Genomic DNA, 144,179 nt, shown 5'->3' with positions numbered 1-144,179 from the left:
GCTTGATTCAGTTGTTATTTCTTTGCTGGCTTTTTGTCTAGTTAATCTGTCTCTTTGTGATAATGAGGTATTAGGGTTCCCAGTTACAACTGTGTTATTGTGTATTTCGTTTTTCATGTCTGTTAGTATTTGACTTATATAGTTGGGTGCTCCTGTATTTGGTGGATACATATTCATGGTTTTTCTCTCTTCCTCTTGAATTTTTCACTAGGAAATATGTAGTGAACTTTTTTATATCTTTTGATCTTTTTTGGATTGAAGTTCACATTTTTGCAAACTGAATTGTCCCCCCTGCTTTTTTGGGATTCCTGTCACTTAGAAGATTGTTTTCTGTCCTTTGACTTCCAGTTGATAGGTTTCCTTTCAAGTCAGATGTGTTTCTTGTATACAGCATGTCGTTACATCCTGTTTCTTGATCCATTCTGCCAATCTATTTCTTTTAATTGGTGAATTGAGGCCATATGCATTAATGGATATAACTGATATATAGTGACTTATCTTTGTCTTGTTATTTTCCTGTCATTAGTTCCTAGCTTTTACTCTCCCCCCTTGTTTAACTGCTTGTGCCTGACAGTTTCTTCTCACTGTTGTTCTGGGAATTGTGGCCATTTTTAAATCTCTCTCTGGCATGTCTCTTAGTACTTTTTCTAGGGTTGGTGTGGTGGGCATGAATTTCTTTAATTGTTCTTTGCTGTGGAAGTATCTTACTTTCTGATCAATTTTCAAAGATATTTTTTCAGGATACATCAGTCTGGGTTGGAAGTTGTTTTCTTTCAGGGCTTTAAATAGTTCACAGAAATTTTGATTTCAGTTTGTGTCAAGAAGTTGGCCATGATTCTAATGGGTTTTACTTAATAGGTGTGTTGTGTCTTTTCTCTAATGAACTTTAGTATTGTGTTTTTATGCTGAATTTCTAGAATCTTGATTATTATATGCCTGGGTGCAGATTTATTTTGGTTATGACTGCTTGGAGTTCTATATGCCTCATTTTTCTGTATCAGATTCTTTTCCCTGTTTGGGGAATTTTCTATTATTTTTGTGAATAGTTTTTATGTCATTTGCATTGACTCTTGTGATTTCATTGACACCTATGAGTCTTATATTGATTTTTGCATCATTTTGAAGCTGTTGAATCATTGTTTCATGATCCTTGGCTATTTTCAAAGTTCTTTCCTTTTGTGACCACTAGCTGAGATCCTATCTTCAAGGTTTCAAAGTTTATTTTCAGTTTCATTCAAGTGATTTTACCAGGCTTTGATGAAATTTTTAATTTCCTGTATATCTCTTTGAATTTATTTCAGACATTCTATTTATTTCTATATCATTCATTCAAGGTTTCCATCATTTTTCCTTGCACCTATACTTTTAAATATAAATTTTCTCTAGCTATGCTGAGCTACTTCTATATAAAAGTTGTCATTTCTTTCTTTACCTGATAGATTATTTCTAATCTGATTTCCTCTATGGCCTCATAGATTTTACTTTATTTCATTTGTTATCTTTTCAGAAATTTCAGATGTATGACTTCCAATGTCCTTTATTTCATTATCTCCTGTACTTGTTCCTGCTCAACTGTGCATTTAAGATTGCATTTTGTCTTTGTTTTGTCATTTTCACTTCTTGTATTAATATTTTCTTTTCAATCCTTCTAGTCTCAGCTGTCAAGCAGGTGTGTCTTAGGGTCTTTCAGTGTGGCTGAATTATGCCCAATTTCTGGGTCATACAATGTAGAAAAGGGGCCAGTCACTGAATTCCTCCTGTGGAACCTGTTGGATGAGTCCTATGTTCTTCATAGTCTGAGTAGCTGAGGATTATTGGAGTAAGCCAACCTTTACCTCCTGTTGCTACTGTGTATTTAAGCTGTTCCAGGCTGCCAGATCCACTTGTCTATAATGTGTGCCACAGCCAGGACCCTACTGTGTCACTGGGGGTCTTGAAGGCCCTTTTGTGTCCCTCTGGTTGGGTCCATTGGTTCTTTTATCAACCCACATGGAATTCTCTGCATAGAAGAAGGATTCACACACATTCTTGCTGTTTTGTCAGGGTCCTCTCAGTGTGGTGAGGGTTCACTGTGGTTCCTGTTGACACACTGAGATCCTCTATTTGAGGGAGAAAGTCAACTGACCACACTGTCACCAGCCACCTAAGGTCCTCTGGTGAGGGGAGGGGTTGTCGAGGCTCCCCCAAACCTGCCAAGATCCTGCAGATAGTGGAAGGGGTCATGATGGTTCATAGGATATTGAGGTCTTGTGGGTGTGAGGAAAGGGCAGCTAAGGCTCCCCTTGGTTGCTGAGGTTGTCTCAGTGTAGGAAAGGGGGCCAACACTACCATTGGCTGCTGAGGTCTTCTGGGTGTCAGACACAATTTATCTTAAAAAATCACTTTCATAAATTCTGATGCCAATATTTCTTAAAAGAAATTTAGAGTAATTTTCAGAGAGTACTTCAATTTCTGGTAACAAACTCATGACACTTCTCAAACTTTATTTTTATCTATAATTTTCCCTATGATTTTCTAGTCAGCTCTCTAGTTTTTCTTAAAAATATAACACAATGGCCAATCCTAGTTGTTAATTAGATTGACTTCAGATACCTGCTTAAGAGGTCACTAAAGCACATTGATGGGCGTGTCTGGTCAGTGATGGGCATAACCCTTTCTCCCTGGTCCTCTTCCCTTACAGTGGGGTTGCTTTTTATCCTCCATGAGATAATCAGATTTTCTCTGCCACTCCTTCCATCATCATGTTTCTGTACTACAGGAAACTGACACCAGACTGATGCTCTGAAACTGTGAACTGAAGTAACATCTTTTCTGTTAAATGTAAGGGCCAAGTGTTTTGTTTCAGCAACAGAAAAGCTGACCAATACATCCAAGAAAATATACAAACTTTACCCAAATTTCTTCTTACAATAACATTTAAACGTTTAATAGTAAGAGTCATATTAAAGCATATAAAAATAGTTACCATTTGATTTACATTGGCAATTGGTCTGATCATAAAATCTTGAAACATCAATAATAATTCTATGATAGGTTACTGAGTTCAGTAATAATCAAACTATCTTTTACAAAACTGTTAACAGAATTATGCAGTAAAATTTACAGTGTAAAGTTATTATTGACAGGTTAATTTGTGAGCAAAACTATGTTTAACTGTGGCTAACAGAATTATGATATAATAAATTATTATCTACCCAGTATACTTTACAAATTAGTAAGCACAATGAGACTCTTGTAAGATAAAATGAAAAAATATATACATGGCCTCATGCTTGTTAAAAGTTTAATAATGACAAATTAAAACCATTAATCTCAGCAATGTAAATTAAAAGTAGTATTATCCAAAATAAAAGATCACCTTTGAACTTGTCTTGTAGACTACCCAATAGAAAACTGGATTTCTTTCTTAAAATGAAAATCATGAGTAACAACTGCTTCCCTACCAAATTCATTGTATAAGCACTTTCAAAATGATACACCTGCACACTTACATAAAGGAAATGGAAGTCAAAACTGTGACTTCCACTACTGTCTAGTAATGTATAAATTTAGCAGAATAATAAAATTGCTTGCATTTTAGTCACTTGCTGTACTACAGTCTGTGGTATACAAGTGAAACATATTACCTCTTTAAATTATGATAGATCCAAGTGGGCTGAGGCACCATTAAAAAATTATTTCAAATGGATGAATTTTTCATAATGGTGAAAATAAGACCTCAAGATGTAAAAAAACCTGATAACTAAATATTAGAAATTTAAGACCTAGCCATTCTGAAAGCTCATTGTCTGTTTGTTGTTGAATTTTTATTTTTCATTAGTACTGGTTTACAGCACACAGTGATTACAATCCTCATGGGAGCTGGTACATGTTTGTGACACATTTTGGTTCTTTCTCTCTTTCCCTCCTCCCTCATTTCTGTGCCCTATCCCACTTGCAACGCATCTATCACCCTACCTCCTATTATGTGTGCTTTGTTTTGATCTTTTACATTTGGGTTTCTTACGTAAGAGAAACCATGCTCTACTTAATTTGTGTGTCTAATTTATTTCACTTAACCTATTGTTTTATGGAAAAAATAGAATTCCATAGTGTTGTAATATCATATTTTTGTTATCTGTACATTTGTTGATGGGCGCATGGGCTGCTTCCAATATTTGACAATAATGACAATGCTACTACAAACATGGGTATGCATGAATCACTCTAATTTGATATGGTTGATTTTTTCATGAATATATCTAGAAAGAGAATAGCTGGGGTGAATGGAATTTCTAGATTTAGGATCTCGAAAAATCCCCATACTTACTTACATAATGGTTATATTAGTTTACATTCCCACCAATGATGTGGAAAAGTGACTTTTTCCCAACAGTCTCAGCAGCATTTGTTATTATCTGATTTCTTTTTTTAAAATTAGGAACAACAGAGGGTGAGAATAGAATATGTTTATTGAGAGAAAGAAAGCTTCTCTATTCAAGAGGGAGACAAAGGGGGCCCAAGTGGGTTGCCATTGGTTGGTTGACTGTAATCATTCTTTCTGGGATGAGATGGATTCTGAGTGTTGTTTTCATTTGCATTTCTGTAATTGCTAGAGATGTTGAACACTTTTTAAATATGTTTATCAGCCATTTATATTTCTTTTGCGAAATGTTTATTCTCTTCAGCTGCTCACGTTTTAAATTCAGTCTTTATTTCTGTGGAGTCTAATTTTGAATTGGTTTTATATTTTTAGATATTAGTATTTTGTCCATGGTGTAGCTGGCGAAAATCTTTTCCAATTATATGGGCTTTCTTTTCACTCCATTGTTTTTTTTTTTTTTTTTTTTTTTCAGAAGGTTTTAATTTGATATAATGGCATTTATTGATTCTTGATATTATTTCTTGTGCAGTTGGGGTTCTGTTCAGAATATCCATATATATGCCTGTGCCCCCAAGAATTTTATCCATTTAATCTTCTGGCAGATTGTTTCTGTTTTAACATTGAGCTTTTTGATCTACTTTGATTTTAGTTTAGTACACAATGAGATATATTGCTATAAATTCAGTTTTTATATATGGGCCTCCAGTCTTGCCAACATGATTTATAAAGAGGCTCTCTCACCTCCAGTGTATACTTTTGTCTCCTTTTTGAGATAACTGATTGAGCCTGGGATCTTTTTTGGCATCCTTTGTGTTGTTTCATTCACCCATAAGGATGCTGCATGCCAGTGCCATCAGTGTGGCCTGCAGATCGTATTCTTTATGGCTATGATTGTGTACCTTAAAATAATGAAAATTTTAATAGTTAAGCAATTTTTTATATTCACATCTTCTTTGGAGATATACTTTGGAGAACTTCTGTTTTGTTTTGTTATTTAGTTAATAACTAACATACCTTTCCAAACTTATGACAAGGATATTATAAACTTTAAATAGAAACAGAATAAGTCTACTGCAGAATGATTTGCTAAATCAACAGCTGATCAGCTGTTACACAGATTGAGTGTGATATTAACAATGGCTGTTAATATCCGCAAATAATAATTCCGATGTCTGAATAACAATGATACCTAATAAATGAGATTTATATTTCTCACAGTTTGAAACACTTTATTGCATGTTTTAAGGGCTGTTAGAAGTGTAAGACAAGTATAATCAGTTCATACTTTTGTAGAGAAACACAGAATTCACAGATATGCTTTACAGAGGGTAACCTAAAGAAAAAGAAATATTTTTCAGAAATGCAACCAGAATTTATATGAAGAGTAATGGGGTTGAATGTAAATTTTAGATTTTTAGAAGAGTAATATATCAAATTTTAAATATCCTTCTTCATTAGGAAACTTTCCTGTGCTGTGAATCCCACATATTATTAACTCTAAAAGAAGCCTGAATGCCACTTTGAAACAGGGTACTGACTAAACTTCTGTATGGTTCTCATAAGAATCAGAATACATAGAATGCTTTGTTACTTAGCTTCCAACCAATGATACTGGCACTTGAAATTTAAAGCAGAGGAGATTTATTTTGGCTTTTATCACTTCACAGGATTCAGTCCATGGTTGCTTGGTCTCAAGGCAGAAACAGTATAGGGAAAAGGCCTGGCAGAGGATAAGTACTTACCCTATGGAAGCCAAGAAGCAGACAGAAAAGGCTGGTGACAGAAATAAGAACACGTGGTTTCGTGTCAGGCCCTTCAGTGATTTGTCTCTTTCAGAAACGTTCCCTCCCCTGATAGCACATTAACCTGTGAACTCATCAGAGTATAATGCCTTCCACCAGCTAACCACTTCCAAAAGCTTCACCTCAGAACATGTAAGAACTTGGGGGGGATGTTTTAGCTCTAACCCTCATGTCCATCTCATTATGCAAAGTGAATTCAGTCCATCTTGAGTGGCCCAAGTTTTAACAGCTCCATATTGCTGAAAAGCCCAGACTCAAAACATTCTTTGAAATTCAAAGCAAACTTTTAACCATGAGACCCTGTAAGAATGAAAACAATACATCCAACACACAATGGCTGGAGTGAACTTTCTCATTTCACAAAGAAGAAATACAAGGATAAAAAGGAATTGTAATCACAGAACAAACATCCATAGGACAAACATTAAATCCTGGAGCTCTAGGAGCACCCAGGACAGATTTTTAATGAGAAGTGAACTCTAGTTTTTGTTTTTTCCTTATTATTTATTTTCCAGTCACTGTGGCAAGTAGGAGAAAATGAGCAAACAACCCCAAAACATCATTTGACTGAGAACGATGAAGTTGTGTTGCTTTTCAAAGTCGGTGCCCTTGGCAGATCAGTTGGGATCACACCTCCTGCAGCCTGTGCTTTAAGTCTCAGCATGACAGAGATGATTCCATTTGGAGTTTTACTAGTTTTACTAGTTTTACTAGTTTTACTAGTCGTACTAGTTCTTAAAGCTTATATGTGGAAAAAAATGCATCACATCTGCATATAGCTCAGAAACCTAAAGTAAGTTGCATTTCCAAAGCTAACTTCTGAGGGTCTTTGTGCCTGGGAAGTAGAGAATTTGGAACAAACTAATGCCCTTGCTATAACCTCATCTGTATATACAAATATTTTCAAGTTTCTTCCACATTCAAATAAATATGCATGTAAATAAACTTTTAAGTTTTTGTTCAGGGACTCCTATATCTACATGACTAATCTTCTTAAGTCTCATTGTTCTGCAAATCTGAACTGCATAACTTTACGTTACTTTAACTATTTCAATTATTGTCTTCATTGACTAGTGTGGCCATTTCAAAATGCCACCCGCCCCCCCCCCCAAGCCTGAAGCAACAGAAGAGAATTTTATCACAGTTCTGGGCAGTGAGTTTCAAAATCAGGATGTCAGCAGCCCTCTCCTTGGGTTGCAGGTAGCTGTCTTCTTCCATGAGAGAAGTGAATGCTAAGGGAGTGGGCAGCTTTGTTTTTTCATCTTGCTGGCTACAGCCAATCCATCCTGTCGTTTAGACAGGTTCTATTCACTGCCTGTGGTTTTCCACATTTCTGTCATTGCCAAATTCCTTGGGTCTTCACTGAACCTTTAGTTTTACTCTCCTAGCTTTATGCATCGCTTTTGAGAGGCACAATGCCTGACCACTCAGGCTTTCCTTTGAAATCTTGGTGAAAATCTCCATCATGTCACAATTGTTCCATTCTGCATGCTGAAAAACCATCACCATGTAGATGGTATAAAGACCTGGTTCCACCTTGAGAACTATCTTTACCCTCCTAGATCATGGCTGTAGTGGGCTCTGAGGATGTAGATGGTTGAAATTAGGAATATTCTTCCCTATGTGGTCCTGGATGTGGAGGGTACCTTGGAGCCTTCTAAAAGAAAGGTCTTTCACAAGAGTTCACGCCTTTATACTTTGAGCTTGTAGTAAGTGGAATCTGGGAATGTTCTGAAATGCTTTTAAGATGTCTTTCTTATTATTCTCATGTGCTTAGATGTTTTAATGGTAATCTTTCATCAACCATGCTCTCCCTTTGCCCTAGTCTTGTAGCTGATTTTAATGAAACTATAAACTTTTGACACCTTTCAGTTCTACTCTCCACTGTTTATTTCTCACTATAATTTCAGTGAAAGCATGAAGAATATTCCATACAACAGCTTGAACATTGGGCTCTCTTGAAATTTTCTCTGACAGATCAATTACTCTTCCAACTTTAAAATTAGTCTCATAGTTTTAGGACACTGGCAAAACATAGAGAAGTTCTTTACTGAAGTGTATTATGTGATGCTTCTAGTCCAGTTTCCAATAAAGTCCTCTCTCTCATTTGAAACCTCTTGAGCCAGAAATTTATTTTAAAAATTTGTGTTCCATTCTGGCCTGCTGGCCTCCAATCAGAATTTCTCATTAAACTCTACTATAGAAGTTTTAGGTCATTCTACCCACTAGGTCATCTTTTCCAAACTCCTTCCTCAAACCAGTTCCCCAGGTCTAAAATGCATGGTCAGGCACAGTCACAGAATTAACCTGATTTCTCTAATCACTTTCTTATCACTGAGACAAAATACTCAATAATGTCATTTTAAACATGAAGGGATTTATTTCAGATCACAGTTTCAAAAGATTTTCATGGTTGGCTGGCTTCAAGACAAAAATCATATGGTGGAAGGGCCTGGTGGCAGAAATTTGCTCACCGTATGGCTACTGAAACACACAGAAAACAAAGAATCCTCCAGTGATTGCCACTACTCTCAAATACCTACCTCTTAAGAGCACATTAAGCTATCAACTCATCAGTGTATTCATCCATTGATTCTGTATAGCATCCTTTTTATCTAATCATCTTCAAATCTTCAACATTAAACACATGAAATATATATATATATAAATTAAAAAATATATATATGAATAATTAGAAAGATAAAGATAAAAATTTTCATATTGAAATAGACTGAGGTAAGAGCATAGATTAATATAAGTTGCAGCTTGATTTTGAATATTATGAATTTTTATTTCTTTTCTAGGTAATTTGTTAAATCTAGGTTTTATTGCTTTCAAACTTCCATGTGATGTTAAACCAATAAAAGCTTTGATGGAATATTTTCCTGCCGAATTGTGACAGTTATTTTTGAAGTAATGGCGCATGGCTTAGCAGTTTCCCTAACCCTAATTTTTTACTCTTTCTGAATAGAAAATATTCCAAGAGAAATATTGTTCATTTTAAAAAATTAGTTACAAACAACCAATGGAAACCTTGCAAAATATCATAAAATTTATATTTTGAGGAACATTAAATTATTTTAATTTGCGTTATTACTTTATGGCCTCCAAAGATAATAAGATAACGTTGATAAAGTTATCTTTACTATTTAGCCAGATATTTCTACTTTGCAAACTTTATTCAAGTAATTTGGTTGGTTATCTTCTAGACAGAATCTCAAACTTTTAGAACAATAATAGGACTATTAAACTATATGGCACTTTACATTAAGCATACATTCATACAAAACATTAGCAACTTGTAGCTTATTGAAATTAGACCATTTTACATATATTATTCTGAGTAGTTTAGAAATTCATTTTATATATAATGAAATCGGGTTTAGAGAAAATGAAAAAGCACTAACAATTTAATCTTTATTAGCTCCCAGGGTGTCACATATATGGAATCACAAGTACTAACTTGTAATCTCCAAAAAGTAGCTCTTAAAAGGATGATAGAATGTTTGGTATAACAATAGAAGACATAGTTTTAGGTTTCTTTCTGAGTTCATCAACTATATAAAAATGGCAATTTCTCCAAACTAAATATCTAGGTATTTTGCATTGCTGTTGTGGATGTAGTTGATTGTGAATGGTATTGATCTGTTTTGATTCAAAAATCCAGTCTGAATGAAAAGTATATGCATGTAATTGATAAAAATGGTTGTGTATTTTTAAAAAAGACAGTTGGTACACTCCCCTACTCCACAGGGAGTTGAAAGAGAGTGACCTCATTGTTCTTATATACAGGCAATTGTGACCATGTAATAAAATGTAATGAAATGGCAGGGAGTTCAGCACTATGATTCCATTTGCTCCAGCTCAGTGCCATGTGTCATTTATGTCACTCACTCCCATAGCAACACACACTGCCTGCTAGTTGACACGCTAGGAAGAGAAGAGAACCAAACAAGTCAAACACACTAAGTGCAAGATATTAGTAACCTTATTATGAACAAATAATTGGCTTTAACCTTACTAATCAGATTTAAGTGAATATTAATTCCAAGTACACAAAGGAGTTTATATTGGAGATCTGGAATTAGAAGATGAAGATGTTAGATATTTATTCATCATTTATGTTCTGTTTGACAATGAAACATTGATCAGATACCCTAATCTTTTTAAAACATTTGTTTATAGGGGTTAACAGTAACTTCTACTCAATTTTATTGTAAGATGTGAAAAACATAGACTACAAAAAATAAATTGTGCATAAGCATTTTTTCTGATTAAATTATAAATCTTCGGTAATGAAGTCAAGTGACATATATGCTCCAGATATGACATTATGGCAAATCATAATTGAAAAAAATAAAGTATTGATTTCCTTTGCCACTTTTTGTTTTATTTTAGGTATGCACTAAAACAAGATCCATTTTAAGGCATACTTCTTGTTTTTTTAAGTTTGGAAGATAATGCAAATAGTTCTGTTTTCTTCAAATAATTTATTGATGCTAGTATTTTTTTATTGAAGTTCTATATTGATAGCCATCTAGCCTCTCCATTGAAAAAATTATTATCAAGAATTTTCGGAGACTAAGGCAACTTGCTTACTTTTCTTCCAAAATATAGTTTGAAGTGCTCATATTTTTGCTTATAATTTGTACCAAATTGCAAATGCTTTCTCTATGCGTTCTCTTCTAGCATCAGATTTTCTTTTGTTCTACACAGACATATTATGGGTGCCAGTGGCCAAAGAATAACTGACATTTTTCTAATCTTTTCTTCTTAGTGTATGAAATTGCAGAAGAGAAAACTTGTTAATTAAAATCAGAGTTGTAGAACCAGGAATTGACAGAATTTCCCCTTTCATTTTTTTCTGAGTCAGGAATGAGAAAGCTAACCGTGGTGACTCAAATAGTGGCCTGTGATGTCACATGTCAGGGTACGTATGGAATCAGACCTGGACCAGTGCTCTTCACATGGTTCCACATAGTTTTCATCTGCATTCTTTGGTGCCTTCACTTGCTAATTTCTGTGAGAATAAAAGTTACATTTCCTAGCTGTGAACCATGGCTTTCTGTGATACTGTCGGCACCTTAAAAATACTCTCAAATTCTTGTGACTTTCCTACATTACATGAATTTTCTCCCTGAAGATGAATGGAAGCTTACGGTGCTTTCATTAAGGTATAGCCTCAAGTCTTGGCTAAATTACACATAAACATGCAAGAAACAAGCACCAAAAAAGACCTCAAAATATTCATACGCTATTGAGAAATAGCCTACATCAGATATAATACTGGAAAACAAAAGCAATTTTAAGAAAATGCTGTGATCTGAGTGTTGTCTTCTCAATATCTGTGTGTTGAAATCTTGACTTCTGATGTAGTAGCTTTAGGAAGGGAAGCCCAGAGTTGTTTCTCGCTCTCAATCTACACTGTTTCAGCCACAGATATGTGGGACAGATGGGGAATCAGGAAGTAGGTCCTTATCAGACATTGAATCTGCCAGCACTTTATCTCAGACTGCTCAGACTCCAGAATTGTGAGAAATGCATTTCTGTTACTTAAATTACTTAATCTATGACATTTTAAAAATATAAGCTGAACTGATTAAGACAGAGAAAAGCAGTAAGAAAAAAACAAATAAATCTCTGAGTATTCCATAAACTCATAATAAATCCCATATTGTCATCTGCTAAAACCAAGTTCTATAATTAAGTACAATGTGATTCTAATTAAACTTCTGCTGTCAGGAAAGATATTGAAAATCAAACAAAAAAGATGGGATCCTAGGCTAATTAGTGCATTGACAACTTCAGCTTCCTCCATTTGTTTCTAGTCCTATAAGCTGAAGAAATTGATATTAAATTACTTATAAACTACCTTCCCTCAACACTTTTATGATCCAAGGCATTAACTTCCTCTCTCCATAATTTGTGCTTTCACTGTTGACTAATTAGCACCAATAAACATATAAAATTTAATAACCCAGAAATTTCATATTTAAAATTTCATTATGTTGCTCATATTTTGTAAATACTAATTGCTGAAAGTAGGGTAATATTATTTGAATCAGACCACCTTTGAACTGATCATAAATGTAATCTTGGATGAATGTGTTGCATTTCTAATTTAATCAGCACTCAGTCTGAGAAACAAGGAAATATTGTCAGTACAATTTATTTCCCAGATTATTCCAGCATTTCAGTACCACAAAATAAACTATTATTTTTTAACGAATGGTAGGGTATTGCAGTAGTGATTTATTGTTAGCTTATTTCTTGAACTAAAGTTTGGTGTCAAGGTTTTTCTTTATTTTTAGGAAATCATTTGCAAAATGGATAGATGACATTCTAGTCTGTCAAATGTTATGTAATATTTTTCCCCACAGGGAAAGAGGTGATGGGAGGAAGCTAACTTCCTCTTTGTATAAAATTGCATCTCTGTGAAAGTTATCCATTACACTATAGCACTGCAAATGTTTTGGATAATCAGAATCAACCACCATGTTTTAGACAGTACATTTTATGTTTTTTGTCAAGGCTATTGTGAAATGCAAAATTGGTCTGTTAGGAATATTGAGTCAATTCTCAGGTTTGGGTAAAGCTATTAGTAAGCTCAACACTACCGTAAGAGAAGCTATATAGAAGCCTGAATACGTTGTTGAAACTCCTTACATGGGAGTACCTTGACTTGAATAATGTTGAAATAAACAACTGAAAAATTTTCAAACACGATTTTCTTTAAAGAGATCAGGAGCCTACTTCAGACTGAGCTTAGATAATGTGTTAGTTACTTTTCTCTCATTACTGAGAAAAAATATCTGACCCACAAAATGATGGAAAAAGAGGTTTATTTAGCTTACAGTTTGTGGAAGTTTCAGTCCATACTCAGCTGGCTGCAGGGCAGGGTGGTGTGGATGAGGGGAAACCGTTCCTGGTTGCTGTGACAGATACTAAAAGTGGCAAGAGCAAATAGGCCAAAGGGAAGAGCAAATTGCTTTGCCTCCCTTATATTGTATGTAAGCTTCCTGCCCCAGGGTGGGTGCAGCATTCACATGCCAATCCCAGCATTGAACAATGAAGCAATCACAAACTCTAGATTTAGCCATCTTTGAAAAGCCCACCCCTTATAACCAAATGAAACTTTGGGGGAGCATCCAGGTACAGACCACAACATTCTTTCCCTGATCTCCCAAGACTTATGTACAAAGATATGTACAAAGACTATGTAAAAGATATTGAGTCCATCTACAAGAGTTGCCAAAGTCCTAAAAGTTTCAGCATTGTTGAAAAGTCCAAGTCTAAAGTCTCCTCTGAGATTTAGGACAAACTTTTAGCTCTAAACACCTGCAAAAATGAAAACAAAGTTAAATTTTTCCAGCATTTAACGGTGCAAGATAAACAGTTTTTATTCCAGAAGTTACAAACAGGAGTATACAAAGGATTGGAACAAAAGCAAGTCCAAAATCCAGCAGGGCAAACATTAAGCCCTTTAGTTCCATGCCTAGCATCTGAAGCAATGTGAGGCAAATTGTGAGCTCCTAAAGGCTTGTGTGAATCCATCCAGGCCCTTTCAGTGACTGTGGTTCTCATGGCTTTTCTCTTAGGCCCACTCTGTTTGATACTTGCAGCTTTCCTTTAATTATCCATGTTCCTGGTTTTTGAAAACCTTTGGGATCTCCACTGAATCTTTGACTTTACTGTCATAGCTTTGCATACTTCCCTCTCAGGGGCACACTACCTTGGTTCTCAGGACTTTAGAAATCATGGTAGAAGCCATTTTAACCTTGGAACTCTTGCATTCTGTATGCACCTAAAACTAGTACCATGTGACTGATGCTGAGGTCTGCTGCCAGTAGAAGCAATAACCTAGTGTCCTTTTTTTTCACTCTTGGCTATAGGGTTGAACCTCTGAATCACTTGGAACTCTGAATCCAATTTTGGGGAACAAATTGTTTATGCTTCCACCATTTCAGGGCCTGGTATGGCTACCACCATTCCAGAATATAGTGTAGCTGTCACTATTCTGAAACATATTATGGTGTGGCTTTATCCTTAGCTCTATCTTTGTAGCCCACAGCTTTTCTAGAGCTCCCTTTCTGTTCAGACTCACAGCATTTTAATTCATATTTCTGGGCTCTTTTTTCTGGATTCACAACATAAAGTTGGTTAAAAAATTGCAAACAGTAGCTACGTCATGGTCTTGAAATTTTTTTGACAGATTAATTAGTGCACCATCCTTGATCTCAGGCAAAATCTCTGGACATGAGCAAAAGGCACAAAAGCTTTTGTCAAGCTGTAACACACCTCATCTGGAGTCTAACAACAAATTCATTGCTTCTTCCTTACAGAAACATCTTGAATTCAGGCATTGTTAGCAAGATGTTTATCAGCCTTCTCATTTTCTGAGCTCTAACCAGAATCTCTTATAGAGAAAAGTCTAAGACATTCCAGCACTAATTTTTTTAGATAACATCTCTGAACATCTTCAAACTGTTTCCACAAGCCTTTCCCAAAGGGTCTTGAACCACATGTCAGAAACAGTCACAGCAATGACCCTACTCCTGGTACCAAATTTTGCTTAGCTATTTTTCTTTCATTGCTAAGGCAAAATACCTGATGTCCAAGATAAAGGAAATAAAGATTTATTTAGCTTATAGTTTGTGAAAGTTTCAGTTCATACTCAGCTGTCTCCAAGACAGGGTAGCATGACGGGGGGAGAGGGGGAACTGATTATGGTGCCTGTGGCAGATACCAAAAGCAGCAAGAGCCATAGGACAAAAAGAAAAACAAACTGCTTTCCCTTACCATATTGTATGTAAGCTACCCTCCCCGGGGCATGTGTAGCCCTCACCCTGCCAAAATGTATATTTTGTGATAAAGAATGCTACCCTCCAAAATGGTCTCTGTTTCTCTCATTTTCTCAAACTTGCCATGAAATGGAATCCTTTCAGCTTCTACTTCTTGAGTCTGGGATTGTTGTGCATAAGCCCATGCCTGGTTTCAGCAGTTTTATTTAAAAAGTCTCCTGAAATCTGCTGTCTTAACCAACAATAACTGAACTTAATCTACAGTATTGCCTGAAAGCATTGGTATAATCAAAATTTTCTGGTTTTCTCAGTGATACTTGAGATACTAACCATAAATATTTTCTTTTTTTCCTTCTCTCAAAAGATAATGTTTTGGCAATAGTGAGGGCAAAAATTTTAGGCTTTCAAATCAGAAAAAAAACTTGGTGTCACTGCAGGATTTACCACTTTCTAACTGTGTGAGCCTGTGAAAGTTGTTTAACTGAACATTGTGCACCTATAAGTGTGTGAATTGGATTTGTTCTTTAAAACATGTGAGAATCAAATTACATAATGTATGTAAACATATAGTACAATGAATGTTCGGCAAGCAATAGTATTCCATAAATGGTGTTGCTACATTTAATCTGGTTCTGTTATTCATCATGTGATGTGAGCCATTATTTCAAAATTTATTTTATCATACTATCACTCCTTTTCACATTTATTTATACATCTATAAAGGAATAGAATAATAAAATTAAAAATACATACATATACTTCAAAAGTATGGTACTTTAAAATGTTATTTTTATTATTTTGTCATTTATTTTCTCCATAAATTTATATTTATTGTATTTCTCGAAAACATTGGCCCATAATGGACAGGTGAGGATGATGTGGAGTACATGAATTAGTCACTCATCCAAGTAGTTATAGATGCCTTCCTAAAATAGCACATTTTAAATTATAATGCCCCACAATTCACCTGCATAACGTATAGATGAATGTCTGAGTTTCTAACAAAATTTAAGTGAGATTCATGCAGCTCCTATATAGAGACATAGAAAAAGTGTAATAGGCAAATAATACCTTCTTGCACAAAACATAGAAACTGGTGAAGAAAAATTTATGCATTGAAGTAAAGTGAAATAATACTATTCTTGCATATACATTGGACAACATGTAAAGCATGTATAATTAAGTTTTTTTTACTTTAACTTTCAATAACTTTAAGATAAGAAATGGCTTCATTAAGATATCTAACTTTAAGATAAGAAATGGTTTTGTTAGTCAACTTTAACCCAGATATATGAATTGATGACTTCAAGCAATTGTATAGCACATTCTTGGATCCATTATCTTGTACAATGTTCCACACTGGGAATGAGAATTTCCATCCAAATTTTAATTAATTTTAAAATGCTTTTCTCACTTGTGATTGTCACATACTTGTGACAATCTGAGTTTGGTTGGTTTGTGTATTTGCCATGTTTTCAGTGGATATATCTGTGAGTACTCCAAAATAATAAAAGACTTTAAAACTATACTACAAATAAAGCTTAGAAACATAACTTATATACTACAATTTCTAATTATCTTTAATGAAAATTATCTTGAAACCTCCTATTTGCCTAACTTTCTTGGAATCTGCAGTGAAATGCTGTAGATGCTTTTCTCTGAGCTACAATACAGATTTGAGAATATGACCAAATAAAGCAAGTCCCCTGGCTGGCAATGTCAGCTCAGCAGTATTTTATAGAATGCTTTATAAAATACCCTGTACAACGGCATAAAGCAAACTCTGAGCTGTGGAGCAATTAGCTAAAAGCCTGATTAAGCAAGTAAGGTTGAAGCAAACATTTCAAACACTCCATATTGATCCCTGAAGTTTCTAGACACAGAAGCTGCATTCTTTCTACCACATGCCTTGGAGACAGAGTCAAATCTCAGATGCAAAAACAAGGCTATCAATGTGAGTGCAAGGCAAGACTGAGGCAGAATTCCATCAGCTGCAACAAAGCAGAACATGATTTAGAAGCAGTGCCTCTGGCAGAGAAGTAACCAGTGCCCATGATGCACCCCAGGGCTGTCTGAGCAAGTAAGATACGAATGGGCGCCCAGACGCACCAGGCAGTAGAACAGGCTTTCAGCTATTATTGGAGCAACTGCTTTCAGAGACAATGCACCAATTAAATAATTGGGTGCTTGAGGTTTGAGGGAATGTATTCTGAATAAAATATGAATATAAATAATTTCTAACCTTATTAACTGCCAAAATCAATCCTTTTTAACTTCTTATCTACCACAAACATCCAAAGCCGTATTCTTGCTGTCTCTTTCTTTGTTTCTCATTCTTTGTTTTTATCTCAATCAAAGACAAATTCTAAGACTGAAAAAGATAAGAAACAGAGAGACAGATTTTAAAAATACCAGTTTTTAACCTCAGAATGAAAAAATTCTGTAATAATGCTTCCTTGATTAGTTTAAAGGGGAAAAGAAAAAAAACTCCTGGATTTGTTTATGGAGAACTCCAAGAACATTTATACCTAAATAAGTTACTTACGAAATGATAAGTGAAAACTTTGGAATCAACTGAGAAGGAACAGTGCCAATAAAAATGCATTTTCCGAATGAACACTATATTTAATGTTCTTACATCTGTTATGATCTTGTGAGCTATTATAAAAATAATTGTTTTCTGGATTTCCTAGATGGGTAGCTCCATGTTTATTTACTATATATCCTAAGTAAAAAAATGCAGAAAAAATTATGTTTCTTTTTTTGTCCATCTATTTTGGGTCTTAGATGTTCAACTGTAAACACATAAGGCTAAATTTCATGAAATAATTGTCATTCAAATTGTGATCCTGTAACAGAGGCAAGATAGCACTGCTCCAGGAGGGGATAGTGAGAAATTCAAAGGCAATATAAAAACAAATAACTTGAAAGAATCTTCCTCACACCCCATCAATATAGGCATCCTAACTCCAGCAATAATAATTAACTTAGTTTCCCAAATACCAGGACTTTCCTAATGGTTTGGAAGTCAAAGAAAACACATAATTCAAACAGGAACCCTTTGAACCGGCTGTTCTGCTCTCCTCATTTTACCAGCCTGGACCATGTTGGTAAACTATCAGTCAGTCAGAAGAACTATCTCAGTGCAAGTTTTGGTTCTGTCTAGAGACTGTCCAACCACTTTTCTCAGCATGTGCAATTTTACTAATTTTAATCATAGGATTTACTTAGAGTGGTTCTATTTTTTTAACTTTTGTGTTCTTCTAGAAAAGAAGAAAACTACTTTTATTATTGCAAGTTATTGTTTCACATGTAAAATGAAACTTTTAGCTAATGCATTTTACAGGAATTGTTTAAAAACAGAATTTTCACTAGTGTTACAATATATGGTTTCTGTTCTCCCTAAAAGAATGTTTTCGATGAAGAGACAGAAGTCTTTTAAAAGTACTCATGCTATGCTTTTCCCTTCTTGAAATAGAATGTGTGGTAAAGATAATTCCTCAATGTTGAAACACTTTTGTATTTTAAATGGCCGATTATTTCTAAGTAATGAGGGTCAAAATTCTGGAACAGATGATGTTTCTGGATGATGTGCAAAATAGGAAGACACAGATAGGCTGGCTCTAGAACATGTCCTTGCAGTAGCTGCGGAAAACAGAATTGCAGGAAAAGGGTAGCATCACCACTAGTAATTAGCAAAAAATGTCTGAACCCACGGGTCTAATAAACTAAACAGAAAGGCTCTAGGATAATAGTTTGCAGCCATCTGATGAGAATATTGCCAAAGCTCTTAGCTAATAATTTGAAAATACTCAAAATACATGAAAAATTTGAGAGGTCCTAAATTAAAATACATTCAGTAACATAAATCATCAGTGTAACATGTTCCAATGACATTCATAGTCATGTTTCACCAACAGTCCTTTTCTTTTTAAAAATACAGATAACCTTGGGTATAAAAGTGTTCCCCATTATGTGCTCTACATTCAAGTATAGCATGATAGAAATATATAATAAAATTTTTAAGTACAATCAAAGATACAATGATTAGAGTCAGCTTTATGATTTATCTCCATCAGGAATTATAAGATAAATCATAACAGAGAGAGACAGACAGACAGATAGACCATGTTGCTATCTTCTGTTGCAGGGGAAAATCATTCTTATATCAATAAACCACTAGTTCTGGAACATACAACAAAATCTTGAAGACACACAAATTGAGATAAGTAAGAATCCTTTTTGATGTACATTTTATGTTAAAATAATTTTAGACTTAGATAAAAGTAACAAAGATGGTACAGAGAGCCATATAAACATCTTAGAGTGCCATATAAACATCTTACATAATAATCACAGAAGTATAAACAAAAAGAACATAATATTAGCACCCTCTTATTAACTGCTATAGCCTTAACCAGATTTTGCTTTTCTATGAATGCTTGTGTTCTCTTTCAAGCAGAATGTGATTGCAATTAGCTATATTTATTGTCATTGTTCAGTGACAGTTTTTATTTATTTTTCTTGCAGTTTATACTGTTGAAGAATAGCTCTCAGGTATTTTGCAGACTGGATCTTAGTTTGAGCTTGTCTGAGGCTTTCTTAAGTTTAGATTGAAGTTGCAGATATTTGGAAAATATGTCAGAATTTATGTACCCTCACTATATGCTATCAGTGTGCATGATGTTTGTATGTCTTACTGTTGAGATGTCAATCTTAATAGTTATGTTAAGCTATCTGCTTGTTTTTTCCTGTAAGTTAGTTTTTTCCTTTGTATTTAACAAATACCTGAATAAGAGATAGTTTTAGACTACACAGGTACTGTTTCTTCTTAAAATCTTGTATCCATTCATCTTACCATATATGTATATACTGATTATTACTATGAAGCTATGATGTTCTGTTTGTGCATGTGTGTGTGTAATATTGGGGGCTGAACCTAGAACTTTTACTCTGAGTTGCATCTTGACCTCTTCTTTTTTTAAATTTTAATACAGAGTCTTGCTAAGTCACTAAGTTTCTTGGGCTAGGCTTGAACATGAAGTCTTCCTGCCTAAGCCTCCCAGAGCATCACTCCTTAATCTCTTTGGTGCCCGGGACCAGCTTTGAGGAAAACAACTTTTTCTTGAAATACAGGAGTGGAATGTTTTCAAGAACAGTACATTTATTGTCTGATTTACTTCTATTATTATTACACTGTAATTTGTAATAAGCATATAACCTTTCACATTGTGGAATCAGTGGTGGCCCCGAGCTTGGCTTTTGAAAGTAGACAGTCCCATCTGAGGGTGATGGGAGAAACTGATACATAATGTTCCTTATGTCTAGCCTGCTCTCTAATCTTGGTTTGGCCTGCCACCAAATGCAACTCACTTGTCACTTGCCTTCTTTGATAGGGCTTTGATCTGGATTTGTAAGCAATTGATTTATTACACTTTTTGTGTTGTCAGATCTTTTTGCTAATGTTAATTTGCATCTTCAGCTTGTTGCCAGTGCTAGCATCACTGCCTCAGCTCCCACTCAGATTATCAGGCATTTATTATTATTATTATTATTATTATTATTATTGTTGTTTTTGTTGTTGTTGTTAGCACCAAGAGTCAAACTCAGGACTTTGTGCTTGCCAAGCAGGCACTTATGCTTCTGGGCTACATGTCTGGCCCAGATATTAGATTCTTATAATGAGCCTGAAACCTAAATCCCTTGTATGCGTAGTTCACAGCAGGGTTTGCACTCCTATGAGACTCTAATGCAATTGCTGATCTCAAGGGCCAAGGTTCATACAGGAAAGTGAGCAATGATAACAGCTGAAAATACAGGTAAAGATTTGATCAGATGCCCATCACCCATTCCCTGCTATTGGGCACTGTTCCTAACAGGTGATCGACTACAGCTGGAACCAGAGCTTGGGAAGCTCTGTCCCAAAGTGCTGGGAATACAGGCCTGGCATACCACAGCCAACTGGATAGTACATTTCCAATTACTATTCTCTCTGAGTCTGATTCTGCTGAAAGAAGTTATACTTTCTCTTCATCCTTTTATTTACTTAGTATTCATTTATATTAGTAAGGATTCACTGAGATGCATTTGATCTAAGTAGCAGTTTGTCCTGTGTTATTTATTTAATTGTCTAAGCTGTCATGGGTTTGGTCAATGGAAGTTGTTTCAGATTCCTCCTGTGTCCCACTGACATAATTCCATGATTTTGTTTATTGAACACTTCCTTACTAATATTAGAAGATTTAACAAGGTTATCTAGTAATGTGCAGTTTAGCCCTGGAGAAAACATTTCTTTAGAGTCCCTTTATTTAACTAAAAGATAATTATTAGAAACTCACATTTGAACACTAAGTGAATTATTGATTGTTACTGGAGTATCTCTGGCTTTAGACTTACTCTGATCTGCCTCAATGTCCTGATTCAATCAAAACATTTACATCAGTCTCTTTCAAATAAAAATTCTAGTGTGCCTTTATCTGCTTTATTCACTAGATATGGCTATGGGACTTGAGGCCCTTCTGTGACATCGAAACATACAAGAGAGGTAAACTTTTTGATACTGTCACAGCATCAAGTGAGCAAGGAAGCCAACACATAACAATTAAAGGCACTCAGACAAGACTCTCAGAACTGCTCCAGAAAGTAACGAGAACAAAGGGATTAGTGTGTGAAGCAAGGGTGATTATTTTCAGGACAGATGCCAATGTGGCTTTTATTGTAATAATTTTTTAAGCTTAAAATATTCATTATAATTTCTGATCACAGCATTTGTGTGTATAAATATAAAGTCATACATAGCCACTATATTATGTAAATATATACATATGTGTGTATTTCTGTATTTAGCTGTCTTTGTGTATACATGTGTGTACAAAACATGTAAATGAAGATAGATTAACTCACTTAGAACTTTTTGCAATTGCTTTTTGACATTTTTTCAATTCTTCCTAAAACCAGTACAGTAGATTATACTTTGAAAAACTGTCATACTACTTTAAATGTGAGAAACACAGGTTCAGTGAGTTATGCCAAGTCAATATGGATTTTCCATGTTGTGAGTTTATTGTATAAATGACAAATTTACCCATTTAAACAATTTTCAACAAGATGGCTTGTAAAACAATGTAGTGAAAGCTTGTAGAAAATGAATGATATGCAACGAAACTAACACACAAGTCTATTATTGCTACATCTAGAAAAATAAATAAAAACATTCTTTAACATCTCAAAGCAGATATATTTTCAAAAAGCCATGGAACAAATGTATGTAAAGTCTTGCTTCTGCAAAAATTGTTCCTGAAAATATCTAGACAAAGTGATTTCTGTGTTAAGAGAAAAATAAACATCTCTTTAAGAAGCATGTATTCTGTAAGGACCCAAAAGAGTAAAAAGATCAGTGTATTTGGGAGTGAGATGACATTAACAGAAGATAAAATGAGCGGAAGATTGTGTAAATTCTAGTAAAGGTTTCAAGATTTGCTCTGAACAGGAAGAATCAATCTCACACCTGAATTTGTTCAGGGAAAAGAGTGGAAGCAAGGAAGTCAGTAAAGGCTTTTGCAGTAAGCCAGACAGAAGAAGATGCTGAGTATCTGTATAACAGCTGTAGGAGAAATGGCAGATGTATACAACTCAGAAATATTTTGAAAGTCGAGTCACATTTATTGAGAATCTATTTATCTATGTAGCTACGTATGTATCAATGTATGTATGTATGTATGTATGTATGTATGTATGTATGTATCTATTTGCCTGTTGCTGCCAAATCACAGTTCCAGTTCCAAGTATTGGTCTCAGTCAGTCATGAATTTTCCCTTAAAACCTAACTAATAATTGTTTATCGAAACTCCAGCAATTCTAAGTAAATTGCAAAAATTTTTGTTTGATGAGAAGTTTGCAAGGAGCCAATCTAAGAGAGTTATTCTGTTCTTCATGCTTTTGATTGGCTACTGACCTGGAACCCATTTAGGGGAATGCACCAGCATCCCACATCATAACAGGTTGCTGTACCATGTGTAACTATCTTGAGTGTTTTCATTTCTGTTCCCAAAGGCCTAAAATGCATAAGATGCCACCACAATACCCCACTTCTTTGAAGGCTTTATTAATACTTCATTACATTAAACTACAGAACTGTGGAAGGCACTGCACATTTAAGGTTTAAACTATAAAAACAGACATTACAGGCATTTTAATGGCCATATCTGAAATTCCAGGATTTTTACAACTTGCAGGTGATCTAGGAACATGTTCCCCGTGAATTTTGGGTGTCCACTGTTCATGCTTCTTTTGAAGTATGTGGAGCTTGAGAAATCAACAGGAATTTTGAGTGACAGAAGTGAATGGATAATATGCCTACATGACATGAAACAAAGAATATGTACATTTCTTGTGAAAAATACATTATTTTGTCAATTTATTGGGAACACTTTTAACTTGGTACATTTATTATCTATCACTTCCCTAGAATTGAGATGACATTAAGAAAGAAAATGTTGAACACTGTCTCCACGAATATCAGATTAGCCTGGGAAGAGGTTGGAAATTTAAAATTTATATAAATGTGTAAAATACACAATAAGGTATAGCTGATACATGCATTAGAAAAGAGATAATGGGCAGTGTCAGCAGGTGGGAACTGAGTTTTAGCACACAAATGCTGGAACACAGTATAGAAGAGGTTAAATAGCACTTAGAGAATTTCTAATAAGTTGCAATACTTGTGAGATGTCTACTTTGTCTGTTAAACCACGAGATACAGGACTGTGAACATCACCCATAAACTTGAATTCAAACTAGGGATTCATTTCAAGTAGAAGGATTCTATAGACATTATCTGACAACACCCAATTCCATCGCTGAGATGTTTAAACTGTCCAACTCCCAATAGTGGCTAATGAGGTAAAGGAGTGGAGCATTTCTTCTAGTATAAATGAGTTTCATCTGGTTCCAACTGGTGGAAGAGACAGAAAGAGCATCGAGGGAGAAATAAGAACTTCTGCCAAGGAAGAGGGAAAATGATAGAAAATGTACTACAGAGATTTACTTTCTGAAACATCATTGAAAACCTAGATTTAAAACCATGAGAATTATAAAAATTAACACGAACTGAACGCATGGTGTTTGGTAGGGGGTTTTCAAAATGTGGTATATTACTGATTAATCTATATAACAACTCTAAGAAATAAATACTAATCAATTACCACTTTACCAGTGCCAAAAGCGGGACACTGTTGAGATAAGTTATCAACTTTGCACAGCTCATAAGGATGAAACTGGCTTTCAATGCCTTGTCACATTCCTCCTTGCTCTGCGACGTGGTTCATCTGACTAAAGTCGGAATAACCTGTCCTAAATCCACAGAAGATTTTTGTGTATCTGCTGCATCTTTGTACACTTAGCAAAACGAAATAGAGCACAATGTCCAAGGCTACTACCAATCATAACTTTGAAAGATACTCTGCATTATTAAGTCTGAATGTTAAAATATTAACTGATCAAAATCTAAAGTCCAGAATCTTAGAAATCACAAATCCAAGAAACTAAAATCTCAATATTTGAAACTCTAAAAGCTGGCAGGCAGAAAACTTCAATCTACTCCTTATCCTTGATGAATGAAAAGGATTATATAGAGGGGCTAGAAAACTGCTATCTGGGGAAGAGTTTGGCCATCCCATATTGCCAAGATGAAAATAGCAGTTTAAAAAAGGATCAGTCATCTGCATGGCCATTCCTTATAGCTGACAGAATTCTCATAGTTCTTAGGGAATTAATGCTGCATTTATCTGAAGAAGGCAGCAAATTTACTCTGGAACTCAAAAATGATTCTGTGCAGAGTAGGATTAGACTTCTTAAAGTGTAATAATCTTATGTGGAAGCTGGTATTGTTCCAGCCAAAGTTGTGGTCTGTGTATGAATGCATGTGAATGTATTTCCATGTACCTAAATAACACAGAGGTACAGTGTAGATGATGGGAAATTTAGTAAGTAATGCTCAACTGTGTGTCAAACCACAGATGAATTTAAAAAAGAGCAGCACCACGTACAAAACAAAAGCAAATACATTCCCAAAGTAGAGCCACGTCCTAAAAGAAGTAACAGCACCTTTTACTCAGATACAATTCGTTCAAATATGGTATCCTGTGCAAGTTGGTCACTTCTTTATGGACATCCTGCTCAAATTCACGCACAGTCTATTTCAGTGAAATACCTTTTTATATGAAAATATAGGTTTTTCCCTTGCTTTCCTCTTTTTCAATTTTTCCTTGTATTTTAAACTGCCCATTTTGTTTTTCGATTTGTTATGGTATTTTCTTTATCTTCACAAAACTTTCAATCCTGGAGTACAAACTGTGTGAAAACTTTTACAGAGTTCTAGTTTGTGCAGTTATTGTAAATTTAACTTCATGAAAGTGAATTACCACAAAATTGACTTTGTGTATAAGTCTGAAGTATGTCAAGTAAGTAAAAGTTAAGAGAAATCTATTTTAAACCAATGAATTTGTAAAAAATAATTTTTTTTTAATCTTGGCTTCTTGGGTGCCTAAATGTGTAGTGGTGATCCAGTGATGTTTTTGTCTTGTTTGTAATATGATGTTTTTATTGATACTTGTTTGCAGTACATTTTGATCACATTAATCATGGAGCATATGTGTCTCTACACAACATATATACTATATTGTAATAAAACACTTCTAATTTTTTAAAAATATAGAACTTACCCATGAATGGGTGTCAAAGTATGCACCAAGAAGAACATGTCAGGAGACAGGAAACAAATGGGGTTTGAAGAAGAATGAAAAAGTTCAAAAGATCAATTTGGCTCATGAAAAACCTGAAAAAAATTAGCAAAGTATAAATCTTGTTTGTTTCCAGATTTGAATAAATGAATATTTTCACATTATTTTCCATAATTTTTACTGAAGAATCTATATTATCTCCTTTTTCATTAAAGTAGCACTCTAATAAATGTCATCATATAAAATAATTAAAGAACGAAGTCTTACAGGATGAATATAGTCTTCGTATCATTCAGTTTTCTGTGGCTAGAACAGGGATATCTGTTTTAATGAAAAGTTCTCCTTTAGAAATCTTTTGAAGAGAAACACATAAAATCAGTATATAGATATAAAGATATAATTGGAAGAGCAGTACCAATAATTGACCTTTTTACATTATTTTTAATAATTCATAACAGTTCAGTAAAATTGGTGATATAGTAGACCCACCTAAAAATCAACAAATTTCAAAAATTGAAATATTTTGAATTTATTTTCTTATGTTGATGGAGTTGATCTTGTTAAGTAAAATCTATTATAATTTCAGAAAATTGCTGGAAAATTTTATAATGTACTTTTATATAGAGAATGGGCAATGAAACCATAGAAACAGGAGTTGTAAAATATCTTCAGTTAATACTATAATACGCAGCACATCAAAATGCATGGGATTTCTTTAAAAGAGGACTCAAAAATAAATGGCTTTAAAGATATGCGTATTCATGGCTATGAAGATATGTGCATTACAGAAGTTAAAGATTAATATCTTATTTTGTCTTTGTAGAAATTGCAGCAAATTTATCAAAGAATGTAGGGATATTTAAAACACAGTGAAATACAATAAGAATAAAAAAAACAAAAATAAAGTCTCATGTATGAATAAAAAGAGGGAGAGAATAGATAGTTTATGTCAGATTTTAAAAAGATGACAACTTGACAGACATAGAAATATTAATTCAGCAATTTAGGTAAAATGAACAAATTCTTAAGAAATATAATACTTTAAAACTGGTGCAAGAAGAAACTATCACTACAGTACAATAGGTGTTATAAACTGAATGCACTAATAAAAAGTGTCTACAAAAAAATCTTTCTCACAAACAATTTAAGAAAAAAAGACCCTAATTCTATCCATCTTACAGAAATTCTTTCAAGGAACAGAAAATAAAGAGTTGTTTCAAAATGTATAAGTTCAGAATAATGTTTATATCCCCAATTGGAAAAATAGTATAAACAAACTGCAGTCCAAATTTCTCTTGTAAATATTATATATATATATATATATATATATATATATAATGCAGTACTATAAAATTTTAACTCGAGTGAGATACAAAAATTGGTACACATCATAAACAGTATTATTACAAGAATTCACTATCTGAAAATCAACGTATGTTTTGTGACATTAATTTCAAAAGATAACATTCTGATGATGGTCTTTGAAATATATGCATAAAAAGCATTTAATAAAATTCTGTGACCACATTTTTTTACAAATTTGGCCAACCAGAAGTAAAAGGAAATTCCTTTATCCTAACAAAATTGTTTAGCAGCCACATCAAAAAAGATAAATACAATGCTTGATTGTGAAATAGGAGTACTTCCCCACAAACTTGGAATTAGATAATATTTCTGATATTTGCTTAATTTCAGCATTATATTGGTAGTACATTAAAAAAAGACATAAGGTTAGGAAATAAAAATAAAAGTTATGTACAAAAGGCATGATTAAGTACAAACTGTGAAATCAATCTACTTCAAATACAAGTGATTGAAAAACATTTGCAAAGTTACTATGAATACAATGATAAATATATTCCTCTAAGTCTTCAGAAAAAAAGACAATAAAAATTTAAAAATTATTTATAACAGCCTCAAACCCCATAAATATCTAGGAATAAATGCAAGAATAATTTTAAAAGCTTTTCTATGCATCTCCCTTACCTGTTTTGTAGATTTAATTCAATCCAAATGAAAAATATCACTTTGCTTTTAGAAATGTCAATCTAGTGCTAAACTTACAAATAAACCAATCCTGAAGATAATAAAATTGGACTACTGAAACTACTGAACATGAAGATGAGCTCAACGGTACATCAGTAAGGGAAGATTAAAACAGGCACAAAAGTAGAAAGAGATCAGAAATTCACTAAAACCTCCACAGTCACAATTTAAGATCTTAAATAGGGAGAAGTGTGGTCAATAGAATAATCACATGAAATAAATTCTTTATTTGTATTTGTATCAGAAAATAATAAAACAAATCTCTTAGATTGATTGACATTCTAAATATGAAAGATGAGATGATTTTTAAATATAACTTGTTTTGCTTGGCTTTATTATTTTACTTCACTTTTTCAATTCTCTTTACAATTAAAAATTTAAAAAAAAACAGTAAATTAATGAGAAAAGATGAAAAGAACAGAAAACAATTCATGAAATCAGTGAGTCAGTGTTTTCTGACACCATACATATAGTTCCAATGTCACTTCACATCCTCAGAAATACTAATTTGTGGGTCACTTTTATTAATTTATAGGCTCCTGCTGGTGATGAGATGATGAGTACTACATAATCAGTTACTTATAAACTCAAAGGTAATATTAAGAACAATTTCTTATAAGTAAAAAGGAGATTGCAGAGCTGAGCAACAATTTATTAACGAACTGCACCCAAATGCTCTGGTGCCTGAGCAGGAGCCGAGTGGGAAGGAAGTAACTGGGCACATTACAGCTTCCTGTGCAAAGGATGTTTGGACTTGTCAGAGAACCTTAAGGTGAGTAGCTCCTTACATGACCGGCAAGATTGCCACTGCATATACTCTACCTTAGAAAAACGATAATTCATCTGCTACTTTGAGCATTTAAGTAACAAGAAGGCCCAAATTATTCTTGATATAAAATTAAGCTACTCAAGACTCTGACAGAATTATTATGAGGAAAAAACAAAAGAAAAAAATTACTGTCATAAAATTTATCAAACATCCAGGAAAATATAAAGAAACTAAAGAAATGTTTCATGTATTTCATCAGGTTGCCTCTGGAGGTGTTGATGTCCTCATCAAAAAAGGAAGTCACCACTGTGGAAATCAGTATGGAGATTCTCAAAAAAATAAAACTAGAGATTTCCTTCTATCCAACTATTGCCTTCTTGGTATTTTCCTGAAAGAATTAAAAGCAGCTTACAACAGCAATATATGCATATTCATGTTTATAGCAGCACAGTTTGTAGAAGCTCAATCTTGGAAATGGCCCAAGTGCTGACCAACCATAAATGGATATAGAAGATGAATCTTTTTAAAAGATATAATTGAATATATATTAAAATATATCTATCATTGAATATATTAAAATATCTTTATGGCTGAGTATGTGTTACTGCCATTACTGAGTATATATTATTCAGCCATAAAGAAGGATAAGCTTGAGACACTTTTAGCTGAATGGATGCATGTGGAGACCATAACATTCAATGAAATAAATCAGACACAAACGTTGAAATAGTGTATGGTCTCTGGGGGTGAGAAACACAGTGCAGATAAGGACCAACATCTGTAATAGATCTTGGGAAGTGTGAACAAAATATTCACATGAGAAGGGGAACAAGAGAGGAAGGAAGGAAGAAAAAAAGGGACAAAAATTGGAAAAATGGAAACAAACTTTTGTAAATAAGAGAGGAAAGAGGTATTGAAGGGGAGAAGGGGATGGAAAAAAAAGAAGTAGCACAGTATGTTATGTACAGGTACAAATTTCCTATGATGAATGTTATCATTCTGTATATCTAAAGCCTAACAATGAAGGGGAAAAAGTAATGTAAATAGAAATTTGAAAAATTTCATACACGCATCATTGTCAATGTACTTAGAAAATATGCCTAACAGCATGCTTTCATCATATTAATTCTGTTTGTGTTCAACAGATACTGCCTTATGCAAAACCCGCAGACATTTTTATCTGAAGGTATGTCATCCTAAGTATATTATTTCCTTCATATTTTAGTCATAGAGAAATAGTGCATTCTTAATGCCCAGTGTAAATGCCTTCACTGTGTATTTTCTGATAACCATGATGTAGCATTTGGGTTACCTTTGGTTTTTATTTCTCTGAAGACAAACAGTAAATAAGGCAGCAGAAAGAAGAGTCTCATCAACTCAGATTTCAAGGATTATATTATCTTCCGCTTAGGACCACATTTTGTAACTGTAGATTCTCTAACCACTCTGAATGGAGCTTGAGAACATTCCTTCCTAGTTCTTCCCACAACAGAAATGCTGGGCCACCTCCATTTGATCCAGTGCCACTTCAATTCACTTAAATTTGATTTAAATCTGCCTCACCTTAGCAATAAATGACTCTACACATTTGTTGTTTTGATATATAGTGGTCTTATTCCATCAATAGTGGAAATCGCAAGGGAGTGTGTTTCCTTACCATTCAGCTTGCTTCCATTTTTCACATAATTTTTGTAAACAATACTGTAACAATACTGTGTTTTATATTTATATTTATGTTATTTATATTTATGTTACAATACTGTAACAATACTGTGTTTTATATTGTAAAATTAAAGAAGAAAAAAAGAATAAAATAGTGATACAGAAATTCAAAACAGAATAGGAATTAACAATCATTAATATATCACATATTGTTCACCCAGGTGAATCTGCATTATTTCACCCATTAGAATGATCTCAAGTTGCCTCCATTTACCCACAAGAGCCTCAAGATTATCCGTCTTCACCACTGGTTCATTTCCGCTATACTGTCCTCCTGCCTTTGAAACCCAATTTTCCCCTTTGTTCAACTGCCTGGCTCACTTGGTGATCCCGCTCTGCTGCTGTTCCTGGAAATGTAGTCATCTTTATCTCTGTCTAGAGTACCTTTCTGCATGCTTTGTAGGGTTATTTTGATGACCATGAATTTCTTCAGTTGTTCCTTGTCATGGAAGTACCTTATTTCTCTGATAAGTTTGAAAGATAGTTTTGGATGTAACATCAATCTGGGTTGGAAGTTGTTTTCTTTCAGGATTTGGAATACTTTATCACAAGCTCCTTTTGACTTGACAGTTTGTGCTGAAGTCTGCTGTGATCCTGATGGGTTCTCCTTCATAGATGACCTGTTTCTTTTTTCTAACAACTTTTAATATTCTGTTTCTGTACTGAATTTCTGGGATCTTGATTATTACATGTCTTAGTGTAGATGTATTTTTGTTATGGCTAGTTGGGGTCTAAATGTTTATTTTATTGTCAGGATATTTTTGCATGCTTGGGAAGTTTTCTGCTAATATATCTGTAAATAGTCTTTTTATGCCATTTGTGTTGACCCCTGATTTTTTGCTGACACCCATAAAACTTAAATTATTTTTCTTTGCATTGTCTTGCAGTCATTGAATTGTTATTTCCTTATTTTAAAGAGATTTTTCCTTTCATGATCACTAGCTTTAATCCTGTCTTCAGGGTCTGAAAGTCTATCTTCAGTTTCATTTGAGCAGTTTTGTCGGCTTTCAACAGAGTTTTTAATTTCTTGTATATCACTTTGAATCTGTTTCATGCATTGTAATTTTTATATTGTTCATTCAAGGTTTTTGCCATTTTCCTATACTTCTCTTTTTAAAATCTATGTCTTCTTTAGATACAATCAGCAATTCTTTCTTTGCTGTTTTATTTGTGATATCATTTCTTTTTTTTCTTTCTTTCTTTTATTTTTTAATCAGTACCCGGGATCGAACTGATGACCACATGCTTGAAAGGCAGGTGCTTATGCTACTGAGCTAAATCCCCAGCCTTGTGATATCATTTCTGATCTGATTTCTTTTACAGTGTCTGGAAGTTGTTTTTAAGTTGCAGTTGTTTCAGAAATTTAAGGTGTTCAACTTCACTATGCCTACGTCTCCTGGACTAGTTCTGTGTTGACTGGAGTCCTGAGATAGCATTTTATTCCTTTGTCTTGACATTTTCCTGGGTTCCTCCAGACAAAATAGTTGTGAGATCGCAGGTGCATCCTGTGTTGGCTGCCCATCTCCAGTATAGGGCAATAATCTAGACATCTCTGTTTCTCCTGAAATAGGTTCCCAGGGAGGTGACAGGACACAGGAAAAGCGTCTTCAGAGACATATGGCTATACTAAGATTCCCCAATGGAGGTTAGTGGGCTCACAGGGTGTTACTTACTAAGCTATTCTTCTTGATAGATGCCAAATGGATTGAATAATTACTTTAGGTAGAATCCAGTCACTGTGTTTTTATGAAGCAGCTGTGTTTTAACAGATGAAAGGAATATAACCAACAATACTAATCAGTAAAGTAGTTTGAAAGACTGGAAAACCTTGTGTCCATAAATTCAAGAATATAACATACACCCTTGAGATGAGTGTGCATCTTTAAATTTTTCAAGTGATACACAATCTATTTTTTATTATTTTCACAATTTATAAATTTCTACCTATATAATAGTCTACACTTTGAGTATTCTGGGGACATGATGTTTTGGGTAACTTGGATGTGAATTTTAGAAACTGGATATTTTGAGAATAGGAATAAAAATATGTTGATAACTATTGCTTTTCAGTAAACTTGTGTATCTGCAGCACATACTGATGATCTCACAACATTTATAATATCACTTTTTAGAAAATAAGAGAATTTTAAAAATAGAAGACTTGTTAATTCAAACTGTCTTTTGCATGTGTAATAACAACTGGAAGGGGGTTTCTTTATCATTATTCACATATTTGGGCATGAGACTGCATATTTTTGCTGTGAGCAATGATAGGAGATTATTGCTAAAAATGTTCCTATAATCTCTGTAATAACCTACTTTTCTCGGTAAGATCAGCATTTTATTTTATTACTTTATGGTGTTAAGGATTAAACCTAAGGCCTGATACATGCGAAGTACAATCCCAACAAATGTGCTATAGCTCTAATTCCTAATCTTTCATTTTCCTTCTTTGAATCAATACATTTTTTTTTTTACCATATTTTGTCATTCTCTCCTATTCTCAAAGGATGCCTATAATTGCACTGGGCTCATCCAGAGAATCCATGGAAGTCTCTCTATCCAAAAGTAGAACAAAAATTTGACCCAGCTATCCATCCTTGGACATCTATCCAAAAGAAATGAGGTCAACATACTGAAGAGATACATTCATACCAATGTTTATTGTGGCATCATTAATGAGTTAAGTTTTGAACTCACATTAAGTGTCCATCAAGAGAAAAATGATTAGAGAAAGTATCCTATATATTCTAATGGAATATTGACAATAAAGAAGAATTAAATTCTGTTATTTGCAGCAAAATGCATGTAACTGGAAGATATAATCTTGTAATGAAATAAGCCCGATCCACAGAAAGACAAGTATCTTATGTTCTCTCTCATATGTGGAAAGTAGAGATGAGAGAGAAAGACACAGAGAGAGACAGAGATACAGAAAGACAGACAGAGATACCTGCATGAAAGTAGAATCATGATTACTTACTATACATGGTCAATGCATGATGTATGCATGAAATATCATTCTGGTTTTCTTTAGTATGTATAATTAATATATGTTCATTTTTAAAAGAAAAGAAAAATCAACTAATCAGCAATTTAGCTTTTATCTTCTGAGTCAGTTTTCAGCCATACCTAAGCTAATATCTACTTGCATAACCTAAAAACAGGAATCCTGGGGGAACACCTTCAGAATTCTGCCAAGCAGAAAATTCCAAAAGTATATTTATTGCTCTGAGTGAAAGGCACAAAAAGGAAAACAAGTTTCAGCAGATTTATTTAAAATTAACAGCAAAAAATAGAAAACTACATTTCTTAATTTTGGAATTTTGGGGATTTTACATTTTTTTCCTTTGATCATGACAGTTATTTTATAAAGCAAACTTAATCACTACAAAAATGTGAAGAAAATAGAAAATGTGAAACTGTTAGCCAAAGCCTCATTGTTCAAATATGGCATTAACAGTTAATATATTTCTTTTCACACATTTTAGAAACAACTGCAAATGTAAGCTCAGTAAGTTTTTATCCTTAAGTATACTTACACACTTTTTGATTTCTGGATAGTGGAACTTTGTCTATGGGACAGTTCATTTCCTAGACAATTTTTGAATGATTCAGAAATAGGGCATTCATTTCCATCAAAGTGACAATATTTATTTTATATCATTTAAAGTTGCATTCATCAACTGAGGCAGCAGTCTTCCTACAAGTTAAAGTAGATGTTATTGCAGTTAAAATAGATATTTTTTTAGTCTCATGACTGCAATTTAAGTAATCACATGATGTATGATGGTGATATCCTTTTTAATATGTGAAAAGTCTATTCAGTTATTTAATTCTTGCATTTCCAAAATCTTAAAGTGTTATCTGAAGTTTTCATACTTACATGGACTTAATTACAAATAATTTATTAGAGTTTATGAAGGTACTTGGAACTTTAGTATAAGTGGAAATAATTCATTAGTACCTTTACAGTTTGTGCTGTCATTGTTTGTTTGATGATTGTTTATGCCAAAATCTTGTAACCTGAACAACTACCTCTAAGATAACAATATGCAATATATTAATTAGTGTCAATTCTTTACTATTTTTTGAAATTTTATACTATTTCTATCCTTTTTTATGTTTTGATTTTAAAATAAATAAAAAACACATTTTAGATGGACAAAAAGCTTACTGAATTACATTTATGTCTAAACACTAAGTCTTGTCCTATCCAATTTTCATATTTAATATTTAAAGAAGAAGACTAAATTCAGGACAATTTGTGTTTTTCCATGAATAAGCAGAACTCTCTGCCTGAATACATACATGTGTTGACTTTCATTTATCAAGTATCTAGATATAGATATCACACCATTTTTTTTATCACACCAATGTAATTCCCATCTTTACCTTGAGTTCTATAATGGATCACGAAAAAATCGGCTGTATATTGCTTCTTCTGTGGTTAATTAGGCATTATATGAGTCGTACTGACAATCCATCAATGAACTCTTTGCTTTCTGACTCCATATGTGTCATATTATCTGTCATTGTTTAGTTTTTGTTGTTGTTTTTGTTTGTTTTTTGGGTTTTCTTTTTATTGATAGAGTGATTTTGGTATTTTTCTCTGCAACATTAATATAATTTGTCAGTGTCAATTCTGGCATTGCAATTTTAGTTTCCCTACAAAATTTTCTATTGCCAATCTTTTTAACAAAATTCTGTGTGCTTTATATGTTTACCTGTACTTTGTGTAGGATCTTTGCTCCTGTTTCATAGAAGTAACTTTTTCTTATTTCCTATTAGATATGGCAGGCAGAATTTTGTAACTTCCTCTTACTCTTTAGGAAAAATCACTGCTGGGATCTCTGAGGATTTGAGAAGACACTGTCTTTCCCCTGTTCTACAACATTAATCTAAAATCCGGTATTTATTTATTTAGGTACCAGGGATCGAACTCACGTCCGCACACCTGCAAGGCCGGCACTTATGCTGCTGATCTAAACTCTTGACCCCTAAAATCCCATATTTATTAGACCCTTCTACAAAGGTAGCTACTATATCCATATTGCCAATGGAGAGTACACACCACACCCTTGATCTTATTATCTGTATTACATTGCCAGTCAAGTCTGTAGACTATCTAATTGAGAAAGACAATTTAGGTGCTAGATTTAAAATACTTTTTCTTCACTAAAAAATATTTTTTATATAAGGTAACTCTTTGAGGCTTTATGCATTTTTCCTACCCTACTTTGAGATTTCTTTGATGAGGTCAGGCAATTATATTGCCAAAATTTTTATTATGCATTGGTACAAAGGTAAGCTTAACTGCCTTAAGTACAAGCCATTCAGAAAGGTTTAAAATTTCCACACGGTAACGTTGTAGTTGTATAGATTTTAACAAATGTCCTGACCTCATTGGAGTAGTTTTATCATCACCTCCTTCTCGAGTGATTGTTGGATTACTGAAAGGATACCGGGAATGCTCTACCACTAGGTGTAGGACAGAGAACGCCAAGTGGTACTTTTAATTATTCTTCTCCCGGGAAGTAATGAATTTCCATCAATTAACTTTTATTCCTCTGCATATTTCCTTCTTAGATGATGCAGATTTAGAGTGAACACAAAATGCACTTTTATACTGAAAATGGGACTCAGAAAAGGTTAAGACCAATGTTTTCCCTCAATATGTGGCACATTCCTGGCACTTCATAGTTGATTACTCTTTCTGTCAACATAGATTTGAATCTAGCAACTAGAATCCAGGCTAGTCTCCTTGCTAATTTCACATATACGCTATATAAACTATACATTTTATTTTATAATCCCTTTCCCCCACGCTTTTTATAGGAAATTCCTTATTTGATCACAATAGTTGACAGCGGTAATTGTTAGTATGTCTTTGTGGTTGCACACATGACTAATTTAGTACAAATTAATGAGTAGTTACTTTACAGAGAGCCACTAAATACTATTTTGGAGCAAAACTTTGTTTTAGGAGAAAATTGCTTTTTCATTAAATTCCTGAGGTCTAACTGGCAATACATTTCTCTCAGATTAAACCGATGGATCAATTCAATTTTGGAAACATAGAATTGGGAAAAATGAATAATTTCTTTATGAGTTAGGACCTATTATACCTTATTATGCAGTACTTGTAGAAAGTGGTATCACATATGGGTTTTATCATGTTAGTTTGAACATGAAAAGGGTTTCATGGCAGAGTCGTTCTGGTGAACATTCCTGGGATCTGACCTGAAAGTTCAACATCTTTCTTTCTGGCACTGACCTCCATCCCTCAGCTTCCGTTTGCCTTTTTACCAAACTTTCTACTAGGAAATGTCTTCTGAGGATCACTTCTTGGCCACTAATAGCATGTTGATTGGAAAAGCTACAAATGCTGGCTACTCATTCTCAATCTCTGACACACAGCCCTTGCCTGAATAGGGTCAAGAGTGACAAACTCCCAGCTCTTTCAAGGAGAAGCAATTCACATGAACTGCAGAATGTCCTACAAAGCCAGCAGAGCCCAGGACAGCACCTTTCTTTGCTTGAAGCTCTTCTCTGCTCTGCTCTCTCCCTCCTCTACCAAACAGACCTCTCTCCTGGCTGAGTATCTTTAATTATTCACCCGTTATGAAATTCGTGGCTCAGCCTTTCCTATTGATAGAACTCATACAGAAGCAGTAGGATATTTTGGACCTATCACTTGAAAAATCAATGATCACAAACATGATTTTATAGCCTGATCACTGCATTTAAAATACCTGTTATGTGTTTTAGTATCTCAACAAGCATCTCAACACATCTGGCATAATTTCATGTTTATGAATAAAGTAACAGCTACGCTAATTTATAGTAAACATATTCTGTTAATGAAAATCTCCCTCCATTGTCCTCTGGCTTTTGTTAGCACATTCTTCAGACATATTTTCCTTGGAAAATGTTCAACCCCTCCCCCTGCATTTAGAGAAATTGCTTCAGGAAAATTTCATTATTAAATATTTATATTACCTGTTTTGAATTTCAAGTAGTATATTAGAAGGAAGAAATATTTTATTGATCATTTACTTTAACCCTGTGTTTCAAAGATGAGGAAACTTAAATTTAATGAATAAAATTTAGGGCTCAATTACCACCAAGAGCCATTCTTTTTGCATCTTAGAGATTTGATCTTTACAAAAAGTTTCCTTTTTAATTTTGCAGCTCTTAACTGAGCTAATAAGTTTATGTAGAACTATATTCACAAAAATATGATTACTGATTAAATAGAGCTGCTGTTTAACATTTAAACTCCACAAATTATAAGATATTCATTTGTTTATTGATAGTAAAAATATTCAAAATTGATATATGAAGAAAAATTCTTGCAAACTATTAATAGTTTCCCATAATTTTATTTTAAAAAATTTAGCTATCATAAAAGTCTAAACAATCTCCCATGTAGAAAGTTATATGTTACTTGTTTTCAACACGGTTTAAACACAGAAAAGCAATACATTTTGAAATTTCTCTAGCTCTCAGGTTACTATAAAGTCTTTGATCCAAGCAAGAAGACTTTTGAAAAAGAAACAGCCATTAGTGGTTACTGTGGATCTGTCCTTCCACAGTGGCTATGATATAGTGGAAAATACAATTCACACCCTGCTAGATGTCAGACACACTGAGTGTGTGTCCCCTAAAATTGATGAATGAATTCAAAGGAACATGAAAGTTAAGAATAGGAATGATTTATTGAGAAATAGCCCCTCAGAGACAGGAGGAAACCTGAAAGTGGTTGCAACAGCTGCACTTTTCCAAGAAGCTTTTATAGAGCCAAATCATGAAGGGGGGACAAAACCACAAGGTTGGTACAAAGTTGTTTTACTATATTTGAATAACAGGGTTATGAGTATAGCTGCTTAGCTAATATTGATCCAGCACTGGAAGCAGATTACATAGCAAGGGTACATGGAAGGAAGATGTTTTTTTAGGAAGGGACAGACCTGGATGATCCAGTCACCCAGCCAGGAGACTGATTTCTGGCTGAAAGTTATTGGTCCACATGATACTAATTACAGTAGAATGTCAAGTTGTTGCCCATCCTCTGGTGAAGCACATATGCCTGGTCATTTTGTCCTTCTCTTAGGCCTGGCCTTTAGCAGATGGACCTCCCACCTCAGTAACAATGTGTTACCATTTTTTACACTACACCCTTGAGGGTCTAGTCCCATCTGACTAACTATAATATTTCTACCTCATTTAACTGTCTATACTAGCTAGAGTAATGCAGGACTCATCTTTGGTACCCAGTAAAACAAGCCTTAATTAGATTACGTATAAGTGTATCAAATATGAGCTATTATACTTTAACAGGACAATACAGAAATTTAACTAAAATACATTCCAGGTAATCCAAACTCAAAGTGCTATTTTTAATTTTTTTTTAATTTCCAAAGAGAGTGATAAGGCACAGAAAAAGGTAGCCAGTACTTCTTCACTATATATATTAAAGAGTTTTAAAAAATATTCTCTGAAAGGGTAAAAATACTGTGCATATATATATATATATATATATACACACATATATTCTTAATTGTTTCTTGCTTACATTTTAGATTTTATGCTTTAAAAAATTCAGAATTTCTTTTATCTCAATTCTTTGTTCTCATCCTCATCAATTTTGTTGTCAGTCTACTCTTAACATGAAAACATGAATAGGGTAGTTGAAAGTAAACAACCCTGAGATACAAATATTTCATGATTTGGGCCAAGTCACTTAACATAGCTGTCCATTCTCATCTCCAAATTAGGGTTAATATATCTGTTTCTCAGAATTCTCAAGAATAAGTGTCAAAATACTTTTACAAACCTTTATTTATTCAAGATACCCCTCATATAAAGCATTCATTGGGTTAATAATTACTGCATCCTGAACTACAAAATATTATTTCCAAGAAGCCCCATAGGAGTGTTTGCACATCAGAGTGTATTACATATTGCTGTGTTCTACATGACAAATCTCATATGTTTAAATGTCATCAACATGGAGTGAAAGTATCAGAAACCCAAAACAAAGTATTGGAACTAATTTTTCTATAAATAATTTGTGTACACTGACCGTGGGCTTAATATAGATAATAGCACTGAGGCTACCGAGGCCTTTCCCTGCATTCATTGCTGGACCACTGCCCTCCACACACCTGCACCTGAGCCTTCAGAAAGGCCAACACTGAAGGCCCAGGCCTAGAACTCACTACTCAGAGGCAGAGATAAGAAAAGCAAAGACCCCTGAGCCTGCCTTCGAAATTTCCAGAATTCCAAACCAGGATGCAACAGACCTGTTGAAAGTCTTGCAGTCAACTTTCCTCAATTGAAGCTCACTGAAGTTTAAGCCACATGGCCCGCAGCGCAGACATCCAGTGACAGCCAGGGTGACTTAGGAGAAAGCATGAGCAGTAGACACAGCTGACAGGATTCAACACTCTTGCCGGTCATTTTATCAATCAAACTCTGGAAGACCTCACGGGAAGCTCCCGGGAGCCAGGCTCAGGTTATAAACTGCTTACCATACAGCCTCAGAACTGGTACCATTTTCCTTTCTGCACTTTCTTGGTGTGCTGTCACCTTAATAAACTTTGCTGCTTTCTCCTACCTGTTGTGTGTCACCCACAGTTGGTGCATGGTGTACAAGACTCTAGGAACCTATCCCCAGTCCCGTCACCCAAGGGAACACTTATGTCATAAGGAAGTACCGCAGGGTGAGCAGCTCATTGAAAATCACGCACGTTGTGTAATGATGAGCAGTTTCTGTTGACTGTGAGCCCATGCACTAGTTATTACTCAATGGTCTTGTATAAAGTGGGTTATTAGTAATTGAAAAATAGCACTTTTGATTGCTGACATAAAACTAGGCCAAAAAACCCCATTTTATTCTTACTTCACTTCTTCTACTGTAGAATTAAGAATTTTCACATGCCAAAGCCAAAAATTAAGTAGTTTGAGTAGAAGACAAGACTCAGACACAGGTGATATTCATTTCCCATGCTGCACTGCAAACAGATTTTATCTTACATGACATCTTTAACAGTAGCATGAAAAGTTAATTGCCAGCCACAATAACAATATATGAAATATATTCTTGTTCTTCTGGAACAGCTGCAGGCTTATATCTTATCTGCTACTACTGATAAAACAATTTCTGTCTTCAGAATTGTATAGCACTTTCCCCACGAGTGTGGAAAGCCAATGGGAATCCCACTGTGGGCTGATCTGTGGTCCGACATCTCTTGTATTTGGCTCATCAGTACTTATGAACATATTTTTAAAGACATTTTGTAACCTTCATTATAATTTAAATATTTGTCTGGCTATTTTGCAATTTAACCTTATATCATTTAGTCACTAAATTGCTTTCTTCATGGAATCTGAATCCATTTTCAAAAATCTAAGAAAAAGTACATATGTCATTGTTTGTAGATGTTTTGTGACTTACACTCCTTAACCTTTTCCTCATTTTTATCTTCTGTCTCTATGAGTGTTTTGAAAGTGATCTGTCTGAATTACATCATGCAGCAGCCTTCTTGCTGTGCAATTTCCCACAGGGTTCATCTACTGGGAGACACCAGTGAGGTGCGGAGGGCAGAGACAGTGAAAAGTCAAGGTACTTGTTCCATCCTCCGCCTCGCCCATGGCACCTGCCCAGCAGAACACCAGCACGGTCTGTGCTCCTGGAGAGGTGAGGCCCTGGTGAAGAGTCTCATCTTCAGCTTCTGGTCTTTCACCTTCTGGCTGAAATAAATCGTAGTGGTTTTCCTATTGCCCCTTTTCCAAGCTCATTGCTTTGAAAACCGTCCTATTCATTTAACTTTCTGTTAAACTCTTTTGAATAGGCCAGCTATTTCTTGTTGGGAACTTGACTGATACAGCTTATTAACATAGACTTTAGATTCCAAGTTCATTTGAATGTTGCATTCAGTAATATTTATGTAACTAGTTTAATGATTTGTTTCAAAATAATTCTTCTATATCCTCTTTATTACTTAAAAATACTCAAACAGTAAATCAGCTACAATTAAATACAAAGACAAAATTGCACACTAAATGCAATTAAAACTACAACCAACTCAAAATTTAAATCATTATCCTTTCAATGTGATAAATTCTTTAATGGTTTTAAAGAGTTATTTTGGTAAAATCTGATGACTTGTACACTGATAAAACTAAGGTAAATTTTTAGTTTTTTTTGTTGTTGTTTTGTTTTGTTTTTGAGAATTTTATGTAAACTGACTTGAATATGCAGGAAATCCAATACAAAACCAAATATTTCCACAAATTTACCCTCTCCAGCATTCAAGTGATACACTGATCTCTAACTTTAATGACAAAATTAATAGCAAAGTTTCCAGTTCCCATTCTATATTACTGATTCAACAAAATATTTGTTTATCCTTGTCCTATTCCAGTAGTACTTCATTTATGATTCCTGTGTCATTGTTATAAAAAGAAAACCTTGTATAAAAAAACACTTCTTTTTTATCCATTCCTCAGTCGATGGGTATTTGGGTCGTTTCCAAGATTTAGCTATTATAAACTGTGCTGCTATAAATAAGAGTGCACATACATTACTGTGGTATGATGCTTTTAATTCATTTGGGAAAATACCAACAATGAAAATATCTGGACCTCTATTCCTAGTTTTTTGAGGAATTTCCACACTGCACCAGTCTACACTCCCACCACAGTGAAGGATTTCTTTTCCTCACAGCGCTGTTAGTATTTTTTAATTTACTGACTTGTTGATAATAGCCATTCTTTCTGGAGTGAGATGGAATCTCAGGCATAAAGAAGAATAAATTGCAGGCATTTATAGCTAAATGAACCTTGAGACCATACCTTAAGTGAAATAAATCATATATATATATGATATATATATATATATATATATATATATATATCACATTGTCTGTAAGGTGTGAAAAACTGAAAGTATAAATAAGAGCCAAAATGTATATATACATTGTGAAATAAGAAAAAAAATGTTCAAAGGAAAATGGGAACGGGGTGGGGGGGATCTGAGAATAAAAGGATAAAATGGAAACTAACCGTGATAAACAAGGAGGGGAAGAAGGGTGGAAGGGAATGGGGATAAAAGAGTTAACGTGCAAATTTCCTATGAGAATGTGATCACTGTGCACATCTAAATTGTGCCAATATACTTAATTGTAAAAATCACAATACATTATCAACCACATTTAAGAAAATACAATGAAAACCAGATCATAGCACTCCCTCTTGCTGCTTTGGTAAAGACAGCATTCTTTCCCAGTGTTTCGATCCTTTCTGAGCCGTACCCAAATAAGCCACGTCACAAGCCAGGCTCTTCTGATTCACGCTTCCCGTTACCCTCCTAAATCCTTCCTTGGCCTAGGTCTCCGCATTGCAAATTCTGTCCTCTGCACTTACATTCTCTTTCAAGTTTTTCTTGGCACACTCCTCAGATACACCATTTGTTTTTCCTCTAGGATTTGGTCTCCTATCCTTGGTTTTCCATGGTTCCAGTATCTTCATTGTTTCTTCCTTATAAATGAACACTACTATGAACAACAGAGTTAGGTAGAAAAACAGGTAGTCAGATAAGGCTGAACCCTCAAAGGAGTCACTGCAGAAGATAACACACTATGACTGTTTGTGGAGGTGCATTCCTTGAAGGCCAGACCTCAGGACACAGGTGGGATCACTGCACCTGTATACTTCCTCTAGGTGTAAACCATAATGGTTGCCATTCTAAACAGTCATCTAGGTGGGAAACCAAGAACTCGTTGACCCTTCTAAGAAAGGTTTTTATTCTTTCCATGTGCACTTGCTATGTGACTTGCTTCCCCATTGGGTCAATGTTACCTTAGCAACTATACTTGTAATCTTATTGGTCAATCATAGTTTTGCTCCTCCTACATGTACCTCGTGATCATACTTGTGATTTTGCTCCATACAGTCTCCCCTGTAAGTGAGTTTTGCAGCACCGCATTCAGGACTCCTGTCTCTCAGAAGCTGTATCTCTCCACCTCGATAAATATTTCAGAGGCTTAACTTCTGTTGTTACTTAGAGTTCATCCTTCAATTTGGGGAAACACAAATATGTCTGTATGTCTCGTTCAGATTCAGTCTGGTCAGTAAATGTGTCCATGTGTTCATGGATTTATTTCTAGCATTTGGTATGTGGCTGAGTACTGGCAATGATTGTTTAATAAATGAATGAATGTTCAATAAAGGAAACATTATATTTAAACTATTTGTCACAGTTTTGAAGATTAGTTTTGTCTTCCTATTTAAGTTTTCTCTATTTTATAACCACATATGAAAATGTTAAATGACAAAGACTCAAAAGTAATTTCAGACTTCTTAGTTTATTTAAATACTATGTGAATAAGAATATCTGCACATTTTCTTTTAAAATTCCAAACAGTGAAAAATCTTAATTAAACTTGAAAATCAGTAAAATCAAAAGGAAATTTAAACATATATTATCTTTACAATTACTGTAAAAACACATGTTCTCTTGTATCTGATTAGTAAGAATCACCTTACTGTCTTATACTCTGTGTAAAGCAATTGATAAGCTCAAATAAATTTAATTAAAATTGTTTGCAGAGTCTGTAATGATTAAAATAATCTTCAGTTTTCATAAAAACCAGCCACAACAGTAGAAACAACCACTTGTATTGTATTATCATGTTATTTATAAAATATTTTCTACGTATGTGTTTCAAAATATCCTAGCAGTATACTTTTATAAATGTCTTCAACGTATTGCTAATTCAAATTATAAAACAATATAGATTATACAGCTACACTTTGAAGTAAAACTGAAGTTTTAAAAAAGTAGAATAAATATACAAAAAAATCAAGCATAACTGTAGACAACAAAACATCAAGCATCCTTTGTATTGGATTATCTGTATTCTCTTCTAAGCAGCTAAATTAGATAGAAATTCATATATAGTAAGGGAAGGACTGTGTTGTCTTCATTGTCACAGAAAAATAAAAACATCAGTATTCTTATTGGAGGTGCATCTGAAAAAGACTAGACCTCAAGATAAAGGTGCAGCAACCAGGCCTACACACCTCCTTTAAGGGATATGCAGTACCCGGAATTATAATTGTATCACTCGGTAAAGTACAGTCTAGATAATCTTCAATCACCCAGTGAGGGACCCATCCCTTCCTAAAAATGCCTTCCTTCTCTCCATGCACCACTGCTACATAACCTGCTTCCCTAGAGGGCCAATATTAGCTAAGCAGCTACATTTGTAACCTTATAGGTTGATTATAGTTTAACCCAAATTCTAATCACATCGTTACTTTGCTGTAGAAATTACCCCTGACAAAATGCCTTGATGGCAACACACTTCCAGGACCTCTTCTGTCTCTCAGAAACTATTCCTAGTCCCTCAAAAACCTGTCCTACTCTTAACATCCTTCATCCTTTAGAATCTGTTCTGTGATTTCTGGGGATATAAACTCAGCAAGCCTGACATCCAGCAGGCCTGGAGTTCTGGTTTTCCTTATATCACATCCATGTCACTACAACTCCGTTATCTGTCTATGCATTGCAGCAAAAGTATTGAAATAGTGACTTGTTCTGTAGAAAAGATGAGTTTTAAAATCTATCTGATTCTTATAAGCCACAAAAGAGAGAAGACATTATCTGACATACGTTATGTGGAACACAACATCTTTATTCTTTTGCTTGATAAAGTGACACAAAAGATATGTGATCATCTAGGTTACTAGTTAAATTTATTTTAACTATCCTGGTGTTGTTAATGCATAAACATATCATTATGGATGAAGTATAGATATTTTAAATTCCCTAGTAAGTAAACATATTTCCTTTCTATAAGTAAAATGGTGATATTGGCTTTTATTCCTTTCAAAGAATATGTGAATACAGAGTATTGTCTTCTCGAAAGTAAACTGATTCATATTTTTTGCTCTGGCTTCCACATACCTTTGGGAATGGCTGCTGTGAAAGGAAATTTATTATTGTTGTTATCATTATTATTGATTATTAATTAAAGCCATATATTTGTCAAGCTTTTATGCTCTCATCATTGATCTTTCACAGTAAATTATGTCTACGAAGCAATATTTTATGTAACTGTGCCTAATAAGTATTTACAATGACATATGGGTTTTCCACTTTCTTTTATTTTATAATTATAGTCAGTGCATAAAAAATATAAAGTTGACTGCTTTATTAAATTGATTTGTGGATAATTTTTAAATTGGTATGGACTTGTAAAACTAAAATGTTCTACACTTAAAAAGAGTTTAAAATCATGACCCTTTTTTCTGTCTCAATATTTATGTGACATTGTACATTGAACACCTATTAAAATCAAGACCCAAAATTATCTCAATTAGTAATAGTTGAATAAAATTGAAATAAAAATGTTCTAGCTTTATAGGATGTATACAATTTATTGGATGATACTAATTTATCAAGTACAAAATAAATCCTCTTAAAAATATCAAGGTATAATTCTAATAAACTTAGCACATTAAAGTGCCTTAAACTGAAATATTCAGTTTCCATATCAGTTTGCGATTTCTCAAATCACAGGTGACTTCCAACTCAAAACTGGAAATGCAAGAGAAGATTATTAAAACTCACATACTTTGAATTGTTACAGATTCTTTAGAATCAGAATCAGAGCTGGTGGGGGAGCAAACCAGCAGGAAAATATAGAACTCAAGACACTGAGCTGGTGGTACTGATGACTAGATGTATACAGAAAGTCTGACCATACTTCTGGATTTAAACTTTAAAATGCAATTCATGTACTAGGCAGAAAATCTTTCACTGCTTTCTTAGAGGTCACAGTAATCTCATTCTTATACTACGCAAACTTAGAAAGCACAAGGCAGTCCAAAAATGTAGAGGTTGCTTTTTTTCTTTTCCATTTCTAGTCATTTTCAAATGTATTATAATACTTTGAGAATAAAATTCCAGGCAGCATTAAAAGGGGAAAGGGTTATATTGACAATTCAACAAGTACTTAGTATAATTTGATGATATCAAGTCCTAGGTATACAAATACTATCAATCTCTGACTGTGATTTTCATGTGGACATAGCATTGGCACAGAACAAATGACAGAGCTCTGATGAAGGGTTTGGGATGGAAAAGAAGTCAAATGGGTACCTAATCGCTTTGGGAGAGGCCTCTCTGCCTGCTCCATAGCTTTCCCAGTTAGCTTTTCAGAGTTTAATAGCTATTAGCAATGTCCAACTTGCAACAGGCACAACACTGCACCCTAGAGAGCATTTGTTAATATTCTGTTGTTAAAAACGTTAATTTTATATTTTGTTCATTCTAATTATAGAACGTCATTAAGAAAAATATCACACCTCAGGGAACTGACTGTTTGCCAGTTACCTTCTGGTAACCAAGAAATGACTGCTACTAAAAACTGCCTATAGAATAAGCTGTAGTTTACATTTTTCCCCCAGATCTTACACTCTTGTCTCCTCCATTCAAATTCAGGGCAGTAAATGTGTCCTCTTCTGCAAGATTTAAGAGCCCAAATGAAATTAATATATTCTTAAAATGCTGAGAAAGAGATTATTTGTGACCTTATCTAACATGATAACAGAAAACAGCCTAATAGGTAAATCCCTGATAAATTATGGTTTTGGATAGGTTCAATTAGCTGTGGAAAAGAGAAGTTATAAGGAAAGAGCATGATAATAAACAGAACATAAAATTCTTACAAAGTGGGAAATCCATGTTGATAGATGGAGCAGTAGAAAACAATTTTCAAAAGTTGGAACAAATATTTCATGGAGAAGCAGGTAATAATGAAATCAGGAAGACAGTAAGAGAAGCATTGGGCTTGTTTCACAGCAAGGCTTATGCTAATCAAATGAGTTTTAATGGTTTGAATTACTAAGTATACGCATTGGATGGATCAATCACAAAGGCCAAGCTTTTAACTCCTTAGGCTTCCTTCCTTCCTCCAACGGGTTTATCTAAAGATGTCCACTGAATTCCAAGTGGACACCAGTTCCTGTATTCGGCAATTGTGTATGCATTCCTTCCGTTATGTTTGTGAAAATCACAGCAGCAAAATAAATAGCCACATTATCGCCAACCAACTCAAGGTAACGTATCAATCACAGTAATATGGTAACTTTCTTTGCCAATGTGGTCACCTTTGACAGTGGACTTTTGGTATTATGGTACAATTCTGTTACAACCCTCAACATAACTATTACTGTTGCTCTCGTTTAAAGTTGATAAAATATTTATATTTACTTAATGTTCCCCTATTTGGCTAGCTTAAGGCTATTACCATTTTAAAATGCTCTGGAATGCAGTTAGAACACAAATATGATATAAACAAATGTAAGAGATGAAAATGTGTTCAATAAAGTAGTTTTCATTATTAAAATTTTCGAAATATTGTAGTTTGGTATCCATTCAAAAAATTCAAATCTGCTTTTATGATTTTAATATTCAACATCAGAAATGTGAATCTAATATTAAATTCTGAAATAGTCAAAGCTATTTGTGTTGAGTCAGTAGGAAAAATAGCTTTGAAGTGAAATATTATAATGGGCAAATTTAGAATAATTATTCAATAATTATTCTCATAATAAGCAAATATAAAGTTTGGAATTAGACCCAGTTAATCACTAGTCTTCAGAATCATTTTCTAAATTATTCAGGTTTTATATTGCAAGTTCAGGCATTAGTCCAAGGAGATTTTTAGAAAATCATGTTACATGTGCGTAATGATGTGACACATTTTATGCGTCTCAAAAAATACAAGTGAATGTCATATCTTAATAAAATATTTGAAAGAATTTGTACACTATTGCAGTTATGTATGAAGAGGTGTTTACAGAAACTAATGCCAGTTTTGGAGTTAGAAATAAAACTCTATAAGATTAAAATTGACATCTTTAAATGTAGATGCTTAGCAACAGAATTCCTCACAGATTTATGATAAAAATTAGTGATCCACATGTATTTAATGCTCTATAATATGGCAGTGGGCATGTTGAAAGGTCAAGAATATTATTAGAATATGTAAAATATATGCATAAATATATATTATTTAATCTTTATTGTGGGGAAATATGTGATATTAGTACCCAAAGTATGGATCAGCACACAACTGTTTAGTGTGGTTTAGATTGTTTTTCCTTGAGAGATGTAATTCCCATCCATGCATCAAGAAATTGAGATCATCCAGGCAAGGTTTAAAACTTAGATGCACAAGTTTACCAGGCAGATTATTTGGATCTTTAAAAATTTATGTGATAATCAAGCTGATAATCCTGTCATGGAGACTCTATGTATTATACATTAACACTGTACCTATAACAACACGGGATGGTACAGTATCAGTGGAGCCCTCATTTTTTGAAGGATTGTTAAAACAATTGGAAAAATATAACTCCTCGTAAACATTTCCCTTTAATCAAAATATTTTACATTGTGTGTGTTTTTATTACAGAAGCTCCTGCATAGCTTCATCAGTCTTCACTTTGAAGCCTCTCTTGCCCATCAGACTTGGAGCATTTTCAAGGTGAGAAAATCACAGCATCAATTGTGCTCCAAATTCCCACAAAGTACCTGACATAGAAGCTGTTTTGATACTATTATTTGATAATTGAACAAAGCATTCTTCTGCTAAAGCCACATCTGACAGTAAACTCTTTGCTTTATAGGAAAGACATCAAAATATGGAATATTACTTGTTTTTCTTCGCTTTGAAAATATCATTTTCAGGGCTGAGGATGTAGCTCAGGGGCACAGTACCTGCCTGGCAAGTGTGAGGCCCTGGGTTCGATTTCCTGTACAAAACAAAATAAAATGAAATAAAATATCATTTTAAATTTTAATTAATGTCTCCAATATTAATGTTATCTATCATTCTTATAAACCTTCTTTTATTAATCAGTATCCATTTATAAGCAACAATGAAATGACTTAATAGAAATGGAGCAATACATATTTATTAGGTACACTAACAATAATCATCTTGGGTTCCAAAGCCTCATCTCATGCTTTTCTTCTCTACCAAAATGAAAACTTATGGCATTAAAACTTTGTATTGATTTTAACTCTAGCAGTGAGTGACACTTTAGAACACATTAAAACTTTTCTTGAAACCAAAAATCAGGAATGACATACCTGTGTTCCATTAGTGTGAATACCTAACTATCTTTATGGCAACAAATACAAAAGATGGGTAAACATGATAATTACTAAATATTGGGTCTTTAAAGTTTGGAATTATTTTACTCTCCAGTTACTAAATTAATTAGTAGCATAAAATAAGGACTAGTAATGATAGTTTGTAGACTATAAATATGATTAGATGCATTAATTTTATATGCCGTACATTATAAATATGTGATATCAGGCAAAGTTTCATACATAGCACACACATACAAGCACATGTATGTAACTGGCCTAGCACTGAGTTCTGGGAAATAAACGGTAATCCCACTGATAGCACAAAGGCAATCCAGATACTGCTGTGCAGTAAAAACCAAGTAAAGTAACATCGATGCCACCCAGGCAATAGCAAGAAAGCTACCATCAATAACAGGGTTAGAAAAACTGGATATCCACATGCAAAAGAACCAGTAAAAGCTGCCATTTTTATTATTAATAATAAAAATGATCTTTGTAAGAATTATATAAATGCAAAAACTAACCAGATATTGACATAGGACATTGTCTACTAAATGCCATACCTATGTCATTCATAATAGGAAAATATTCAAATCTAATTGCATAGAGTCAACTAAATATCTAAAGATTAATAAAACTTAATTTTGCTACTGATAAAAATGGATAATGTGAAGAAGGGAGAAATAAAAGGAATAAAATTAGAAAAATTATGAAAAAGAAGACAAGAAGCATTGAAAATGATATGAGAATTTATTAAAAATTAAACAGTTGTATTACATAGAAGTAAAGAACAATCAAGAGAAAAAAAGAACAATCAAGAAAAATAGAAAACAAAAGAGAGAAAATGAAAGTAGAAAAGGAAGAAAGATAAAAATGTCGATAGAAAGAAAGAACATTGAGTCAAATCTGAGCCCACTAAGCTCCTTCATGTTTCTTTCCATTGTCTGTGGTACTGGAACCTTCCTGCGGGAATAATAAGTCTTACTAAGTCCTACCTGTGTTGGCAGATGGGAATGAAAACAAACCACTGTGTTAAGTGCTGAATGTAGGCGGTGGGGCGGGGAAGCCAGTTTGCTGGATTCAATGTCTGGTCTTTTAGACACAGCGCCATCTGAACACAGCATATGATTGGCCGGATTTCTCACCATGGAGGCCAGGAAGCCCATGTCCTTCTTGTTCTGAGCTTAAACTTCTTGCAACATTTATGACTAGCCCATATCCTACCCACAGCTGTGTGTTGTGGCTATCTCCCACAGCCACTGTGGTGGGCTGACCCCAGAAACTCTAGCTGTTCTGTTATTCCTCTGCAGCTTAATCTTAAACCACTCTTTTCTTCCCAATATGGTGCTTGATTATACACTCTCAAACATGGTGGGCACAGCTCTAGATTTCTTCTCCAACTCTAGCCTGCCATGTGCAATCAGTTACTTTCAGAGTTAAGCCCCATACTGTTTTTGCAGTTTAAAATAACTGTGCACTTTTCTGTGTGGCTAGCAGGAGATATTGTTTCTCTCTGAAGCTGCCAGCCCTCTCCAGATTTTCCTTCTACCGGGGAAAACAGGTTCCCCTTCTCCAAAGGTGTTTCAAATGCATTGTATTTACTTTGTTGGTACTTTCTGGTTTTCGTGTTGAATCTTTCTTTATTTCCAAGAGATCCACTTCTTTTTTTTTTTTTTTTTTTTTTTTTGTAGGTTGTTGTTTCCTAGGTGTCTAGATTTCAGCTAGCACAGAGTCTTCACTTATTGCTGGTCTTTGCCATATTAAATCTCCTTTTTTTGGGCATTCTTCCTTTGTCCACATTCAATATTTTTCTTTTCTATTTAATAATTCAGATATGATGTGATTTGTCTGGTGTTGTTTACCTTGCATACATCTTTGCAATGTAAAAATTAAACATAAGCTGCTTGGATGTGTTTAGTCTTCAAATTAATATATTTTTACCTTTGCATTTTAATGCTTTTTTATTTTGTAAACACATATTAATATTAACACATTTCTTACATATAGTTATTTGTATATAAAATTATTTGTATCTATTTAATAAAAAATGAGTTTTTACCAAATTTCCAAATACAGTACATTAACATACAGATTATTTAGCTTTTTCACCTAGCTTGTTGGTAAATTTTTATGTCCTAAGTGGGAAATTTGGCCTTCACCATCTGCTATCTGATATATATATATATATATATATATATATATATATATATATATATTTTAACCTTGGATTTCAGTGTATGTGTATAGCATTGTAAAATATTTTAATCCATTTCTCTCTGGAAAACAACTTTATCAATTTCTTTTTTTTTTTTTTTTTTTAAGAGGAAAAAGAGAAAAACACAAAACAAACCAAAGCGGCGTAAGGGTACACGCAATACAGAACTACAAAACAAAACAAAACAAAACAAAACAAAACAAAACAAAAAACCATAACAGTAAGAAATTACCTGCTAGTAGATTACACACTATTTTCTTGAAAATAGTTCCTCAAATCACAGTATCAAAGAACACAAGGTGGACATTCAAACAGGGAGACTGCAAACAGCTGTGTTCAATGTTCCAAAAACATTGATAAAGTCAGCTATTTAACACCCCCAAACACACTTGCTGTTATATCCGTTAGAGCTCCTTTTCTTTTTTTTTTTCCCTCTCTTTTTTACAACAAAATTTACACATCTTGGATTTTATTACTCCTTAGTGCTTATTACTTTTTTTTTGGGGGGGGGGAGAATACAGTCAAATATGGCAAAACAAAGCTGTCAGTCAATACCAAGGATAGACGTAGCACATGGTGTAGAACAGAGTACAAGTTTATCAACAATGGTTATCAACGTTGTCCCTTGTTTCCTTAAAAAGAATTGTCTATCTTATTAGATATTATAAAGTTGGACAAAACAGTAGAGAACAAGACCAATAAAACTTAGGCATTGTAAACATTACAGGACTTCCAAAGAAGACAATAGTCAAACCAGAATGGGTATCTTAGTGAATCTTATTGTCTTCAAAGTAGTTGCCTATGTCTTCAAACTTGATACTATCATATAGAATGGAACAGAGTCTAATCAGTCAAAACAAGATCGTGGGAGTACTACAGGACTTCAAAACAAGTTAATAGGAAATCGAAAAGAGTTACTATTTATATATCCTAATTTTTTTGAATTTTTTCTTTAATTAAGACAAACATAAGAAATGACTAAATAATTTTTTTGAAACAATAAGGGGGAGATTGAGATAAAACAGGACATAACAATATAACAATAGAGGTCACAGCATGACTGTTTCAATAACCTAGTACTACACCACCTTATAACCTGACTTAATAGTAGTTACCATAGTGTCTTTTTCCTTGAAATATTTGGGTAAAACTTCATATACTCTAGCTTCAAATATTTTCATATCAAGAAGCCCAGAATAAAGCCTTTCTAATTAATGAGTGAAAACTTTATAAGGCTTCAAGGCCACCTAATGGGGAATCATGATTACCACATATTTTTATATATTTGAATCATTACTTACATTAGGGAAACTATTCGGTATTCACACATGCGAGATTGATTTATTTCACTTATGAGTATGGTCTCAAGCTGTGCCCATTTATTGATAAATATCTCAATGTGATCCTTCTTTATAGCTGAATAATACTCCATTGTATAGAAATACCACAACTTTTTTATCCATTCCTCAGTTGATGGGCACTTGGGTTGTTTCCAAGATCTGGCGATTACAAATTGTGCTGCTATAAACATAGGTGCACATATATCACTGTGGTATGATGCTTTCAGTTCTTCTGGGAATATGCCTAGAAGTGGAATAGCTGGAATAAATGGGATTTCCAGTCCCAACTTTTTGAGAAATCTCCAGACAGATCTCCACAAAGGCTGTACCAGTCTACACTCCCACCAGCAGTGCAGGAGAGTTCCTTTTTCCCCACAGCCTCTCCAGCATTTGTTGTCGGTTTTCTTGATCCTGGCCATTCTTTCAGGAGTGAGATGGTATCTCAGTGTGGTTTTAATTTGCATTTCTCTAATGACCAATGATGATGAGCATTTTTTCATGTATTTATTTGCCATTTGCATTTCTTCATCTGAGAATTGCATATTTATCTCAGATGCCCATTTTTGGATTGGATCTTTGAATTTCGGAGGTCTGAGTTTCTTTAATTCTTTGTATGTTTTAGACAAGAGGCCCTTGTCTGAGAGAGAGTTCACTAAAATCTTTTCCCAGTTTGTGGGTTTTCTTTTCACTATGCTGGAGATTTCTTTTGACATGCAGAAACTTTTTAATAAGAAGTGGTCCCAGTTATTGATTCTGGGAAGTATTTCCCGTGCGGTTTGAGTCCTGTTCATGAATTCTTTACCTACTCCTATGTCTAAAAGGTTTCTACCTATTTTGTCTTCCAATAGATTTAGTGTTTCTGTTTTAATATTCAGATCTTTGACCCATTTAGATTTTAATTTAGTACATGGTGATAGACATGGGTCTAGCTTTAGTTTTCGGCAAATGGAGAGCCAGTTTTTCCAGCACCATTTATTAAAGAGACTGTCGTTCTTCCAGTGAACCTGCTTGGCTCCTTTATCAAAAATAAGGTGGTTGAGTGTGTTTGTAGTTGTGGTTGTATCTTCTAATCTATTCCACTGATCTTCAGCTCTGTTTTGATTCCAATACCATGTTGATTTTACTACTGTTGCTTTGTAGTATAACTTCAAGTCAGGGATTGTGATGCCTCCTGCTTTGTCTTTGCTGCTTAGAATTGCCTTTGTGATTCTAGGTCTCTTCTGGTTCCAGATGAAATTTAGGAGTGATTTCTCTAGATCTATAAGGTATGTTGATGGTATTTCTATTGGGATTGCATTGAATCTGTATAACAGTTTTGGGAGAATGGCCATTTTCACAATGTTTGTTCTTCCTATCCATGAGCAAGGGATGTCTTTCCATTTTCTGAGATCATCTTCAATTTCCTTTTTCAGTGTATTATAATTTTCACTGTATAAGTCTTTCACTTCTTTCGTAAGAGTAATTCCTAAATATTTCATTTTTTTGCTTGCTAATGTGAATAGTCCAGTTTCTCTTATTTCCCTCTCTGTAATTTTGTTGTTCGTGTATAGGAATGCTATTGATTTCTGAGTATTGATTTTGTATCCAGCCACATTACTGAATTTATTTATTGTATCTAAGAGTATTTCAATGGAGTTTAGGGGGTCTTCTATGTAGAGTATCATGTCATCTGCAAACAATGATAATTTAACTTCTTCTTTTCCTATCTTTACCCCTTTTATTTCTCTTTCTTGCCTAATTGCTCTGGCTAGTACTTCCAGTACTATATTAAATAGGAGTGGTGATAAAGGACATCCTTGTCTTGTACCCGATTTTAAAGTAAAGGCTTTCAATTTTTGGCCATTTAGTATGATGCTGGCTGTTGGTTTGTCATAAATGGCCTTTATTATATTGAGGTAAAGACCATTTATTCCAATTTTCTGTAAAGTTCTTATCATGAATAAGTGTTGGACCTTATCGAAGGCTTTTTCTGCATCTATAGAGATGATCATGTGATTCTTATTTTTGGCTTTATTGATATGGTGGATTACATTTATTGATTTGCGTATGTTGAACCATCCTTGCATTCCTGGGATGAATCCCACCTGGTCATGGTGTATAATCTTCTTGATGATTTGCTGGATCCTATTTGCCAATATTTTATTGAGGATTTTTGCATCTGTGTTCATTAGGGAGATCGGTCTATAGTTCTCTTTTATAGTTGGGTCTTTCTCAGGTTTTGGTACTAGAGTAATATTTGCTTCCAGGAATGACTTAGGAAGGATTGCTTTCCTTTCAATTTCATTGAATAGTTTGAGGAGTGTCGGCATTAGGTCTTCTTTATATTTCTTGTAGAATTCTGCAGTGAATCCATCTGGGCCTGGGCTCTTCTTGGTGGGCAAGGACCCAATTACATTTTCAATTTCATTAGCAGAGATTGGGTTATTCAACAGTTTTATATCCTCTTGATCTAGCTTTGGTACTTCATATGCTTCTAAGAATCTGTCTATTTCTTCTGTGTTATCAAACTTTTGAGAGTAGAGGTTTTCGAAATAGGTGTTGATGATCCTCTGTATTTCTATTGGGTCTGTAGTGATTTCTCCTTTTTCATTTCTTATTGCATGAATTTGAGCTTTTTCTTTCCTTTTTTTAATAAGGTTGGCTAGGGGCTTATCGATTTTATTTATTCTTTCAAAGAACCAACTCTTTGATTCGTTGATTCTTTGGATTGTTTTCTTAGTCTCTATTGCATTGATTTCTGCTCTGATTCTTATAATTTCCTCTCTTCTTTTGGCTTTGGGCTTGACTTGCTCTCCTTTTTCTAGCTGTTTGAGGTGTAGCATCAAGTTATTTACTTGTATTCGTTCTGTTTTCCTGATGTGGGAACTCAGTGCAATAAATTTTCCTCTCAGAACGGCTTTCATTGCATCCCACAGATTCCGGTAAGTCGTATCTGCATTTTCATTTTCTTTTAGGTATTGTTTAATTTCTTCTTTAATTTCTTCTGTGACCCACTGATTACTCAAGAGTGTGTTATTTAGTTTCCATGTGTTTGCGGAATTTTTGCAGTATCCTTTGTCATTAATTTCTAATTTCAGAGCGCTATGATCCGATAATATGCAAGGGATGATTTCAACTCTTTTGCATTTGCTTAAATATGTTCTGTGAGCTAATATATGGTCTATTTTAGAAAATGATCCATGTACTGCTGAGAAGAATGTGTATTCTGATGTTGTTGGGTGGAACATTCTGTATATGTCTATCAAACCCATTTGTTCACAGGTGTGATTCAGTTCTGTTATTTCTTTGCTCATTTTCTGTCTGTTGATCTGTCCCTTGGTGTCAGTGGTGTATTAAGGTCTCCTGTTACAATTGTGTTACTGATAATTTGAGTTTTCATTTCTGTTAATAATTATTTTATATAACTGGGTGCTCTGGAGTTTGATGCATATATATTTAAGATAGTTATCTCTTCCTCTTGGAGTTTTCCCCTTACGAGTATGTAGTGACCTTCTTTGTCCTTTATGGTCATTGTTGGTTTAAAGTTCACGTTGTCTGCAAACAGAATGGCTACTCCTGCCTTTTTTTGGATTCCTGCTGCATGAAGAATTGTTTTCCATCCTTTGACTTTCAGTCTGTGAGTATCTTTCTGGGTTAGATGGGTTTCCTGTAAACAGCATATGGTTGGATTTTGTTTCTTGATCCATTCTGCTAGTCTGTTTCTTTTGATTGGTGCATTGAGACCATTTACATTAATGGTTATTACTGTTAAATGCTGGTTAATTGTAGGAATGTTATCTCTCTGCTGTTGCATCTTTATCTTTCGGTTCTGTTTAATTATTTGCTTTGCTTAGTGGTTTTTTCCTTTGTGTATCTAAACTGTCTTTCAATATTTTTTGCAGGGTTGGTTTGGTGTTCATGAAGTTCTTCAGCTGTTCTTTGTCATGGAAGTATCGTATTGCACCATCTATTTTGAATGATAGTTTTGCAGGATATATCAGTCTTGGTTGGAAATCATTTTGCTTTAGGATCTGGAATACTTCACTCCATGCTCTTCTTGACTTTATCGTTTGTGCTGAGAAGTCTGCTGTGATTCTGATAGGTTTTCCTTTATAAGTGATTTGTCTTTTCTTTCTGACAGCTTTTAATAATCTATTCTTGTGTTGGATTTCTGGGATGGTGACTATTATATGTCTGGGTGTAGTTTTATTTTGGTTATGACTGTTTGGAGTTCTATATGCTTCACTGATCCTGATGTCAGTTTCTGATCTCATGCTTGGGAAATTTTCAGCTATTACTTCTCTAAATATCCTCCTGACATCCTTCATGTTGTCTCCCTCTCTTTCATTAATCCCTATCATTCTTATGTTATTCTTCTTTGCATCGTCTTGCAGTTGTTGAATTGTTGTTTCCTGGTTCCTTGTTATTTTCAAAAGATCTTTCCTTTCCTATTCACTAGCTGCAATCCTGTCTTCAAGGTCTGAAATTCTATCTTCACTTTCATTAAGGCGGTTTTTACAACTTTCAGTGGAGTTTTTTATTTCCTGTATATCTCTGTGCATCTGCATTATGTATTCTGTTTGTTTCTTATATTGCTCGTCTAGGGATTCTATCTTTTTGTTTAGTTCCTCCAATTTTTTATCTGTGTTTTCTTTAGATATATTTAGAATCTCTTTCATTTCTTTTATCATTTCTTCTTTTATCTGGGAGATTATTTCGAGTTTAAATTTCTTTAAAGCCTCCTGGAGTTGCTTGTCAATTTCAGTGGCTATTGTGTCCGATATATGAGGTGGATGAGATATATTTTCTTCTATATACATCGCTCCTAGGGTTTCTTGAGATGGGCTGGAGGTTTGAGGTTGTAATTTGGTCTTTCGTTTTGTCATTTTCCTATATTTCTGTGTTTCAAGTGTTACTTGAAAGCTTCCTCAGGATCTGTTGAAAATCCCCTTCTATGTTTGGAGCTACTGGGACTCTGGCGCCGCGCTACTCCAAGCCATTGGGCCTACAGAACCAGTGGCCCTCCTCTGCCTGCTCAGAACTCCGCAGTTCCAGACAAGCTGGGCCTCAGGGAGACTGTGCGCCCACCTGCCCCTTGGAAGCTCCACAGTTCTTCAATCGCAGCCGGGTTAGGGTACTCACCACAGGCCGCAGTGCTTCAGGAACCTGTGGACCCTCCCTGGTTGCAGAGATATCCACAGTCCTCCAGACACGCAGAGAGGCCAGTGGGGGCACCCCAGATCTGCCCAGCTCCTCCTCTGCAGACCTATGGCCAGGCGCGGCTGCTAAGCAGGCTGGGCTAGGCTGGTTGTGTGGGCCAGCCCACCTATCGGGAGCTCAGCAGGTCTCCAAATGAAGCCGGGAATGGGGAGGCTGATGTGGAAGCCTCAAACCCACCTCTCTCCTTCACTGCACCTGGAAGCCTGAGAGAACTCCAGCAGTCTGGGCGCAGAAATCCAGAGTCCTCCAGACACGCAGAGAGGCCAGTGAGGGCACCCCAGATCTGCCCCGCTCCTCCTCTGCAGACCTGTGGCCAGGCGCGGCTGCTAAACAGGCTGGGCTAGGCTGTTACTGTGGGCCAGCCCACCTATCGGGAGCTCAGCAGGTCTCCAAATGAAGCCGGGAATGGGGAGGCTGATGTGGAAGCCTCAAACCCACCTCTCTCCTTCACTGCACCTGGAAGCCTGAGAGAACTCCAGCAGTCTGGGCGCAGAAATCCAGAGTCCTCCAGACACGCAGAGAGGCCAGTGAGGGCACCCCAGATCTGCCCCGCTCCTCCTCTGCAGACCTATGGCCAGGCGCGGCTGCTAAACATGCTGGGCTAGGCTGGTAGTGTGGGCCAGCCCACCTATCGGGAGCTCAGCAGGTCTCCAAATGAAGCCGGGAATGGGGAGGCTGATGTGGAAGCCTCAAACCCACCTCTCGCCTTCACTGTACCTGGAAGCCTGAGGGAACTCCAGCAGTCTGGGTGCAGAAATCCAGAGTCCTCCAGACACGCAGAGAGGCCAGTGAGGGCACACCAGATCTGCCCAGCTCCTCCTCTGCAGACCTGTGGCCAGGCGCGGCTGCTAAACAGGCTGGGCTAGGCTGGTAGTGTGGGCCAGCCCACCTATTGGGAGCTCAGCAGGTCTCCAAATGAAGCCGGGAATGGGGAGGCTGATGTGGAAGCCTCAAACCCACCTCTCTCCTTCACTGCACCTGGAAGCCTGAGGGAACTCCAGCAGTCTGGGCGCAGAAATCCAGAGTCCTCCAGACACGCAGAGAGGCCAGTGAGGGCACCCCAGATCTGCCCAGCTCCTCCTCTGCAGACCTATGGCCATGCGCGGCAGCTCAACTTTATCAATTTCAAGATAGTGCTCACGTGTAACATTTTTGCTTTAGTTTTATAGACCCTACTATTTTGCAAAAACACTTAGGTCAGACCTTTTTTCTCCTCTTTCCCTTGAGTGAGAGTATGTATTCATTTGTAGTACAGCTAGATTCCCTTGCAGATTCCTGAAATCATTCCATCTCTTTGTGGATATTTAATCGGTATACATTTAGATTTATTCTTTGTGCCATACAATTCTAATTTTACCGATATTCCCAAGTTTAAATATTCTAAATCTGCCATTACAGCAGCATAATGTACAGCGTGACTCTTACGCCTATGCTCTGGGCTTCACTTATTCATGGCTCCGCCCTCCTCTCACCCCAGCCAATCACTGGTCTTCTACATTGTCTCTTTTTTTCGGATTTTCTGCAGTCTGCTTATGACAAGTGTTGGTGTAAACTTCTTTGTACTTATCCTGGTTGTTTTTTTCTCTGAAATTACTGGATTACAAGGATTACAGTGACCATTACTTTTGGAAAATTATCGATTGTCATTTCTTCAAATATTTTTCCTGCCTTTTGTTTCCTTTCCCTCCCTCCCTTGTTTCTGATTTCCTTTCTGCTTTCTTGCTTTCCTTCTGTTAGCCCAATTATACCTTGGTTGTGTGTTCTCAAATTGCCCCATGGGTCTCAGATACCATTTTTTCTATTAGCTTTTATGTTTCCTATCAGTTTTGAAGGTTCCTGTAAGCACATCATCAAGATCACTGATTATTTCCTTGATGAATTCAAACTTTTGGACAAAGGCATCCTTAATTTTTCTTCAAGCTCACTTAGTCTGACCTTTAATTTTTTTCTAATCCTGTGTTTTGACTTTATTCTACTCTGTACTGCATATCTGGTCTTTTCTATTACTCACTCAAAGCTTTTATGTATTAATATGTTTTTAATCCCAAATTCTCTGACAGAAAATTGCAAACTTTGTGTTACCTTGGAGTGTGATTTTGATCCCACACTCCAATGATATTTTTATATCCAAAGATATTTTCTTTAACATGGATTGTGCTTTTTGGATGGATGGATATAATATGTTAGATAATAAAAATGAAGTAAGTGGGTTCTTAATATAAAGATTTGTGTTAGTGTAGTATGCTAAAGGTTTCTTTGAAACAGGTGCCAGCGGTTACAAATTCCGCTACTACACTTTATGCTACTTTCCGCCTTCCTTGTGTCTTCACATTTGCCTGGGAGCTCTCTCCGCAATAAAGCAGTGCCTTGCAAGTCTTTTCCCTGCAGCCTACCACTATTATAATATTCTAGTCCTATCAGGATAGTGGTAAGAAATGGGCCAAGGATAATAAGAGGCAAGCTTGGTGCTTCTGCGGCTGCTCGCTGCATGGCTCCTTCCTTGCTGGGCATGAACTGTTTCTCCTCTGGGCCTCCCCTGCCCTGCCACCCTGGCTAGGAGTCAGCAAACTACAGACTGAAACTTTACAAACTGTGAGCCGGAATAAAACCGTCCTACTTTAAAAAAACAATTGCTGATTAAAACTCAGTCATTCAATCTGACTTTTTCTCTCAGTTATATTATTTATTAGGTTTGCATTCTTCCTTTTGGTAATACAGAAAAGTTGAGTGATACACCCTCAATCCAAAGGAACTCATCAGAGTTTATGATGTAAAAGTATATGAACTATGAACTGGCAGGATGATGTTTTTAACTAATTAAGAGACTTCATGCCTTAGTAAAGCAAACAAAGAGTTTAACTCAAATTGGTGCAGTTGTAACAATAAAATGATTTCTGTTTGTAATAATTGGGTTGTGAATATGACCATAGCCTAGGACTCCTGCATGACGATCACCATCTGCTAGGTCACTGGGGTGAAGATTGGTCCTAGTGTTTGCCCATGTTTGAGTCATTTATGCTACAGATGCCATAGTGGCATTTCATTAATTTTCAAGGCAGGAAATACTGTATTTGTTAAAATAATCTTATCACTTTTTAATCATCTTACTATGGGCCAAAAATGTGATCTACTTTTAGTCTTTTGTGGCCTTGACAACTTTTGCTTTACTATCTTTCTTTACTTGAGTTTAATGTTACATTTTTAAGAATTCCCTCATTTGAATCATAGGATGGGATTAAAATGTTCTGGTAAGCAGGTCTTCAAGTAAAAATGGAAGAGGGGGAAATACAAGTGAAAGTACATGCACAACTAACATGTACTTTTAAAATTTCAATGCTTTTTGCATGAAAGAAATTAACGTGATTTCATGAGCATGGAAGATAACTTCTGGCTTCACATCTCCTTGACAAGTGAAACCTTTGTGACAAATTTCAAAATATAAGAATTTTTAGAAGTTGACTAATTTTATGCTGGCCACCTTATAACTGGAAAGTGATCAACAGGAAAAGAATACCTTTGAGAATATAGTTGTGTACTTCTAGCATTAAAATGAATACAATATATAGATGAAAAATAGAGTAGATTGAAGAATTAATACCAGGCAGAGGATTTGGGCAGGGAATTAGTGGATGTACTGCAGGAGGCCAGAGTATGTATAAAAGTGGTGATTACTATCATTGGCTGTGGGTTTTATGCAGCTCAGGAGCATGCCAAGTCCTTCACACATGCAAATATTATTTAATTCTCACAACAGTATTGTAATCTAAGAATCTCTCATTCTACATAAAATTTTATTAAATGATTTGCTTGAGCAAATATGTATTACTGTGTTAGCATCAAGACTGAAATTCTGGATAATTAGACTCAGTACTGAGCACTCATTACTACACGTATTATGTGGTACAACACTGAATTACAGAATAGACCCGTTTTGCTTTCTTTTCTTATGTTCAGATAATTTCAACTTTATTTCAGATCATTTTTTAAAAAAATGTATTTGTTATAATTGCATTTCTTTCTCAAACATGTTTTCTTTCTTTTAATTTTGTCACAGGGAACCTGATATCACATATAATTTTGGTGTGAAAATTTTTTTTTCTATCATTCACCATGTCAAGTTACATAAATGGTTTTTCATTAAGTTCATTCTACATATCTGTGAAAGAGTATATATACTAACCTACAAATAGTATGTTCTATAATTAAAGAACTTGTGTTTGGAAAAGAGTGTTTGTAAGTACTTAAAACCTTTAAAGCTGATTTCCAAGCATATCAATAAGCCAAGTTATACATTAATCAATGTCCAAGTAACATGGGTATTAATGAGAAGCACACTGGCTTCTCTACAGGCTGTGAAAATAGTACAGCTTTGAAATAAATTACAGAAAGAAGGGACATGATTTTAAGCACCCAATGACATAATCAAAGAAAAAAAAATAGGGCAGTGAAAAATAAAGTATGATAACATTAAATGATTATTTTCACATTTCACACCCTCCCTTTATACTTCCCATGTGAAAAAACTACCAATTAAGAAAAGTCATATCTAAATATAAAATGTTTTTGAAAATATTCAGGTCCACTTATCACTAATTTTAAACCTTGATCCATCAAAAGCTAATTAAACATACTGTGCTAAATAAATCTGAGCACAGATAAAATCTCATGTTGTAGATATAAAGGACAAATGAAGAAATACATAATCATAATAGCCAATAGATATATAAAGGAAATGAAGAAATAAATAATCAGAATATCAAATGAAGTATTATAAGAGATTGTCATCAATTTGCAAACTCCATCTTGTTTTTAGAATTGAATTATTGTTTATTTTTATTTGCCCCATCTGAACAGGAGATAACTGAGAAATTCAATTATCCTAATTAGTGGTTAGAAAATGTCTCACTTCAATCTACAGAATGGGAAACAATTTTGGCCAGCTGTTATTCAGATAAAGGACTAAAAGCTAGAATATATAAAGAACTAAAAAATTAGACACCTTCAGATTTAAATAACCAGTCCAAAAATGGGCACCTTAAATGAATAGAGACTTTTCAGATGAAGAATTACAAATGTCAAATAAATATATAATAAAATGTTCAACATCACTGAAAATTTCAGAGATGCAAAAAAGACAACTAACTACGGATAGAATGGCTATCATCCAGTAATCAACCAATAAGAAATACTGGCAGTGGTATAGAAGAAAGAAACCTTTTCCCACTGTCCTTGGAGAGTGTAGACTGGTGCAACCACTGTGGAACAAGAATTGAGATTCCTCAGAAAACTACAACTAGCGATTCCATGCAAGAGAAGCTGAAAGAGTAAATAAGGACCAAAATACACACTAGACATTGTGAAATGGGGAAGACAATGTTCAAACTTAAAGGGGGATAAGAGAGAGGGAGGGTAAAAGAAGGAAGGGAAGAGAAAAAAGAAAAAATGGAAAACAGCTTTTGTAAATACGCAAGGGTTGAAAAGAGAAGAGGATGAGAAAAAATAAGAATTAGAATATATAATGTATGGGAAAAAATTCTTTATGATGAATCTGACCATTATGTATATATAAAACTCACCAGTAAAATTAATTACAAAATTCTCACCTATCTTTGAACATAAATGAAGTAATGTAAAGAAATATCATCACCAGCAGACAAAGTATAGAGGAGCATAAAATTGTAGAATGATAAAAAATTTTGATATTAAATAAATTGCAAAAATTATGAAGAAGTTCATATAAAGATAAAAGTATAATAAGTAAATAATAATAAATAAAGTCAGAAGTTTAACTTTGGAAAAGATAAGGTAAATAGGATTTTTTAACTTTAGAATTTTGATTCTTATTTCCATAAACGTATAATTTTACTTAGGAGAACTTGAAAGATATTAGGATTAATTAAGTCCTCTTATCTCATAAAATATGTTAAATGTAAAATAATGAATGAAGGAATATATGAAAACATTGTAAATCACACATGTGGTTTTTAGATATCAACATTTATAAATTTTTATTTTTATTATTAAATTCCGATCTGCATACTGTAGTCAAAATAGAATTTTCAGATACATAAAAATAATTAAACAAAAATTATTGATAAGCATGTAGCCCACTGGTAACCACAATTAATGCAATGCATATTTGTATAAAAACAATACTGGACTGTCACAGTGCTTTGTAAATTTTATTAAGCACTCCCTCTTGTAAATGTTCTTCTAATTTATGATTTCTACTGCCCACAAAATATTGCAATTTATAAATGTATCAAAATTTAATTAATTGACTTAATATTGGATATGTCATTATATCCTAGTTTTCACACTGATCATTTAACTACTGGCATTCACTTGTACAGTTGATATTCATTCAATGAATATTTATTTTTTCTGGGTAGAAAAGAGACTATAGTGATAAAAAATGAAACAGGAGAGAAAAATCCGTGTGTTTGATGTTCTTATATCCCAGTTAAGGAGACAAGCAATAGGATCAGTTCTAAAGAGAGGTGGTATATTGGGCAGTACTAAAAGGAAAGTAACGGGCATGGGAAGAGATCAGAGCTAGTCTCACTGGGGTCACATTTATAAAAAGACTTAAAAGCAGTAAGAACACTTTGAATATTGGAGGAAAGAGCGTTATAGGAAATGTGAGCCACAGTGCCACGGCTCCACTGCAGCACATGGAGAGGGCCAGGAATTGATTGAAGAATGGACAAAGAGAAGGGTGGTGCTGGACAGAGGCAGAGGCAAAAAAAGTGAAATATGTCAGAGAGAGAAATTACTCCATGGCTACTGCATTTACCGAGGTGAGAAATGGGAACGACCTGGACTTAGGTGGCAGGAACAGAAGAGATGAAATCCTTGCGATGTCTGGGTTGTGTAGCCTACGACACTTGTTCTCAGATTGGATACTCCATTAAAAAAAAAAAAAAAGCCAGTGCCACAAAGGACTTCAGAATTTTTAGCTTGAAACCTGGAGTTCCCAGGTCTCAAACAGGGCAAAACACAGCTGGAGCGGCAGGCTTCTCTGCTGGAGTCTTCAGGAGTGTAGCTCTCCTGACTCACCGTAAACTTCATGTCTCCAGAGCCAGGATGATAAATTTGTTTTCTTCTAAGCCCTTAAATTTGTGGAAACTTATTCAAGGCAGTGAAAGACACCAAGACAAGTCTGTAGATGGGTGGGTGGCAAGATAGTGCAAAGACAGATGTAGTAGTGAGAGAGGTGGCCGAGAGCTGTGTTTACATACATGCATAACCTGATTATGGATTTCCATTTGGTTCCATTAAGATTAATTCATTCATTTCTAAAGGAAGATGACATTTTACTAATCATTTTAATTTTAGCCTACATTTTAATACCCATTAATGAGAGTTCCTTCTAATCATGTACTAAATTGCTTTAGCTATTTGTATTTTCTCTGTCTTCCCCAGAAAGAGTTCCCGCAAGAAACATGCAGCACTGCATCTAAATTCCGATGAAATAAAAATGTATCGGAACAGTAAGAATTTTGAGAATATAATTGGTTAGTTTATCTATTCATATTGGTTTTATTCTCAGTTGGTTTTTTAAAAGGGCAAAGCAAATACACATATCGTGTACAGATCCATTTAAACAGTAGGTATCTAAGTATTATTGTGTGTGGCAGATACACTATATTTCCCTTAAAATTTTATGCATTTTCAATTCTTACGCAGTACATTGTACAATAGAAGGCTACAGAAAAATAAACCTTCACTAATGAGATCAGCAAATCATAATTTATAATTTGTCAGTGTTACATTACAGATAGACATGGGCTAAGAATCTTAAGAAGAGATTAGCTTTGGTTTTATGTGAGTGGGTCTTAAACGCATCCCGTGTTGTCTTGAAAGATACAAAGAGAAAGAGAAAAGGACTTGTGACTTCACAAGTAGATATCGGAGCGGTGAAGTCGCAAACCACAGAGCATCTGAAATCACCAGAAGCCAAAAGAAGCAAAGAACAGTTCTTCCTCACAAACTTTGGAGAGCAACTGGCCCCATGGACACCTTGATTTCAGACTTTAGACCTTCAGGTCTTGAGAGAGGAGCTTCCAGTGTTGTAAACATGAAATATGTGCAACTTTAGACATCCCCAGAAAATTAAGAGTATCTGCATGTGTTGATTCTAGAATCCTCGTGTGGCATCTGACAGAAATATAGTTCAGTGAAAATGGTGACACTTGCTGTTTTAGTTATTGTTATTCTGCCAATATGCAACTCTGGTCACACTCCTGCAGAAAAATTTGGTATCTCTAAATAATTTCTCTGCATTTATTTTGTTTATTCTTAAGTATTTTTCACTTTGCTGTTGTAATTAGATTTTATAGGCTTCACAATTTCAACTAGCTATTACTGGTATAAAAAGTTATTAGCATTTTTGTATTTATGTTACAGCAGACCACCTTAATAAGCTCTCTTTGAAATTTTAATAGATTTTTAATTTATTCTCATGTGTATTCCAGGTAGGCAGCAGTCATTTGTGAAAAATAATTTGCTGCCTTCCCAATGTTTAAACTATTTAACTTTCATTGCCCTAATGTTTTACTCAAAGTGACCAGAATGATAGAGACAATCATAACCATCTTTGGTGAATATTAGAAACTTCTTCTAGTATTTAGTTATTAAAGATAATACTGAGTGATTGTTTCAGGTATTTTTGTCATATCTGCAAGATACTTTTCTGTTCCTGAAATTATAGGATTTTCTTTATAAACTACAATGAATGTTTAGTTATGTCTACTATCTATTAAGACTATTTTTTCTTCCTTTATTATGCTAATGTTTGTTTCCTCCATCAAACTCATATTTTTCTTTATCATTACATTGCAATATATGCCATCATTTGCCATTATTTTATTTAAGTCTTATTATCAACAGCTGAGATTTATGTGTAAGTATCTATTGTACATTGTCATTTTTAAGTTTTTTGAGAAGTTACCTTCATAAAATCAGAAAGTATTCAACACCACAGAATGTATTCCATTCCTTTCCCTCTTTTAAGCTATTTTTATCTTTATCAAATAATATATGTATGTAATTAAAGTATAGAAAAACTTACTAAAATGCTTCTAATAAAATAAAGGGGTTTTGCCCTAATATTTTGCTATGTTTTTTTCCAATACCTTTATCTCTTTTTGTCTATTTTTTCTTACACATTTCTATGGAATTGCTTATATAATACTGTAATTTCTTAATTTACCAAATGTGGACATTACACACAAACTTCTGTTTATGAGAAATATTGTTTTCATAATCCTCTAATCTTCTTTTCCTTAAAATTCTCAACATTATTGTAACTAATTCTTTAAATATATGCAGCAAATCTGTACCATATATAGCAAAGATATTTTTGATTTTGATTATTTTCTTATAGAGTTTTTCTGCCCAGAGCTGTTTTTCATTAGCATGGTTTGCTCTGTGCTCTGTACTACTTTGTAAATGTTCCAATTTGTCTGCCAAGAAGTTTCCTGAACGCTGACCACTGACATCTTTGTAGATCTCACACACAATTCTCCTTAGCAGACTTCATCACATTCTGTGATTACATTCCTACTTTCATTTTGTGTCTTGTTTTGCTTTGCTCTCCTTCATTTGTTTCATGAGATGTGGATTTTCTGAGTGCTTTTATATTTGGCAACTGGACTGCTAGGTGGTCTGGTATATAATTATTCTCAACTGCAAAGGTTCTGCTCAATGGTCTTCCATTTTCATCCTTTTTGAGAATTCCAGGATCACTTGATTAGCATTTGCTTTTAAATTATTCTCTTTGTCTTTTCAGGGGAAGCCCGAAATTTTTCTCCTTACCTCTGATGTTGTCAAATGTCAAAGTGAAACAACTTGGGGTGTTCCTTTGTTGAGCTGAACACAGGAGTCATTAACCGAAGGTTTGAAACTTGGTAACTTTTCTCCTTGTTCGTTGATAGTTCTATCAATTGTCCCTTCTTAGCCTCTCTCTTATTTTTAATATTAAAAAGTGAAATTAAACATACTGCTTCCAGACTACAGATTTAACTCACTGGCATAAGTGCCATTCTGGTAAGCACGAGGTCATGAGTTGGATCCCCAGTACCAATAAATAAATAAATAGCTTCCATGTATATTAAAGTTTTTTTTCTTTGCATTTTCATCACCTTCAAAATATACTTTCCTTGTTTTGGTGATTCCTTATAGTTTTTTCTTTTATGGTGGTGGAGAACATGTTGTTTATGTCATAAGTCATAACTTAATGAACTGACATTAAAAAAGTATGTAACTGAAAATTCAAACTACTGTGATAAGGGACAGAGAATCATGATCACATGAATTCACTATTTGAGTCTCTGAATTTGAAGTCAGTAAAAAAAAAGCTCAATCTTTACATTTACAATCTGTACAATTCTGAGCAAGTTACACAAACTATGGAATTTTGATTTCTCAATATGATAGAAGAGAATAATAATTCATGCCTCAAAGAAATTCTTGGGGAATTCAGTGAAATCATAGAGGCTCAATAAATGATGCACATTTTTGTATACCACATAATGGTTTTTAATTTGCACCAATGTTTTGCTTTTAACATTTATAGCATTTTCATTCATAATGCATGGCACATTAAAATTATAAAATAACTACTAAATGCTGCGGTACGTTGAGGTGAAATTTACATAATATGAAATGAACCATTTTAAATCCAGCAGCTCAGGGGGGATAGAGCTACGATATGAGGTTGAGCAACACCACCTCTATATGATTTTAAATATTTTTGTTCCTTCTTACCAGCTATGTAAGTTCTGCACATGAGACTGTACCCGTGGTCCATGAAAGTCACCAATCGACGTCCCGTCATTATTGATTTCTGTGGTCTGCACAGTGTGTATAAATACCATTACCCAGGATATGAGTCTCACCTAACATTGTCTTTTTTAGACTTGTCCAGTTTGTTCCTTTCTGTGCATGAAAACTCTGTTCCCCTGTGTGTACACACTGTAATTCATTTCTCCGTGTATGCATGAATAGAGGATTAATCTGTTAATAACTTTTAAAATCAATAGTAGTTTTGATGCAGCATGTAATTGGAGAGATGGATATCTGGTTCTCTGCTTCTTTTTCTGTGTCCACTGATGAGAGGAAATTTGAATCACCAAATAAACCACATTCCACTCCAAAGCCAAACACAGAAAACCAGAGATTTCCATTCACAAAATTTGGGTTATAACCCTTGAGAATTTATTTTATACGGAGTTGCCACTTTAAAAAAAGCCTGCTCGTCTTTTCACTTTTGACTACACATGCTTTTTTCCATTCTCATGTGTCACTGAATTTCTTTCAGCTTATCATATCTACTTCCAGAAAACACTTTTATGGAGAGAATCCATTATTGATTCACTATTTGAGTCTCTGTCAGGCATTGCAAAGAAGCCTGAGATACACCACCAAACCTATAATTTTACAATCCATCTTTTAAAATATGGGTGTCTTTTAGTTTTGCAGAAATAAATATATTGATCTATCTACTGCAAACCTAGTAGTATTTTTAAAAGCCTTTCTGCTGTACTGAAATGGAATGCAGCTTCCTTGGCTCCATTGTGTATTGTCAGCATATCACCTTCCAGCCTCTGCTGAAACCACCTGTTACGAACTATTACTGTTTACCTTTTTCTATGACTGACGGAAAGGGCTTAAAAGTGTTAACTCACATCTTTAGGAACATAGCGCTGGTTTTCGTTAGATTTTGAGTTAGACCAAGAAACTATCTAATTTTGTTGACGTGTAGTATATCTAGATATTTGTGCCAATAACACCACTGATACTCATTAAAATTAGACAAATTTTGAGTCTTGTCCAAAATCTCCATTTTTCAAATGTTTAAGTTTTTTCAAAGGAAAACTCTAGTTTTCTTTTAAGATGTTTAGTCAAAAATCTTTAAACTTTTTAAAATATGACAATTTCCTCACAATATATAAAAGATTGATATCCAAGTAATACCCTAGAAATACTCTAGTTCAGCCCATATTTATTATTTTTGTAATCCCTTAGTATCCTTTAGCTATACATTGTTCGATGTATAGCTAAAAGGAAACATTCTTTTTTCTATTAATGCTATAACCCTAATAAAATTAAGATTTGGTGAAGACTATGCCCCCACATGTGAATGTGTTAACAGTTGTTCCAGTTGTTTGTTTAATTTGTGCATATTGTCTTGCTTTCTAGAAGTGCATTTTCAAACCTCCCACTCTCATTGAATTTTTGACTGAGAAAGCCCTATTGGACAGACAAAGTAGAAATCACCAGAAGGCCAAATACCTAGTATTTCTACTGAAAGGACAGATACCTTTTTAGCTACGCACCGTCTTTTTCTTTCCCTGATGATAAAAGTATCTCTTTTTTTATTTATACTTTGCAACCCAGATCCTCACAAGGTCTGTACTATGATTTTCTATTTTCTTATCCTATTCAATACATACTTTTTTATTTGTAAAAGTCTTAAATTATAATTGAGTATCTATCACTCAAGCAATGTTAAACAAAATTGACCAAACCATTAATTAGGACAATGAAGATGTCATTAAATCTACTGAAAAGGTTGCTATGTATCTTCTGTACACTTTTAAAGCATGCAACATTATTAGTAATTGTCTTCATCTTTAGATGCTTTATCTTGGCTTATTTGGCTTAACATGATCTTACCAGTTCTATGTCTTTATACCTTTTTTCTTTCTTCTGTATGTTCATCTTCCTCTGTTGAGCCATTACAAGCTGAGCATCTTCACAAGATTTTAAAAATTTATTCTAATTTTCATTTCATATGTTATACTTAGGAAGATACACTCACGGCTGAGGTTTATATTTTTATCTACGCAGACAACTCCAGACTATAGTTCTATGAATATCGGTGCTTTGTATTCAGCTACCTACACGAGCATTTATCTGGACAGCTTAAGATTAATGCAAATTAAATTTTCCTAAACTAAAAATTATTTCTCATCATATACTTTGCTGTGAGTACAGTACCAATAATAGTTATATTTATATTGTTGGATGAGCCAGAAATGATGGGGTCATTCTCAGTCCTCCTTTATTCCTTTGCAACCAGAAAATATTAATGATTTTACCTTCTAAGTGGCTGTAGTGCAAAACTTTCTGTTTCCTCACTATCATAATCGTTATGGCTCAGGTCTACAATGTATCCCCACAGGTTTATGTGGTCAGTTGTGGGGATTTTGGAAGGGAATTGGATCATGGGGCTGCTACAGTCATTGGAGGACTGATCAGTAGATGCATCCATAACTGAGTGTGTTGTTTGGAGGTGATGGTGGCTGGAAGAAGTGGGCATTGTGGGGTGTACATCATTGGAATGATGTTTCTCTCACCTTGGTTCTTGATTCCTGAATCCATAAAGCTGCTCATATCACCCAATGCTTAAAATATTTCTGACAACCAAGTAAAAATCTATATGCTTGTTCAGCTTATTTTCATACGTACCTTCCCATCTAGTTTCTATGATATCTTTTTCTCTTTCTGCAGTTCGATAAGCCTGGTCTAGATATAATTTACCAGACTTAACCTGTTTTCCTTGCTGACAAAATTGATATCTATAATATTTTTTTTCAGGGTTTAATTTTATGTAGCTATTTCCTGTATTTCCCTGAAACACAGCTTAGCTAATCATTATCAGGGAAACCTTCCTCTTTCACTGCATTGATTATCTTTATTGAATGCTAGAAAACAGTAATTCTTCTCTGAAGTGTTTGTTGAACCTACAGTTTCAAGTTTAAATATGAGATTCTTTCATTAACATCTACCCCGTCTTTTATAGTAAACTATAAATTTTTAGACAAATTCTCTGTCTCTTTGTATTTATCCTGGAAGCCCTAGTTCTTTGTACAGTGCCTCCTTCTTAGTGAGTCCTGAAGAAATATTCACTGAAAAAAAAAAAAAGAAATATTCAGTGGCGGATAAGATAATTGCATGGGTTATGGACACTATATGTAAGAGAATAGAAATTCTGAAACTGATACGTGCTTTTTATAATTGTCAACATATATAATTCAAGTTAAAGTTAAGAACAGTTAACAACTCTGGAAGTATGACAGCATATCACTGTGATACTGTTGATTACATCTGAAATGAATATCATTTGGACATAACACATCAGAAAAATGGCATGAAATGAAAGAAAAGTAGGGGGAAACTCCAGAAAAGATTATGATCATGATTAGTGAGTTACAGGGACTGATTCATGTGTGAATAATAATAATAATCAGCTTGGTATTGCATGTGAGTTAGCACTCTAGAGATGTGACAGAGTTTGGTTTCTACACTCTGATTTTCTTTTACCATTTTAATAATGGTATATTTCATTGTACAAGATTACTCCTCTTTTTAAAACAAAGGCATCATTTTTAAAAGAGTGACTCAGAAGTGGCCTAAATAATATGATAATCATCTAAAATTATCAAAGAACTGCAAACATCCATTCAGAATAAAAATAATCTAAGAATCTGCTCTAGAACTATAAGAATAAAGTAGGCATGGAAAATTTTTAATCAAGCATTATATTCTTTGTAAAACTACGGATTTTCTAATTTTCTGTGGTGGTGGTGCATCCTGTAATTCCAGAACTCAGGAGATGAAGCAGGAGAATTGCTGTGCAATCAATGTCAGTCTGGGCTGCATAGCAAGTTCAAGCCCAGCCTGAACTACATAGTAGCCTTTGTCTCAAAAATCAATACAAAACAAACAGAAAAACTAAAAAATATAATTGAATTCAAAGATGAAAAGAAATAATTTAAAAATTTTGATTTTCTAAAAAAATGAATTCTTTTAATGCCTATTATGCAGAAATTTGAAAAAATGGCCCGACAGGGGTTGTGCTAAAACTAGGGCTAAAAATGCAGAACATAAATCAAACAAAACTAAAGCAAGTAATGGGAAAATGCCATTATTCATAACTTTGTGCTTTCAAGCTTGCATTTCCTGTAACCTTTAAACTTGTGATTACTATAAAAAATACTAGTTGTAGTTTAAATTATTGAATTCTATTTATTAAACTTCTTTGCAAATGAATATCAGAGACATTTAAAAATTTATTTATTTTCTTAGTGAGACAAAATGAAACAAAATGACTACATCCAATAGGACAGAATGCCGACCTTTGATAATGGCACAAATGTACCCATATTAATTTAAGGTTGTATATTGAATTTTATATTCATCCTTATCTGCATATTCTTGATTTTCATGCTCAAATTTTCCTCTTGGTCACCGTATTAGATGTGAAATATCTTTTTTCATGTATAATGACATCAATGAAGTAGTTTCTCTACGATGTACTCATCAACAAGTGTACCATGGAGAGACATTAATTTTCTAGCATCCTTCTTTGATCCTAGCTGTTTCCTAGGCTCGTAGCTAAGTAGTCAGGTAATTAAACTCATACCAGTTGAAACTGAGAGAAAAGAATACATGCAGCTCCTCTCTTATATTTTAGGAGGAAAAATGCAGTGTTGTAGTCTTTATTCCACAGGTATAAATGATGGTGAACCAAACAGCCTTGCAAGCCCTCTGTGATGGTCGCTGAGCTGTTTTCCTGGATGGTAAAAGGCCCATCTAGATTGTAGTTTTTCAGCCTTGCCAGCTAATTTTTAACACTTACTTTGTTCCCTGAATGAAAAAGGAACAGATTATCTTGATAGAGCAACTAACCTTTTTCTGTTATTAATCTCATGTGTAATTATAAAAACAAAAATGTTTGAAACCCCATTTTTTGTATCCATAGATCATCTACCTAAAGCTAAAATACATAAACTTAGGTACATTTTAGTCTTTAATTCATTTCCTGGAAGTTAGGGAAAGACCTTGAGATTACAGAATGATACACGGTTTAGATGACATTTCCAAATAGTCCACCAATGGGATATTCCAGTTTCACTGCCTTTAGGCATTCCATACTTGATGATAAAATAAAGATGCCACTGAGAGCTTGAAGTTTTCATTTAAAGCCAAAAAATAACTATTCATAGATTGTTTTAGAAAGATAGACAAATTTTGTGGAAAGAATTTTCCAAACCTGGGTCTACAGAAATTAATTGTCCAACAACATCCCTAAATTTAATATCAGCAATGCAATACTTTTTGTATGTGCAAAATATATAAAATGGTGGGTTCCAGTCCATGTCCCACATAGTTATTAAATTTTCTGACCCCTGTAACTTCACAAGAGGTTTAGTGTTTCCGTTTAACTTGAATTTTTACCTTGAAGGCAAAAGATGTTAAATCTTCTTTTATGTGCATTGAATGCTTCCTTGGTGCTGTTTTGTGGTATTCTCGGGCCTCTCTGACATTATAAGCCAACTGATATTTTAAATACTTGGAGTGCTCAATAGGTACTAATTCAGCAAATGTGAACGGCAAGCTGCAGTAAGTGATGGGCCTCTGTTTAATCACAGCAGCCGGAATAAGATCAAGAGGCTTCGTGTCGTTAAACTCCTAAAACTGCTGCCACAGCACACACACCTGGAGGGACCTGTTCTGAGGACTCTCGGTAGTGAAGAAGCTATGTAGGCTGCAGGGTGAGCTCACCCTATTCACCCAGCTCAGCGGGAATATGTAAGAATCTCCCAGGATATAACATGTCCGTATTTCTAGCATATTTTCATAAGGCCAGTTTACCCTGCATTTCAGAAATTTTATTTTTATTTGCACTTTAAATTGAGGTTTCACCTTCTAAGTTTTGTGAGTTCAGAATGTATATGTTCTAAAACGATGGAAAACATGAGCCATTTATTGTAGGGTAGGAGGAAGACAAACTTTAAACATTTATTGTCACATTTATTGTCACGTTTAGGGGAATTTCAGTGGGTTGGGTGTCACAGTTCTAACATTATGGCTATTGAAATTTCATAGCTTATGCATTATTTATAATATCTATAATATCAGATATTAAAAGATCAGTAAAGAGGAAACTATTTCAACTTTATCCTAAACTTATTTTTTATATAAATCATGGGTTTTGTATATAATACTCAGTATTTTTTTAAAAAGTCTTCAAATAAGCATTTGTATTTTAAATTGATTTAAACATTTTTAGCACTCTGCTTCCTATAAGCAAGAGAGTGTTTGCCTTGAAACTTTTACAAAAATTTTACATAAGAAATATGAATTACTACAGAACAGTTTATTACTGCTTTCTCAAGTCTTCCACAGGAGGTTTAGGGTAGCAGCATGTGTTACACACAAACGTGGTAAATATGTGTGTATTGTCAATCTTCAGGATCAATTTCTTATTCCTCGACTTCCTGGGTGTCTAGAGGTCATCTAAGTGATCTAAAAGAAATAAAGCTTGAAAATTTAGTGAAAAGTGAACTGAGGAGGTCAATATAAGTTAGTTTATGCCCATGCAGTTAATTAAGTGTGGAGTCGTGCTGAATATGGGGTCACACTAAGATAAATATTTTGGAAGACAATTCAATGACTCTGCTATGCAATGTGCTTCATTTACTTGACATTCTATTATATACTAATGTGTTTAGGTGCCAGGCAACTTACTTACGTCTCTTCTAATAGTCTCCTCCTGGTTAATAAAGTATATTAATGAGAATAGGAATACAAACAAGGGAAAGCAACTATGTTGGATATGTGACTGGAGAAATAATTACTGCTCTGGGTGTCTGCATGAAGAAATCTTCTCTCCAAGCCCCAGCAAGGGAAATTGATCCTCCTGTTAGGTGATCATCATCTCTTCCCTGTTAGGTTTGTAGCACATTCTTGAGGCTTTTACTAGCTTATTTGAAGAGAATCTGCTAGACAGCAGGGCTTCTTGTAGGGTAGGAGGAAGACAAAATTTAGCCTATGACAATGTCTCTATATTGAAGGAGATACGAGGAAAGATTTGAAGCTGCAGTAAAGGACATATTTTAGAGCATGCACTATGGACGTTGTTCATTCTAGCTGTTGAGGATTTGTCATTGATAAACACAAGGGTCCCTAGCATTCTGGAGATTTCCTCTTAGCAAAAAGAGGCTGATAACAGATAGGATGCACAGCTATCTTATGTAGTTTGTTAGAAGCTGAAATGTTTATGACAAAAGTGTAAGATGAATGGAGTTTGTGGACTTGGGTTTAACAACAGGATTAGCTGCAATGGTAGGAATTGGTCTTATTAAGCAGGTAAAATCTGAACAAAAATCTAGAATATAAATATCAGCATGGATTTTTACACAGTGGAGATTAAACAGCTAGAAAGTGAGCATACGTTAGAAACATCACGTAAACAATAGAGCTGCATAGAAAAGGAAGTTATTCTTAAATAGTATCACATAGACTTCATTCCCTTTTTGAGATTAGATAACAAATAGTAATAAGCCTGAGTTTTTGGAGATTCCTCTTGCTTGCTTTAATTTTTGACCTTTACATCTCTCCACGAATAAGTCACATGCATCATACTTTCACAAATATTAGGATATTGTTAATCATAATGGCAAATGCATTTTATGAATCTTACATTTTTCCATGGCATAATTAAAGTATTCCTCAAATAAACTGATACATTTTTAAGCAAGAAATATGTCCAATAATATTTTTCAGGTGAAGAAACTGAGCTGCAGAGAAGGCAGGATCAGACTGCCTCTACCTACCAGGCTAAAATGCTTCAAGCCTCTGGACTTATTTCATGAAACATGGTATTTTGTTGTTCCCCCCAAAATGAAGGCCAATTGGAAGAAGTCCTTGTCTGTTTCTTAGCCTGAATCATACATTTCAGGCTAGTCATTTTTATCTAGGAAACAATAGTAATTCTGGTGTTACAGAAGCAAAAGGAATTGCTTCTCCACATTATCAGTACTTAAGTATTACTTTAGCTTTGCAAAACCGTATGTGTACATTTGTAACTATGGTCCTGAAATATCCACTCCATTGCTCTATCATGCTATTTCAGTCCCGTTGACTTTCTCTCCTATGTGCTTATGCAAAGCTCTTCTATTCTAGGTCCTTAATAGAAAGCAGTTTATGCTGGCAGGAACGCAGTGGCTCACTGGGTGAGGACTTGGCTTTGTGTGAGGGAAGACACATAAACGCATCCTAAAAACAGCACTTAGTGTTCACCGTGAAGTAGGGAGCATTCTTCTGTGTGCTCTGGACTCCTGTCACTGCAGCCTGGTCTTCTCTGAAGCTCTGAAGTCCTTCTTCCTTCCAAATCTCTTTTGCACCCAGGTGTTGCTCTCTTGCACCTTTGTTAGCAGGAGATTCGCTCTTTCACGTCTTTGTAGCATCCTTGTATGATGCCACAAGTTCTTATATCTTCCAGACATTTTAAACCCTTATTCTTACAATTCCCAAGTTAAAACCTTCTGTCATATGATCCTCTTAAATAGCGTTTTAACCTGAGGAAACCCGAACCTGAGTTCTCTTTTGTCACTTTTTAATATTTTAGTCCCTTGTCCATTTCAGCCTCTTTTACATGTGTTAATATTCTTACAGTTTGACAGAGACGCATCGTTTCATTTTGAGATCATCAGAAGCTGTAACCCTTTCCATAAGCTTACTGTCAAGAGCTCGGTCATCTGTCCCTCATCACTCTCTCTTTGTTCTCTAGTTTGTTTCTTTATGATGCTGACACTAGCAGCCATTTTGCCCTGGCTGAGTTGAAATTTATTGCCCCTGCCATGTTCCCCATTCTTTTATTCCTTGGTGCTTACATACTTAGCTTAATTTCTATATTCCCTCATTATCTCTCTCTAACTCTCACCTTTTCCAGTTATTTCACTTTTGTACTCTGTTGGCAAACATAAAACGTGCCGTTTTATAAAAAACAAAGTAGGAGAAACCCTACCACTAATCTTAATCAGGGTAGCGAGGCCACCAACATGTCCACTTATTTCCCCGTTGTCCACGTTTATAACTGAGGTGGCCACTCTACACATTTTCTCTCTTCACTCTCAGAAACTGCTTTCATTTTTTATTTCAGGTGAGAAGCTTGTGTCTCGCTTAGCTTGCAAAACAAATAAATAGAGGTAACAATAGTATAAAAACACTTCCAAGCTGCCATCAACTTTGTGCTCTCCATTGTCGCAAATTTAATGAAAGAACTGTGTTCAGCATTTCCAATTCTGACCCTCCGATTTTTTAAAAATCTACTACAGATAGATTTCCTCCAACATTCACTAAATCTCCTGTAGACAGTGTTGACAGTAGTCTCCATATTTAGAAATCAAAATCTGAACATCCATACTCCCCTAATTTTAGCAGAAGTAATCTATGTGCACCTCATGGCATGTTGCTCTGAGAGCCTAAATTATGCTGCATTTTCTTGTTCGAGTTTGTATGTCTTTACAGAATAATCCAAATAATCCACATGACTATAATAACCAATACAAGGACTACACTCATGAAATTGTAAGTCAATCCTATCTAAGATAAATAGGCCCAGATATAATAAACTCACTTATTTGTCAATTTTTGAGTTTATAATATCATACTGAAAAGGCAAAGTGGGATGGGCTACCAATATGGTAATGAAAATCAAACTGATAATTACTGTGGTGGATGGACCTGGTGACTCACCTTGACAGAGTATAAGGGAGCCCTGCTCAGATGATGGGCTTTTGAGTCTTACTCTAAATGCTGGTTGTGTGTGTGTGTGTGTGTGTGTGTGTGTGTGTGTGTGTGTGTTGCATGTGTGTCTGTGACTATGTGCATGTATGGGTGTGTGCATGTGTGTGTACAAATTGTAGTTGTTTTTCTGCATTTGGATGAAAGAAGGATATTGAAAACCTACAGCATTCTGTAGATGAGGTCACCAGGAAACAGAAAATAAAGCAATCATATCCCACGACTTACCTTTGTACATTCTTCCTTGATCTCTCTTGGTTACCGGCCTCCTAAAGGCCTATACAGGAATGCATTTCTCAGAAAATATTTTCATGTCAGCTGCCCCAACTTTTATTTTTAAAAATGACCTCCCTCCTGCTTCAGTTATATCCATCATATTGCAAATTTCTATTACTAACTGCTAAATATCTTCCCTAGATTGACTAATAAGTCTTTATAGCATGGAGAATCTAGTTAATAAAATATCTTTGAAGAGACAGGTGAATTTTCTTACTTACAAACTATTTTTTCTGTAAGAGTAAGAAAGATACACAGGTTGATACACACTCACTAATGGAATTGAATGCCTTCACTAACCCTGACTTAAAGAGTATATCTGTATCTCCCAAATTGAAATATCTGCAGATAAGGTTAATGTGTTCTTAAGCGAATGTCAGAAACAGGAATCTGAGTTTTAAAGCCACATCATATCATGCATATTTTCCAAGTACTTAGCAATATTGTTGACCATTTTCTAAATGAACATTGTTTAAGAGAAATAGCTCATGAGACCTGTATTTGTATTTTCGTTCCATAATAAAATAACTAAAATTGACAGAATATAATAAACAAAAAAGATAAATATAAATGCTAATAAAATTGTACAGGTAAATTAAGGTTAAGTTTTAATTGTGTTTGTAAAATGAGGTATTCTTTCAACAAAGACAAGACTGCTTGCAGCAAATGCAAAACAATTTTGTGATCCCTCAGGGAAGACGCATTTGATCTACTTTTGCATGATGTATTACCTTTCAGTTGCTTTTCTTTCACCTAAATAATGACTTGCAGGGCTGAAAGGATGTCTTATGCAGAGCAAGAATAAGAAAAATAGGTGAGAACACACACTAGAGAAAAATGGACACTCAAAAATTCAACCACTTAATTTTATCACACTAGAGGAATTTATTAACAGTGACAGAGAATCAATAAAATGAAAGATTCTTCCAAGGAGTTGAAGATGATAAGAAAAAAATCTTTTCCCCATATTCAACTTAAAATATTTCCTTAAGAAGATCAGCACAGAGTATATTGATCATATCGTATTTTCTCTTTTGCTATGAACTACTTTTAAATTATAGTGCACAAGTCTTCAGTGAAAAGAATAAAAGGGTTTTAGAGACAAATGGGTAGGAATTGTGGGTGTGGTCTATGTATGAAAAGTTCGTCTCACATATTCAGATATGTAAGAAATTACATTTTATGCCAAAAATAATCTGCTAAATTATTTTCTTTAAAATTCTGCTTCCTCTGCTTTAAGGTGTGTTTGGAAGATGATGTGGTATAAAGGCCAAGAATCCTTCTAAACTATGTTCATGCTCTGACTCTTTTTTAATCTAATCGAAGTTTAATTCTCACATACTCGCAGTTTTTAACTACTATTTCAAAGTTTAGAGATGGCAGTGATAAAATATTAGAGGTATTTTTTGTTAAAAGTAATTATCCGTATTGTAATAGTGATGTTTGCACTGTTAATTACTTACGTGTTTTTCTGAACTGAATCTCATCAACCAAAATTACTTCTTTTCTCTGCAACCTATCAGCAAATAATCTCCCTATCTTTGAGTATCACGTTCAATATTTACACTCAGCTGTTACCTCCCATATCATCTGTGGTAGCCAAACTTTCCCCCCTCTGATGTTATTGTATGCATAACTGAGTCCTTCAGATTAAACACAAAAACATGTGCACAAGAAAAGATTTTTTTTACTTTCTCAAAATGAGATTGGAACTTTCCTTTGGGCTACAACTAGCAAGAAACCATTCAGTTACAGTTTCCTAATGTTTCAGTATTTTTGTTCACAATTTATCACCCCATTACCTTCTCAGAATTTTTAGTTAATGATTAATGATATTTTATTTTGCTTGAAAACTGAAGTAATATTTTTATTTTACTTCTCTTGGTGATGAAATATTTTACTTTAGAAATACATCTATAACCATTTAGTGCTAAATAACAACACTTTCAGAAGTTGCTGCTTTTCCCTAATGTGACAATTAAACATTATTTCCTAGTATTTTAAGTCACTTCTTCTTCTCAAAAAACTATTAACCACTTTTCTTTAGTGAGTGCATTTTTTAGGATTCTCCAGAGAAACAGAAAAATAATACATACCTATGCATAAACATACGCCACAGTTTGAATGTTCCCTTTGGAATTTAACCCCCAAATTTATATAAATGTTGATGGTATTTGCACATGAGACCTCTGAATGTAAATTAGGATTGGATATGTCCGTCAGGATGAAATCCTCAAGATTAAACTGATTACTCTGTAAAAAGTGGACTAGAACCCGCTCAGTCCCTGCTCTGCCTTTCCCCGCAGCACCCTCCAGCATAGTAAAATGCAGCCCTGGGGTGCCCTTCAGCTGCCGAGAGCTCCATATTAAACCTTTCAGCTTCCATAACTGTGAGACAAGTAAGGTTTGCTCCACTATAAATTACCTTGTCCGTGGTATTCAGATAGAGGAACAGAAAAGACTATGCATGCAACATAGACGTGAACAATTTACCTAAATGTTAAATTTAACCAAAAATACCTTCACAGAAATGCATAAGATAATGTTTAAGCAAATACCAGGCATTTTACCACCTAGAGTTATGGTCTGAAGGATTCTGTCCATTAAAATTTGTAGGCAGAGACTTAATCACCATTGTATGTTAGGAGGAGGCAGTGTTTCTGGGAGGTGATCAGATGGTGAGTGCCCAACTTTTCAGAGTGGGACAAAGCGGCTCCAGAGAAAGTGGCCCTGCTCCTGCCACCACCTCATCACCTATGGGCTAGAGCAAGCGTCAGCCCACCAGGTACTGAATCTGCTGTGGCCTGAATTACAGACTTTTCCAGCTTTCAGAATGGTGAGAAATAAAATTTTGTTGTATATAAGCCACACTGTTTATGGTGCTTTGTTATAGCAACCTGAATAACTAAGAAACCCACCCAAAGTGATTGGATTAATAAAATTAACCATCATGATGGGGCTGGAAAACACCACAGGCAGAGGATTTTTATCATCTCCTTCCCAATTACCATGAGAGCTCTTAAAGGAATTTGCTGATGAGTATATGAAGATCTTTATATTACAGTAAATTGTTTGGGTTTACTAACTTAAGTGTGAAAACCCTTTATAATATAAATTTAGAGGACCTGGAATATTTTTAGTGTTGTATTTTAGGAGCCACTTCACTCCTACGAAGCAGTGTGAAATACGGGGCGAAATTCTGGTGATAGAAAATCCCTATATGAAACAAGAGGATTGGAGGACAGTCTGGGCAAGTTTTGTTCTGGGTCTCACGAAGCAATCAAGATAGGAAGAGCCCTGGAAAAGTAGCAATTAATATCCTGTGAGATCTGCAAACATTTCTTTCAAACTGGGAACTCCTCAAAGGCTGGGCAAAAGAAGGACTTTGGAAAGCAAATGAAAAGCAATTTCCAGTACCAGAGACTTGGAAGACTATTAGACATCTTTTTGCTCAATGAGTGAGTGAATGAATGACTAATAACTATGATAAGTGATTATGAATACACTAAATGAATAATTAAATTTTAAAATAAGTACACATTTCATATTTTAAATTTTAATACTATATATACTTTAAATTTTAATACTGTACATATGACACATTATTTCTTGATGAACAGATACACATGAGAAAAAGTTTGAGGACCATTATAAAAACTTAAAATCAATAGTAATGGCAAAGAGAGGGCAAATAAAAATAAGTGTTTATTTAGAAAGAGATTATCACAAAACCTATTAGTAAATAGCCAAATCTACCTACTCACTGACAGCTGAGTTAACTGACACATACCTGAAATTATTCAAATCAAATTAAAGATATTCCTCCCACAGAATTTGATATCCATTTGAATAATTACATTTCCTACTTTACTTAATGAGTAAAAACGATTTACATATACAGTATGTTCATAAAAGTCTTGCATGTTAATGTCTCGTAAAAGCCATCATTTGAATAGACTGTGTAAAATATTATGCTTTAGGATATTTTCAAAAGTCATTATTTATACTTGTCAAATTCTTAATTGTGCTGTAGTATGGAAACGTTTGCAATGAAAAGAAAAGAATTCACCAAAATTGAAAGATACTTAGTATAAATGGAGTAGCAGGAATGAAAGAAGACCTGTATAGAATAGAGAACCCCTGGAAATTCCTGCGTAGAATCTAAGCTGTAAAAGGGGTACGTTAAGATTGAATGGGTGAAAAGACACATAAGAAATGGAACCTGCACGTCATTTTACTTTTACCTATCCAAACTATTCATAGGACATTTGAGTAAGACTCAAATGTTAGATAAATGCAACATAATTTGCATTAACTCATGCATTCATTGTAACTTTAGGACATACAGTCCTTTACAGTTTCTTCCAGCAATTTCTGGATGTTTCAAGAACTGTGCTTCATATAATCACGCCAAAAGCTCTCTTCTCCTTCGTTTGCTACTTTTTCTCTTTGGATTGTATTTTCCTTATTTTGCAACTTTGTGTCTATTAAGCGCAGGGTAGGTATAATATTTAGTTCCAATACAACTCACAATTTTACTAAAGGATATCTTTATTTTTTATTTTTAAATTGTATTTTAGAGGCAATAAAACCAAGCAGAATAAATCAGAATAAAGCCAATCAAAACAAGACAGTGTAAGTTAGATAGGATTTTAAAACAAGGTAAAAGGAAATCAACAATGGTTATCACAATGCCTCTTGTCTTCAAAATAGCTGCCCATTCCTTCAGACATAGTAAAATCAAACAAAACAGAAACAGAATAGAATTAATCAAAGCAAAACAGTGACTGCAATACAGGACTTCAAACAAGATAATAGTAAATCCAAACCGGCTACCATCATAGATCTTGTTATCTTCAAAATAGCTCCCCAGCCTGTGTTTCTCCATCTCAGCCAGTAGCTATGGAGCAGGGGAGAACATTGATTTTTCTTGTCTCCCTGCCTGCACACAAGAAGGTTCATCCGTATGGACCGCATGTCACATACTCAAGCTTAACATGGTGAATTATGGGACAGGACATGGTGTCCCATAGCTGACATGACTCTGAACCCTATCACCCCATTTTTCAGTCTTGTTCTGGAAGACCAGTGAGAGACACCCTGGATCCTAGCTACAGCATTTTAAAATCTTAAACAAAATATGCCTAAGAGCTCATGCCATTGTTATTTCTTGTCAACACAAGCCCACTTAACCTGACTGTACTGCCACCTAATTGACCTTTGCTGCTTTTTCTTTACCCTGCCTGTCTTGTCCATCTTTTTGCTGAACACAGGAGTTTAGGAACCTGCTGTGAATTAAAAACTGGTGGTCAGTTTAACATCAGTTGTATTAAATGAGCCTGGTGCTGAGTGTAGATGTTCCACCTGATGAAGTTGCCAGCATAAACAGATGTAGAGAAAAGAGCCAGGTATTGTAGGTTTCTCCAAGTGTTGCTGTTTGAGCTGCTGGTTCTCCTGGAGGAGTTCATCATGATAAGCTTCCCCAGTTTAAGTTCATTCATTGTCATCGTAAGAGCTTGGGACCTTGTTGGTGAGAGTGGCTGTGGTTCACTTTGAGGGAGCTCTGGTCCTTATATCGAGCATTGTATCCTGGCTCCAGAGGGGAAGATGTGTGTCATTTAATCTCCAGGACAAATTCATCATGCTGGCTTCCTGGCATGTACTCCAATGGGCTTATCATCAGAGGAGCTTGGGGCCCCCATGTCGCTGAGGATGGCCGGGGTGCTTTTCAGGATTGCCCTGGTCTTTGTTATGAGTGTGACTTCTCGGCTCCAGGGTAGAACCCTCAACCTACCAGCACAGCTCCTTCACCCTGCTGGCATAGACTCTCTGGCTTCCAACACTGATCTTTGGGCCTTCCCAGTGCAGATACATAAAAGAGACTGGTGTGAGTCCTTCTTTGTGGGCTTTAGACCTCCAGTTGGGCTCATGGGAGGCATTGTCATGGGCTCTAGTTTTCATCTGGACTCATGTTTGACATTGCTGTGGGACTCAGGCCCTTGGCTGAATATTCTATGTCCTTAGTGTTGTGGACAGATTTCCTGCACTTTCTTGTGTTTAACTCTGGATGATCATCATAAAATAATATTATTAACTCTGTGTCCTGATTCTAATTGTTCTCCTCACAACCCCTGACTCCAACGGAACCCTTCCGGGACACCATCTTCCAAAGTAACATCTGTACCTTGTTGCTCCAATGACAACAACAACAAATTCTTTCTGGGTTTTCAAATATTTTTGGAATTATGGGCCCCTATTGAAAATTATATACAAACCAGTTAAATTATGTAAATTGGGATATTACAGTTTTTTTTTATTTCATTTTAAAAACAGAACTCTGACAACAATATCCCTGAGCTGAAACCTGATTTAAACAATAGGGATGAACACAGGGGATAGGTGATTGATTCTGTGAACATAGTTTACAGTAGTTGTTTTCTGTTTTAGTTCTTTGAAAATAAGAAATAATTTTTTCAAAATTTTGCTTTCCACATTTAACTTGGAATTCTTTCAAGCGTACTTCACTGAATCAATTTAATGGGTTACAGATCGAAAATGGCTTCATTTTTCTCCAAGACTGCATTTATTAATGCTCTGAAAAATATCCATTTCCTACATCTTAATGGCAACTGAGGGACATCCATAACTTCCTGGTTACTGTCAAAGAAATAAAATTAAAAACCCTCCAGTTTTGTCCAATTATGCAGTCTTATTTTACATCTTTCTCTTACAGTTCCCCCTCCCCCACCCCATCACACTTCTCTCTGGTTCTGGAATTCTGCATGTGCACCTCCCCATACCCAAGATCCTGCATATGATTTGCTCTGGACTTATCCTCCTTCTCTCCAGCAGGAACTGGAGAGACTGTCATGCTCCCATTACCAGATACTTACTGGTAATGCAGAAATTGTTAATTTTATGCTAGCCAAGATGGGTTCTTGCCCTAGAAGCCTCTGCTGGTATGATTCTTTGCATGCAGGTGGAAAACGTGGTTTCATTTGACTGAAGTCTTCAGCATCATGGAGACCTCCATAGGCTGACTCAGCTCTGCCATTCTCAGTACCAGTTGATATGTTCTACTCCATTCATCAAATCTGGGTGAGAAAAGTCACTGGCAGTCTTCTGAGAGATATTTTATTATGAAACATCATTTGACCTTCATATTTCTTCAAAGAAAGCCACAGAACCCATCAGTTTGCTTCACAACTTTCTGAAGACAATCATAACATGAAAAGGAAACAGGATTCCTACTCTTCTGGACATGGAACACTACACCCGCTACTCAGCCTGCTAATACAGGTGTTTTTTTTTTTTTATTTATTTTTTTTTTTTATTTATTTTTTTTTTTTTGTTTGTTTGTTTGTTTGTTTGTTTTTTTCTTTCAGGAAGATCAGCAGCCAGAACGTTGCGGGCAAGAAGTAAGAACTCATGCTTGTTCTCCTTTCTTTAAAACATCAGAATCATCAAACAGTTTTGCCTTTAGTTTTCTGTCCTAGTTACAAAAATCCAGGGAAACAGAAAAAGTCCCCTCAGCATCACACTGCATGGTATGATTTGAATTCCTAAAACTACAGCTTCTGAAAACCGTGTGTCTGTAGGACAGAGTGGGTGACAGAACCTCATCATCAAACAGAAGCCTTCTGGCCTGTGGGACAGGTGTCGTCCGTGGGGAAGGGAACACAGCAAGCTATCATGACTCCATGACAGAGAATCTGTGGCCGTTCAGCTCACACCCCTTTCTGCCAGGGACATTTATCGTGCTCCAGAATATTACTTGTCCACGTAGAATTCCTGATCATGGATAATAACACCTCACTTCTTATATTTCTCACAATAATTTTCCTGATCTTTTATTTTTTCTGATAATTAGCCAAACAAAATTTTTTTTCAGATTTATGGCTTTTTATTTTGTTTTGTTTTATTTTTACATACCTACTTACCAGGGAATAAGTTCTCTTCATTGGTATTTACTAAGGGATATACTCAAGATGTCATCTGTTTAAATTCAGCAAAGCTGGGTTTTTAGAGAGAACATGTTGAATGCTTGTAAGTAATCTTCTATTCAACCCTTAAATAGTTTTGCAATAAATATACCTTTGGAATTTAAAATGTTCAAAGATGAATACCAGGGAAAGTTAAAATGTATTTTCCCACTTTTATTTGGGAAGCCTTTGTTGGACAAACTAAAATTTTCCATTAGTGGAATTAATACAAAAATTGTTTATAATTCATGTTTCTAAACAATATCAAACGAAATTACAGTTAAATATCTCATTGGCATAGTCTCTGCTAATGTGCTAAACACAGAAGAAACTGGAGATTTTCCGTTCAGTTTAAATAGGGATTGACCCTGGATTCCTGCCACAACTCAGCACTTGCACAGGAAGACCCAGTGATGGCATTGTGGCTTCTTCGGGACTGCCTTTTTAAAAAAAATCCCAATGCATTTGTCGAGAAAGAGCAAGCTAATCCATAAGACTTGATAACTACAGGAGCACCCACCCAGTAGCTAATTAAGAATAAAGACAAATTAGTTGTCACATGTTTCACGACTTTAATAAGCAAGAAAGAATTGAAAGCCAGATGTGTCATTTTGTCCCTGCCTTTTACACTTCGACTGCCCCTCTGCTCTCCTTTCCTCCCAGATCCCAAAGCAGTGATTAGAGTTACAATCGTAGACAACACCGACTCACTCAACTAACCTGAATCTCTATTATTCAGAGCTTAGAAATCAAGGTACAGCCATCCATATCGCTGATTTCAGCACAAGATAGGCGCTGGACCATGAAAGACCATTTTAGGGAGGAGAATGAGTTTCTGAGATTTCACCATAGACTGGTGTACAAATTGTAGTCTGCTGCTGCCAAAAGAAACACTGGATCGTGGAGGACTTATGATTGCAAAATATCGTATTTTAAGAAAGCATGTCATTCAATATCAACTGTTTCTATTTAAAGAAAAGATTTAAAAGAGTTATCTGCAGTCAGTGTTTTCTTTCAATCACCAGAAGAAAAGAAATGCTTATTTCTTGGCAGTTATAATTTTATGAAATTTATGCCAGTGTTTCAAAAACAGTCATTACTTAAAAATGTTTGAGTTTGTAAATTGATGTATTTATAAGAATGTTTACATAATGTTCATTTGGAGGAATCACAACAAATTTAAAATTGAAGATGAAAGAGAATATACTTTAAATCTTCTGTTAAATTCTCTGGTGATAAGAAAAAATCTGTTTAATAGCTGGGCGTGGCAGTTCACACCTATAAATTTAGCACTCAAGAGGCTGAGGCAGGAGGATCCTTGTGAGTTTGAGATCAGCATTGGCTACAAAGTGAGCTCACGGTCAGACTGAACTGCATGGTGAGACCCTGTTTCAAAAAGACAGACAAAAAAAAAAAAGAAAGAAAGAAAAAAAAAGAAAAGAAAAAGAAAATCTGTTTCTTTTATACAAATTTTCTTCCATTTAGCTGCTTCTACCTTTCAGCCATCTTAAAACAGCATATTTAAGTTTTATAAGGTTTTCCTCCAATTATATCCATACTTGCATTTCTTACCATTTTTAATTCCTTTTCATCAAATAGAAAAAAAGCATGCAAATAACACAATAATATGTTAATCTGAACTTTTCTATTCTTTGGGTATCATCGCTTTATTTTGCCATTCCTGTTAGTGCTATTTGCAAAGGTAGGAGCAAGTTATTTTGGCAGTCACGTGGACTTCTGCCAATTACTTGTGGGGTTTATGGCTTTAGTGTATTATTAAGATTGTAAAGGAACATTTGACCAGAAAAACAAAGAGGACATTTAAACAAGAGGGCAGGAAGCTTGTCCAATAAGATCCATATGAACAAATGTAATTTTATCAAATTTAAAAGCTACTGTACAGCAAAGGATATAATTTCAATACACAGAGTGAGGAGATAACCTGGTAATGGGAAAAATATTTACCAATTACTTCTCAGACAAATGTTTAATATCCAGAATACAAAAACTTGAAGAACATGGGATGAAAAAAATAAAGATCTAATAAAATAGGCAATTAAAATGAATACACTTCTCCAAAGGAGAAGTATAAAGAGCCACAAGTAGGTGAAAAGATTTTCAATGTTATTGGTCATTAGAGAAAGACAAATCAAAGCACACTAAGATTAAATCTCCAGGAACAGGAGGAGGTTCGGGGAAGGGGTGGAAGTGGGACTTAAAAAAAGAGACAGGTTGTGAAATGCCAAGCACTTGCACAAAGTTCCTGGAAGGAATGTGATCACCGTGTACTATGGTTGTAAATTATAAAAAATATATAGTTGGAGGAATCTGAGCAACACTGGAAAAGGAGAGAAAGGGGTTAAAAAAGAACTCTATCCATGGACCAACTCCCTAGGGTGAATGTAATCATTACATGTTACAAACATGTACCAATAAAAAGATAGAAAAAGAGATTCCGTCTTAGTACCACAAGAATACCTTTCACCCAAGACTCAGAATGATACATTTGTGCAGTTTTGGAGAAAAAGGTGCCCTTTTAGCTTGTTGGTCAGAATGTAAAGTGGGCACCACTAGGACAGTCAAGAAAGAGATTCCTCACTAACGAAAGATAGAAATTCCATTTTACTAAGCTGTACCTCTTCTAAATATCTTCCTGAAAGTCCTAAAGACATCCTATCACATGAATAATGCGTGACTATTTTTTTGTAGCAGAAAATTTCATGCTAGACAAATTGTGGACAATGTCAACATGCCCCTTAACAGATGAATGTATGAAGAGAAGGGAGTATATATGCATGATGGAGTACTACATAGCCAAAAAGGATAAATGTGACTTACTCATAGGAAAATGAACCGCTTTTGAGACCACAATGCAAAATAAAATAAAATCAAAAACAGAAGGCTAGATATCGCATGTTTCTTTCACATGAGAAACCCAAAATGTAATCAAATTGAGGAAAAAATAAAAGAGGTGATAAGATGCAAGAAGACGATTTTGAGGACAGGAAAGAAATCAGGTGAAAGGGTAAAGGGGAAAGGGGGACAGTTAGGGAAGGGTAAAAATTAACCAGGTGAATTATCCATATGTACCATTGGCCTAGGATGAAGGTAAATGTTGTGTACCTTAAAAAGACACAAACATTAAATTTTTGAAAAATTCCCTAATTTTTTTTAAAAAATCCAAGTTTTCTAAATTTGAATATGTAACAAGCCCATAGAAACAAGAGACAATATGCTCAGGTACTAAATCGACAGCATTTGTGCACAGCAGTAGATAGACACAGAGGAAATATGATTCAGGATTCACTTCATCTGTATCATGATTAGTTTTTGTGAAACCAGTTTATGACTCTGAAGGAGTTTAAGGATGGATGTTATTTACTAAGTCCCTCAAGAAAGCAGGTGAACCAAAGATAATTGCACATTTTCACTAATTTACTATTTGTAAAGTGCCATAGGAATTCTGTACATTTGAAATACTTTTAATTATAAAGGTATTCCTAAGGACTTTTTAATGACTTTGTTTAAACTGTTTTTCATCTTAACATTTGCCTATTTAATAAGTTTCTTTTCCATTGTAAATATGTTTGCACACCGTTTCTTCTTAGTGTGAAATTTGATAATCTAGAACTATTTTGTAGCATGTCTATTGCACTGTATTTCTAAAATTATAATATGAAAGCGATGTCTAATTTATTTTTTATATCATGCAACATGTAATTGCTTCATGTGGAAATTAAAACAGTTAAAATTTCTGACAGTTTGTCACATTTGAATTGTGCAAATTATGAGTGTATAATTCTTCTGGAATTTTGCCTCTCTACATTCAGCTCATGCATATCCTCCCAATTTAACATTCTTTTACATTCTGGACAGTTTCACAGTCCTGGAAAGTTCTTCTCAATACTGTACGAGCTGCCCCTTTGGATGCAACAATCCAATCAAGAAAGATAAGACTCCTACTGCACTGGTAGGGTGAGGGCCTAAAGTCTGCTAGCACCAGTTAGCAAATCCAAATGGACACTGCATGGACCAGCTAACTTCTCGCTAAATGTCTCCTAACAGTTCTCATCAACTCACCTAGATTTCAAAACTAGCATGGTAGTGGTCATGGTTCCTGGCTGCACTCTCTGCATTCAGGAGGCTCGTACCTACATGGCCACTGAAGTCTCCAGTGCTCATGAATCCAGGGTGTGCATACGGATTAAGATTGTGTGATATCTGGATCTGGCCTCGACTTGTATTAGCATGGTTTTGTAGCATGCAGACAGATCTTCCGTGCCCTTTTGCATTTGACTCTTCAGATGAATATTATAAAATAACTGTTTAAATTTTGTGTCTTGTGGTAAACCTTTTCCCTTATAAACCATGACTACAGTATACACACACACACACACACACACACACACACACACACACACACATGCACACACTGCATGCTGATATGGCCATTTTGACAATATTGGTTGAAACTAACCAGGAGCAACGGTTGTATTTCCATGTGCAGATGTCCTTTTTAATTTCTTTTTTCAGAATGCTACTTTTCTCTATGGAGGTTTTTCATTTCTTTCTTTAGGTTAATTCATAGGTAAGACAGTTTTTACTTCATAATTCTTAGTACTTCCGTATTCCAAGCTCTGCTATTTTCATATATATAGTGGTGCATCATTTCATGAGCTTAATTCATTCAGGGTTTATGAGGAAGATATTCACGTTTGTATACAGAGAAACTGAAAAACACCTAAATATAGAACTACCATGTATATATGTGTTTATATTAAAATATGTATGTATAAAGTTTCCTATGTCTGTATCTTTTTCAAGTGTACAGTTTTATTTGGATTTACAGGTTAACTTTGCCCATAGAACTTCTTTCTAAAGCATATGATCAATCATTTATTCATATCATTTCCTATTCCCCTCTAATATAAAAATAACCAAGGTGGCAAACACTTCCTTACCTGTTATAGTGCTGTTTGGTAAGAATAGATTCCACTGATTCTATTTGGTAAGAATAGATTCTGCTGATTGATTCTCTTTATTCTTCACTTCCAGTTTCTATTTTGTTCTGATAACAACAGGAGTTCCACATACAAGAATTTCAAAAGGGCCCTGGAATCTCGAGTGAGATTTCTGTGCTTCTAAATAAGGTAAATAATAGCAACAAAAGATAAAAAGATTTTAGAAACCCAAGCATTTTGAGCTTTATACTCTTTTGAGCTGGTTTTGATTATTATCTTTTTCTTTCAACTGTCTTAACAGATTAAATCAGAATTTTTTTGATGCAAGAAACATAATAGTAGAGTTATAATCATCTCAAAATCATTTTTACATTCCCCTCAATGGGGGGGTTGCAATTTCATGCAGTCATGGAAATTAGTGCTGGCTGTAGGCGTAGGAAGGAGAAGCATAGTACACTAGTGGAAGTTATGTCGAGAACAATTTAATGTACAAATAACATTTCAAATCAGCTGCCTGCAGCAAATAGTTTTTCCCAAGATTCTGGTACTTGCTACATACATACATAACACATGAAGTATGAGAAAGATTTAGATATTTATTTAACTCTTTTAAGAAAGTGAGGAAATTAAAATATAGTTTAGAGCTTGTTATAATTCATAAAACATTCTATTTCTTATGACGTTCTCCATATATGTATATACAACTGCATATGAGAGGATCTCCTAACCTGCTCAGGGAAGAATCATCTACTCGTGTCTGAACAGACTATGATATTATTTTCTTAACCAATCGCTGCTTTTCTCTATCAGCTTGAAGTCCGTGTGTGCTGCAAATATCAAGCCCACTCATTCACGAATGCAACTCCATCAGCCGCCTGTCACACATAGTTCAGTCAACTTAGCTGTTGTCTCTCGCAGGGATCAAAAAAGCATTGGCATTCCAGACCCTCCCTGGATTTCATATCGTGCCACACTGTCTCAGAATTGATTCTTTTCCCTTTCCAGACTTCAAACTTCTTTCAGTTCCTCAAGGGAGTCCTATTCTCTGTGCTCTTTTAGATGTTTCATGGACATCAGAACTAACCCTAACCCTAACCCAGATCCACACAAGCAAGAGCAGAGAGGCCTAGCTAGCACATCAGGTCCAAGGTTCTAGTGTACCTTTAGGAGGTGCATGTCTTTCCTCCATTTTGGTTGCCTTTCCTTCAACAGAAAAGAATGAAACAATAATTTTGTCCTTAATAATATACTGTCTGATATATAAGATGAATTTAAAGCCCTAGTAACGATGATCTGCACATAGTAAGTGTGTAATAAATTCTGGCTGTTGTTACAAGCGGTGTGTTCTGTAAGGGAAAAGAAATGGAAATATATCATTTCCCCCCTTAGACAAGGCAGAAATGAGTATGGTATTGTGTAATCAATTTATAATATTATGTAAAAGAAATCTTCTCTTGAGAAAAGTTTACTTTGTGTTTAATTTACGCAGAAAAATTTAACAAGAACATAAAGGACTTCTAACTGTCTGAGTTCCTTTAGTATGTTCATCCAAAATAAAGAGGAATATCGGTATTCTACAGCTGGCAGGGGGAGAAGATTTTAAGATGAGCGTACGGGTGATCAGAATATTCTGCAATAGAGAAAATTAGAAGGTCAGTTGTACTTTGAAGTTCCCCAGTGCTCGCTTTTGTGAAACATGGAAATCCACAGTGCTGCCTACAAAATCAGCTTCACAAGTACCTTTGCTTCAATAAAACACCTGCCTTTAACTTTCTCATACTCAGGTTATGCCACGTTCATATCCCAGTCATTCTTCATGACTAGAAGTGATCCTATTTCCTCTCCTCTGGCACTGAATCTTGTTAAACATCTTGTGAAGAATAATTACTTCTCAGCTAAATTTCCCTGGCCTTCCTAATTCAAAATTTTTTTTTTGCTATTTAGAACCAGTCAGTCTTAAGATAGTAAGTTTTACACTGTGTAGACAAGTTATCATATTATTTTCACAAATATTAAATTATCAGTGAGTTCCAGTATAATTTGTAGCTTATTTAAACAATTATACTCATGCTATTTCAGAGAGAACTTTTGAAATATGATCTGATTTAAATAACTTTGCAACTTTTTCATTGTCTTTGATGCTTAAATAAAAAAGTTGTATTATTTTAGTTTCCTCTCTGTCTTTTTGTCTGTTTCTCAGTTTTGTTCTTTTTCTATCTCTGACTTTCTCTCAAAGAAAGGCAACAGAAAAGCTAAGTTCATTGTTTATTTATTTTAAAGAGAGAGAAAATAAAAATAACAATAAAACAGAATTTCAAAACATTACTAGGAGAGCTATAATAATTAACACACTACATATTGTTGTTTTCACAGTAGTTATTTGGAATATAAGATACAGGAATGATATCTTGTTCAAACAATATTTGCACAAACCTTTCCAGAAAAGCTAACTTCAATATCCTGAGTTGTATATGAATGGCCTGATTAACGTTCCTGTGAATTCTTAATCAGAATGCATGCAAATTCACAGTGATGTTTATTAATTCATAAAGCAGCTGCTCAAAGGCTGCTAGCAGGGAGAGACTTCTCTCCCACAAAGCCTCCTGGTAGTCATCAGGGCTTTTCCCTGCCTGGCCATTTGGAGCCGGTCTCAATATCAAGGCTGATGGTCCTTTATCTGCTCTGGGAAAGGGATGTCTCCTGCCAGCAGGAGACCAGAGGGAGAGGAGTTTAAGATCTGAATCTCCAATGTGTGGAGAACGAAATAAAAAACAATGAAACCAGTAGAGTCCACAGCTCATTTCAATTATTTTTAATTGTTTTCAGATGCTGCCTGGCATGCTTCCTTTACTTCTTCCATAAACAGAGCGTGCCGCATGGTGGTGGATCTCATTTGAGACTCAAGGAAACATCCCTCAGGAAATGATGCAAAGTAATAGGGTACTACACGCACTGGTGCGTGGACCAGGTAGGTGAGGTGGAAAACAGACACCCACACAGAGGGGGCAGAAGAGGAGACATGCATCCTTTACCACCAGGAGATTTACAAAAAGACTCACTCTTAAATCCTTAAACCATAAGGCTGGGATTTAGCTCAGTGGCATAAGTGCCTGCCTGGCAAGTGTGAGGTTGTGAGTTTGATCCCCAGTGCCAAAAAAAAAAAAAAAAAAAAAATTCTTACACCATGCCTGAAAATAAAAACCAGTGATGCCCACAGTAAAAACTCTCAGACTGACTGAAACTCAGCTTTATCCAGGCTTCTCTCTCTTTTTATATTTATTTATCTTTTTACTGTTCATTTGGGAGAGAACACTAAGCACTCTTTAGAACTGAGACCTCAATTACATATCATATATAGTCTTGTGGAATATCAGAACATTGCTAATAAGCTGAGGTTTTTTTATACTGAGAGAAATTCCTAATATACTATTCTGAAACTTGAGTCAACATAAGAAAGTGGTTCAAAGATTTAACTCTGGGACATTGTTGTTAGACATTATTTAAAAGACATCTATTATGTATTTTAGTTGCTCCATAAACTTCCAAGAGTTTGACTAGAAAACAAACAATAAATATTTAGGGCTTAATTCAATAACATGTCCAATAAAAATTGAAATTCACCATAGGGATTTTTGCAGACAATATCAAAGTCAAAATCTTTGTTTCCCATGTTTAATGAATCCTAACTCTTAAGTAAGAGCAAAGACTTTTAATGACGAAGGTATCCAATACCCACCCCCAGGCAAGTCACCAAGGTGAATATCTAGGGATCAAATTTGAGTATAATATTTTTGAAAAGTATTCCAGAGATTCTAATGTTTATTCATGCTTGACATCCTCTGCCACATGGACTTAGTGGCTAAAATTACGTGTGCACATGATCAAGAGAGAAAGAAGATTCAGAAAGAAATAAATGGAAAATGACAGGTATACTAATCGAATTTGAGAACTTCCTTTTCCCTGGTACAGCAACACTGGTGTCAGTATAAATATTTTCTGGTGGCTGTGGGTGACAGCCCATGTAAATGCTCCTGAGAGCTGCCCAGACACCAGGCCCTTACCGTCTCAATGCTGTGTCTTTAGAAAGTCTCTACTTCTAGTCCCATGTCGCCTTTGCTCTCATACTGTGCTTCATGTCATTTTTTAATCATGATGAAACTAACATAAGTTCACTATAGTTCATTATTAAAGGGACAAAAATGAAAGCGAGAATTACATTTTATTTCCCATTTGAACAGAATGATCCATACATAATTTTCTGACATTTTTCCCTCTAAAAACGTATTTCTCTGTAGCATTCTGAAGGCACAGTCAAAATTATTCCCTAATTGTTAGATAGTTAACCCTTGGCAGTCATTCAGCACTGTTTCGAGCATAGTTTTCATGGTTACATAATTTTCCTTATATTTATAGTCCAAAATCTAGTTATCAATTTGTATAATTTTTAATATTTGCTTCTGTAAAGCATAACCTTATAAATATTGATTAAATAAAAAAACTACATGTGTAACTAGTTCCTTAGGGAAAGATTGTAAGAAAAAAATTGCCAACCAAGTGGAGAGTTTAAAGTTTTTATTTCTCAATGCACTAAAATTCACAAAATGAATACTCTTGCTAGGAAACTACACTAATGACTATTACCTTCGCAATTTTTATGCTGAGAATTGTAAATTTTTAAACTATCGCGGGTGATTTCACATTGAAACATGATACTGTTTTTTTTTTTTGTTTTTTTGTTTTTTTTAATTTTTAGTCTCTTTCATTACTGATGAGAATGAATATTCTGGGAATTTTCAGTTCACATCCTGTTAAGTGGTTTATTGGTTCCTTCCCATCTATTTTAAGATCTCTTTATGCAAAGCATTAACCCAGGGTTTGTTATGTTTGTGACCTGTGGGCTTCCAGTTTTAAAATTGCCCTATAACTTATTTATGGTATTGTTTCGCATTTAAATGACTTCGTTTTTGCATTGCCAACTTTATTGGTATTTATGGTTATAATTTCTGTTTTTGTTAGTAAGCTTAGGGAAAGTTTTTACCCCAAGATTCATCTTTAGCTGTCTTTAAATGTCTCATGATTCCAGTGGCATAAGCGCCTGCCTTGCAAGCAGGCAGTCGTGAGTTCGATCCCTGGTACTGATGAAAACAAAAAAGCCAAAAATAAATAAATAAATAAATAAATAAATAAATAAATAAATAAATAAAAGTTTCTTATGATTTCATTTTTTTACTCTGTTAAACATTTACATAATCTGGAATTTAACTGAAATTTTAATTTCAATATAATATAAGCCAGAAAACGTAATTTTCTCTCAATCTACTTCAATTTTAAAATTTCCTCAATATGTGTGCAGTTTTGTTGACACATAGCAGCTATTAAATCTAATTGTTGGTTTTTATTCTAGCATCAAATTAAAAAGAAAATATTCTAGACTTACACATTTAAAAATAGCTAAGGGAAAATTTTTCCAATTAGCTAGAATATATTATATTTGTTATTATTATAGTTAAGAGAATAAAGATTTAAAATTTGTCATTTTGAAGAGTAAAAATATATTTATTTTTAATCTTTTTGGGTTTGCTGACTCATACTCAATCTAATAATATATAATTTTGAGTTAGTTATCAAATCCTCTTTTTTTCACAGTCAAACCTAGTTGAAACATGAATACCTTACAGAAAGGATTATTTATAGAAATTATTATTTATTATACAGAAATGAGAATTTCAAAATAAAAGTTATGTGTAAATAAAAAATCAGTTATTACTCATTAAATAAAAGATATACAAAATCCTTAGAAATTAATTCTTACATAAATCCCTATATCCCCTACCATTGAAAATTAATATTAAAAGTTCCTTGAAATGTTTATATACTACTTTTAGGAGTATATAATCTACTTTTAGTAGATTAATATTACTTTTAGTAGATTAATTCTACTTTTAGTCCTATGGGATTGGTATCTTCTATAAAAATAATTAGAATATTATTTATAAGCATAATATGTTATTAAACTGTCTAAATATTCTAAATATTTATGAAAAAATAAATGAGAGGAAAAATATAGGGCACATTAATGTGGAAAAAGCCTTTCTTTTACTTTTTTTTTTTTTTTTTTTTTTTTGGTACTAAGGATCAAACTCACAAGAGAGAAAATGTATATGTAAATTGCATGTGAAAGTATTTACTTTAACACAGAATATGCTCATATTTCTACTTGAAAAAAAGCACATATACAAAATAAGAAACAGAAGGTTCAGTTTCAACAGTAGTAAATTCTACCGAAAAGTTAAAATTATTAAAAAAAAAAATTGAGTAAGGGATAGTCATTTATTTTGTGATTTTCTTGGATTTCATAGACTCTGGAATTTGAATTACTTCAATTTGGCAAGTATTTTTGAAAGTCTTATGTATCAAGCCTTGCTCCTTTTTAAATTAGTATAGCATATCTTAAGTCAGATGCGAAATGGATGCCATATTGGTCTACAGATTTCACCTATGATTTTTAGCACACTTTTGATAGAATTATAGGTAAGATCTTGGTAAGCTTCAAAAAAAGATTTTTAGTGCTGGAGTTAAAGACTCTAAAGTGCAAACCTAAGAGTAAATAGTGATAAATTGAGGGTAACAGGCAGATTTTTTTTTAAGAAATGTTTTATTAGATTATGAGATGAAAAAGATTCATTGCTTTTAAAGAAAATTTTATTATTTTAGTGACTTTCCACTTGTGTTTGTGCATGTTTGACATAGCCAGCTGAGAACTGGCTCTGTTTTCTGGTAACAAAGTAAGATACGAATAGTAAGTAACAATCACCCTGAGGGTAAAATGATGGGGGGCGGGGAGGATGAATCAATGTTTTAGGAGAGAAAATTTATATATAAATTTCATGTAGAAGTATTTACTTTAACATAGAATATGCTCATATTTTTACTTAAAAAAAGCACATATACAAAATAAAAATGAGTGTTTTGTTTGCTTGATCTAAAGAGTTACCTGGAACTTTTGTTGAAGGGCTGAATATTTTCCTGCCAAACATGACAGCTGCTATGATCGCCAAATGATGAGTTCTAAAAGTGAAACATTTGCGAAAAGCACTGACAGCCTTTTGGTTTCAGGTAGCAAGAATTCATGGTGCATACCATCAATAATGTTGAAAATAAACCTGTAACAAATCATGAATTAGAAATTTGCAAAAATAGCATAGTAAATCATTGTACATCATTACACTTCAAATTTTTATGATCTTAAATAAAATACAAGATTTTGAGTGCAAAATTGCATGTTGCATTTAAGTTTTCTAAGGTATTAAATATGTGATAAATATATATCATACATAACATAATTCATTGACTATAAGTCCTTTTTAAAATCAGATTCCTTTTTAGCCTAAATCTTATGTTAACTTCTGTTCTATATGTATATGTTTAAGTGTCTCGGACCAATGAATAATGCTCAAAGTAATTTCCAAAACTTCCTGGTGATACATTCACAATTAACAAAAGTAGATATACTTAAAAATAGCTAACAGACAGGTAGGAGAAAAACTACGGTTTTTCTGCATAAAGCTGCATAAAAAGTTTGCAATATTTTAGTATAGATTTTATAGGACAATTATAGCACAGCAAGAGCTCTCAAGTTACCTTAAGGATAAGGCATAAAAGTTTGAAATGTTTGCAAAATAACCACAGAGCCTGGTGCTTGGGTGCAATGGCTTTTATGTAGAGAACTGACAGAGCTGTAACTGTGTCTCTATCATGCTAAGAACATTTACATTACTGTAACGTGTATTTTGATTGTGAGATTTTCACAGAAAATAAATGTTCTATTTATGCTATTATAGGAAACCCCCCTATTCCAATATACTGCTTTAATCTAAGAATTCCGTGAATGACTCCTAAAGAACTTAGAGAATGAACAAGTTTATCTAAGGGCAGTGCTTTGTACTCTGCTTTACCACAGAATCTATCTGCTGTATTTAGAAATAAGTTTATAAGATTATAGATAAATATATTTAAAGAGAACCAAGCACAAAGCATTTTTAAATCCCTCAGCCCTCATTCTACCACAAGAATTTTTAGAGTATTTTTCAAACTTTGTGTAGATGTTCATCCCATAATCAGGGAAGAGAGGAACCATTCTGACAGGAGCATTAACTTAGCCTACGGTGCCTCTCACTGAGTTCCATCAGCTTTCCCCAACCAGATCTTCCCTTGAGCTATTTACTGAGAAGCTCTGTAGACTCCAAAGAGATCTGGAACCTTGTGCTTTGGATGGTACACTATTTATGAAATCTTGTAACTATTTCACAGTCTTGCTGGAAAGAAGTCTGTTAAGAAATACCATCATTTTTGAAATATGAAGATGGTATCAAATGTTATTAACTAATTTTTAAAGATTATACAGTGGTCCCTTAGTCACACGGAAACAGGGATTAAGATAACAAAAACTGTCTGCCACAACCTCAAGTTCTCATATACAGTTTGATTAGAACCTGAATTCTTTTGCCAAGGGCACCTGGGATATAACCTTAGAAGTAAACTTCATCAGAAAGTGAAATCTACAATTCCAAATTTCTCCAACTTCAGCAATCCAGCAGTTTATCACTTTGAATGCTGTGATTATCGCACTGTGGTCTGTCCTTAGCAGGTCTGTTTGGCTTCTATGAGAGAAGTTGCTAAGAGCACTGTGTTCTTCAGCCACCGAGAAGTCATTCTGTTAGTCTGTTATGCATGCAGCATGGAGATTGAATTGCCTAAACTAGTAGATGGTTGTTGAAATTGAGCAAAATTGTTTACAAGACTGTCTTCACAAAACAAAAATGTTTTCACTAGATTTCTCTTTCAAGAATGTTATGCCAAAAGATACATGAACATTTGTGTGTTGGAATGTGACCTGTTATAATTAAACTATCATCATTGCCTGCTTCCAATCAGCAAGAAAAAAATTATACCTAGATATAATTTTAATAGTTTTATTATTCAGTAAGTTGAATGAAAGATAACTGTAAATACACAATTCTATATAAATTTCAACATTGCTTTTTTAATATTGATTTTTTTCCTATTCCAAGTTTAATGTTCACATGCATTCATATAAACACAGAATATTAAAACTATATTTTGGACATTAGTTTTAAAACAGAACTTTCTCAATAATAATTTAGAAACCTTTCTCAATTCCAGGTGCAAGGAAATGCTAGAAGTAGAGAATATGTGGAAGCTAAATTAAATGAAAAGCCTTCAGAAAAAGAAAAATGGCTTGGAAATAAGACATTTTCCTTGCCACAGAAAAGTTGTGAACCTAAATATTAAGGCAAATGCAGCTTGCTCTGGGAAAACAAGAGTCCTGGATTTAGAAATCTAGCTTGGAATGTATTGATGACATCGGTGCAATAATAATCAAAATATTCTGGCTTGTAAAAAGATGTTAAATCTTTTCTTTGTTAAGCTGTTGCATAAGATAGAGATGAGAACTTGCATTGACTTGAAAGTGTTAGCAGAAAGTGTTTGGAGGAGGAGACAGAAAAAGAGAAGATCTAATTTATACTTACAGAAGGCCATTATGGTAACGTGAATGTACGTGAAAGAAAAAAATAAGGAAGACGTTTCTCCTTCTCTGTTTAAAGCATTGTCATTTATCATGTTTTGGTAATTTTTAATTGGCATATGTTTATAATACATATACATGTATTTGTTTTGGGGTACTGTTTTTTGTATTAATCTTAATTATTTTCAATCCCCCCTTTCTACTTACTCTTTCCCATCTTCAAAAAAATATGTCTTTATTTAACTCTTTACTTACATTTTAGGTTTCTCATAATAAAGATATATTTAACTTCTTGTTTCTGACTTATCTCACGTAACAGTATGGTCTCAAGAAGCATCTCTTTTCTCTAAAACAATGTGAGTTCATTCTTCATTATTTAATAAAATTCCACTGTGCATATATACTATATTTTTCTTTCAAATATCCCTATTAAAATGGAAAAATGAGCTGAAAAGACACTTCTCAAAAGAAGAAATACAAATGACCCAAAAGAGGAGCAAAAAAAAAAATGTTCAATGTCTTTATTTATTTGAGAAATGCAAATCAAATCGATTCTGTGATTCCAATTTGTTGCAAAAAAAAAAAAATGGGCGTCATAAAGAATGAAGGCAAAAGTCGGTGCTGGTGAGGATGTGGGGGAAGGAAGCTTCTACATTGTTGGTGGGAGCGTAAACCAGTACAACCACTATAAAACCAGTACAGAGATGCCTCAGATATCCAAAGCTAGAGCTTCCATTTAAACCATCCGTCCTTCTCATGGGTACCTTACTGCAGTGATGCATGCACACTCGTGTTTATAGCAATGCCACGGACAGCACCCGTGCTCGCACATCTCACCTGATATCTTCACTAGTGGGTAGGGTTCATTTTCCTATTATCATCTCAGCGCTTTTACCTTTTCATTATGTTGTTTTGCTGCCTGTCTTTAATCTTTCCTTGTTCACTAGTTTCTTCCCTCTGGCATTTTAACAATTGATCTGTCCTTATTGGAAATAGTCAAGGTATAATCCAGATTTGGCACAAGGAGAGTTTGCTGGATAAACTAGAGAGAAGTAAAATGCAAAGTTTGAAGATCTGTGTTAGAATCAGCAGAAGTAAAATCACTAGTGAGTTCGATTATTATTTCTAAATTTCTGCTTGCCCTGTATTAATACATGGGACTTAAACACACTAATTCTCTGTCATAAGTAATATCAAGTAATTACATCAATCAACTCACCTAAACTTCCCAGAAAGTGTTTGAAATAAACTTTTAAAAAATATCATTACTTTATAGTGGGGTACACTAAAACACAGAAAGTAAGCAACTTTCCAATAAATAATAAGTGACAAAAATGGATTTTGGGCCAATTCAATTTTAATTTTGACCTCATTTTTAAAACTGCTGCACACAGTGATGAGTTTCCATGGCAAGGAATTAGAAGAAAATATTTCAAGCTAAATAGAAGAATTAATGTTGAAGTTTATCTCTTGGTGAACATGCTACTATGACTTTGGATATAAAAGCTTGGAACTCATGGATGCACAAGAAATAAATGTGACAGAGTTAAGCAGATAATAAATAGCTATTTTCCTGCTTGTTTCCTACTTACTCCAATCTAATCTCACGTTCTTTCATTGGTATTTTCAGTCACTTAGGCAGTGAACATTCAATGTCTGCATTTGCAGGCACTGTCTTTCACTCTGGGGATACACTGGTGAGAATGTAAGACCCCTTTTATGTACATGATTCAAAATAAGTGAAATGAAAAACTGATGTATATACCAAAACTGTACACAGTGTTTTGTGCTGTGAGGGAAATGGAACAAACAGATGTAGCAGGGAATAAGAACTTGCTGGTGATGAGCCTTGAAAGGGTTCTCCCTGAGAATGTGACATCTTAGCCTGGAGGCTAAGAAAGAGCCTACCATGGGCAGATTGTAAACAACTGTAATCTTTGGAAGGGGCCTGCACAACCAGGCAGCAGGAGAGAAAAAGAATACTCTTGTTGCACCTTGTAGACTCTTTGAAATTCCAACACTAGAGACTCAGCATACTTAATAATCAGTGTATCTTTTGATTGAGGAAGGCTTGCTTTATACATGTTGTTAAATATTTCATATCTCCCTCCATGTAGACATTTTAATTGGCAAAGATTATTTTCTGAACTCAACAGGAAACCACTGAAGGCTTTCCAAGCTGTGTAGTACATAATTTGAGGTGCCTTCCCAAATACCTGTTTCACTAACATTTGATTAATTCAGTTGCAGGGATGTATGGAATAAAGAAACTACTTAGGTGACTGCTGTTGTAGTCTTTGTTTTGTTTGAAAAAAGATTAAATAGAGTCTAGCAAGGTTAGTAGTCATATGCACGATAAGACAGAGTTTTAAGAAATTTGGTTGATTTAACTGTAATTATCAGACATATCTGTTTAGCAATGGTTTACATTTGTTTGAAAGGGAAAGGAACATTTTGAAAATGATTTTCCTCAAGTGGTTATATTCCCTTTATTAAAAAAGATAAAAACTAAAGATGCTATGGTTTGTGTCTGGGTAGCTCCCCAAGCCTCTAGCTCTGGAAGCAGCTAAGTGTAGTGTCTGTGATTGGTTTGTTGTCCAGCGCTGGGATTGGCCGTGTGACTGTGATACCCACCCAGGGGCAGGTAGCTGGCATAGAGTATAAGGGCAAAAAAGAGTCGTGCTTCTCCCTGGCCTTTTCTTTTTTCCCCTTTTGGTCTTCCCACTTGTGGCTGCCATAAACAGAGGCCTGTCAGCCATACCATCCAGCCTTGGAGCCGGCTGAGTATGGATTAAAACACCCAAAACCTGTAACATAAATAAACCTTTCCTTCTTTCATTTTGAGGGTCAGATATTTTGTCTCAAAAGCAACAACAACAACAACAAAAATAACCAACACAAAAGAGGAATAGACTTAGAGGAAATCAGTGCATCTATTTAAGGATATTCAGTTTCAGACACTATACAAAAGAAAAGCAGAATATAAAAGAGACATTTGAAAACATGACTTTGGAGTTCTCTAAAAACTTGAAATCAAAACTTAAAATAAATGTACAGTAGTCTTGGGTTGGATTCCCAAAGCAGATTCTAGAATAAGAATTTACACGTTAATTTATCAGAAAATTGCACACATGAGATACCAGTAAGGAGATGGGAAAAAAGTCTAATGGAAACGGGAACTCTGGGGGAATTTTATTCTGTTCCTCTGAAGAGGGATCTTCGATTAGCAAATGTCTTCTCGGGTTCTGTAATCTCCTTTTTGTCCATCCTCTCAGAGATTTAATTCTTACATTTTGTCTTTGTTCTCTGTCTTTAGTGTTTTTATTTATTTTTCCTTCTCATGGACATTTCAAAGTGACTTTATCAGGTACACATAGTGGTGTAGCATGTGATGTTTCAATACATGTAGACATAGTACAATATGCAATAGGCTCAAACAAATCTATTTCTTGAAATGTTTATCAACTCTAAATGGAAAAAAAAACTTTCAAAATCTTTTCTTCTAGATTTATGAAATATACAGCATATTATTATCTAAGGTCACCCAGCTGTGCCATGGCCTGACAATATTTCACTGCTTGTGCACATAATATTATGCTACAAATGTAGTACTATTGGATACCCTGTAAAGGGGCTGGATAGTCAGTATTTTAACTTTAGTAGATTATTTCTCTGAAAAAAGTGTATGATTTTTGTATGTGTAGTGATTAAAATTGATTGTCAACTTGATTGGCTTGGGAGCCGCTCAAGGTATAAGAAAAGGACACTTCTGGTTGTGTCTCAGAGGCATAACTTTGGGTCTCTACCTAGTCCTGGCTGTTTCTTTCCTTGGCTCTGCAATCCTACTCTGTGTTTTCCACCTGCCATGAGAATAAGAGCTTCTCCTGGCAATACCCTTCACCTTTATGTTTCAGCATTGGAGACATCCTCTCATAGAGTAAACCCTTGGAAACCATTAGCTGAATTACTTTTTTTCCTTTTAAACTGTGGGTGTCAAATATTAGGTCCCAGCAATGGGAACACTGATTGACAATATGTGTATCATAATCATCAAAGAGAATTATAAAAGTGATGAAGGGAAATATTCAAATAAAAATAAATTTGATATTTATCAAACAAAATAAATAATACAATTGAATATTAAATATTGGAAAGTGCATATAGAGAGGACAGACAATAAAATGAAACAATGGTCAAAAATCTAACCCACAAACACAACATTAAAATTAATTATCTAAATGCACCAATTAAAAGAAATCTTGCACATGTAAAAGAGCAACACACAATGATAATAATTTAATTTGAAAAATAATTCAGTAATTTAACAAATTGAACTATATTAACTTCAATTGAAAAACATTAAATATACTATTATAAAAAGGTGAATAAACTTGATTAAAATGATGTGCATTAGGAATATCAGTAGCATAACAAATAAATATGACAGCTAAAATTTTCACAAGGAATGAATAGGGGTATCACATGATGATGAAGTGGTAAATGCACTAAGAAGACATGCTGACAAATTCTTTATCCAGCAATTCAAAAGGCATGGATCAATTTTGAGAAAGTTGATAGACCATGGACTTACCCACAATAACATGTGGAGTTTTCAATATTTTTCTATTCATAATCAATAGGCAAATGGATAAAGGAAACAAGATTATAGTATTGAACTTCTTAAACCAAATTTATCTAATTTATTTGTATAGCATTCTAATATACAAAAGAGAAAAAATATATGATTATTTTGAGTATACATAGAATAGCAATCAAAATAGATCATAACTACTACATAATTCTTTAGAAATTTTTAAGGCCTAATGCTATGGGAAGCTATTTTGAAGATGACAAGAGGCTTAATGGCTGACATTGTTGGTTTCCTATTAACTTGTTTTGAAGTCCTGTGCCACTTTCACTGCTTTATTTTGATTGGCTTTATTCTGTTTTATTTTGTTTGGTTTCTTCTCTTAAAAATAATAAAAATTTGTATCATAAAATTATACTTACAGTATATACTGAATTAAACTAGAAATTAGTGGAAGAAATGTGTCTTAACTATGCAAAAAAATTGAGAATTAACACATCTGCATAATCCACAGTTTAGAGAAAATTAGAAAATACTTTTCTTGAATAAAAATGAAATGGCAGTAACTACGATCAGTGGGATTTTGTGCTTAGAATGAAACCTGGAATAACTAATTCTTATTTTAAAAGGGAATAAAAATGCAGCTTCCATATTATGAACCTAGAAAAAGGACAAAAGAATTCATAACAAGCAAAGTAAGGAGACAATACAACTAACTGTAACTAAATTCTTGAGCTAGGACCATCAGTAAACTCTAAAGCTGTTTCGCTGGAATGCAACAGAAAATTTATAAATTTCTAGCATTAATGACCAAGAAAAAAAAAGAGAAGAAACAGTTACCATTATCAGAAATGAAATGCAGTTTTATTAAATATCTGAACATAAAATAATAAAATATAAACATACAAAATTTACAGCTAAGACAAAACAAATTTCTTGAAAGATACTAAAAGACATACTATAAAAGAAATGGATAGCTAAACTTGAGTAGTCTGTTACCAATAAGGAGTAATTCTAAATAAAATTCCTCCAAAGAAAAGGACTCAAAGCCCAGATGGTTTTACTGGTATACTTGACTAATAATTTGTAGGGAAAAATGTTTTGTTTAGAGAATGTCTTTCAAAAACTAGAAGAAGATGAACCACTGCTCACCTTAATGTATGTGGGTAAGAAACTACATTAGTTTGATCAATAGCTACTACCAAAAGCTCTTAGTGGGCATCATAATTATGGTAAAATACAGAATGTATGGCCTTTAAGTCAGGAAAAATAACCAAGGTGTTCACATTACATTCTTCTGTTCAACCTTTTACTGCATGTTCTAGCCCATGCAACAAGGTAAGAAAAATATGCATATATATGGGGTGGGGGATGCAGTTATATTTATATGCAGCATGATTTTCTATGTAAAAACCTAAAGAAACTATAATAAATTCATAGAAATGAACAGTAATTTAGCAATGGAGCAAAATATTAGGTTAAAGTATAAAATTTATCTTTATTTGAAAGCTCTACCAATGGACAATTAAAAATCAAAAATTCAGAAAGTAATAAAAAAGAAGTAAATTAGTTCCCCCCAAAAAAGAAAAGTCTTAGGTATTTATCTGGACTACTCTCTGGATAATTCATACATTAGTTTGATTTTTATTAGAAAATTGTGATTGTGATTTATAAAATAACAAGTAATAGACTAACAGAAAAGTTTTGTCAACTATATGTCTCATAAAGAAATTCTTTATGTGATACTGGGGATTGAACCCAGAACCTTCAACCTGAACTATGCACCAAACCATTTCTATTTTTCTCTTTGAGATGATATTTCACTTAATCACTAAGTGGCCTGGGCTGAGCTTAAACTTGTGTCCTCTAGCCTCAACTTTCTAGAGAGCTGGCATCACAGGATTTTGCCACCACCACACTCAGCTCACAAAGAACTTTTGTGTACAGCTCTCAAATCTCAAAATAAGGAGCAATCTAATAAAGTGGGAAAAATATTTGCAGGGACACATTTTCAAAATAGACATACAGATATGGTAGCATTCTAAAACATCGTTCAATGTTATTAGTCATTATGAAAATGCAAAATCTCAGACACAACTGTGTGCCGATAAATAATGGTTTTAACAGAGTCAGATAATAAAAAAAATCAATACATATGTGGAGAAACATAAACTGTTATATATTGCTGATCGTAATGTAAAATTGTAAAACTGCATAAAATATTTATTATTCTCTTAAATATTAAATATGTGCTTATCCTGTAAGTCAAAAATGAATTTCCTAGGACTCTATCCAATGGAAATAAAACATGTTCATGCTGAAGCTAAATATAATTATTCATTGCAGCACTGGCCATAATTATCAAAAACCGGAAACAGACACCATACCCATTAACTGATAAATAGATTGGGCAAATATATTTTCATGCAATGGAATATCATTTGACAATAAAAATGAACAACAAAGTCATATATCTTATAATATTATTGATCTGCAGAACATGCTAAATAAGAGCGATGCCCAAAACTATGTAATATAACTTTATTTATCTAAAATATTTAGTTATAGAGCTAGAAAACAAATTGGTGATGGTCTGTGACCGGGGTAGAGACTGATTGCAAATAGGATTCATTAATTTTGCAAATTAAGGGGATAGAATATTCTCTAACTCTATTATTATGATAGTTGTATATCTACATATTTTGCACATTGTGTGCTGTTAATATCAATCTGTTAGCAGTCCCCTACCCCTTACCATGTCAACTGCTTCTGGTATGCTTAGAGGATTTTATAGTGTGCAAATTATACTAAATTACAAACTTTTAAAACATATTTTAAAAATTAAACTATTAATATATGCAACCTGTGACTAAGTCAGAAATGCATTATGTTTTGAGTATGATTTCATCTGTCCTGCAGTTTGTGAAAAGCAAATCTTTAGGAAAAACACATGTCAGTTTTTCTTCAGGGGAAGGTGGAGTGAATATTTGACTGAAAGAAGAGAATACAGAAAATTGTGAAGTTATGTATGGAAATATTTTACATTAGTAGTAAGATGGAAACTACACAGCTTTATGCATTTGTCATATTTCATAAATTCATGTAGCAGAGCACGTAATATGCCTCTTAATTGAAAACACATTTTAAAACCCACTTTGGAAGCTGAGTTCATTTTCTCCACTAAATCAGCACGTCTAGTGTTAACCTGTGTTAGTCAGGGGCACCAGTGTTAACTTACCTGCTCAAGATAAGAAAGAGATGCATTCTAGCACGTCTTCTCCACCAACTGTCTTTAAACATTCCCATATCTATGGAGTAATTGAAAATCTCTTTGTCTTTATTAGTTTATGTCTTTTCCTATGAGAAAAACACATTTTTTACAGTAATTATCTGGAAGCTTGCTAGCGTCAATCTTATTCTTCAGATCACAGTCTATTCGAAACGGAGTGACTGAATTAAGGAAGTAATTAATACCATTCACAGATAAATCAATGAGTGTCACAATCAAAGAGGATATTTTGACTTTGGAGACCTCGTATTTCCACTTTTGGGGGTCAGGATTTGATTTGAAGGCAATTTCTTCTTACAACATGGAAACAGGTTTGGAATTATATATACTTTTACCATACAAAAATCCAAATGCGTATGGAAAGATAGAGACACACAGAACAGATGAAAATGCAGAGTGTGGTAGTTATTCAGCTGTTGCCTTTCAGACTTCTCTGCTTTTCATGGTGGAAGAGGGTTTCCAAAGCCAAACCCTCCTATTCCCTGCTACCTTACTAACAGATCAGACTCTTCTGGGTAGGCAGAGAACACAGGAGGGAAGAATAGAGGTCTTTGTTCTTCGCCCCTTGTTGGCTGGTCTTGTCAGGGCCACTCTCCACAGTTTTCTATTCTGGTTGATTCCAGGCTCTTGCTTCTTTCTGCCCTTGGAGACCTCAAGGTTCCTGTGAGACCATCAAAGTTAGGAGCAGAATATGGCTGTACTGCTTCCCAGAAGTCTCAGTCAGGGTTCACAGAACTCCTCAAGCTTCAGGACTTTGTGGGAAGTAATTGGACAGTCACAGTCTTTAAAGACCTAAGTCTCAGCACTATAGTGACTTCCCCAAAATTCTGGGTTCCAATAGTTCCAAAGTTTGATTCCCAGACTAAGGGATCCTGATGTTTCACTTTGATATTCTGTTCTTGCTTTTCAGTCTTTCAGAACTTATTATATTCTGTGTTTTAATAACTAGGATACATTTTTGTTTCTTTAATTGGTCCTATCTAATACTTCATTATTTCCAAATTGTCATATTGCAGCTTCAGTGATCCTTTTAAGATACTCTCTTATTATTTTGTTAGGAAATTTGTTTTATTTTTTCATAAAATGGAAACAGATATGGATCTTATTACTTCCTTTCACTGGTCAAATTCACTGGCTTTTTGCAAACCTCACTAGAGTCTGAACTATTTAAGGAAGGATAAATGTCATGAAAAAGACTTAGTCCTAAATGAGTCCCTGGCATAATCTATCATCACTTTTCTCCCTTTCGTTATACAGTCACTTCTAACCATAAAGAAGTAAACTACTTTTGTTCCTCCAATGTGTTGAATTTTTTTCTCCCTCTTGGATGTTCACATGTCTGAATGCAGCATTGACTACCTTAATGTCTGAATGCAACATTGACTACCTGACTACCTTATGTGGCTGGCTAATTTTTGTTTGCATACAAGTGATAATTTTAAACATGGTATCTTCAAGCCAACATCTCTGATTGCCACTTTTGGAGCACACATCACTGCATTGTGTTTATTACATTGTTTCTTCCTCGGTTCTTTTTTATAATTATTTCTGTAATCAAATTTTACTAGGTCTTCTTGGACCACATATTTCCAACTGAAAGACCAATTTCAGCAAATTGCAAATAATAGAAAACAAAAGGAAAGCAAAATATAGAAATCAAATCCATACCAATGATTTCACCATTTCAATCAACATTTCTTCCAAGGCTCTTTTCTCCTTGGAAAATGAGACAGATGAGATTCTAGCCCTTTGATTTCTTGTTATGCCCTTTTTCAAGTTAATTTGTTTACTTGCTTTGCCTATCAAAATCTAAGTTTCACAAAGGAGAAGCCAATGTCTATCTTACTTTCATATGGCCTAGGGTTTGATTCCCAATATAAGTTTTTAGCACTTGGTATTTTCTTATAAGTGGCCTGGGCTTCTAAAATTCTGTAGTAAATTAGAAGAAGAACTAAAGGAAATACTACTCTGAATCTTCGGAGAGATGATTTCTTCTCCTTGAGCACCAAGGACAATTTATTAAAATGACCCACTTACCGCTTGTCATACTCTTGTCGGAAAAATAAATTTCTTTTTGCAGAAACCAAATATCTCTTGATGCTTCATTTAGAATTTTTCATATTTTCACTTTTTCATAGTTTTCCTTATTCGATACTAACAAATTCTTTTCAGAAGGTAAAGTATTGCTTGCTAATGCTTCCTCTATTTTGCAGGAATATGATTGACCATTACCAAAGTTGAGTCTAGGCATGACATAGAGCTTTGGGAAACGGATTGTGACAGTAGTCACATGTGATTTCAGGAAAAGGTGTAACATGCAAAGGCAGATAGAAAGAGAAAGTGGTTTTAGACCTCTACATCTCATCAAGCATCTCATCATTGGAGTCATTAAATTAATGCTATGTTTCCATCTAGAGGAGTCCTCAGCAGTACGTTCTAGGAAAATATTGATAACTTACAAAAGAAAAAAGCATGCATATAAACATTTTCCTTTTAAATATATTAAAGGCATTCAATAAATAAAGCATAGAAATATCTACAATATGTCAATAGGAGTAGTAGGTTCAGTAAAAAATTAAATGATTTACCCAACGTGACACCATAATTAGGTGTTACTTTCAGATAATATAAATTAATTTCCCGTCAGTGTTTACATATCGATTTAATCCATATGTTACAAAATTTAATAAACTTTATTACTTAGTAAATATGTAATTATTATCTCCTCATTCTTATTCCTCACATCCCTATGATTACACATTTTAATTTTTGATTAAAGGGCTTCCAGAAATAACCCTGAAATAACAGAGGAAATTATTCAATATAGTTTGTGAATATGTTGCATTATTATCAGTTAAAACAAGGATGTGATTAATGTGTCTTGGGAACCTCAGTCAATTTATTGAACTGGGTGCTGATTACAATCTATGATACTTTCCCTCTTCCATGCACACAGTGATCTTATAGATAAAGTGGAGGTAATTTTTCTTTGAAATGGTAATTTAATGGTTATTGAATTCTCACTGGCAATATTAGTGAACCATGTTTATTAGGAAACATCAGTCATTATTTAAATTATTTTTCTTTTTCTTCCCTTTTATTTCTCTGTCCCACTCTCCATCTATTTAAATTTTAGCCTTTCACAAATGATGGAAAAATTGTGAAGATAAACCAGGATATCAGCCAGTCTTATTGAAATGCAGAATAATTATTAAAAAATGAATAAATCATTTAGTTCAAATATCGTAAAATTTTGGTGAATGTGCACTTTTTAAATCATTTCTTTATTGTTTGAAACTGCTTTCTTATTGCAATCGATTCTCTGCTTTGCACCAGAAAGTACAGCAAGACTTCTAATGACTTCAGAGCCATCATACAATATGAGCTGAGCTACGGATGTTTCCGGAAAAAGCATCTTTCAAGTCACAGTCAGCAGAATGGAGATGACACCCACCCAACTCTTCATCATCCCCAAGTGACATAAACCATGACACTTGATAAATAATGTACAGCCTCCATTCTGGACCATTGTTCTCAGGAGTTTCCTATCTTACAGGGAAGCAGGAAAGAATTAATTCTTGTTACTGGAAGAAGAAAAAAGCTGTCAGAGTACCTGGATGATGGGTGTCATTTGGACAATAAAGGAGAATAATAGGACCTTCAGTGCCCAGTTCCCACGGACTCTGGTATCTACAGTGTCTGTGGTCATCCCACGAGAAAGTCTAAAGTCTAGTCCCTGGTGAAGTAGAGATTGGGAATATCTCCTCCAGTTTAGAGCAAAGGATCCCAGGTAAAGTTCAACATCCAAGCAACCAGAAAAAGCTACTAGGGTTATTTTCATGAAATTCATTCAGTATTCTATTCACCTTATGGGAAAACAAAATAAAAGAAAGTTCTAGATAATTTTCACAAATGACAGAAAAATTGTGAAGATAAACCAGGATTTCAGTCAGTCTTATTGAAATGCAGAATAATTATAAAAAAGATGAATAAATTGTTTAGTTCAAAATTTTTTTTGGTTTTGTATTCCCAGAAAATTCTACATAAAAATCTATTCAATGAGCATAGTACATGTCATAGTCATACATGTGTACATATCCCCGCAATTGTTAATAGGAATTTTAAAAAACAAAAATTTTATATGAGGACTTAATTAAGACTATATTGTATAGTGGAGATGATACAAATTGAGAATCACAATGTATGTAGCTGATTACAATGTGTTTTCAAAATTCTGACTGTGGGCAACGTATTTTTTTCTGAGTTTAAATTTGATGGTAAAATAATGATCCTACTAACTTTTTGGCAGAGTTGTTTGAAGCCTCAAAACAATAATTTTAAAGCATTTACTGTAATCCATGTGTCGTAGACTGTGAGATTCCCAGGTTATTACAGAAACAGGTATTTCATTGAAGATGTAAACTCAACACAGAATTCAACTCATTCAGTCTGGAGATGCTCATTCTAGAAGCATTCAAAAAGTGTTTATTATAATCTATAATATTTCACGTTACATGCAAATACAAAGACAAAAAATATTCCATAACTTTAGTCAGCTTATACTCTATGTAAGGAACCATGATAGGAGAAAGAATTCTATAAAAATTCAATAGCTCTATTAATATCGATTTAAATTTGCCCATGCCATAGGATTTTCTTAAAAACAATATTGATAAACAGAAAGAAAGATAGTACTCCCAAGAATTTCATAGGATGAAGTTCAGAGAAGACCCCATTCAGCTGCTTAGATACTGGAGTATTTTTGTAGGTCATCACTTAGAGAAATATGAATGGGATAGAGATACTAAGAACCCACCTATAAGATAATGTGTCGGGGCTGGGAATTTAGCTCAGTGGTGTAAGTGCCTGCCTGGCAAGTGTGAGGTTGTGAGTTTGATCCGTAATACCACTAAAAAAAAAAAAAAAAAAAAAAAAAAAAAAAAAAAGATATGTATGTCACCCAGTTAGAGAGGTATCCTCTTGTCTTGATTTTCTCCTTTTAGTGAGGATCAGAGGTTTAACTGGTTCACCTTATTGAAGATATGAGAGAGACATTCACACTATCAATTGTAAAATTTAGAGGGCCTACAATGAGGGGAGAATAAATTGCATTTTCTGTTTGGAAATGTATTCAACCACTCAGTGTGTATGCAAAGATAACTTTCATCTTTGAATAAATTGTTTTATGATATCACAATAAGAATATAATTTTGTAAATGGACTGCACAGTTTCATGAGAAAAAAGTATTTGTGTTAAAATAAAATCATTTTGCTGACAACCCCAATGAATTTTACCTGCTCAAGCAACCATTATAGTTATGACACCCTAAAGTTAGTATGAAGACAAAAGTATGTGGGGGATGTAATTTGGAGCACTATGGTGTTAGAAAAGTTTCCCTAGGGGAGTTAATGTTCTGTCTAAATTTTCAAATGTGAATAAGAATTCCATAATCCAGTTTGCTTTGGGAAACTATTGTAGATAAATGTGAAGGAAAAGATGACTTAAAAATCTGAAGCAAGAAACAGAATGTGATCAATTACATGGTGTATTATCTTGTTTATTTTTTGTGATATGCTTACTATTTATCTAAATAAAACAGTTAAGGAAAATTAAAATGTTTCTTATATGCCCATAACTGAAATAGGATTCTGTTATTTAAGACTGGATGAAGTAATGTACAGTAATCTCTTTCCTGATGCAAAGTGAGAGTAAAAGACTAATGCTACCTCATCTTTTTTCTCATTTTATTAGTGTATGTTGCAGTACATAAAGTTTATATCTTTTCTGTGGATTGGCACATGTATATAACATATTTTAATGCCTTTTTTGTCCCTTTACACTTTTTTCTTTCCTTCTCCATCCATCTGTTAATCCTGTCATTTATTTATTTTTTTTGTGTGTGTATTTTCAGAAACGGGGACTATCTTCCCATTTTCCAATGGACCCTTTTCATTTACTTTTTCAGAATGATGCAGTCTTTATTCTAGACATTTTTCACTTTCTTCATTAGATTAAATTCTATATATTTCATTTTTCTTTTTGCTAGCACAAACGGTATTCTTTCTCAATTTCTTTCTCAGTAGGATCAACATTAGTGTACAGGAATGCGGAGGATTTTTGCGAGATTTTGTGTCATATGATATTAGTGAATTTGCTTGTTACCTCTGAGAGTCTTTTGGTGGAAATTTTACGAGGTGTCCCACATGGAGGACCATGTCATTTGCATGATGATTTGACTTTCTCCTTTCTAATATATACACTTTTCATTTATTTTCCTTGCCTAATCATTGAGGCTGCTTAAGTAGTGTGTCGAACAGGAGAAATGACAGTTGTTTTGGAGTCAGGATAGTAGCAGCCTACAGGAATGGAGGGAGTAGTCCTCTTTCAATATCATTAAAGAGTTGAAGAGTATTGGTTTTAGAACATCCCTGAAAAGTCTGTAGAAATCAGTAGTGAATACATCATGTCCTGGGCTTTGCTTAGTATGTTTTTTTTATTATTGATTAAATTTCATTTCCTGTTACCAGATTCTTCAAGGTTTTTAAATCTTCTTGGTTCAGTTTGGGAGCATAAACATATCTACAGATACATTCATTTCTTCTGAATTCGTCAACTTACTGGCATACCCACTTGGTAAGTGGTTGTTAATAATCATTTTTATTTCAGGAGTTTCCATTGTGATTTCATCTTTCTCATTTCTAATTGCACTGATTTGAGTCTTTCCTCTCCTTTGGTTTTGATCAGCTATTTTTTCCTTTCAAAGAACCAAATTTTGAATTCATTAAGTTTTATTGGCTCCATTTCTTTGCTATTGGCATGATGGGTTTCACTATCTAGCACTTTAACATAAAAATTATAAGTAAACAATTCATGGTTTAATTAAATCCTTAATCATGATGCTAAACTATTTGAATTTAACTTTTATTTAAGAGAAAGGGAATAGTCTTGGTTATTTTCCCATCACTGAGATACTATAACAGACCCCAGAGTCAAGAAAATTAGTTAAAATTATAAAAAAAATTCACACAATCTAAGAACTCAAACCATCATATACAGTATTTAGCTATTTATCTCAAACAACAGTTATTCAGATTTCAAATTTTTTGAAAATATTAGTTAACTACTTTATAAAGATATCAATGTTGAAAAATATAAACATTCCAATTAAAAATTAAATACATTAAAGTAGATTTCAGATATTAAAAGGTAAAAAAATGATAAGTTAATCGAGTATTAAGAAAAAGTGAAAAAATTTTGAAAAGCTATTGAAATTTTAAGAGAGAATAATAGGAAAAATACATAACAGACATTCAGAAATCAATACTTTTTCAAATGAAAAATAAATGAGAAATTTTATTAAAGACAGAGGTGTCTTCAAGAAATGGTATATAACGTCATTTGCTTACAGAAATCATAGCACGTAGATATTAATTTCTCTATTTAAAGAAATATTATGCTTCGGTGTGCCATAGTTTGCAGTACTCATATATTTTATTTGAATAAACTTTTTCAGCCTGAATGCAGAAAGTTCAAATATATACATTCTGGTGAGTACAAAAATATATAAAGTATCCAAATAGAAGACTAGGCAGGTGGCTAAATCCTTAATTTAAAATGTGTATCTAATCTATTTGTCATTTGAATGCTTGTCCTCTTGATAAGAATGCTTATGGAGAAGAGATGATGAAGCCATTCAGCTTACCGAGACTAAAAATTTCAGCTTTCATTTGCTGGTCTTTATCTTTTAAAACTTGAGATGATCAAGTATTTAGAAGACTTGTCAGTTGCAGGCAATAAAGATACATCTATCACAAATCCTTGTGAGAAAGATAGAGCAATACAGGAAATAGAACTACAGTAATAGTATAGCTTCACTATGCAGAAGTAAATTGGAGAAAGAATAAAACATCAAAAAGCATCAGTGAATTAAGGGGGAAATCATACATTGTAGAGTCTTGAAAAAGACAAGGGGAGAGATACTGAATTAGCTGTGTAGGAAAGCATCATTAACAGTATTGTTAACTTTGACCCTTTTAATGGAGTATCTAAGGAAAGAAAATTGATTTGGATGAATATGCAACCAGAGAAAAAAATTCAAAAAATCTGTACAGAAAAATTTCCTGAGCAGGTTCGCTCTGGGAGAGGTAAGTGGCAATGTGGCCAAATAGTTAGAGGCAGTATAATATCGAATGATTGCTTTATGAATATTTTTTAAACTTCTTTCTCACAGACTGTATAATGGCACTAGGAGAGATTGATATAATAGGATTGCTATAGAAGAGAAGGACAATAAAAATTGAAACATTTTGGGGAAAGACAAAAGAGTACTTATTTGATGTATTTTTGAAAACTATAAAAGTGGAAGAAATACCTCAATTTATTTAATTTTCCCTAAATAGTCTACTTCTGCTTTAAGCATCACATCAAAATTTACACAGAGCATTTAGAGTTGGTAATTAGGTCAAGAAAGGGCTAAGTGAGAAAAACAGAGATATCATAGTCAATCAATAACATCAATGCTTCAATCAAAGTAAATACAGGCAAGAATAGATTGTTAGTGAGAAAGTTATGAGGTTACAGATGAAGAGCATTTTTAGGAATGAGAAATATTTGAATGTACAGTTTCCAATTAATATTGTAAAGATTGGACTGTTATTAATGAAAAGCAATAACATGAAAAATGAGATTTTCAAGGAAAAACAAGAACTGGTTTAATTTTTAAATAAAATATTGGAACAATGGCATGCTTATCTTTTCATTATATAAGAGTTTTAAATAAAAAATAAGCTGATTGTATGTTTACTTTTTCCATCATTGTTTTGTGAATTTTACTGGAAAATCTGGAAGAGCAAGGCTATTTATGTATCCAGGGCTATAAAAGACTCCAGTCTAGCAAAGTATTTAAAATTGGCAGAATAACAGTCAGAAAAATTTAATTTTAGTGCTGAAATTTTAATTTAAGTAAGTCTATGGCTTGATGAAACACAAGTATTGCAAGAGAGGAAAGTAGGGAAGAATACCAACATAGGGATGATTCATTTCCCAACTTGGGAAAGACAAAGATATGGCGAGTAGTAACTTAGAAGATGATGGTGTAAAATGTTAGGGGGCATAGTCTGAGAGCAGGTCTATGCCAAAGTAATTATCACAAGAACACTAACACTTATTAATTAAATCTATACATTACTGTTCCTGTGAGTGAAGCTGACTACACTTCACTGACACTCACTACTACGGTGAGTGTCTTGAGAAGTTGAAGACATTCAACTCAACAAGGGAGAGGAGCAGTAAATAGATGCTACAGGAATTTCTTGATAGTATCAATTTTGACTGGAGGCTACCACAATGAAAACTGAAATTTCTAAAATTTGAGGTAAAGATCAACCATATATTAAATAAATTCTGAGATAAAAATTGAATCTTGACAGTAGAATGGATTGAAGGAATCCACCCTCTCCTCTAGCTTTCTAGTTGTAAAAAGTTGCTGAACATAATTTTACCTAAAATAATTATTTGAGATCAACAAATAAAAATAGATATTTGCTTCATAAAATTTTTAACATTGCCCTGAAATTAAGTACAAAATATGTGTATGTATTATACATAAATTCATAGTATTTTAGATTGATTTTAGTTATAAGGATGTAACATTTTTGAAGACAGATAAATTTAAATAATTTACAGTAAATTGCTCTCTTTTAAAAGTATAATCTAGAGAGGGATGTCAGAAGAATTTATATTTGCTATAAACAAATGCAAGTTCATAAAATCCTTTACTCAAGCAATAAACGAAAGGAGTTCATTTTTGTTTTTCGAAGTATTTACCTTAGTATTGTTTTAAATTTGAAGTTTTCTCATTACTTTTTAACAACTGTATAACTTTTGTAGTACCCCCTAATTTAGCAAATCAGTATATTAATGCACGTTAATCAAATAAATTTAAAAACAAAGCAATTGATTGAATAAAATACTATTGTTTCAAAGAAATAAACAAGAAGTTAGTAATTCAAGAAGCAGGAATACTAGGAAAAATGAATTTCATGCCCTGAACAAATGTATCTGATGCCCAGAGATCTAGTACTAACATATTTTATCTCAATCATAAAGTTGGTAGGAAAAACATCCTTATAAGGAATCATGAGAATTCTTGTTGAAAAATACGTTGGATATTAATATATGTCCACTTAAAACTTCATATGTCAAGGTCAATATTCTGTATCAACTAACTAGGTTAAGGGAATCCCAGTTAAGAGAATATTCCTGGTAAACACTATTTTTAGTTGTAGCTGTGCGGTTTTTCAGGTAACTTAGTACAGAGAATCCATTGATGAGGACTGAAATTGATCTCAAAGGAGGAGAGGACGAATTCTACCCTTTTTCTTGAGTTGGGACACCAATCCTCCTCAGCCCTTGGACACAGAGACCCCTGGTTAGAATCCGTGACTTACACCATTGTGTCACCATTAGCTACAACTGTCAGACTTTGGTCCTCAGATTGGGGTCTGTACTCTCTTCTCCTTTAATGATGAAGATTTTAAATTTGGTTTATGCACATCTCTAGCTTTCTTGTATTACTAGCTTATATACAACACATAATGGAGACTTCCTGGTCTCCATAATTCTGAGCTGATCCCCATAAGGACATCATGTGTTTGTTCTGTTTCTCATTATAATGATACCAATTCCATCAAGCTTGACATATGTGCCAACCTCTGGACTATGTTTTTTAATTAATATTTATAAAATGTTTTATGAATTAAAGAGCAAACCAATAAAAGCAGGATTTACATATCCTATGTCTTGTAGATTTGAGAGAAAAGAATAATTATGAAAAGAAAAAAGAATATTATATCTAGAGAGCTATAAACTTTTCCCAATTATAATGAAGGAATTAGACATACATGGGATTTGTCATTTCATTATTCACTTCTTTTCTTTATCTGTGTTCTTATATCTGACATTTTTCGAGAATTTTCTTGGCCTTCATAGACATGAGTTTGACATGTCCTCTTCGGTGTGTGGGTTTAGAATATGAAACCTTTCTCCTATTGTATGCTTTACTGCCATGTAAATCAGACCCACCCGCTACCCAAAGCTATGGAAAGAGCCATGGGCACAGTAAATGAGACTGGATTTAGCTTTAGCTGTCCTGTGAGAATGCAAGGGACAAAATGTAGAGAACGTAAAAACAAAACAAAACCTCCCAAAAATCTTTGTACCTGAATCAATCAGGGAACAGTAAAAGGAGGTACAATATGTGGCAAAAGCAAATGAAATAGTAAAAGGAGGAAGGGAATCTATTGAAAGAACTGTGTAAAATGATCGGTGGATTATGGAAATAGCTTTTACTGTCATTGTTTCACATCTGTCTTGGTTTATGTCTGTGTCCCCCAGGCCTCATGAGTTTGCATTGTGCATTTGTGATTGGCTTATTGTCTAGTGCTTGGATTGATGGTGTCAGTGCTCCACCCACATAGGGGTGGAGCCAGGATGTAAGCAATGGCAGGAAGAAGGTGTGTCTCTATTGCTTGCTGGTTTCCACCATCTTGCTGTTTGCAGCCTCCATGAACTGCAGCCCTGCTATGCCCGCCTGCCTAGGAGCCAACTGAGTGTGGACTGATACCCCCAAAAACTGTAAGAAATAAATCTTTCCTTTCCCAACTTGGGCTTCAGGTACTTTGTCTCAGCAATGAGTAAAAAGTAACTAAGACAGCATCTCAGCTTCTCATTCAATTAATTTAGTAGTGACATCTTTCTCTTTATTTCTTATTCCCTTGGCATGAATTTGGTAAGGCAGTAAATGAAAGAGAAGTCAAAATTATGAGAAATTTTTTGCAAAAACAATTAGGTTCAAAGGAAAAGATTAAGAATATGATTTAAATCAGTAAAAAAATTCATTAAAATTATGACCAATTTGTTATATTGTATTTCGTATGATTTCTTTCAAAATGTTACATATATATCACTCAATAATTTTATAATAAAACATGTTTAACTCAGCAACAGGGTCTTATACTGCTATAAAAAAGAAAGTACACTTTTCTTACTTTTGATTACAAATGAGAGAAGACAAAATAATACATATGAATGAAACTGTGATTTTTCTCATAAAAGCTAATAACAAATAAATACATGCATTAATTCCCTTCTATCCCATAATTATCATTTCTGAGACCAAGTTTCTTGAAGTTTTTGAAGTATTTCATCTTTGATTCCTTGAATTCATCCTTTGGAAAATTGAACTATATTTTAAGTAGTACTGCTGAAGTAATTCATATTTTCTGTTACTGGAGTAACTTTTACTGCCTTGTTTCTTCATTTAGAAATGTATTCCTGAAGAGTTCCAATTCATACTTTTTCCTTTACCATCAACCATATAAGTGGGGCTTCATCAGAGATTCCATTAAAGGAAAAAAATGTGGAAGGCAGAGAGAGGAAAAGGAAAGGAAGGAAAGGAGGAGGAAGGGAAGGAGGGGGAGAAGGAGAGAGAGAGAGAGAGAGAGAGAGAGAGAGAGAGAGAGAGAGAGAGATCCTGAGGGTCCAGTAAGAATCAGGTAGAGGGACCAGGATTTTTAGCTCAGCAAGCTTAAGCACCTTCATGGCTAGCACAAGGTAGTTAGTTTGACCCTCGGTATAAAAAAAATCAGTAAAAAATAGGGAGAAAAAAAGAAAATAATAGAATGTAGCTATTTTATTTCAATCAGAGTTTGTCGTGGAGCCGAAGAGTGACTTGCTGTGTTGGGAGGAGCTGCTCATTGTAGAACGCCTTGGAAGGAGCTCTTGTCTTTACCTAGAAGTTGACTATAGGGCTGCCTCCTCTAGTAACACAGCCACAGATTTCCCCTCGGGGAAAAGTGGCCCCAGAAAACAATTACAATGTATTTTCAGTCTCTTTCAGGTGAATTTTCCAAGATACAATCATTACCAATGACAAAAACTAAAGCACATGTAATTACTGTTATCTCAAACAGAGACTCATGTTTCTGCTTTAAGACAATTAATTTACGGTTAAAGGAAATGAAATGTCTCTAAAGAATATTAACTCCCTAAGCCTTCAAATAAAATTTTAAATTCAAAGAGAGGTTACTTTCTTTCTTTTTTTATTTTAAAGAGTATAAAACAAAACAGAACAAAGCCAATCAGAAAACAATGCAAATGACTCAGGATTTCAAAGCAAGACAGCTGGAGACCAACATTGGCTACCATAATATCTCTTGTTTTCTTAGAAGTAGTTGTGTATATCTTCACACAAAATGAATTCAAACAAAACAAAATAGTATAAAACTGATCAAAACAGAAGAATGAAACATTACAGGCCTTCAAAACCAGACAATAGGAAAATCAACAACGGCTGCCATAATGTCACTTGTTCTCTTCAAAATAGTCCATACTTTCACAACTATTAAAGTTAAATAACATAAAATAGACTAAAACCACTCTAAACAAAGAAAAAAAGCATTACTCAACTTTGCAGCATGATGATACGGAATTAGCAATGACTACCATAATATCCCTTCTCCAAAGTAGCTGTTTATTTCATCACCAATAAAATCAGTACTCATAAACAGTTTAGGAGAAGTTCTAGGTATGTATAAGCCTCTACATGTAGATCTATCCTTTTTACATTATAGGGAAAAACAAAAGAGACAAGATAAATTACTAGAAAAACAAGAAACAAAAATGAAAAATAAATAACAATAGCAAAGATCCCAATAAAATGATATAGGATTTCAAAACAAAGTGGTAGGAACATAACTAGGGTTGTTATTTTACATAGTGACCTTCAAAAGAGCTCCTCAGATCACCAGACACCAACATGCAAAACTGATGCAGTTCTACAAATGTTAACTCTTTTGTACCAAAAACTAATAGAATTAGTAGCACGGTCATCTTAGCTATTTTAAGTGTGTATATATAAATTTAACACATATTTTCTTTTCTCTTTCTTTTTTTCTCCTTTTTTTCTGAGTTATTTTTCCCCCTTGGTAAGATTCTTACCTTTTTCACAGTATTTATTGAGGATTTTGTATCTTATTTGCCCTTACTGTTTCTTATACTAGGGAGACAATACAGTATTTACACATGTGAGTTTGATTTATTTTGCTTATGAGTATGGTCTAAAGTTGCACCCATTTACTTATAAATATCTCAATGTGATCATTATAGCTGAGCAGTACTCCATTCTATAAAAATACTACAACTTTTTTATCCATTCCTCAGTTGATGGACACTTAGGTTGTTTCCAAGATCTGGCTATTACAAAATTGTGCTGCTATAAACATGGGTGCACATATATCACTGTTTTGATGTTTTCAGTTATTCTGGGAATATGCGTAGAAGTGGAATAGCTGGGTCGAATGTGATCTCCAATCCAAGATTTCTGAGGAATCTCCAGACTCAGCTCCACAGTGGTTGCAGCAGTCTATACTCCCAACAACAGTGCAGGAGAGTTCCTTTTTCCCCACAGCCTCTCCAGCATTTGTTGTTGTTGGTTTACTTGATCCTGGCCATTCTTTCTGGAGTGAGATGGAATCTCAGTGTAATTTGAATTTGTATTTCTCTAATGGCTAGTGATGCTGAACATTTTTTCATGTATTTATTTGCCATTTATTTCTTCAGCTGAGAACAATGTATTCATCTCAGATGCGCATTTTGGATTGGGTCTTTTAATTTCTGGGGTCTGATTTTTAAAAAAATTTGCATATGTTTTAGACAAAAGTCCTTTGCCTAAGGGACAATTGACTAATATTTTTTTCCCAATTTGTGGATTTTCTTTCTACTCTGTTGGAGATCTCTTTTGACATACAAAAACTTTAATAAGATGAGATCCCAGCTGTTGATTCTGGGAAGTATTTCCCAAGTGTTTTGATTTTTGTTCATGGATTCTCTGCCTACCCCTATGTCTTCAAGGTTTCTACCTACTTTGTCTTCCAGCAGATTTAGTGCTTCTGCTTTACTATTTAGATCTTTGATCCATTTAGACTTTAGTACATGGTGATAGGCATGGCTCTAGTTTTAGTTTTGGGATATCAAAAGCCAGTTTTTCCAGCACCACTTACTAAAGAGGCTATCTTTCTTCCAGTGTACATTTTTGGCCCCTTTGGCAAGGGTAAGGTAGCTGAGTGTGTTTATAGTTGTGTCTTCTAAACTATTCCATTGATCTTTAGGTCTGTTTTCATTCTAGTACCATGCTGATTTTATAAGGGTAGCTTTGTAATGTAACTTCAAGTCAGGGATTGTGATGTCTCCCTCCTTGCCTTTGTTGTCCAGAATTGCCTTTGCTATTCTAAGTCTTTTCTGGCTCCAGATGAATTTTAGCAATGACTTCTTTAAATTTGTGAGATATCCCAGTGATATTTTATCTGAATTGTATTAAGTCTGTATAAAAATTTTGAGTGGATGGTCATTTTCACAATGCTTGTTCTTCCTCTCTGTGATCAAGGTTAGGGTTAACCTTGATCACAGAGTTAGTGTTAACCTAATCCTCACCCTGCATTCCTGGGATGAATTCTACTTGCTTATGGTGTATAATCTTCTTTACACCATTCTATTTGCCAGTATTTTATTGAGAAATTTTGCTTCTGTATTCATTAAGGAGATTGGCCCATAGTTCTCTTTTGTGGTTGAGTCTTTCTCTGGTTTTGGTACTAGGGTAGTACTTGCTTGCAGAAATGATGTAGAGAGAATTGCTGCCCTTTCTATTTCATTGAATAGTTTCAGGAGTGTCAGCATTGTCTTCCTTGAATTAGAGAATTCTGCCAGAAATCCATCAGGACTTTTTTTTTGTTGTTGTTGTTGGTAAGGTTTTAATTGGATTTTCAATTTCATTAATTAAAATCGGGCTATTCACCAGCTTTATACTTTGTTGATCCAGGTTTGGTAAATTGCACATTTCTAGGAATTAGTCTATTTCTTCTGTTTCATCAAATTTACGGAAGTAGGGATTTTCAAAGTAGGTGCTGATGAACTTCTGTATTTCCACAGGTTCTGTAGTGATTTTGCCCTTTTCACCCCTTATTGCATTAATTTGAGTTTTTCTTTCCTTTTTAAAAATAAGATTGGATAGGGCCTTATCAATTTTATTTATTCTTGGAAATAACCCACTCTTTGATTCATTAATTGTTTGTATTGTTTTCTTAGTCTCTATTGCATTAATTTCTGCTTTGATTTTTATAATGTCCTCCCTTCTCTTGGCTTTGGGGCTTGACTTGATCTTTTTCTAGATGCTTGAGGTGTAACATAAGGTTGTTTATTTGTGTTTGTTTAGTTTTCCTGATGTGGGAATTCATTGCAATAAATTTCCCTCTGAGGACTGCTTTCATTACATCCCATAAGTTAACAAATTATATTTGTATTTTCATTTTCTTGTAGATATTGCTTAATTTTTTCTTGACTTTACTCTGTACCCATTGGTTGCTCAGGAGTACACTGTTTGATTTCCTTGTGTTTGTGGAGTTTTGGTGGTGTCTTTTGTCATTCAGTTCTAGTTTCATGGCACTATGATCAGATAACATGTATGGAACAATTTCAGTTCTTTTACATTTACTTAAGTATGTTCTGTGGGTTAGTATATGTATATTGTAGAGAATGTTTCATGTGCAGCTGAGAAGAATGTATATTCTTATTTTGTTGGGTAGAACACTCTTTACTTATCCACTAAGTCCATTTGTTTCATAGGTGTGATTTAGCTCTGTAATTTTGCTGATTTTCTGTTTAGTTGATCTGTCTCTTTATATCAATGAGGTATTAAGGTATCTCGTTTTGATTGTGTTATTGTTTTCATTTCTGTTAATATTTGTTTTATATAGCTGGGTGCTCTCATATTTGGTGCATATATATTTATGATTGCTATCTCTTCCACTTGAAGATTTCCCCTAACAAGTATGGAGTGATCTTTGTCTCTTTGGATCATTCTTGGTTTGAAGTTCACACTGTCTGCAAACAGAATAGCTACCCCTGTTTTTTTTTTTTTTTTTTTTTTTTTTTTTTGTGAGGGGGGTACCTGTTTTATGAAGCATTGTTTTCCATCCTTTGACTTTCTGTCTATGAGTTTTCTTCTGGGTTAGATGGGTTTCTTGTATATAGCATATGGTTGGATGCTGTTTCTTGATCCATTCTGCCAGTCTGTTTTTTTTTTAATTGGTGAATTGATGCCATTTATATTAATGATTATAACTGATGTATATTGGCTTATGTTTATCATTCTCTGGTTGGTTCTTTACCTTTGCCCTCTGTTTAATTGTTGGCCTTGCTTAGTGTTTTATTCTATTGGCGTTCTTCAAGTCATAGTTTTTTTTTTTGTTTTTTTTTTTTTTTTTTTTTTGTCTATGTAGGATATCTTTCAGTACTCTTTGCAGGGTTGTTTTGGTGGTCATGAAGTTATTCAAATGTTCTTTGTCATGGAAATATCTTATTTCTCCATCAATTTTGAAAGACACATTTGCAGGGTATGTATATCTGAATTGGAAATCATTCTCCTTTAGGATCTGAAATACTTTACTCCATGCTCCTTTTGACTTCATTGCTTGTATTGAGAAGTCTGCTGTGATTCTGATAGGTTTTCCTTTACAATTTATTTGTCTCCTCTCTCTAACAGCTTTCAATATTCTGTTCTTATGTTGAATCTCTGGGAGGTTGATTATTATATGTCTAGGTGTAGTTTTATTTTGGTTATAGTTATCTGGCATTCTATATGCTTCACTCATCTGTATGTCAGTTTCCTTTCCCATGTTTTGAACATTTTTGGCTACTACTTCTGTAAATAGTTTTTGATATCATTTGTGTTGTCACCATTTTCATTTACACCTATTAATATTACATTTTTTTCTTTGAGTCATCTTGCAGCTGCTGAATTGTTATTCCATGATTCCTTGTTATTTTAAAAAGATCTTTCTTTTCCTATTCATTAGCTACAATCTTGTCTTGCGGTCTGAAATCCTATCTTCACTTTCACTGAGGCAGTTTTGCCAACTTTTGATGGAATTTTTTATTTCCTTGTATCTCTTTGAAATTGTTTCACTCATTTTGTTTATTATATTGTTTGTTCAAGGTTTTCATATTTCTACAGTATTCCTCAATTTTCTTAACTCTGTCTTCTTTAGATGTGTTTAGCATTTCTTTTATAATATTGATCATTTATTCTTTTATTGGTAGATTATTTATGACCTGAGTTCCTTTACTGGAGTTGTTTCTTTACTTTAGTTACTGTCATTTCAGGAGTTTCAGGCTTACATTTTTTTCCTGTGTCCATGTCTCCTAGGCTTGCTTGGGATAGGCTGGAGGTTTGAGATTGCATTTTGGTCTTTCATTTTGTCATTTTCCTATGTTCCCTTAGGGAGCCTGAATGCAAGGTTTTAGTTGTTTCTTGGGTTGAGGATATCTGTCCATCATGCAGGGAGTTTTCTAGTTGGGTGGAGGTTGTTAGTCAGGCCTTACAGGGAGCTCTCCAGGCTGCTCAGAGTCACTGGGCAGGGTTCAACTAGGCCCGGACAGATCTTCCGGAAGATTCTCCCATGATGGGGGATTCTGGACAGAGTCCTACCAGTCTGTGAGCCATACCTCAATGCTGCATGGTTGGATGAAATCACCATGCAAGCTTTCAGCTCATGACACAGAGTGCAGGTAGCTCCAAGACACTCAGTGTCTCTTGGATATTATTTGTACCCAAACTTTGTAAAGATGAAGCATTCATATTTGACCAAAAATAGTTTCAAGAAAAGTCAATATAAATAGCATTTGTTTCAACTATTCTTATATTCACATTTTGTATGTTATAGTTAAATATTTTCAGTTTAAAGCACAAATTTCACAGCAGTGAATAGGTGCATAGAGAAGTTCTTGTCAATAAATATTTGGCATCAGGTAATATTATTACACACCTACATACACATGATATTTCTTGTTTGAGTTTCTTTATTTCCTATAATAAGATTACTTTCTACTCATATATGAGCGTGTAGGTAAAGCTTCATTTGTAACTAAGGGACACATACCTATCACCATATTTCTCATATTTTTAGAAACATCTTTCATAACAGAAATTTACTATAATTAACAGATATTTTAAGGAAAAATGTTATTTATATAGCTCAGTGCTTGACAAGTTGAAGGACTCCAAGAATTGCATATGTTGGTACAAGCCTTTTCCAATGCTCTAAAATTCCAGTTTTCGGTCATCAGGTTATTACTGATGAAATACAAGTTGTTTCTTGTTAATCACTGCAGTGAGCAACATCTCCAACACATGTTTTGTATTCAGATAATTTATTATTTCACCACTCATAGCTGTAACTAATACTATACAAGTCAAATTCTTTTCTGAGTGGGTAAATTTAAATGCTCTATGTTGAATAACACTATTAAATCCCCAGGGAAAAACATTCTTTGTGAATGTAACTGCACTGACCCTTATCCTCTTCCCAAAAATTAAGTGCCCCTTCCTTTCAGCTGAATAGTTTTGCATGACTTTTCTTATCACATTGCATTATAATTTTTAAAAACAAAAGTTTCTTGAATATTTGTTATGGTTTTGATCTAGAATGTTCCCCAAAGGCTAGAAGTATGTGTGGATGGTCACTAGTTCTGGGCTCCACTCTGTTTCCTGGCTATCATGACATGAGGAGCTGTCCTCCACTCAGGTCATTCTATTATTCTGTTTCCACCTTTGAACCAGCAGACAAGGGACTGTTATGAGGCAAAATCAATTTCTTGTCTTTCAAGATGTGAGTATCAGGTGTGTTATTCAAAAAATGAAAATATGATTAAGATATGACCATCTGGATATCAGTAACAGACGTCTATAATGCCATTGCTTAAAATCACTAAATATTTGAGTTGGTAGAAATCCGATAGTCCTGCAGTTCAGGAGTACTTCAGTTAAAAATGGAAAAATTGAAAGTACAGGGAAATGAATGAGGTTTTCTGGAAGTCTCACCCAGGATACCAGGGAGGCAAACTTGTCTCCACTTATGCAGGGCAAGTCTGGAGCGGATGGTAGCTCCAGCGAGAGAAAGCAGGCAGACCTGGCACTGCTGCATCCAAGAAAAGTCCACAGCTGTGATAAAATTCAGAACCAGCATGGCATTTTTAACCAGGAAGTGACTCCTTCCATGAGTCAAGCCGGAATTGGAAAGAAAACCACTTATTGCAGTACCCACCATATTCAAGAGAGTTTAATTAGGAACCATTTTTGGAAGGCATTGTTTAGGACTGAGCCAAGAGCAATTAACAGGGCAGCTACAGGCCAGGATTTCCTGCGTCACACTGGCACTGTGACTAAATGTGAGATGGCCATGGGAGACAGTCGCAGAGAGGTGCAGGTTGGACATGGACTGTGCAAGGTTTAAGCTGAGGCCCTGAGGGTGCCAGGGAGCCTGCCTTCCATGCTGAAAGTCAGGATTTGGATATGCAACTCCCCGAGGGGAATGGAACTCACAGGGCGGAGCGGTCCCATCCTTGCCCCACTGCCTGCATCAGCACAGAACTCAGTGGTGTACTTGTTCCCCTAGTCATCTACCAGTCTAAGCAAGGGCACAGCTTGCCTGGGATAGGTGTCTCAGCCTGGGGTACATCCAGGGGGCCTCTGGATCAGGAGGGAACATTAAAATACAAACCATGAAGGAAGGAAAAAAGAAATGACCTGAGGTACCCAGAGGAACGTGAAAAGAGGGTTGCAGAGTTACCACAGCTGTAGTATTAATTGGTGAAAAGTAAGAACAAGACAAGGATCCCACTACCAGCACGTCTGTTCAGTACAGTACTCAAAGCAACAGCCAGGGCAATCAGACAAGAGAGAGCACTAAAAGTGATATTTATAGGGAAGGAAGAAAACAAATTGTCACTATTTGCAGATGATGTGATAATCTGCACAAAACACTACCAAATTTCACCAAAAGCTTTCTAGTATTAATAACCGAGTTCAGCAGTGTAGCGCGGTATACCATAAACACATGTAAATCTATATCGTTTCTTTACACTAATAATGAACGCATTGAGAAAGAAACTAGGAAAGTGATGCAATTTACAATATTATAAAGAAAACTAAATACTTAGGAATTAAATTAGATGAGGAAGTGAAAGAATTCTACAATGTGCACTACAATAGTCTGATAAAAGAAATCAAAGATGACATCAGGAAATGGAAAATATCTTTGTTTCTGGAGAAGCAGAACAAATATAAAAACAGTAACATTTCCAAAGCTGACAAGCGGATTTATTGGAACCCCAATAAAAATATTGATAGCATTCTTTAAAATTCTAAAGAGAACATTCTTGAAATTTATTTCAAACCAGAAGAGAACCAAAATAGTAAAAGCAGTCTTGGGAAATTAGACCAAAGCAGTAGGCATCATAATCCCAGAATTCAACTTATATTATGAATAATAAAATAGCAGTTTACTGTCAGAAAAACAGAAATGTGGATCCACAGAAGAGAACAGAGGGTGCACAGTCAATGCCAGGTAGAAAAGATACACTGCAGGAAAGATAATTTCTTTAACAAATGATCCTGGGAAAACTGACTACGTGCACAAGATTGAATCTGTCCCCCTGTCTGTCACAATATAGTGAACTGAATTAAAAATAAATCAAAGACTCAAAAGGTAAAACAGAAACATTTAGTCTCACAAAAGATATAACATGTAAAATTCTTGAACACATAGTTGCAGGCAAGAACTTGCTGAACAGAACTCCAGTTGCACAAGAAATAACAAGAGTCAACAAATGGGAACATATCTAATTAAAATGTTTCACAGAGCAAAAGAAATAACTAACAGAGAGCAGACAACCTACAGGAAGAGAAAAAAAAATATTTCCAGCTATTCCTCCAACAGAGGACTATTAGTATATATACTAATATAGAGAATATATAAAAAGTCAAAAAAGTGAGACCCCTCTCAGAAAAGACCCAATTAAGAAATGGATAAGCAAAATGGATAGGAAATTCTCAGAAGTAATATGAAAATACAATAAATACATAAATAAATGTTTAATATCTCCAACCATTAGAAAATGCAAATTAAAACAACACTAAGGTTCCATTTTATTCTAGAAAGAAAAATTACCTCTACAATTTAAATAATAACAAATGCTGTGGAGAAAAAGGAACAATTGTATGCTGCTGATGAGAATGTAAACTTGTACAACCATTATGGAAATCAGCATGGATACTCTTAAAGAAAACTAAAACTAAAAATTCCATTTGATGCATCTATTCTCCCTATCGGTATGTTTACATTGATTTAAGTATTACAGAGATTTAGATGCTTTTTCATATTTAGGATAAAGAATATAATGTTTTAGTGTAAGTAGGAGACCTAAATAAGACTTGTAAGCTATTCTTAGTCCTCTGAAATAAATACAAAGAAAAATCCATATCTTATATGGAATAGGCTTAACATGATATTCCACACTATAGGAGACACACACACCCACACACACACACACACACACACTTTATGATTTTGAAAGTTTATATGAGTTCACAAGCAATATGTTTGTTCAGTTGAATGAAAAACTGTAGTCTTTACAGGGCTATTCATTGCAATGCAGCATTTCTAATGAAAGTCATTGGAGTGGTCATCACATCTAGGCATGGGAAATGCCTGCTTTACATTCTGCCTTACGTTGGTCAGAATAAGCCATGGTAAAACTCTGTTGATAGATTGCTTTGGGCTGTATATTCTAATTTTTGATTAAATTAGGAGCAAAATATTCTAGACTTCATGTCAGCTGCAGTTCTAGTGGCTTTCATGAAAAGTTCCTCAGCTCCATAGTAATGTTGAACTTTCTTATAATATACAGTACACATCTCCTTCTGGAACAGTCAAGGAAAACTCTCTCATCACTTATCTGGTCACATTTATATGAGTGAGCCTAAATCCTCCCCAGTTTTTCATCTTTATCCTTTATATTTTTTTCATCTTTATCCTTTATATGAAAATATTTTTGAATAGTTATATCATTATTTTCATAAAACAGAGAGAGTATAGTGTAACAACTTTCTCCTTGTAAATCTACATCATTTCTAACTTAACTGAGTTTATTCTAAGTATGGGCTGAGAAACCCAGAACACTTATCGTAGACACTAATGACCCCACGAGTCTGGTTTAAGATGACATAAGCTCAGATCCTGGAGACTATCTGTATGATCTCAGCTCTTATCTTCAGGGAGTCTGTTCTAGGTGTGCCAAATTCTAGGTCCAATACCTGAAGTTTTGTGCACCTTCAAGACTCTGGTGAAGGCAAATGTTTTGTGTCAAATAATTACTTGCTAAACTGTTCCCAGAGCTAAAGCTTTGTTAAGCTCCTGTGGCTGGTGAATTCAAGTTTGGAAAATCCAAATTTTACTGAAAGTTCACCTCAATGTTTAGCGTTTACATATTAAAAATTTAGAATGTTCAACCGTGAATTAACGGAGGGAACTTCCTTAAAAGGAAACTATTTATATAGAGGAAAATTGGGTACCACAGACATCATGTTTTTCATGAATTTGTTGGTCCTAAAGGCTGCTCTACTCAGCTATGCACAAAGGTAATGTATGCTGAATTCTTCATCAAACCCTTGATCCTTGAAATTTGTTAAGAATTCTGCAGAGACTGTTAAAGGCATTTATGCAAAACTGCAATGATGACCTTACATTCTAGTTTTTACATTTTAGGACAAAAAGATAATAAGCATAGCAGTGTCAGATGTGTGTGATGCAAACAAGGAACTGCTTGCTGCTAGAATGACATAATTATTAGAAACAGTAAAAGTGCAATACTCATTTTTCAAGCCTGAGTGGTTATTTCCTATGTTAATACAACTTTAATTCGCACTTAATATTTTTCAAGTGCATTATAGGAATCCCAGCCTCTCTCTCCTTTCCTAGCCAGCAGTCATTTTGTGGGACTGTCATTGTTACCTTACTTTTAAAATTCTTGTCTTCGTCACAGATTAAAGATGATTTCCTGAACTTATTATATTTTCTCATTTTGCATGCAAATTATAAGTTTACACAATTTTAAGCACTGTTTTTCTTACAGCCCACATTTTGTGCCTCTGTTAATCTTTTCCAAAGTATGCTAACATCATTTCTTAATTGTGATGTTGGAATTTGCTGAGCTGGCAGTACTAGCTCCAGAGCTAGGCTTAAAGAAATGCAAGTGCTGCAGAATTGCTAAGAAACTCTCTTTCTATCCTGCAGGTCATGGTCACAATTTTTTTTTAACTGTTTGCCTTTGTCTCCTGCCTTTCATCATCTGGTTCTAGTTCTCTTGTCCTGATGGCTCTGGGAAATATCTAACGGAAATAAGACTGCAGCCTAATTATTCCACACCAAACAGATAAATAGAATGATCCATTGTAGAGCTGTGTAGATGTAAACAGGGTCCTAAAAATATGTGAGAAAATAATTCTAGTCTTTATTCACTAAGCAGTTTTCATTTCTTTCAAAAGATAACAGTGTCTGAAAATGGTTTGAATGCATAAAATATCTTATTTAAGTTTCTCTGTGTACTTAAAATTGTTCTTTGGTGTAGCATTAAGCAAATATATGTCAAGAATAAAATCTTTATAATTCTACATATTCAAATAGATAAAAGTAAATATAAATATTTTAAATTTCAGGTGAAGGATCTTAATTATGAATGGGATAATGTGGTAAATCCCAAATGATAGTTTCTTATTTAGAAAAAAACCCACAACTGAGCAAACAAAAATTCATAATTTGTCCTAGAAATCCTTTCTGTAATATTTTCCCATAGAATGCTTGCCCTAGATTATTCTTCAACAAGGTTCAAAATAATGTACTGATAAGTTTTTGATCATTTAATCAAATATTTTTCCAAAAGAATACTTCATTTAGAATGTTTGCATCTATGATATATTCTTTTGTTTAAGTACAGTTGACATATTAAAAAAGAACATGAAGACATTAAATAACAATAGCCACCATTAAATACTGAACTGTTCTCTGTCAAACCAAATCAAACTTGGATCTTATGGTATTAAAAGTCCAAAAGACATTTAGTATAACTATTCTATAAAATAGGATTTATGGAAAGAATTGGGACACTTTGAAATAAACAATAAACCAGAATTTAAAAAATATTAGTATATCACCTTAGTACATGAAGAAATGGCATTTGTAAAATATGTTACAGTATTTCAAACTCCTTTGTTTGGTCTTCCAATGTAGTTTAAAGCATTCATTTTACAGTAAGAAAGAAGGACTAGCAACCTGCCTATATGCATCCAAAGTGTTTAACATCATCAGTGTAGAAATTTTTATGAGCATATTTTTATCATGCAAATTATCTAACAAATGTAGTGATCATTTATTTTCAACTGTGTTTTCCCCATGGAACACTGAAAGCAGGCGACTTCTAGGACACTGCTGTAGAATTTTGAAAGTGTCTTCTTTAACAGTTTGTTGAACAAGTTGAATTCCAAATATTACAATTGAAAAGACAGAGGAAAACAAGATGAGACATTTATGGCTAGAGCAAGGTTTTGACATTGATTTAGACCGACACAAACCTTTTTTGTCATTAATTTTTGCATCGTCTTTATATTTCATATTGTCTACCATTCTTTCGTTTTCTCAGAATCATATGAATCAAAAGAATATCAAAACCCATGCCAAAGTACACGGGTTTATTTGGAAGTGTTTTTATCCTGGATTTTAAAGGTTAATCCTTACTATTCTATTTCTTCCTACTCTAAATCTTTGGATAATTCCAAAGGAAGATAACATTCCACCCGGCTGAATGGCCTTTATAAATCCTGAGAATCCTAGACTAGGACTGATTCACCTGGCACAAACCTGCAGGTCTACACAGTTGGTTAACCAATCACGCCCTAGTCAGGCAATAACGTAACATGAAATGGAACTTAATTTCTCCCTTTTTGAAAAGAACAATCTTATTACAAAATGAAATCACAGACCCTTTGTGTGACTGTTTTAGAGAACCATAAAATTATCACTTTATTTCTCCAGAAAGACTAGGAAATCTAAGAATGAATACCTGCTTCATAGAGAAACTTCACTTTAAAATTGCATAATTAAGTGTTTAAGTAATTTTTAGATTGTATTAGCAGAAAAAAATGAAGGAAAACCTCCCTTGATTATAGTAACATTGATCTGTTAACTATCGTAAAGAGATGGTTCTATTAGAGAAAGACATGCATTCAGCATTTCATTGGTAATCACAAATTTGTTTTCAAATATATTATTCCTAACTTGCTTATTTAATTGGCTACAAATACAAAAAAAAAACTCTGAATGCAGCTAAATCAACTATATTATATTCTTAGCTACATTAGCTTGAATATAAGGTATTAGCATTGGAAGCTAATATTATGCAGATGTTAATAAAATAATAATTTAAGGTGACTTTTTCCTTTATATGTGTAATATGTGTAATCATTAATGATTTCCAGGTTAAGGATAAATTAACAGAAGTTTTAATCTCCCATGCTCTTCTACTGTGAGTGACTTGCATTTCCAAAAACTATCTTTTAACCATGCTGTTTGAGTAAAGCTAAGGAGATAGCTGGCACTTTGGATATCTAAGTGTGGCATTTGACCGCAGTGTTTTAAGCAACTTGATAGGTAGTTCAGTGGCATTATGATTTATCTCTAGATGTCCCCCAAACCCTCATGTGGTCATGGGAAGTGGACTATTTGAAGGCAGCTAGTTAAATCTGGACCTCTTATGTTCACATTTTCACCTCAGGAAGCAGAGTTACAGCATCTTTAATTGAAGGATCCTCGAGGGTCTTCACTGTGCACACATCCTCATCCTTACAAGAGGCGGGCACAGAGATAGTGTGAGGGCCACCCCTGCGTTAGGGACGTAGCTTGTATACAATTTAAGGGAGGAAAAGGGCAGCTCCTCCCCTTTTTGTTCTGGTTACATTCATATCTTTTGCCCCATGAACTGTTGCCCCTGTGCTATGCCACTCTGCCTTGAAGCCAGCTGATTATGGACAGAAACCTGCAAACTGTGAGCTAAATAAACTTTTCCTTCCCTAATTTGGGCTTCGGATGTTTTGTCTCAACGATGACAGAAAAGTAACTAGGAAGGGCGGGTTTAACTTCTTTAGATTAATGCTGCTATAAGAACTCCAAAGGGCGTAGTGGGGGCGATTGAAAGGAAACTTTAAAATTTTTATGTGTAGCTAGATTAGAAATATTTTCACTAGCCAAACAGGATGTTAAAATGCTTAGAAAAAGCTGGGTGCAAGCTATGTATTCAACTCGTTTTGTTTTTTATGATTTTTTATTAAGGAAAACAATATACAGACTGGAAAGAGCAGAGCAAGCATAAATCTGAGGAAATAAAGTGTGGCAATCATAGCTGAGTTACTAAAACACCTATGAGTGAGACGTATTCTGATTGCCCTCTGGCCCTCCCAAGGAATCTTTCCTGCTTAATGTACCACATTATGAATCAATCTGGCCATTTATTCATTCAACAAATTCTTATTAAGTTTCCTATTGAAGGATGAAGGCACATTTGTTAATCAACACATGAGATCCTTTTGGAAAATGATAACCTGCTCAGAGACTGCAGAAGTCACTCTGTCCCTTTATATTGTTCCTCAAATATTCATGTTTTTTCCTGCCTTTGTGCCTTCTTCATATGATATTCTCTGCCTGGAAAATGTTTTCATTTCTCTGCTTAGGAAAGATGAAATTATGACTTAAAAATTTAACAGGAATAAAATGCAGTTATTACAGTTCTGTAATCTGTAATCAGTCATCGCTCAATTGCAAAAGATGGATGTAAGGAAATGCAATGGATTTGCTTGAAGGAAGGGATCAAGTGGAAAAATACACCTGGAAATGTTACAACTGTCATATTTTCTATATTTTTATTTTAAGGATGAATTGCAAATGGGAAAAAAAAAAAACAAGTTCTACATCTATTTCCAGGGCAAAGGATACACAAGTCATGGTAAACCTGGTCAAAGAAGATGTTCAAGAATGGAAAATAACAAAAAGACACATACAATATAATGTACTTGAAAATAATTGTACTGGCTTATAGAATCCACAAGAAGTAAACCTATCTACTATGATTATATTTCATAACATGCAATAAAATATAGATCAGGAAGATGTAGGATGGTGGTAGAGTGAAGGCAGAGTACAGATAGGTTTAAAGGAACTGGAATGAATTTTGAGAGTCACGATGTGTTTATTACCTTGAACATGATGATGGTTTTATTGATGTGTGCATACGTGAACAGTGAACAATCTGTGCTCCTAAACACATATCATTCACTACTGACAATTCTACCCAACTTAAACTGTCTTTAAAAAAAAAGGTTGTTACAAACATATTATCACTTTAATTTTTCTAATAAAAATATAGCAAAAAATTTTTGAATGACACAATTTTACTTAGGAATAGATAAGCTAATTTGAAATCAAAAAATAAAAAAATTACAGTAAGTAATGATACCAAGAATGTCTCTCATTTCAAGAATATTCTGTGGAGTGCTTCACTATCTAGTTAAAAAAGTTGTTGCATTCTGGTAGTTTTTATCAGTGTGATATAAGAATTTCATAACTTGTACCAGTGCTGTGTCGAAGTTTAAGTAATTGGATATGCAAAGGCAAACTCAAATATTTATAACGTTTTATTTTTAAAAACTGCATTTAAACAATTATTTATGTACTATCCAGATTGTTACTGATTTTCTCTTTCCTCCAGGCTTTTGTCCTGAGCATGATGATGAATGAGTTGCATGGGCTGTGAGTGTGAAGCAATATCAGCTACCTGGATGCCCTGAGGATACGAGACAGACTGTCTTGAAATTGGAAAATCCAGTGTGATGCTCCTTGCCCAGAGACCATGGAGAAGCCAGATGGGCCATGACAAATGACTGTAAAGTCCCCTTCCCCGTGTTGGCAGTCAGGACCAACTTGCCTTCACCCGGGAGGGCAGGAAATGAACTTTCCAGATATTGCCACAGACTATCTGAATAGCCCAACTTGGTGTCATGGCCTGATGGCCCAGGACTGTCCACCTGGACTAAGCCACACTCTATGGCATTGCTTTTTGTTGATGACATTGTGTTATAATCAGAAGATAGCATCTGATTGGCTTGCAGATTTAACATCTTGTTAAGATTTAACATCTTGGCTTGCAGATAGCATCTGATTGGCTTGCAGATTTAACAGATGCATTTCATAGTATGAAGGAAGATTTGCTCGCCTACAAGTGGACCATGGACAAAGATAAGGTCCAGGGAAATGGCTTGCCTGTCAAATTCTTGTCATATTGTTGGGTAAGACCAGACCCAGGACAGCATGCCAATTACAGACTTATATGAGCATTCTAGGTTTTTGGCAGAACCACATCTAGCTATCCTGTGGTGCTTTTCACACCAAATGACTAAAAGAGGTACGACATGGGACCACACAGACAGAATGGAACCTGATTGCTGGATAGATGCAATGGATACTGCTTTTCAGGACCCAGAGCGCTACTGCACAGGTATAAGCCTATGAGTCACTGATCCTACCCTGCTATTTGTCCTGTCAGTGTGGATGATGATGGGTATTTCAGGGGCCTATGGCAAAAACAGGAGAAGCAGAAGCACCCTGTTGGGGTTTTGTCACAGTTGTGAAGGGGAGCTGAGAGACAGTTTTCCCTGACTGAGAAACAGCAGCACTGTGTGCTGCTCTGCATGCCAGGGAGGAATCATGGACAGATACAGGGTTGGGAATGGACATGTACTGCCTGTTTCAGGAGTGGAGTGACATAGGGCCCCTCTCTCATGTGTTGGGGGTATACCTACAACAACAGGCCTCTTTTTTTTCAGCTAGACAGTTAGCAGATGAAATGGCAGCAGTTTGGGGATCCGTGATACACACAGCCCAGGAATCCATCCAAGAGGACAGACTACAGGATTTATCTTCTCATGCCTTTGCAGAAGAAAAAGAGTGACCTCCTACTGATGCCTTGTACACTGATAGGGCTGGTCATGGCATAGCCCTGCAATGGAGGGCAGTTGCCATTCAGTCCAGTACAGAAGTACTCTGATTTGAAATGGGAATGGGCAGGTCAATTCAGTGGGCAGAGTTGCGGGTAGTATGGTGACTTGTGATGCACGAATGAGACCCCTCCATGTGCACAAAGACAGTTGGGCCATCCTGAGGGACTGATGCTTAGGCTGCCATCTTGGGCAGAGTGATACATAGAACACTCTGGGGTGCCAGCTTGTGGTGAGATGTATGGGCGTGTGGCCAAAAAGCTGACAATGTAGATACAGACCAAATCCTCTCTTCCCATCCAGAATGTACTGCATATTTTAACCCTGTTCTTTGTGTTATCTAAAAAAATATCTAAAGGAATGGAACACTCTGATAAGTAAAAACCTGAAGGGGAACGGGTATCAGAAAAAGGGAAGAAAAATTATCAGAATCTGTAGAAAAAGAAGCCCTCTACATTAATATATGACCTACAGGCAAGCATAAATACTCTTAGAGTTAAAAAAGAATTGTCCAAGTTCAAGGGAAGTCCTTGGTGGACACCACAGAGAGAGCAACAGTTGAAGGTGGCCAGGTCCTCCAGCCCCCTGCTGTGGGCAACTAAGCCAAAGTATTTGTCCAGATTTAGCAGTAAGTACATTGATTGAGAGCATGGAAGACTAGCTTGAGGAACCGCTAGAAGAATGAAAGAAATAGGAGGAGGAAGAGGAGCCCTGGATTAGTACAAGCACAGCTCAGGATTCAGATACTTAAAGAGTCAGACATGCCTGACTCCAGGTGACTTCCGTTTTGTTTCTGGGGGGTATGAATAATCAGGCATTCGGACTTTTAAATCCAGACAAGGGTAGTCATTAAGGTGGTGTTGTGTTCATAGTTGAATGAAGGGGAAGGAGTGGTTAACCATAACAAAACTATATTATGATAGTGGACAACTTTTCCTTTATTTCAAATTGTCAGGATCAAACTGCTCCCAATGTTGACGGACATGCTGCAGTCCTGAGGTAAGCAAGATCTGTGTGGTGTTGCTCAAGATGTTTCCCATGGCACATCTAGAAGACTTTTGAAGAATGTTAACTAGTTCTGGACTCTCTTTAAGTGGGCAACTCTCACAGAAGGAAAACCTGTGAGTTTACAAGGTACCCCTTATCATACCCAAAATAGTATATCTGTTCACACTGGTATCTCAGCTTTCAAGTTGTCTCTGTCATTGAGCTCTTTTTACTGTAACCCTCTAAGACCTTAGGGAGAAGAATAGAGCCTTCAGGACCTCCAAAAAATAATAGTCCAGGCTAAAGCCATGTCGCCTGACCACTTGGGGAACCATATCTCCGTATGTTAAGGCAGTGAAGGTGAAAATCTAAGGTAACTACCTGAATTTGGAACAAGGGGTTCTAACTTTAGTTTCGCATGTCCTGGAAACAGAAGTAGCTCCTGTCTGTAGCAGTGCACAGGACACAATCCGTGTTCATTCCCAGCATCCGCAATAAGAAAATACTATCTTTTCACATGGGAAGAAATCAAGAAATATACAGGTCTCAAAAGAAAAAATGAAATTCAAAGTAATAAATTAAAAGGAAAATCTTTGTGAACAGGAAAGGAAAGTGGACAGTGGCTATCCATACAATTAGATGGATTAGAACTGAGTGATCAGGTTTACTTAAGGCATAAATCTTGATACATGCCAAGAAAGTAGAAAACAAAATTGCCAACAGGTATAATCAGCTCCCTGGATGTTCTATAGATTACAAATTATAAGTTTTTCAAACTTCTTGGTATGAATGGTTTGACTCCCATATAGTTAAGAGTAGGAATAACAATTAACCCAAGACATTCTTATTTACATTTCCTCTAATTTACATTAGAGGAAAAAAAGCAAATACAGAAATAAGGGAAGAAATACTATAAATTTTTTTAAAAGAACAGAAAGAAAACACTAGTTAATAAGTTACCTATCATTATCTTAGAAGTAGTTGCCCAAGTTACAAAATCAAAACATAAAAAGTAGACAGTCAAATAGTGACAGCACAAACCATGCTGTTTGACGAACTTACAAAAACTTAGCAGTATGGTTATCTATCCTGCACACTTAAACATTTGTACAGTTATATCCTTTAGAACATTTTCTTTCCATTTCATTATTAAAATATCTATTATACATTTTGGATTTTAATACTCTTTCAGTTTTTTATTTTATTTTACACTAGAGAAACAATATATGGCTAGGGATTTAGCTCAGTGGCTTACATGCCTGCCTGGCAAGCACAAGGTCATGAGTTCAATCCCCAGTAAAAAAAAAATAGGCAGTATGATAGACAATATGATATTTACAAATGTGTCTGATTTATTTCACTTAAGAAGATAGTCTCAAGTTACCTCTAATTACCTATAAAAGCCTCATGACCACCCTTTTTTATAGCTGAGTTATATTTCATTGTACAAAAACACCACTTCTTTTTCATCCACTCTGCAGTCGATGGGCATTTTGGTTGTTTCCAAGATTTAGCTATTACAAATTGTGCTGCTATGAACATGGGTGCACATATATCATTATGACATGACCTGTTCAATTTTTCTGGGAAAATATCCAGAAGGGGAATAGCTGGATTGAACGTAACTTCCAATCCTAGTTTTATGAGGAATCTCCGTACTTATTTCCACAGTGGCTGCCCCAGTCTCCACTCCTACCAACAGTGGAGCAGTGTTCCTTTTTCCCCGCAGCCTCACCAACATTTGTTATTGGTTGATTTCTTGATGGCAGCCATTCTTCACAGAGTGAGATGAAATTTCAATGCTGTTTTAATTTGCATTTCTCAGATGACCAGTGATGGTGAACATTTCTTCATGTAATTATTTTCCATTTGTATATCTTCATCTGAGAAATGTGTGTTCATCTCAGATGCCCATTTTTGAAGAGTGTCTTTGAATTTGGGGGGCGTGATATTTTTCAATTCTTTGTATGTTCTGGATACAAGTCCTTTGAAGGATTGTCAGCTAAAATTCTTTCCCATTCTGTGGGTTTTCTTTTCACTTTGTTCATGATTTATTTTGAAGTGCAAAAACTTTTTAATAAGATGAGATCCCAGTTGTTGATGCTTTGAAGTGTTTCTCCTGCAGTTTGTGTTTTATTCATGAATTCTCTGCCTACTCCTGTGTCTCCAAGATCTACTTACCTTGTCTTCCAAAAGATTTAGTGTTTCTGTTTTACTATTAGGTCTTTGATCCATTTTGATTTTATTTTAGTGCATGGTGATAGGCATGGGTCTAGTTTCAGTCGTCAGCATGTGGAAAGCCAGTTTTTCCAACACCATTTATTAAAGAGGTTATCCTTCTTAAAGGGATGATGTTTAGACCCTTTGTCAAATATAAGGTGGATAAGTGTGTTTGTAGTTGTGTTTGAATCTTGTAATCTGTTCCATTGATCCTCAAGTCTATTTCTTTGCTACTACCATCCTGATTTTATCACTGCGGTTTTGTAGTATAGTTACAAGTCAGGAATTGAGATGCTTCCTTCCTTACCTTTGTTGCCCAGAATTTCCTTTGCTATTCTAGGTTTCTTCTATTTTCAAATGAATTTTAGGGATGTTTTCTCAAGGTCTGTAAGGTATGTTAATGGTATTTTGATTGGGATTGCATTGAATCTGTGTAATAGTTTTGTGAGCATGGCCACTTTCACAATGTTGGTTCTTCCTTGCCAAGAACAAGGAATATCTTTCCATTTTCAAATATCTTCTTCAGTGTCCTTTGTTAGAGTAGTATAATTTTCAGCATAGAAGTTTTACATTCTTGGTTAGGTTGATTCCTAAGTATTTCATTGTAAAAGGTTATATTTTCATAATTTCTCTCTCAGTGAGTTTCCAAGACATTCTTATAATAAAGACTTTCACAGATGCATCCACAGATTTTAGTTACTTTTCCTAGTAAGAACAAGAATGTTTCTGCAGCAAGATAGTTATACAATGGTTCTCATTCTGTTTTGAAAATGTGGAGTACTGATAAACTCTTAAGAATATCCTTATCAACAAATTAGAATTGTGAGCATAATATTTACAAATAAAAGCTCAATTAAAATAGCTTTAAATGAAATTTTCACAAGTCAGATCAAGTTCATTTATGACTATGGATTAAAGCATATATAATTCTCTGATGTAAGCATGGGAGGTCTCTCGTTCATGCATTGTACTGGGCAGATACATGTTTTTATGTAATCAGAAGCACCTGATTATTTGCAGCTGACTTACAGTGAGGTAATAGTTCAATGGATATGTGAAATAGAATAGACAAAGTAAGTTCCAAAATTTGAAAACATCTCCATTAAATATTTACTTATATCTTCTTTTTTAAATTTTATTTAAGAGGAAAAAGAGAAAAAACACAAAACAAAACAAAGCGGTGTAAGGTTACACATAATACAGAACTACAAAAAAAAAAAAAACATAACAGTAGGAAATCACCTGTTAATAGATTACATATTATCATCTTGGAAATAGTTGCTCAAATCACAGTATCAAAGAATACAAAGTGGACATTCAAACAGAGAGACTGCAAACAGCTGTGTTCAATGATCCAAAAACATTAATATAGTCAGCTATTTAACACCCCTAAACACACTTGCTGTTATATCCGTTAGAGCTCTTTTTTTTTTCCTCCCTCTCTTTTTTACAACAAAATTTACACATTTTGGATTTTATTACTCCTTAGTTCTTATTACTGTTTTGGGGGGGATAAAGTCAAATATGGCAAAACAAAGCTGTCAGTCAAAACCAAGGATAGA

Source organism: Cavia porcellus, unplaced genomic scaffold, assembly GCF_034190915.1.
Source record: "Cavia porcellus strain 051 isolate PalLab524CR breed Dunkin Hartley unplaced genomic scaffold, mCavPor4.1 scaffold_7, whole genome shotgun sequence".
Lineage (NCBI taxonomy): Eukaryota > Metazoa > Chordata > Mammalia > Rodentia > Caviidae > Cavia > Cavia porcellus.
Note: the sequence above shows the minus strand (reverse complement) of the source record.